At 47.0% G+C, this 143,371-nt stretch overlaps 1 protein-coding gene, 2 long non-coding RNA genes, 1 other non-coding gene and 1 pseudogene across 6 annotated transcripts; 2 read left to right on the top strand and 3 right to left on the bottom strand.

Annotated features, from left to right (window-relative positions):
- Nucleotides 1-5,238: 5,238 nt before the first annotated feature.
- LOC121830760 (26S proteasome non-ATPase regulatory subunit 8 pseudogene) lies at nt 5,239-19,266 on the bottom strand (annotated as a pseudogene).
- Nucleotides 19,267-20,746: 1,480 nt separating this feature from the next.
- On the bottom strand, nt 20,747-29,312 carry LOC121831585 (uncharacterized). The gene is made up of 3 exons (XR_006075113.2): nt 29,175-29,312; nt 22,500-22,691; nt 20,747-21,675 (listed from the first exon to the last, which is right to left on the bottom strand). It is a non-coding gene; the product is annotated as an uncharacterized LOC121831585 (long non-coding RNA).
- A 55-nt stretch (nt 29,313-29,367) lies between these two features.
- On the top strand, nt 29,368-74,303 carry Sbk1 (SH3 domain binding kinase 1). 3 transcript variants are annotated; one of them, XM_076552061.1, is made up of 4 exons: nt 29,368-29,505; nt 70,951-71,183; nt 72,259-72,461; nt 73,042-74,303. In XM_076552061.1, exons 2-4 carry the CDS (start codon nt 70,958-70,960, stop codon nt 73,849-73,851), a joined length of 1,239 nt encoding a protein of 412 aa, XP_076408176.1. In that variant the 5' UTR covers nt 29,368-29,505; nt 70,951-70,957; the 3' UTR covers nt 73,852-74,303. The 3 variants fall into 3 exon arrangements, with proteins under 3 accessions (XP_076408176.1, XP_006980436.1, XP_006980435.1); XM_006980374.4 differs by lacking the exon at nt 29,368-29,505 and adding an exon at nt 29,609-29,740; XM_006980373.3 differs by lacking the exon at nt 29,368-29,505 and adding an exon at nt 53,257-53,771.
- Nucleotides 74,304-79,765: 5,462 nt separating this feature from the next.
- Nucleotides 79,766-84,994, bottom strand: LOC121826845 (uncharacterized). Its single transcript, XR_006068988.2, has 3 exons — nt 84,564-84,994; nt 81,739-81,840; nt 79,766-80,208 (listed from the first exon to the last, which is right to left on the bottom strand). It is a non-coding gene; the product is annotated as an uncharacterized LOC121826845 (long non-coding RNA).
- A 56,528-nt stretch (nt 84,995-141,522) lies between these two features.
- On the top strand, nt 141,523-141,589 carry LOC121827032 (small nucleolar RNA SNORD2). The gene has a single exon (XR_006069178.1). It is a non-coding gene; the product is annotated as a small nucleolar RNA SNORD2 (small nucleolar RNA).
- Nucleotides 141,590-143,371: the final 1,782 nt, after the last annotated feature.

Below are 143,371 nucleotides of genomic sequence, written 5' to 3' on the forward strand. Positions count from 1 at the left end.
CACTTATCCAGGAATCTAAGCCAATCTGGGAGAAGGTGGGGCTGTGACATGAAAGCTGAGCCCTATGACTGTGGACTATTCCTTTACACTGTGTAAATATATGTCACTGTGATTGGTTTGATAAAGAAGCTGACTGGCCAATAGCTGGACAGGATAAAGTTAGGTGGGAGAAGCAGACTAAGGACACTAGGAAGAAGAATTGTAGAGTCAGAGGAGTTGCCAGCCAGACATGGAGAGGAAACAGGAGGTGCAAGATGAAAGAGAGGTAATGCCATGTGACGGAATGTAGATTAACAGAAATGGGTTAATTTAAGTTGTAAGAGTTAGCTAGTAATTACGCCTGAGCTACTGGCAGAGCATTTATAATTAATATTAAATCTCTGTGTGTTTATTTTGGAGCCAGCGGTCCTGACAAAAACTTTGCCTACATATAACAAGTTGGAGTTTGCTAGGCAAAGAAAGGAGGCATGGAACAATCTAGATAATAGAAACAGCATGTCCAAGGGAAGCTACCTGAAGAGATAAACAAATGACGTAGGGACCAAATAAACTGTCTTTTTGTCATGGGTCAGTTAGAGGGGTGAGTGAAAGGGCCAGGAAGAGATGTGTTTGCAATGAAACTCAGCTCCTAAATTCCCTCAAGATGGAGCTGGGGCTGTAGCTCAATAGGTAGAGTGCTTACCTAGCATTCCCAAATCCCTGTCCTCAATCCCAGCTTTGCATACAACTGGGCATTGTAGCAAATGGACCTCAGGACTGAGGAAGTGGAAGCAAGAGGATTAAGAGTCCAAGATGATCTTTGCTACAGGCTTGTGTAGCTCAGACTAGCCTTAAACCCTATGTAACAAGGATGCCCATGAATTCTTGGTCCCCCTGCCTTTACCTTCCCAGTGCTGGGATTATAGGTACGGGCACCACACCTAACCACTAGCTAAAGTACTTTGGATAAATCTCAGTTTCCTTACTAGAAACTGGATGAAGTAACAGAAATCCAAAACAAACTCAAAAGTATACTTTGGGCTGACATAACTGCCATGAGTGGACTTTCAGAGTTAGGTCAGCTTTGGCTGGGCATGGCAGGTGCCCCCGAATCCATTCTGCTAGGGTGTTCTTGGCTCTGCTCTGTTTTCCTCTGCCCTGCTTCATGTCTCAAATAGGTTCCAGAGACAGCCAGGACCACAACACCTCCCCTCCATATCCATGGAGAAAACATCTTTGTTTGCAGTCTGTCTCAGAGAAATAAGTTTCATCCTTCTCCTCCTCCTGGCCTAGGTCTGTCCATCCTTGATCCAGTCATAGTTAAGGAAGATGGAGCTCCTATGATTAGTTTAAAATCTGTTCTCTTGGAGCTAAAGAAACTGAACTGTCCAGAGCCACCGTCCTCCCTTCCTCTGCCCTGCCAGTGCCAAGCTGGGGAGCTTTAATTCAGTGTACTATAAAGCACCTGCCAATGAGGCCCACAACAAATAGCAGCTGTTAGTAATCTCACCCCAGGGAGTTTTGCCCAGGTCAACTAAATAACATTTTGTTATTAATATTAATATCGAGTCAGTCTTGTTCCAAAAAGAGATTGAAGATTGTGATTACTTTTCGCTGGCAGTGCTGGGGCAGCCCCTATCCATCTTCTCCCATCTATTCCTATTGTTTCTGCTCTGCCCTTCTTCATTTGGCTATTTGGTCAGCAAATGTTAAAAGAGTTAGTATCAGGCATTTTACTAAAAACTAAAACTTCCAAAGTGAACAAGTTTCAGGAAACTTGGTCAATAAAGGTGCCAGTGACAGACACTTCTAACACAGTGTGAAGAGCACTGTAAAAGAGGTGTGTGCTACCATCTTTTTTTATGTGTGTGTGTATATGCTTTTGAAGCATGGGAGGATGTAAGAAGGAGCAACTAGTTCTGTAACAGATCCCCAGACCTTAGCACAAATGACACCACTTTGGAGGCACCGTTCTGACCTTAAAACCCAGCACTTACTTAGGCCCCAACACCTGCCAATATGGGAACAAAAACCCAGTCCATCAAAGACCTGTTCCATAGTTCCAGGAAAGTCCCTAAATGTTCTAATCTTGCTTTCTGGCCTCTGTAGTTCTGCTTCTTGCTAACTGAAGTGTGACAACCAGGACGTGGTTTTTGTGCATAAAAAGCAAAAGGCTGCAAGACTTGAAGGTACATGGCTTGGGTAAGTTCCCTGTGCAGCTAGTGGCCAGCAATAAATACTTCCTTTTCAGCTTTAAGAGTGTCTGTGAGGTGGTCTCTGGTGGGCTTACCTTGAAACAGTTCCCTGCAGGGCTAAACAAATATGGTAACATCTGTGTTGGTTCTTGAAGGATGCATGGAAGTTTATCTGGCTAATGCAGCCTCCTTCTCCCATTCCAGGTTGACTCCTGCTGTGTCAGAACTCTCCATTGCAAGTGGCAAGGTTGGAACTCTAGAAATGGACTCTCTCCTACTGTAGGGGAAAGGAAATATGTTGTCTCATGTCTATTAAAGACAGATTTCAAAGCTGATAGATTTCTGTTATGAAATGAAAGTACAGAACTCAGTTTTTCTCCTTTGCTGGTTCTGCTTCTGGTTCTTTATCTGAGCTGGGACTGTAGCTCAGTGACAGATGCCTTGCCTAGCACATACAAAGGAGTTCAATCCCCAGTACTGTCAAAGAACTTTATCTACATGGTAGTCCCAGCCAGGACCAGCTTTTATCCTCCACCAAGCTGTAGCCTGGCAGAAAAGATGGCGTACCCATACATGGTCCCAGGAAAGTAATACCATTGGCTATGATTGAGTCAAATGCCCATTCCTGAACCAATCATGGCAACCAGTGCAGAATAATGCTCTGATGGGTGGACTCCAAGTAATGGATTCACATGCTCCCACCCCCAAATTCCAGAATATTTCATTCAATGGACCAGATTCTGCAATCACAGTTCTGAGGGGCTCTTAAAGCCCAGAGGGTTTTAAACATATTGGATTCTCAGCAGACAAAGAACAATGGTGTCACTCACTGTAGATTTAAAGTAGGAAGTAAGGTTGGGAATCTGGTTCCCTCTGGAAATAACCTCAAGGCACTCAGGTTAGTCTGAGGTTCAGTGCTTTGCACTGGGTCTTTCTTTCCTCCCTCTGCCGATTCTTTCTAACCTCAGATTCCTCATCCAGAAAATGGGACTAACATTAGCACTGATTGGCTGGATGGCACCTGGAATTTTCAGATTCTTCTAGGAAATTCAAACTAGGATGAGAAGAGTTGACTCTCTGATTGTTGTTTTTGTTTTTGTTGTTTGTTGGTTTGTTTTTAGGACAGAGTGAAGCAAACCTACAAAGACTGACAGGAGTCCCCAGGTCTGGGGCCAGCAGGACCATTAGAAAGCCAGCAGGGGGGAGGCAGGGAAGGCATGAAGGCAGCCAGGGAAGCACCAGCCCAGGAGATGGGCAACTCTGCCTGCCGTAAGGGCCTCTCTGAACTCTAGCTGGCAGTCTCTACGAGAGCAACCCAATTCAAAGCCAAACTACAAGGGAGCCCACTGATTCTGTTCACAGAGGTCAACCGCAAGGGAACAGGGTCAGATAGAGGAAGGAGTGTGATTTCAGGGCTACAGGTGAAAGAGATCGGCTGACTGCCATTACTGCCTGTGAAATGTTTAGAACTATGCCTGGCATGTCAAAATGTTTTTAATAGCTGAGGGTGGTGGAGCAAACCCACCATCGATCCCTGTACTGAGGAGGCTGAGGCAGACAGGGGGATGGAGAGTTTAAGGCCAGTTTAGGGTAAACAGCAAGACCCTGTCTCAAAAACAAAATAAAACAAACAAACAACAAAAACCAACACCAACACCAACAAAACCCAGCAGCGGTATACATAACCAGAAGCCCACAGCAAGTGCTGCTGTTTAAGAGGGATAATGGGCCAGCACAGTTCCTCTCTTACAAGACAATGAAAGGTCACTAGTCCATAGCCCTAACCAACCAACCGATGTAAAGCCACCTAGAACACAGGCATCATCTGTTATCTGTTGACAGTGTTCAGACAAGAAAGGAGCTTTAAAGGCTGGAAATGTGGCTCTGTGGTAAGAGTGCCTGCTATGCCCACAGGAGGGCCTGAGTTCAGATTCCAGCACTCACATAAAAAAAAAAAAGAATAAATAAAAACTGGATGTAACTGTCACTTCAGCACTGACGTGGTGGAGACAAGAAAATCACTGAGGTTATGGGCCTCGGCCTAACTGAGACCCTGTCTCAAAGGAATTAGATGTTGGCTTTAAATTCGTATTATTATTGTTTATTTATTTTATTTAATGTGTGAGTGTTTTGTCTATGCTTATGTGCACCACATGTGTGCTTGGTGCCCAAGAAGGTCAGAGGAGGACATCAGGCCCCCTGGAACAGGAGCTAAGGATGGTCGCGAGCCGCCAGGTGAGTGTTAGGAATCTAACCTGGGTCCTCTGCAAGAGCAACAAGTGCTCTTCACAGCGGAGCCACCTCCCCAGGCCCAGCTTTGAACTCTTGACACTGTTGCTGAAGGGACCCCAGCCAGCCCAGGCCTGGAAAACACGTTCTGGCAGGCCTTGCCCTTTCTCCCCGATTCCCTCTGCCTAGTTAAAAACCCTTACCTTACATTCCTAAAGCCAGACACCAAGCTCTATTCCTCCTGAAGTCCTCTGGACTTTGCTTTCATGTGCATCCACACTTTGTATATCACACACACACACACACACACACACACACACACACACACACACACACTCCATTTCCTGCCTTCCCTTGTAGCTGGTTACTGAAGTCAGTGAATCTCTCCTGCCACACAGAATTGGGGAAGAAACCATGAAATGACAAGCCACAGGACACAAGTATTACCATTTTTTTTTAACCTGTAAAGTTGCAACATCTTGGTTCCCAACAGCACATGTAATAACTATTATTAGTTAATTAAGTTATCTCTCAAACAAGATTCTAAACTCTCAGTGCATTGTTGAACAATATATATAGATAGATAAGATATCATATATATCTCATAGGGTTTCACTGGAGCTTGAGATATTCCTGTCTCGGCCTCTACAGTGCTGGGATTACAGGCATACACCACCATGCTTGGCATTAATCCCCCTCCTTTTTAAATGGCACATAAAAAATGCTGAAGCTTATGATGAACAGATGAATCTAAGTTATGTCAAAAGAGGAGAAGAACCCTCTGCCTTGCATAAATGGCTATAAACTGAGTGCTGTGCTAGGATATGACTGGTTTTCATTGTTTGTTTTGTTTAAAATGCCAGTCCGCGTTCACTGAGGTAGCAGGCACTGGGGTTTTGAAGAAGCCAAGATTGCCTAGCCAGACTCCAACGAGCATCCCCAGCTGCCAGGCCTGCTTGATAGTCTGTTTGTGTAGCTCAGTGGAGGGGCTGGCACTATCTTTCTGCTGCTAAATGGCAAAGCTGCAGTTGTTGTGGGGGCCTGGGAACCAACCTCAAATTCTGGCACAACCTGCCATCTTTTCCTGTGTGTTGAAGAAGAGCATCCAGGTGGTCTCGGAGAAAAGGATTTGGTCATAAGCCTTACATCCCTGACAGTAGCAAACAAGATGGCAAGGAAGCTCTTGGTGGGGGAAAATGTTGTAGCTAGCCGCCACTGGGTATTGCTGGAGAGACACAGGATGCTTGATGATGCAGGCCTTGGTCTGGATGTCCTTGGCAGGCAGGCATTCTAATTCTCCATGGAACTCACGAGGGTCTGGAACACCAGGAAAAGGAGGCCGGGGCCCAGGAGCTGGTGTGTACGTATGCTGACTTGGGGAGCAGTTCTTTATAATCAAAAAAGGTAGCATTTGAATTGAGCCGTGCAGCTCTTGGAGGGCACGTCTGCGTAGGATGCTCCCCGAGGCCAGTCTCCCCAGTATGTCACGGGCCGGGATGAGCGGCTGTTTGGCCAGTTTGGACCCTGTGGTTGGCAAGAAGTTGAGCCCCAGCAGAAGCAGCCCAGCTCTTCACACCTGCTATGATTCGGGCCCTCCCAGTTCATCCCCCTTGAGTGGCTCATCCATGTTGGCCACAGCCTTCAGGACCCGTGACCAAGATGGCCCTAAGCCCTAGCGCCTATGAAGCCCAGAAGACGGTGTTGGGTCCTCTGGAACTGGAGTTACGGGTAGTTGTGAAACACCGTGAAGGTGCTGGGAATCAAACTCAGGTCCTCTAGAAGAAAAACCTGTGCTCTTAACCACTGAGCCATCTCTCCAGCTTACCTGGATTTAAATTTATTTTATTTTATATTTTTATTTTTTTGGTTTTTCAAGACAGGCTTTCTCTGTGTAGCTTTGCGCCTTTCCTGGAACTCACTCTGTAGCCCAGGCTGGCCTTGAACTCTAAGAGATCCGCCTGCCTCTGCCTCCCTAGTGCTGGGATTAAAGGCGTGCACCACCACCACCACCACCACCACCACCACCACCACCACCACCACCACCACCACCCGGCTTTTAAATTTATTTTAAAATAAGATCTCACTCTGTAGCCCAGGCTGGCCTTAAACTTTCCATGTTTAAGGAATGTTCACGCCCCCCCCCCAAGTGCTGGGATTATAGGTGTGGCTTTTTTTTTTTAATAGTTGAATTGATCAGACTTTGGAGACTTCTGTACTTCTTGAATCATATTTTAAAAGGCTGCCCTTATGACAAAATGATAAAGGAATTTGTCTACGATTTGATGGTGGGGTCTAACTCAAGGCCCTGCACTTGCTAGGCAAGTACTCTATGGTGGAGCTACATGATCAGCCCTTGTTTTATTTTGATTTTCAGACAAGATCTTACTATGTAGCTCAAGCTGGCCTCAAATTCACCATGTGGCTCAGGCTGACCTTGAACTCTCAGAATTCTCCTGCTGCCATCAATGGTTTTTAGGCCTGCCTGCAACACCATATTCTATTGTCCATTCTTTTTTTTTTTTTTTTTTTTTTAAGACTGCCACTCTACACAACCCTGGCTGTCCTAGAACTCGATACATAAGCTAGGCCTGCCTCAGACTCATAGAGAGCCACCTGTCTCTGCCTCCTGAGTGCTGGGATTAGAGGTGTGATCCAACATGCCCATTGCTTTTTAAATAATTGTATAGCTTTAAAAAAAAAAAAAAAAAAAGGTAACTCATCGATTTGCTTGGCTTCTATTTTGGTGTGCAGTGTGTGACGTATGTAATCCAAACCGTTGTTGTTTGGAGATTCAAGAAGCCAAACCAAACCAGGGGCAGCCTAAGGTGATTTAGTTCCCAGCAAGAGACCAGGCCAGTTGCCAGACCCTGATGCATGGAACAAAAGATGTGTCCAGAGCTGGCCAAGTTTAGTCACCAGGATGGCAGGAGGCAGCGCCATGTCCCAGCAGGAGTGATGACAAGAAGAGAATCAGATGGCAAGCCCAACGTGCCCGTCAGCAGAGGGACAAGGACCAGGGAAGGGACTGGAATGCTGCTTCCCGGCTGCAGACAAAGCCTGCCTGTGGTTTGGCCTTGGGTCTTGTTTCTAGTTATGAGGTACTGGAGATTACACCCAGGGCCTTGAAATACTAAGCAGGTGCTCCACAATAGAGCTCTCCCTCAGCCCCTGGCTTGACCTTTGAGGAGCCTTCCAAACCTCAAGGTCATCACCACCCCAAACCCTACTAATCTGATGCCCAGAGGCACAGGAAAGTGTTATTGCCTTCTGAAAATTATTCTTTTGTTTTGTCTAGAGACAGGTTCTCATAACTCAGGATGACCTTACACTGTCATTCATGTTGGCTTTAAATTCGTATTATTATTGTTTAATTTATTTATTTTATTTTATGCGTGAGTGTTTTGTCTATGCTTATGTGCACCACATGTGTACTTGGTGCCCAAGAAGGTCAGAAGAGGACATCAGGCCCCCTGGAACAGGAGCTAAGGATGGTCGCGAGCCGCCAGGTGAGTGTTAGGAATCTAACCTGGGTCCTCTGCAAGAACAACAAGTGCTCTTCACAGCCGAGCCACCTCCCCAGTCCCAGCTTTGAACTCTTGACACTGTTGCTGAAGGGACCCTAGCCAGCCCAGGCCTGGAAAACACATTCTGGCAGGCCTTGCCCTTTCTCCCCATTCCCTCTGCCTAGTTAAAAACCCTTACCTTACATTCCTAAAGCCAGACACCAAGCTCTGTTCCCTTATTTGGCCAATTCCTCCTCCTGAGGCTGACTACCCAGGTCCAGCTATCAAACTACAGAAGCCCAGCAATCAAAAGCCCCTTTGGCTCACCTAACTAACACTACTAATTAAAATTAAACACCTCATCCTTACATGGGGTTTCCCATTTTACCTACATAAACTGCCGATTTTCTATGGGCCACGTCTGTCTCCTCTCTATCCAGAGGCGTCAGTCCTCTGTCCCCAGGGATAAATACCCTTTACCTCTGCCCCTTGCTCCTTTTCTTCCCTCTCCTTTGCTCACCTCCCCTTCTCCCTCTCTCTCTCTCGCCTTTGTCCCTTATCCCTGCCCTCTGTCCCTCTGAGGCAAATAAATCTCCTTTGTGCTGAGAACTTGATCTTGGGGTGTTTTCAGCCGATTTCGAGGTTCCCTACATTTGTCTTATTTCCTACATCCTAGAGTTACAGGCATGCACCATTATGCCCAGATTTTAACATCTTTACTCATGGGGCTGGGGAGAGAGCTGTCTGTGAATGCAAAGACCTAACTTTTATCACCAGCACTTGTATAAAATGTCAGGCATGATGGCAGGTGCTTGTCATTCCAGCTCTGAGGAGGAGACAATACAATCCAACAGCCAGTCAGCCCAGCCTGACGGTGACCCCTGTGGCTTTTGGTGTTGTTGATGTTTTGAGGTAAGTATCTCTGTGTAGTCATAGTTGTCCTTGAATTCAGGACATCTACATCCTCTAGGCCTCAAACTCACAGAGATCGGCCTGCCTCTGCCTCCTGAATGCTGGGATTAATGGAATGTACCACCTCCGCCCAGCCCAAATCTTGGGTCTTAATGAAAGGCCCTGACTGAAAAAAATAAGATGGATGGCTCTTAAAGAATGATATCAAAAGTTGTCCTCTGGCCTCCACACGCGCGTGTGTGTGTGTGTGTGCGCACACACACACACACACACACACACACACACACACACACACACTTCTTACTCATAAGGGAGTATTTATCATCCACTAGCTTTAATAAGTATCTTAGGGTTTCTATTGCTGTGAAGAGACACCATGACCACAGCGACTCTTATAAAGGACAACATTTAACTGGGGCTGCCTTGCAGATTCAGAGGTTTAGTTCATTGTCATCATGGCAGGCAAACATGGTGCAGGAGAGGTAACTGAGAGGTCTACATCTCAGGCAGCAGGAAGAAAGTGAGACACTGAGCCGAACTTGAGCATCTGAGACCTCAAAGTCCATCACCACGACACACTTCCTCCAACCAGGCCACACCCACTCCAAGGCCACACCTCCTAACAGTGCCACTCCCTATGGGGGCCATTTTCATTCAGACCACTATAATAAGTTGTCATTGTTTGCTTTGTTCTTTGGGGGAGCTGACCACCCAGCTCCCAAGTAAATCATACATGGAGGCTTATTCTTAATTGGAAATGCCTGGCCTCAGCTCGGCTTGTTTCTAGCCAGCTTTACTTAACTTTAATGTCCTTTCTATCTTTTGCCTCTGGGCTTTTCCCATTTTCTTACTTCTGTAAATCTTGCTCTTACCCTGTGGCTTGCTGTGTAGCTGGGTGGCTGGCCCCTGGAATCTTCCTCCTTCTCTGGCTACTTCTTCTTCCTCCCAGATTTCTCCCTCTATATATTCTCTTTGCCTGCCAGCCCTGTCTATCCTTTCTCCTACCTTGCTATTGGCCGTTCAGTTCTTTTTTTTTTGGGGGGGGGGGGTTCGAGACAGGTTTTCTCTGTGTAGCTTTGCGCCTTTCCTGGAGCTCACTTGGTAGCCCAGGCTGGCCTCGAACTCACAGAGATCCACCTGGCTCTGCCTCCCGAATGCTGGGATTAAAGGCGTGCGCCACCAACGCCCGGCTGACCGTTCAGTTCTTTATTAGACCATCAGGTGTTTTAGACAGGCAAGGTAACACAGCTTCACAGAGTTAAACAAATGCAACATAAACAAAAATAACACATCTTAAAATAATATTCTACAACAATAAGTGATCAAAAGTAGAATGAAAGTCAAGGAGCTATGGGTGGTGAATCCTGGCCTGGAGGACTGTGTGGGGCCAAGCCCCTGAGTGTGTGCTTAATAGATGGGGTTTATTCTAAATTGCAATAGTGCTGACATTTCACTTTCAAAATAAATGAGTAAATAAGTAAACAAGTCAACAATCGCAATGGGCGTGGTGGCACCAGCTTGAGGTATAACCGCAGCAGTCTGGAGATGGAGGCAGGAAGATCAGCAATCTACGGCTGGCATGGGCTACAGGAGACTGTTTCATGCCTGTAATCCCAGCGCTTGAGAAGCCAAAGCAGGAGGATTGCCTGTGAGCTCCATGCCATGCCTGAAGAATGAGGCCCTGTCTCCTGTCTTCTCTGGTGTCTTTCAGCAGCATCTGGGAGTTTTCTTTGCATGGATTTTGTGCATCTCTTCCTAGGTCTATTCTTAGACCCTCTGTCTCTTCTGTTGCTATAGTAAGTGTGGCCACCACTTCCACTAGGCCCTGTCAGTAGACAGCGTTGGTATAAATGGAGAAGCTATTGATTTCTTTATTTTAATTTTAGATTCAGCCAACTCACTGAATTTTTCCATCTTTATTTTTTGAGATAAGCATCACACTGTGTAGCCCAGGCTGTCCCCAAGGTCGAAGTCTTCCTGCCTTCAATGCCTGGGTACAGGAAGTTCCACCACACTTGGCTTGAGTATTTTATTTTGCAACAAAACTCCAGGTATAAATGATATACCTGCAAGCCATGTTGATTTTACCTCCCTTATTTCTATTCTTAGATAACACAGATAATCAAATGTTCCATCCCTGTATGTTCAACTAGTGGAGTGGGTTGGCAGTGGCACCGAACTCCATGCTGTCATTCAGGGCCCCAGGTTCTTTCCACCTTTGGGATCAAGATCTCTGTAAGCCCTTAGAGTAATTCAGCAGATCTCCTGGAGGTGGTTTAGGAGAAAGGCCTACAATGAACAGATCTTACTTTTACCCAAATTTTATAGGCTCAAACTTAAATATGTAGCCCCACCCAATTGCAGAGAAAGCTGTGTACATCTGCGTGCTAGAGGGCTGATTCAGTGGGCAAAGGCACATGCTGTGCAAATGTGAGGACCCAAGTTTTGATTCCAGCACCACATTTAAAAAAATAAAAATAAAAAACTAGCCAGGCCTGGCAGCACACACTTTTAATCCCAGCATTTGGAGGCAGAGGCAGGTGGATCTCTATGAGTTCAAGGCTACCTTGATCTACACAGTGAGTTCTAGGACAATAAGAACTACATAGAGAGACCCTGTCTCAAAATAAATAAATTTCAAAAAATAAAATGAAATACTAAAAACACTGGCTGTGGCTGTGCATATGCTTGTAACCTCAGCAGCTGAGGGAGAAGGGTCATGTGGACTTGCTGGCCACCAGCCTATCAGAAAAACAGCAAGCCCCGGCTTTAATGAGAGACCCTGTCTCAAGAGAATAAGTCAGAGAGCCATAGAGGAAGAAACCTGATGTTCACATGCATCCGCACACAGTATACACACATGCACACACTTGAAGAAATGTAGTCAGGATCAGAGAGATGGCTCAATGATTAAGAGCACTTGTTGCTCTTGCAGGGAATCCAGGTTCTGTTCTCAGCTCCTACGTGGCAATTAATAACCATCTGTAACTCCAGTTCCAGGGATCTGATGGCCTCGTCTGACCTCTGCAGGCAGCACACACACACACACACACACACACACACACACACACACACACACACACACGAGAGAGAGAGAGAGAGAGAGAGAGAGAGAGAGAGAGAGAGAGAGAGAGAGAGAGAGAGTAAAATAAGAAATGTAGCCCAGCTGTGTGCCAGAAAAAAAGGGGAAGGTAGGCAGGAAAAAGCGAGCAAATATACTTGTCTCACAAGCCACCAGGCCTAAATTCCATCTGCAGAACGCACACACAGGTGGAGGGAGAGGACCATCTCCACAGAGTTACTCTCATGGCCACACGGACACAGTGGCATGTGTGTCCATACACATGTCATACCCTCACACACAATAATACAACTTTTTTTGAGGCCGTCTTACTGGGTCGTCTTAGCTGACCTGGAACTCACTCTGAGAACCAGCCTGGCCCCAGGCAGGCTCCCAGAGATCGGCTTGCCTCTGCTTCCTGGGTTCTGGAATTAAAGATGGCAGTAACTAATCATTTTTAAGATGAGTGGCTGTGGAGATGGTTCAGTGGGTGCAAGTCTGAGGCTGGGATTTGGATCTCCAGCACCCATGTTAATGTCTGGCGGACTTGGTGGCCTTCCTGCAATCCCCGCACTCCGGACGTGGACACAGGATGCCCCAGCCTGGCAGAGTAGAGCACTCTGGCACAAGTGAGACTGTCTCAGCCAGGAACAGTGGAGAGCGGAAGAAAGGGATACCAGCCCTCAACTTTGACCTGCACTTGCATGCGTATCCACACACAGGAACACTTGTACATGCATACCGCGCGCGCGCGCACACACACACACACTTTCAAAAAAAATAAAGAAAATTTATTTTAATAGAAAAAAATTGAAATTGCCACTTCTCAGGACCCCCCAAAAAGCTCCATTTCTCCAAATTCTGGCAATTAGACAAAAGCCAGATTCCTCAGGAACTTGTGCAGCTGGTTCCCCTCTACCAAAAATAGTCATTTCCCTTTTCATCGGCAGCAGGGACAAATGGCTATCTGTGGTGCCTATTAGCACACCAAAGGCCATGCTGGCCTCCAGGCTCCCTCAGTAACTGCTACACATTTCAGAGCCCATGTTAGCATCCAGGCTCTTCTCACCTCCTCCCCTACCCCACACTCCTTCCAGCTCACAGCCTTCCCTCCCCCAGCAACTCTGCTATTTCAGTTATACTCACCCCCCCTCTCTTTCTCCTCCCCCTCTCTCTGCCCCACCCCACCCCCTGCTCCTGCTTCTCATGGCCAGGTCCAGTCTGCTGGCCGTGTTGAGTCTATTATTTTCTCTCTCTGCTCTTGCAGATGCCTCTGCTGTTTTCTCCATCATAAAACCTTCTCCCCTTAATCATACCATGGAGCAGTCATTTTTGTCAGTTTATATAACACTATTGCTTGCAACCAGTATGTCTTTTTGTTGTTGTTGTTTTGTTTTGTTTTTTGAGACAGGGTTTCTCTGTGTAGCCCTGGCTGTCCTGGAACTTGCTCTGTAGACCAGGCTGACCTTGAACTCAGAGATCTATCTGCCTCTTCCTCCTGAGTGCTGGGATTAAGAACATGTGCCACCATGCCTGTCTAATACTCAACCAGTCTGTCTTTTTAAATTTTCTTTTAAAGATTTATTTATTTTTATAAAATTTGCTTGAATTTATGTACATATACCATGTGTACACCTGATACCTTTTGAGATCAGAAGAGGGCATTAGCTGTCTTGGAACTGGAGTTAGAGACAGTTGTGAGCTGCCATGGGGATGATGGGAACAAATCGTCTACAAGAACAGTTGGTGCTCTTACCCACTCAGTCATCTCTCTAGTCCCTTAAGGAAAAGTTGTGCCAAGCAGAACCTCATGGCTATACCCTTAGGGATTGCCAAGTATGCATGGCAAAAGAGTTATGAGTGGGTATGATAATGTGCGCCTGTGATCCTAGTACTTGGGAGGCAGAGACAAGAAGAGTGTGAGTTTAAGGCCAGTCTGTCCACATAGTGAATTCCAGGACAGCCTGGGTGACATAATGAGACCCTGTCACAACAACAACAGCAAACGAACAAAACAAAAGGAGCAAAGAAACTATTGCTGCTCGTAGTCTGATTACGTCATTTCCCTCGTTCATATGCTGAAATCTAATCACTTAGGTATGGTATTGGTTAAGACACTGGACCTGTATGAGCTGGTTATATCATGAAGGCTTCACTCTCATGAACGGGATAGGAGCAGAGTCCTTTAAAAAAAAAAAAAATGCCCAGTTGAAGGAGAGGGCAGGGAACCCAGCAACAGAGGTAGAGTTCTTGCCTACCCCAAAAACCCTGGGTTTGATCCCCAGCACAGCAAAATAAATAGATAAAAATAAAAGGCCTAGCCTACAGTCTTTCCCTGAAGCAATGAAAGAGCTAGACCATGCCAGTCTCCATAAAAAAAATGTCCTAAGGCTCAGAGCAGGTTAAGTAAGTGGGCAGAGGCCATCTAGCTAGAAAACAGCGGAGCCAGGACTCAGAGCCAGAGCTCTTCCCACAGCCCCTTGCTGCCCCCCACAAGTCCAATCCATATGCTGAGGCCTGTGCTAAGAGCCTTGTGGGAGAATTCAATCGATAAGAACCAGCCCTGGTCTGGAGGAGTTCACCTCAGAAAAGCCCAAGAGCAGCCCATTTGCCAAGACGGAAAAAGACCAGCTCAGGACAGCAGGAGAGGAGATGACGCGTGCTTCGGTGCCAAATGCACGGCTCCAACAGCGTGGGCAGAGAGATGCACTTTAGGCTGAACTGCACAGTCGGTGAAATCCCCAGAGACAAAGCAGAGCACATTGTGATGCACTCTGTGCATGTAAATCATCCCGGGGACACTTCAGATTCAGGCCCTTGCCAGTCAGTGCATTGCCACGGACCTGCCAGGGGTAGCTAAGGCTTTACATTCCAGCCCAGCTGCCTGCATCCCGGGGTTTGTCATGGGCTAAAAACCTCAGGGATTGGTTGAAAGTTTATGGGATAAAAAAGCCATTCAAGTTGTCCTTAACCATAGGAAGCTGTGCTCTGTCTCACACAGACTGAAGGTCTAGTTGTCAGTGGCCTTTAGACATGGCCGGGCCCAGGACTCCTACTGTACTCTGGGGACTTGTTCTAGTTCTTAGCCCTTGCTTTGCTCTTGAGCAGGTTTCGTCCCCTATGACAGACACTTGATGTTCAAGACTGATAGCCTTTTAGGATTAGGTCTAAAGGAAAGGAGTTTTTGTTTTGTTTTTTGTTTTGTTTTCCCAAAACCTATTTTGGAAGGAGACCTGGGACTTATTCTGGGCCATCCCTTTTAAACTGGCCAGAATGTGATGTGAAGTTCTGGTCTATGAGACATGCACATTCCGACTCTGGCCAGATCAGTGCTGTCACTCTCCCCTTCCAGACCTTGGTAACTGTGGAGAGATGGTGCTGAAGGACAACACTAGTGAAAGAATTTCTCAGAGAAAAAAGCCCTCAGCCTGGCATCTCTATTGAGAGATGGGATTAAAAAGAGGCCCCAGGTGGGGGGAGAGGGCGAGGAAACCTCCCCAGCATAGACTAAGTCTCAGTCCATTTGTGATACAAAGTATCATAAAGTAGCGCTACAAGCAAAAGACGTTGGCCAAGATTCCAGAGGTTACATACCACCCCTCCACCCCCCCCCACTCCCCCACCCTCCACCCCCACCCCCTCATGCCCCCACCCACCCCCAGCTGAGGACTGAACCCAGGGCCTTGGGCTTGCTAGGCAAGCGCTCTACCACTGAGCTAAATCCCCAACCCTGAGGCTACATACCTTATGGGGAACCAGTGTAAAGGAAGGGACCAAAGATAATCTCCAAAGGTACAACTTGAATGACCAACTTCCTCCAACTAGGCTCCACTCCTGGAGTTTCTAGAACCTTCCAAAATAACACCACCAGCAATAGTTGCCATTTCATATTCAAGCAAGTACAGATGCCAATCCCATTTATGAGATCTCTGTCTTCATGACTTAATAGCTGACCAAAGACCCCACAGCTTGCTTGCTTTTGACTGGTGCTTGTATACCTCAGGCTGGCCTTGAGCTTAATAGGCAGTGGAGGATGAGTCCAGCACAAGCATTCTACTAATTGAGTCCCCTCCCCTGTTGGGGGATATTCAATCACACCGTGAACCTCGTTTGCATTTCTGTTAATTAAATAAAATTAACCTGGGTCAAGAGGCTGAGTTAGCAACTAGTTGACAGAAAGTGATCAGAGAGCATCAGAGAGCATCTGGAAGAGATAGAGAGATGCGCCGGAAGTAGCAGGGAGGGATTTTTAAGTAGCATATTTTTGTTTGTTTGTTTGTTTTGTTGTTGTTGTTTTGGTAGAGCAGAAGGATACTCTCTTTGGGAGAAGCTAGCAAGGCTACTCAACTTCTCTGAGCTAGCAGGTTTTCACCCCAACCTTTTAAATCTTGAGTCTTATTTATAAATAGGAAAATAGAGATTTAGTTAAAGCTACCTTTATTGGCAGCCACAGGGCTGCTGCCTGCAAAGGAGAATTCCTGCCAGGCTGTGGCCTGAGTGGCCAGGCTGCTGCCAGAGAAGCAGGTTGGTAACTTCAGAGTCACAGTTGCTGGTTGAAATAGCAGTAGATTAAGGTGTAGCCACCTGAAGTTAAAATATCACTCTCCTTTTAATGTTATTATGAGAATTTGACTCAACATATGAGTTTTGGATGGATACAAACACTCAGACCATAGTGACAATGTAGTGGTCACAAGGCCTCTAGTGGATATGTCTAGTTTTCCTTCAAGCTCAGTTTCTTAAGTCTGGTTTGCACAAAAATTGGCACAGAGGGCTTTGTTTGTAGCTCACTTGGTAGAGTGTCTGCCTAGCGCATGAAGCCCTGCATTCAGCCCCCAGTACTGCATTAAACCTGGCTTGGTGACTCAAACCTGTATGCCCAGCACTTGGAAGGTAGGGGCAAGAGGACCAGAAAAGTTCAGGTTTATCCTTGGCTGCACAGACAGTTCAAGACCAGCCTGGGATACGTGAGCTCCTGTCTCAAAAGAAACATCAGAGGGGAGACAGCAAAGCAGGAGAGCTTCTTGACTGACAGCGGTTGGAACCCCGGCTCTGCTTCTGTCTGCTTCCGGCCACCACTCGCTGCTGCAACACCTAAGAGAGAGGAAGGTTGCTGAGACCAGTCCTGGAAGAGCATCATCTCCTCACCCTCGCACAATGTATACCTACGGAGAGCCAAAGGACCTGTAGCCAGCTGACGGGAGACAGCAGGAGTCAAAGAAAAACGGCCAACTATTTGTAGCTCATATTCCCAATGAAGGGGCATTCTGCCTACTCTACAGAGCCCTTGAAATTATAATAAAAAGATCAATGATCCAATAAAAAAAAAAGCTAGTCTCTAAAGAAAGACTTCCCTATGAAAAGATGGCAAGGCCATTCATAATCAGAGAAATGGCTAAATAAGAGGCTATTTTTACTTACTGCCCCCCCCAATGCTCAAAGTTAGACAATTTGTCGATATTTAGACATTTTGATAATAAGAGTATCTATCCTGATCCCTTCAGGAATTATCTTAGTTTTCTTCTGTTCTCCACAAGCAAACTTCTAAAAAGAACTATGTGGTATTCTTGTGGCATTCTCACGTCGTTAAATAGAAAGTAAATGCAGTAATCATTCTTGGTACAGATCTTCCATGTTAGCTTTGCCTCACTGTAATGAAATACCTGATAGAGAGAAGGTTGTCGCTAAGCGGTGGTGGCGCACACATTTAACCCCAGTACTTGGGAGGCAGAGACAGGCAGATCTCTGAGTTCGAGGCCAGCCTGGTCTACAGAATGAGTTCCAGGACAGTCAAAGCTACACAGAGAAACCCTGTTTTGAAAAATTTAGAGAGAGAGAGAAGCTTGTTAGGTCTCAAAGAAACCTGGGACAAAAGGCTAACTAAGGTGCCTATTTCACATAGCAAAGCAGACTCTGGCCACCGGTCTCTCTCCCTACTCACGAGTACCCGTTACAGGGTCATCTTGGCTGGCATTCCCCACCCCAAACCCTCAACCTCTCCAACCCCTGAGCTCCAATCCCTCCCCCAGCTTCTCTGACTCCTACATAACCCAGCTATTTTAGCCGCACGCCCTCTTGGCCTCTTGGTTCCCGGGTGCTCTCTCTGCTCCCTCTCTCTTTTCTTCTCCTCTTACCCCCCACTTCCACAGTCTGGTTCAGTCTACTGGCCGTGTTCAGTCTAGACCCTTTCAGGTACCTCTGGCTGTTTTATTCCTCACACCTACAACAAATCTCCTCCTGAACCATACCTAGGAGGCACCGCATCCTCATTTTTTCCCCCAAAGTTTCTTTTGGCTCAGTGATTTGGAGGGTCTGATCTACCTTCGGTTAGCCCTGCTGCTCTAGACTGTGGGTCCAAAGCTGCTTCTCATGTAGCACACTGATAGAGTGCTTGCTTAGCATGTGCAAGGCCGTAGCTTCTACCCCCAGTAGAGAAAAACATAGTGATGGGTAAGCAGCGCCGGTGGCGGCACTGGTTACTGGTGGAAAAGTCACGAGCCACGGCCGTGACCGCCAGAGTTCCAGAGAGCTTTATTAGAAGGAGAGGATAGGAGGGAGGAGAGCCAGGCCTATGGGGAGGGAGAGATGGCGGGAGCAGAGCAGAGAGCAGAGAGGGAACAGAGAGAGGGGGGGGGGTGTCCACGTCCAGCTTTTTTAAAGCACAGATTACGTGACCACGTAGTAGCCAGCACCCCCGGATGACGTAAGACGCAGGACCCTGAGCTGCGCATATACAGGATCCTAACACAAAGCACATAAAAAACCAAAACCAACCAAACAACAGGAACAAAAAAAAACCCTGTTCTTCACAGCCAGGGAGCAAAAGAGGAAGGACCCGTGGTCCTAGACCCCTTGGAAAGCAAGCCCCTGACAGACGGTGGTGGCACACGCCTTTAATCCCAGCCCTTGGGAGGCGGAGCCAGGCGGATCTCTGTGAGTTCGAGGCCAGCCTGGCCTACAGAGCGAGATCCAGGACAGGTACCAAAACTACACAGAGAAACCCTGTCTTGAAAACCAAAAACCCAAAAACAAACAAACCAGCAAAAAAAGCGAGCCCCTCTCCTTACATGCCCCTAAGGACTTCCTGCAAGGCCAAGCCTATCAGAGGCTCTGCCACCTCCCAAAGATAGCACTTAGTTCCTCCAGGGCTGCTGAGCTGAAGGAAGTGAAGAGCAGCTACTTTGTTGCCTGGGGGAAGACGCTTCTAGCCAAAGGCACAGGAAGTGTGAAGACACTTGAGTACTGAGAACAGCCGCCTGTATCATTCCCACATGCTTTCCGGCTGTTTCTGTTTCTTTCGAAACTTCCAGTTCATGGTCTGTGGCTTGTTGTCATTGTCCTTGTCAGAACTAATTTTGTATTGCAGACGTGGCTCTTTGTGTTGCATGCTTTAAAAATAGTTTACCACTTGCTTTGATTTCGTTCCTAGTACCTATTATTGTGTAGACTTCCCCACCCCCAATGCAGGATCCTGAAACCAGAGCCTGTACTCTTTGTTTGTTTTTTTGTTTTTTGTTTTTTAATTTTTGATAGTCATATCTATGATTCACCTGCTTGGTACTGACCTAGAACACCTCCCTTGTGAATATTTTGACATATTTGTTTTCTTTTGTTTTATCAAGACAGGACCTCAACATGTCAACCGGGCAGGCCTTGAACTCATGGCCCCCTTGCCTCTGCCCCAAGCGTGCTGGAATTACAGAGGTGTGCCACCATGCCTGGCCCATTAATCTTTTAAAAAAATTCATTCATATTTTATTCTAATTATTTTATGGTTTTATTTTTAACTTTGGAATTTTTGATCCATCTGTTGTTTCCTACGCATTGAACAGTGCGGCATCTGGTCACTGAGAATCTAGATTTATATCTTTATGAAGACTTGGAACTGCCCACCTTCGTACTAATTTGAACCCTTTGGCTCAAACCTACTGCATCCGGCTGAGCTGCGTGAAACAGAGGCTGCCGCTTGCAGAATCCGCCCACAGGGGGCACCAGAGGAGGGTGAGCTTCTGACGGGAAAAGTGCTTCAGTTCCTAGGCCCCGGGGTGTTGCTTTGAGATGGCTGGAGAAGGAGAACGTTAGCCTTCCCACCATTCTCTCAGACCCCACAAACGGTGCAGTCAAAGAAACACGTGACAAAGTTCAAGGGTGTGCTTCATCTCCATGCTGCTCACACTGAACCTTTTCCCTCTCCCAATCACGTCTGTCTCCAGAACCTTCAGATCCTACAGAAAAATTCTGATACTTCTCATACTGGGTTGGAAGGAGAGCTCAACAAGGCCTGTGGCAGCTGCTTTTTCACTGGTGAGCTCTGTACACAGTTCACCTGCCCACCAACCTTCTCCCAGAATTCACCCAAAGGTGCCCATCCGAAGGGAATCAGCAGATCCTCTCCTGCTTCCTCCTCCTCAATGCCACCTTACCAGGAAAACAGTCCAAACCAGGAGCAGAATCTGGTTGTCCTGGTTGCTTTTTTTAATCAATCCACCACAACTAGAGTTATCTGGGAAGAGAACCTTAACGGGGGGGGGGGGGGGGGGTGGGGGGGGTGGGGGGGGGTGGGGGGCTTCTATCACACTGGCCTGTAGGCAAGTCTGAAGGGTATTGTCTTGGTTGATGTAAGGACCCAGGCCACTGGGGATGGTACAACCCCTGAGCAGGTGATACTTGGCTTGTGTAAGAAAGCAGGCTGGGCCGGGCGGTGGTGGTGCACGCCTTTAATCCCAGCACTCAGGAGGCAGAGGCAAGCGGATCTCTGTGAGTTCGAGGCCAGCCTGGGCTACCAAGTGAGTTCCAGGAAAGGCACAAACTACACAGAGAAACCCTGTCTCGAAAAACCAAAAAAAAAAAGAAAAGAAAGAAAGAAAGCAGGCTGAGCAAGCCAGGGGGGCAAGCCTGTAAGCAGTGCTGGTTCCTCCACGGAGTCGGCTTCAGTTCCCACCTCCGGGTTACTGCTTGAGGTCTTTGAACCTCTTCGTCCTCAAGTTGATGTTGGTCATGGTGTTTTGTCACACTGTCTACAGAAAGCAGACTAAGACACTCATGTTACTAGGGACTGATACACTGGGCTAGGAATCCAGCACCCTCTCTGAAGCCACCAAACCACTTAAGAGGTGGCTGATGCCACTCTCACTCTTTGAGTGGCTCTATCACAACACAAGGTCACAGGGCAGGGGCGACTCTCTCGCTGGCACTGATGGATTGCTGCATCTAGGGTAGGGTTCTACTTATCTTCTGGAGGTCCTCAAGGACATAGTTAGAGCTGGAGATCCTTGGCATAGGGAGTCCTGCTATGGCCTGCACTGTGTAGAAGGCGGTGCATTCCTGGTCTCTGCCCCTCGGCTCTCTGCCAAGTGTTACACACCGCTTTCCTTTCGCAGATCCGTGCCGCTCAACATCACCTTAGCAATGCAGCCACCTCATTGGAGACTTCACACCTCCCATCCAGTCCTCCCTTTTTGCTCCACCTCACTTAGCTCTCAGCATCACCTACTTTATTAAGTTATCCTATGATCTGTCTTCTGACACTAGACTCTAAGCTCCACAAGGGCAGGGATTCTGATCTGCTCTGTTTAGAGCCAAATCTTCCATGTCTGGAATGTGAGTGTGCATAGTAGCTACTAAGAATATCTTTTTATCGCCACCTCACAGCTACAAAAAACTGAAGTTTGCAGAGAAAACACTTGGCTTTAGCAGCAGCCCCAAGCCCAGATTTTCTGTGTGCTTGAAGGTAGACTGCACTGTGGCCACACACTGCTGACTGCTGCTCTCTGTGGCATTGAATGCTCCCGTGAAGCTGTCGGGAAATAGTTAAACAAGTTATGATTTAAGCCTCCTCTAATAGACAGTAAGTGAATTAACACAGATCTTTATGTGCTGCTTATATGGAATGGCCTCAAGGATATTTGTGAGTGAAAAAGTAAGATGCCCTGGAGTGCTTTGGAAGTGTTTTCAAAAGAAATGAATAAACAGAATGGCCACACACTCCAAGGCTGGCTGTGCAGAGAAATGTTCCAGGAGACTCGGGAGGAGCTTGGAGTCTCCACCTGGAGCAAGATATTGCTATCCATTTTGCACTGTGGAAATTTAAAATCTTGTACATGATTTTTTTTTCTCTCTCTCACTTTTTTAAGATTTATTTATTATGTACACAGTGTTCTGTCTTCTTGCCAGAAGAGGGCACCAGATTGAATCACAGATTGTTGTGAGCCACCATGTGGTTGCTGGGAATTGAACTCAGGACCTCTGGTAGAGCAGTCAGTGCTCTTAACCTCCAAGCTATCTCTCCAGTTCGGTTTTCTCTTTTCAACAATATAAATTGTCCAGAAAGTTTAAAACAAAGCCTCAGGACTCATATCAAAGAATAACAGTCCCCTTCTCTACCACCCTGTGCTTGAATTCTTCTGTTCCTGAAGGCAGTGAACTCAAGCCTCATTTCTGCCCCTTCTGTTTGCTGTTCTCTTTCTAAGTCAGGCTCTGAGTTAGATCTCCAGGCCTGCCAGTGATGCACATCCCTGTGGAGGATCTTGGTAACTGTAGGATCTGGGCTGGGTGTATAGCTGAGTGGAGGAGCACTGGCTAGCATGCATGATGCCGCGGGTGTGACAGAAACATACTCACCTCCTTCTCCTCCCTACAATGCAGGGTCTGATTCAGCAGGTCTGGGGCAGCTTCCAAGATTCTGCATTTCCAATATACTCTCATGTGCCGCTGATGCTGCTGGTTTATGGACCATTCTCTGAGTGGCCAGATTAGAACTCCAATGCTGACACAGCTATTTCTCCATCTCTCTGCTTTTGATCTTACTTCCCACTGTAGAGAATGAAATTTTATTTCTCCTCTACCATGACCCTCACTCCCACATACACAAATCCTATCCTCATCCTTCTGATAGGGCTAGATATCCTTTTGGGTTCAATGGGTTTTTGGTATTTAAATTATTATACCTTTGTAGATAATAGTGACGACACCTTAGCCACCCACATACTATGCTATGATTACATTTCCTTTCTTGTTCAACTTTTTTTATTTTATTTTTATTTTTCTAGAGTTAAATTATTGACACACCCCCATCTTACCTTTATTAAAGCATTTACAAAGCTTCCAGATTAAACTGAAAATCTCTGATCAGTAGACTCAAATACACCACAAAATCTATATGTAAGCTGAGTATGTGGTATCTACCTGTAATCCCAGCACTTAGGAGATAGAGGCAGGTAGAACTCTGTGAGTTTGAGGTTAGCCTGGTCAACATAATGGCTTCCAGCCATCCAAGATTACATAGCAAGACCTTGTATATCGGAGCCCTGTCCTTCAGGTCTAATATGGACTATTACCCCGTATAGCCCCGTGTAGAGGGCAGGAGCAGCTCGAAGGGTTCCGAGTCTCTATTCTGAGTTGGGTTCCCCTTACTGCTGCTTGTACCTAGACTACCTTCCTCCTTTCAGCCTCTGTCCCAGATGTTTGCCAGGCCCATGGCTGTGTGGCTGGAACTGATTTTTTTTTTTATTTAGTCTCCTGTGCAGCCAGCTGATGAAACATTGAAAGTAAGAGTTCCCTACACATCCTCCCACCGTTCTTCTTTCTTCAGAACTAAAGCAGAAGAAAGGTGCGCTCGAGCAAGAGGACCAGCAGCCTCTGCACGTCCACATGAGAAACAAACTCTCTTCAGTGATGCAGCTTGGACCAGATCTGGTTTGGGGTGTAACTTTTTGTCTACGTGGGATAGACACATAGTTCCTTCTAGGAAGACACTGGCATTCTTGCCAAGATGCTTAAGCCCCATTCTGATAAATTTTAAGTAAGGCCTCTTCCAGGAAGCTGGCTTCTCATCTATATAGCTGTCAGTCAGTCATCAGTCAGGCTTTTAGTGATCTGGAATTGGATTTTCTTTCTTTTTTTTTTTTTAATTGTGTTTTGTTGGACAAGGAATATCTAACAACTCTTATATAAAAGGGAAAGGACTATGGTGGTTATGGTGACACACACTTAAGAGACTGAGGTAGGAGAATCACAAGTTGGAGGTCAGCCAGGTCTACACAAAAGCCAGAGTCAGACACATACAGAGAGAGAGAGAGAGAGAGAGAGAGAGAGAGAGAGAGAGAGAGAGAGAGAGAGAAAGAGAGGCAGAGAGAGACAGAGACAAAGAAACAGAGACAGAGACAGAAAGAGCTAGTTGCAACAGTATTTGCCTCTCTTCCAACTATGAGCAAGCTAGGTTCTATCCTAAAGGCTCACTTGGGTTTTAGTGAGCATCTCTGAAAAAGTATCAGCTCAAGTGCACCGAACAGAAAGGTGTTTTCTCTGAGCCTCCAAGGTCCTTGGAGGAGGGAGAGGAATGGGATTTGTATTGGGTCAGTTGTATGCTGACAGCAACCTAAGCATTTACCAATACTTTGGCTAATGTGATTTTATCAGTGATCCCACAAGATAGGAACTGGAGCAAGCTTCAGTGGCTTTTTCCTGCCAAGTATCCATGGGGGGTGGGGTAGGGAATCTAAATATGGATTAAAACTAGGGAGGGGGTCTTACATGGATCACAAACAACAGGGTGGCTGTGAATAAAGGGTCACTCAGCCTTCTGCACAGGAGAGTCAAAGGGAACAGGGTGTGTGTGAGAGTCCCGGAGAGGACCCCAGCAAGTCTGTCCAGCATGTAGCCTGGGCCCCAAAAGCCTATGTTCAAACTGGGATTGAGCCTGACATCTGTTGGGTCCTGAGTGGTGACAGGGCAGAGGCCAGCATGGGACCAGGTGGGTGAAGGAAGTATGTTAGGGTTTTGTCGTTGTCACAAAATGCCTGACAGAAATAACATAAGGGAACAGAGATTAAAAAGCACTGTTTTGGGGCCGGAGAGATGGCTCAGCAGTTGAAAGCCCATGGTGCGCCTCTACAACTGTATGACCATCACTGGGTTGGGGGCTGATTAGAAGTCAGGGCCTTGAAGCAGGAGAACTGTCATGCGTTCCACACTAGCCGGAGTTACCATGTTACCCCCGTCTCAAAGTATTAATTAACTAAAAGTTATTCGTGGACTTGGAAAGGTGTTCAGCAGTTAAAAGCCCTTCTTGCTCTTGTAGAGGACCTGAGCTCAGTTTCCAGAACCCATGTCAGGTAGCTCTTAACTGCCTGTAAAAGATCAGACACCCACGTATAAATAATTTTTAAATTAAAAAGTAAAATAATAAAAAAGCATTCTTTAAATTTTTTAATGTATTGTTATTATTATTCGTGTGTGTGTGTGTGTGTGTGTGTGTGTGTGTGTGTGTGTGTGTGAACATGCATGCAATGGCATGCATGTAGAGGTCAGAAGACAACTTTGTGGAGTCAGTTCTCTCCTGTCCACTAGTACACGGATTCTGGGGATTGCACAAAGGCTGTCAGGCTGGACTGTCTGTCACATGGCCAGTGCCTTGACCAGCTGAGCCAACTCACTAGCTGGGGAAGAAGGGCTCACTACGGCTGGTGGTTCCAGAGGCCTCATCCTGTGGTCAGTTGGCTCTCTTGTTTCTGGGTTGTGTGAGGCAGAGCACCATGGTGGAAGGCATGGTAGAGCACAGCTGTGTACCTCAAGGAGGGTAGGAAACATGAGGGGACAGGGAGGGGCCACAGACCAGGGCTCTCCAAAACACACCCCCAGTGACCCACCTCCTGCAACCAAGCCCCACCTCCTCTTCCCACCACCTCCGACAATGCCACTTCATCCATTGATGAAGACAGAGCCTTCTAATTCAGCCACTTCCCAGGAGCCCTACCTCAGGACACTGCTGGATTGGGAGCCATGTCTTCAACACGTGAGCTTTTAGGGGAATATCTGATATTCTAAATGAGGCCTGGCCATCACCACTCTTCAAGTCCAGGTCATGAAGGCCACAGCACCTGGCTCAGGCCCCCTTTTAGCTGGCCAGAGTCCTTTCAACCGGCAGGGGTGGACTCTGAGCCATCAGGAGAGGCAGGGCCTTGGGAAGCAGGCAGAACACTCTCCACCCCATCCCCCCATCTCCCACCCCCCTGTCGAAACCTCTTATCTTCAGAGGTTGTTGTGTTTTGGAAACACCAACTTTTTTAAAGAACAGTATTATCAAGACCACCATGTATCTGAAAGGCTTACACTTATCTAATTAGCAAGTATACACACACACACACACACACACACACACACACACACACACCGTGCATTGTTGACTCTGCTCTTCAGATAATTACAGGAATCATGAAGGGTATCTACTCAGGGACAGGATGCGGTTGGGAATGGGATGTGCTCATAATGATGGCTGCTGAATGTCCTGGCTCTCAGTCCTGCCAGGATGGTTGTCAGTCTGTGTATGTGTAACTACCCACAAAGAGAACATTGGAGGCCTGTGTATAGAGCTCTTCAGGAATATGGCTCAGACCAGCTTCCCTATGTTCCAGAAGGTAGACCAGAGCTGACCCTGAATGGGGAGAAGAGGAAGCTACACTCCCATTAGGTCCCCAGGCTCCAAGGTCAAGAGCTGTGGGCAAGACACCAGCCCCCAAAGCTGGAGGAGAGGCACTGCCCCATCTGATCGGTCCATAGGTCTAGTCCAAAGACGAGCATGGCTACCACGCATCGTGGAGGATGACAAATGGCTGAGACATAGGGCTCAGCCTTTCCATGGAGTTGGGGGGCAGTTTGGAAAGCCATGTGACCACAACCCTCTCTCCACAGACTGGAGGCCGAAGGCAGCAGTGTGCAGGAGAGGGAAGGTGAAGGCTTGGGTTCTTGTCCCTGAGTCTGAGCCCACACCCTGCCCCTAACCCAAGACCCAGGCTCAGTCACCCAAACAGGAGACAGACAGAGCTTCACAGCCACTAAGAATTAAAACCTATCGATTTTCCCCATTAGCTAAAGAACGCCATCAGAGTGCATTAAAACCAGGCAAAGCACAGCCTCGTGAATAATTAACATCTGCAAATGACAACCCCACGGGGCCTGGGGAGGGGGAAGGGACATCCAGAGGCCAATCTGACCCCTCTGACTCTCACCTCAGGGACTGTAGCGTGGGCTACCTCTCCCCCTCCACCCTGTCTCTTGTCCCTTCCCATTCCACGTCCTCCTTTTGGAGGGACAGACACCCTGTCAACTCTGCACATCCAGAGACCCAAGGTTGACCCTTGAACAGGGAAGGGAAGCCCCGAGTGTCACAACCTTAAGGGAGATGCTGCTCCTTTCTGAACACGTTCTCCTCTGCGATGCAGTGCAGCTGGCCTCTAGCTATGTCTGTCAGTCTGCGGTTCTGGATAGGGACAGAAATCTAAAAACACAGAGTGAATCTGCAGCAGAGCTTGTGTGAGGCCCCGGGGCCCGCCAATCTTCTCCCCAGCTCAATCTCGAACAAGCAGAAAGAAGTATCCTGTTCGGGTAGGCCAATTCAGAGAAGGTGCCCTGTCCAGAAGGGCATATGGAAGCAGGCCCTCAACGCAGACAACCCAGAAAGACAACCCCAGAGGCAGATGTGGATCTCAACCTAAGGGAAGTCTATACAGTTGAATGGTGAGTTCAAGGCCAGCCTGGGCTACACAGTGAGGTGTCAGAAAGAAAAGGAAAGAAGAGAGGGGGCAGAGGTGGGGGGGGGGTTGATTAGGATAAACCATCCTTCAAGTTAATCAACAAGAGAAAGCCTTCCTTTCTAATGGGTGTACCATTTAGAAAAAGACCAAGTCCCTGCACACATTCGAGACTTGGGCAGAGCTGTATCCCTGCCCCAAGGTGCTCTCTGCCAGCTCATCCTTGGGCACTGCTCAGAAGCCAGGCCCCACCCTTTCTTGGCCAAAGAGGTCCAGACCTGTCCAAATTCAATTCCAGGCTTCTAACTCTCCCACTTCCAAACTCCCCAGGTCCCCAGCTTCAAGCCAAGTTCCCACTTGTCTTCCCCACCCAGCCTCCCTCTTCATCCTCCTATGCTGAGAAGCGTGGTTCAGAACAAACACTTCCTAGACCTCCGACCACCTTTATCTCTTCCTGTTTTGTAAGGCTCTGTAACATCCCATCATACTCTCTGTCTGCTAGTCTCGACCCACCTCTTGAGCCCCTGGGAAAGCTCTACCCCTTCCAAAAAGCCAGCTTAAAGACGTTCCCTGCCTCTCACCCTCCTCTCCAAGTGCCAGCTAGTTCCTGTGTTTGAGCTGGGAGGTTCTCTCTCCAGATCTTCTGGTAGGTATCTCCCTCTCCTGCAGGTTGCTGCTCTGATATCACCTTGTTGGGCGTTCTTTCTCAAAACAGCCTTTCTAACTACCTGCCTGCCCCTCAGCCCCATCTCACATCCTCTGCTTAATCCTCTGCCCTTTCCACAGCCTGAATTTCTTTATCCTTTGTTTCCTCTGCTCCCAGGGCCACTGGGAACGGTTGTTATGTGTTGTCAATTTCTGCACAGGTGAGGGGAGCTGAAAACCAGCCCAGGTCCCCACTGAAGGCAGGTGCTTCGGGGTTGCCAGGAGGGAGCGCCCTTTCTAATTCATTGGCACTGTATAGACCAGCTGTGGCCCCTTCAGCCTCCTGTGGGGGTACAAGCCCACCAAAGGAGGAGGAGCCTCTGCCACTTCATGACTGTGCCCTCCGCATCCCGCCCAGTGCCTGATAGACACATGATGATGCCTAGGAAACAGGCAGACAAGGTCCACTCTGGTATCCCCACGCTGAGCTTACTACTAAGCAACGTCTGCCTCATCTCTGGCTCGCATTCGGAGTAGCCATGCAATTAGACCCAGAGTCAGCGATGGTGATTTCTGGGAATGTGCAGGGACTTGGGTAGCTGACTGTGGAGGTGTGAACTGGGGACCCCTGGGGATAGCGCTCTGAGTCCCCCCCACAGATGCTCCCTACCTATGCACGGAGGGTCCAGGTGGCACAGGAAATCTGACCAAGCCCAGGGACTGCGCGGTATGACCGAGTGTCTGCTGCCGCACCAGGCTCCCAGCAGAGGCGTGGTCCTTGCTTCCCTCACTGTGGCCAGCGGCAGCCTCCCAGCTCTGGCAGAGAAGGAGTTAACTTCCAGGCTTCTCAGCGTGAATGTGGAGCTATTAATACCCACAGCCCAGCCATCTAGAGCCACCACAGAGCTGAGCCCCAGAGCGGTGGAGAGGGAGCAGGGAGCAGATCAGCCTCCAGTTTGGCCAACCGGCACCTGACTCCAAGGGTCAGAACTTTTCCTGGGGACAGTTGTGCCAGCCTCACCTGACCCTCACCAACCCTCCAGCTTTAAGTGTTGTCACTCGGCTCTCCTGGAGGCCACTGTACCACTCACTCCAGCAGAGGAGCACAAACTTTGTCACTCACCTCTGTGCCTGCTGGTCAATTGGGAAGAACAAACAGCTGGACAGACACACAGACAGAAGAGTCCTCTGTGGGCCTGTCCTCACAGTCCTGCCTTTAGCAGACATCAGCAGCAGAGTGGACCGCTGAGGTGCTGAGGGCTCCTCCAGAGGCAACGATAGGACCTCTGTCTACTACCGGTCACCTCTTGAGTCCAGGCAGCCGCTAGCTGCTGCTCAAGTGCGGATCCCGTGGTTGGGATCCCTGTGCCTCAAGACCGGAGCTCCAAGAGAGCCACAGGCTCTTCCACCTACCGAGGCGACGGGTAACCTGAGGGAGAAGGCGCAGGTGGCAGGTAGGCAGGCCCGGGGTCCTGAGGCCGACAAGCTGCTGACCCTGGAGCGCACTGGCTCAGAGAACCGTGCCCTGGCTGGGGATGCTGCTGCGGAGACCACCAACGGTCACCCCTGCCCCGTCCTGCGTCTGCCTCCAGCCTGGCCCCTGGGCTGTGGAGCTGACGATGTGCCAGCTTTCTGCTTGGTCTGCTTCCACAGAGAGGAGGAGGAACTGGAAGAGGTTCCACTGCAGAGGTCAGTCCTGGGGTGGGCAGCGGGCTGGCAAGACCATGGTGCAGCCCTCCACCAGGAGCTTAGAGGCCTGGCGACGATGCCTATGGGACCTATCCACCCACTCTTACCACCCCTCCACTGTCCTGCTGAGCTCACTGGCTATCACCACGACCTTCTCCCCCTTCCTCCTACTCTGGCCCTAGATTGACTTGCCTGTCCCTTCACGCCCATTGTGGTCATGTCTTGTCCCTGCTTAGAGGCCTCCATGGTTCTCCAGCTCCTACAGCAGAAAGTCAGCACTTGGCGTTCAAGACCTGTGTGATTGGGGTTAATACCCCATCTCACTCTGTTCCGCTGTATTACCAGGGATAGCCTGGCTTCCTCCACCTAGGTCCAGCTGAAATGCCTCTTCTTCCAGGTAGGCCTTCCAGAAGCCACAGGCCCACTCCAATCCAAGAGCCCCTCGCCCCCCTGGCATTGCCCTGGCATTTAACAGGTGCCCGGTCTTTGTTGAATGAATAAGTGAAAATGTATATGTGTGCATGTGCGCATGTGTGAGCACTCATACATGTGTAAAAGAGGGAGGGAGAGAGGGAGAGAGAAGATGCTTTCTGCAGCCATGATTGTGTGTTTCTGGGCGAGTGTGTGTGATTGTGTACACAGGTTCGTGGGAGCAGGTGTGAGAGTACCTTCGTGATGAGAGTGTATAGCACCAGGTGGAGTTCGGACCCTTACAACTCTCTCCACCCTGACCCTCAGGGGAACCCTGGCTCCAGCCAAGTACATTACCCAAGCTGTGACCCGGGCTCTGGAAGTGAATGTACAAGCTGGCAGGGTCACCTCTGCTCCAGCCCAGCCTGCCTGGGTCAGTACCACCGTGGGAAAGGCAGACACAGGGCCACACTAGGGTCTCTTCCATGCCCAGTAAGGAACAGGAGGAGAGAATGTGGGCTCCCACATCCTAGGCCAGGTGCCCCTCATGACTATGTTGGACCCCAAGCCTATGATTTCCCTGCTGGGGGCCTCTGTGTTCTTATCTGTGTAATGGGTGGATGCTTCCTGCCTGGTTGCTAGCTGACCATGCAAGATGACTGGACACCTGCTGAGCGCCAGGCTTCCACTGGGACCTGGAATCCTGGCACAGCCCTGGTGAGGTCTGTTAGCAGATAGGTTGGGCACAGATTGAGGGCACATTAGCAGGAGTGGGTACGCAGTGCCCATGGAGTCGAGATGCAAGATGGAGCACCTCTGCTCACAGGGGCCACAGCATACTCCATGTCTATCTAGATGTACGATGCCTCCCAGGGAATGGGGGAGGCCTAAGAAAAGGTATCGGTGGGCTGTGCGATGGCCAGGGTGAAGGCTGGTGGTTTGGAAAAGTAGCTGTCCAGGGATGGGGGCGACCCTGCCAGCTTGTACATTCACTTTCAGAGCCGGGGTCACAGCTTGGGTAATGTACTTGGCTGGAGCCAGGGTTTCCCTGAGGATCAGGGTGTGGAGAGTTGTAAAGTGAGGAGGACAAAGGCAGTAGTATCAGATCACGGAGGCCTGGACTTGTGAGCTGAATACTTGATCTGTAGGCACCGGAGCAGCCATGGGAGGGCTGGAAGCCAAACAGGCAGGTTAGGAGACTCAGTGAAGCGGGAGACACTGTACTTAACTCCACAGCCTCAGCGCGGCCACATCGTTTTCATAGTGAAGGTTGGAGTGCTTGGTGAAGACTGAGTAACAGGTCCTTGGCATCCTTTGCTATCATAGTCCCTCTGTCTTTCTTTCCTGTCTCTCTCTCTCCCTATGTCTCTGTCTCTATCTCTCTCGCTATCTCTCGGTGGGGATGGAGTCAGGGCCTTGCACATGCTAGGTTAATTCTCAGCCCTGAGCTGACTATTAACAACACACACAGCCAAGCCCTGCCTTGATGTCCCCCAGCTTCAGGTCTTAGAGCAATGCTAATATTAATCAATCCTGACTGGAGTACTATTCATCAATCCCGACTGGCGAGTGACTCAGGAAGCCCCAGAATGAGGCTCCAGCGCTAGGGTTAGGATCTTCTGTCCCTCTCTCCCTCCTCTTCCCTCCACCCCACCTGCAGCTTTGGGGATTCCTGTGTAGAAGAGGTCCCTCTGTCTCCTGTTCTGGGATATAATGGCCTAGGATTATAGGTTATACTAGGATTATATGATATACTTTCTAACTGACACTCTGGCTCTTTAAGGCCTAGGGGAGGGACACTGCCAGGCTGGGCAGAGATGGTGACCACAGGTGCCAGGTGGTGAAGCTAAAAATACTGAGTGATGTGGACAGCCAGGCTGCGGGAGCCAGGCAGAGCTGGCTGGGAGGGCAGCAAGACAGGGTGAGGTCACCTTGGATTTAGAGAGTGCATGGTGCACCAAAAGCCCTCACCGCGTCTCCTCAGCCTTCTCTGGTGTTTCTCTAGAACATCCAGCTGCCATCTTTAAATGCCGTGGGCCAGTCTGAGTCGGCCACGGTCCTCTTTCATGTTGACGCTGAGTTCTCTTTGGGTCTCTTCTCAGGCAATTAGGAATTGAGAGGCTGTAAGGGGTATAGGCAACCTGCTCATTCGTTGATAGGTTGAACAAACTTCTCAAAGCCTCCAGGGACTGGATACTGAAGCCTCAGAGATGCAGACACTTCCCTGGTGGGGCTCGCTGCCTTCTAGGCACAAATGGCGGCCATGTGAACATGAATCTCTGGGGGCTATAATGAGAGTGTGGGCGCCCTGCCCCTGGATTCTGCTGTAGGTTGATGCACCCTGTGCCCCCTGTCAGGGACAGTGTTACCAACCACCTGCTCACGCTGGTTCAACGTGTTAACTAGGGTGAGGCAGCTGCTGTGCCCATGAGCCTGGAACTTACAGCGACGACATTCTTTACGGTTGATGTCCGTGGAATGGAGTCTAGAGAGAGGGATTCTGCTCCAAGCATTCTTTCACTGACCCCGGCTCTTTCCCATCTCGGGATGGCATAGCTCAGAACCTCAGAATCCCCAAGTGTGGCTCATGCCTGCAAGCCCAGCATTCAGGAGGCTGAGGCAGGTGGATTGTGAGTTCTAGGCCAGCCTAGGCTATATTCTATCTCAAAACAAAATACATTAAATTTAAACTATCACCCAGGGTTTTTGTGAGTCAGCTGGAGACAGCCTCTTTCCCTTGCGTCTATGTGCATTGGCTATGACGGCTAGTTGCAAGGGGAGCTGGGAAGAGGCAGTCCAGTGCAACCACCTCACGGCGGCATTATGAAAGCTTGATACGTGAAGACAAACTGTCTCCTAATCGGTGCAAATTATGCTTATTCATTCACTCAGCCAAGTGGGAGGGCATCTTGCATGGGAGAGAGCTAGGAGCCACATGAGAAACACCAGCTCTGTACTCCTGGAGCTCAGAGTTAATGCGGGACAGACGATACACAAGTAAACCCATGATGTGATCATCAGGTTCAAACCCCTTGTGTGTGTGTGTGGGGGGGGATGAACAGGGACACACAGGAAACACACACTTTGTGTAAGGTGACTTGGGAAGCTGGCATCCCAGAAAAAGGGAGGGGACTGGCCATCCAGGCAGACAGAACGGAGAGGCAAAGGGCCAGAGGCCACCGGCATGCAGTAGTGCTCACTCTGATAGACCAGTGTGGTGAGACAGAGACACACGTGAGACAGGAACGGACCAGATCAACTTGGCCTTGACTGCCCTGCTGAGGAGAATGGATTTCATGCTAATGGGATAGGGAATCCTTTGGAAGCTTTTAAAGGGAAACGACGAAATCTGCTTGACATTTTAAAAGATCCCTGGAGCTGCTCTAGGCGAATCAACGGCTGCTGGGCCAGCATGGATGCAGGACACCAGCGCTGAGATCACGGAGGGATGTGCAGGGTGGGTGACCTGTGGGCAGGCCAGGGTCAAGGGAAGAAGATGGCTGCGAGTACATTTTTGAATATGGTTTGTCCCAAGAGTTCACAGAGGAATTCAATCCCCAAAGTCTTATGTCGATAATATCAAAAGACAGAAAACTAATTGAGGTGTGGTGTTAGAGGTGGTGATCGCAATGGATTAGGTCATTAGCGTGGGAGCTCCCAGGACCGAATCCTAGTGGCTTTGGGAGAGGGAGTAAAGCTCCACGAGCCTGTCCAGGGGTCTGCGTACTCCAGCCATGACATAATGCACCTGTCAATACCTTCCTGCTCCCAACAGAGCCTGTAGAATGCTGCATGAACTTCCCGGCTGCAAACCTACGCACAAGCTTTTTTAAAGATTCGTTTTATTTTTATTTGTATGTATGTGTCTGTGTAAATGTATGCTGTGCGTGTGCGGGTGCCCCCGGGGGGCAGCTGGAGTTATAGTCAATGTCAGTTCTCTCTTTCCAACATGTGGATTCTGGGGATCAAGCTCAGGTCACCGGTTTGGCAGCAAGCTCCTTTAGCCACACAGCCATCCCACTGGCCTCTGTCCAGCAAACGTCTTCTTTTCTTTCTTCCCTTCTTTAAGGATAAGTTTATTTAGAACACTGCAAAGAGAATAGTGAGCAGTGCAAGACAGACTTGCCTGCAAATCTCTTTAAATTGTGGACCTCTCACGTACCCCAAAGGCCCATTCGTTACAGGCTTGGTCCCCAGGATGACACTACTGGGAAGCTGTGGAGTCTTTAAGAGGCGGGGCCTGGTGTGAGGAGTCAGGTCTTTGTGGGATATGCTCTTACAGGGGTATCAGGACACTAGTGTTCTCTCTCTTTTTCCTCCTCCTCCTCCTCCTCTCTCTCTTTCTGTCTCCCTCCCTCTCCCTCCTCTCTTCCTCTCCGCTTGGCTGCGGCATGCTACTTCCTACCATGATGCTCTACAGACCCAAAAGCAATGGTACAGAGTATCCATGGGGGACACCTGTGAAACTGCCAGTCAAAACAAACCTTTCCTATTATCAATTAATCGCAGGTATTTCATTAAGTCAAGGGAAAGCTGACTAACATACTTCTCAGATGGAAGATGTCTGTGGTGGTATTATTATTATTATTATTATTATTATTTAACTCAGGATGGAACCCAGGGCCTCCCACGTGCTAGGCAAGTGCTCTACCACTGAGACTCACCCCCAGCCCTTGTGGCAAAATCCTTGAGTCTCTCAGTGAGCCCATTCCCTCTTTTGTATGGATTCAATCCCAATCAGCTGATTCATTCTTGGTTTTCTTCTTCCTCTAAAGGGAAGAATCAGCAGATCCTGTGGCTTTTGTCTCCTAAACATGTTTAGAAGATGTTATTACCCAGCATCTCCTCACCATAATGAAGTAACTCAAGCAGTCTGCTTTGTCCAGAAATACAGAGTCTGGGGCCTGGTAGAATAGACCTGTGATCTGCACTCAGGAGGCTGAGGCAAGAGGATCTTGAGTCCAAGCTCAGTCCAGGCTGTATAGAAAGACACTAAAACATTTCCAAACTGTAGCAGTCTTTGCTTCCATCAAAACTTAGCAACAAAGTTATTTTCCTATGATCCCCAAAGTCTATTACCTCACAGTTTTATTACACCAGATTCAACAACTGAGCTAAAATTGTTGATAGAATGCCCTAGAAGATCTTTTTACAAACTGGAGGGGGCTACCCCCTTCACTTCTCCAGCTTCCAGAAGGCACCCGCCTCCCTTGCTCCATTTCTCCTTTCAGTAGCAAGGAAACATCACCGTGTCCATTCTCCGGTCCATAGCAGGGAAAGCTTTTAGTGAGTCATGTGATTAGACTGGTGCCTTAGTCTATTCTGTGGTTGCTGTAACAAAATACCCAAGGCTGGGTGATTTCCAGACAACATCATCTTGTTTAACTCGCAGGTGTGGAGGCTGAGAAGTCCAAGGGCACAGTGCCAGTGTCTGCTCAGCCTTTGGTGAGGGCTTCGTGGTGCTTTAGTCATTGCAGAAGGCGGAAGGCGGTGGGCATGTGTAGAAGAGACAAAGACCAGCCTGACCTTCTAACAACCCCATCTCCTCCCTCTAGAACACTCGTCTGGCTCCAGTCAACTGTGTGAGGCTCTGCCACCATGATCCAAACCCTTCCCTCCAGGCCACACCTCCCAACACTGCCGCCACACCAGGCAGGCCGCTGAGATCCCAGCACCTGAATTCAGAGCACAGCAACTGGAATCCCATCTCATGGCCCTCAGCCTTAACCCCAGGAGCAAAGCAATTCTGCCATGTGATGGAGCATGCTTGTGGCTTTGGGGGTTATGACTCCCATAACCCCCCATAACTTTGGGGGTTATGAGCGGGTTGGTCCTGCCCATCATGGCACACATCAGTGGAAAAGCACTCACTGGGAAAGGAGACATAGTATGGAGTCAGGATGGCAGGCGTATGTGTGGGAACTAATTTAGTAGATAAGGAAGCTATACCTTACATCACCTCTAAGCTAAGCATGGACAAGCCCATGGAACTACAGTTCACTCCTCAGATCTCCAAAAGGCGCTGGCCTGGTTAGAAGGGATGATAATGCTTGGAGCTCAGGCACAGCAGGGCTGCTTAAGGATCTCCTGGCTAGTTGAGTGTGATACATGCCTTTGCCTCCCAACATTTGGGAGGCAAAGGACGGCAGATTTCTGTGAGTTTGAGGCTAGAATGGTCTACATAGAGAGTTCCAGACCATCCACGGCTACATAGAGAGACCCTGTCTCAAAATAAAACAAAACAAAACACAAAAAAATCTTCTGTCTGGGCCTGGAGAGGCGGCTCAGTAGTTAAAAGCCCTGGCTGCTCTTTCAGAGAACTTGGATTCAATTCCCAGCAGCCGCATGGTAGCTTACAACCATCCAGTTCCAGGGTATGTGACCACCCCTTCTGGTCTCCTTGGGGGTACCAGGCATGCAAGTGGTGCACAGACATACAAACAGACAACCCCCCCCCCAAATTAAATAAATAAAATTTAAAAATAATCTTCTGGTCCACAAAGACTGGACATTTATTCCCCAGGGTCTAGATGAGGGGTTGCGCACCCACCTGGAGATTATGCAAATGTAAGAAGCGCTGTCCCCTCCTCTGTTCACCCCAGCCTTCTTCCTCCATGCTGCTGCCGCACAGAGGGCTCCGGCCTGACCTTCCAGGAGCTCCAGGAGCTTCCGGGGTCCCCCTCCCCCTCTCTGTGAGAGATGAGTGTTTGGCAACCGTTCTGTTGTTCTAGCTTTTTTTCTCCCCACTTAGTTGCCTTTAAATTGTACGCTGCCACGCCCCATTTGTGTTAAATCGGTCTTTTCCGGTGGTGGGGTTGAACCCAGGGCCTCAGGCATGTTCAGTATGTGCTGTGCCTCCGAGTAACGCTTGTCGTCGAGGAAAGAACATCTAAATATAGCGGCCCAGCCCAAACTTTTTATGCTGAACCTCTGTCGCCCAGCATCCCCTCCCTGAGAGTACTGGGTTTCTCAACTGCTTGCAAATTCTATAATTTTCACCTTTTAAAATTGGGCCCATAGTTTACTCACAGTGAATGCAGTTTTTAGCAATGAGCTTAAGAAGTTCTGACATATGTATACATCCGGGGAACCCAAGCCCCCATCCAGGCATAGAACATTCTATCTTCTCAGAAAGTTTCTCTTGCCACAGGGTCAACATTCACGCACGCACGCACGCACGCACGCACGCACGCACGCACGCACGCACATGATGGGTCCACTACCATAGTTTTTATCTGCCTTTGACATTCTTGAGAATGAGCAGGAAACCAGGGACCCACTTTTGAGGAAAGCCTGGAATCTAAGCAGAACCAAAGCAAGCATGGAAACAGGGTATTTAGAGACAAAAACTTTCAAACAAGCTATGGGCTCTGTGTTCAGACACTTAAAAAAAAAACAAAAAACAAAAAACAAAAAACAGCCAGGCAGTGGTGGCGCACACCTTTAATCCCAGCATTTGGGAGGCAGAGATAGGTGGATCTCTGTGAGTTCAAGGCCTGTCTGGGCTACAGAGTGAGTTCCAGGAAAGGCGCAAAGCTATACAGAGAAATCCTGTCTCGGAAAACACAAAAGAAAAAAGAAGAAAAAATACATAGTAACTATGAAAGAAACTGGGGGTGTCTCCAGAAATAATAAAAACAAAAGGTTGGGCTGGAGTCTAGAAAGGCCTGTCTTAAAACAACACTGTATAAATGTACCTTGTAAATAAAACTTTAATTTCTTTTGATACATCTCAATATGTAGCTCAGGCTGTCCCAGAACCTGCCATCCCCCTGCCCCAGTCTCCTCAGTGCTAGCCTTCCAGGCCGGTGTCACCATGCCCTGCTATATTTCTGTAGAGTAACAGTGAGGACAAAAGAGACTAGGAGGCGAATAGGGAGAGCCGCTCCCCCCCACCCCCCAGCATAGGAGGATGGACCTGGGAAAGGGGGAGGGGGAGGGCTCAGCAGAGTTAGGGGGTTAAAACCAGCTCCCTCTGGTCTCACTGGGGTTTGTTTGCTCATGAAAAGGGTGCTCTGTGCACAGTGATTGAGAAGAAGCTCTGTATACAATGACTGAGAAGACCCTAAAGCCATGAGAAGAGCTAGTTGGGTTTCTGGCTTTTAATTGTACTTTTATTTATGTGTGTGTGTGCATGTTCGCCCATGTGTGTGCAATTGTGTGTGTGTGTGTGTGTGTGTGTGTGTGTGTAAACCAGAAGAAGGAGTTTGAGCCCTGGCAGCATGAGTTACAGGCATTTGTGCCTGATGTAGGTGCTGGGATCTGAACTCTAGCCCTCTGATAGAACATTGAGTGCTCTTAGCCACCGAGCCATCTCTCTAGCCCTGGTTTTTTTTTTATTATTCTATTATTATCATTATTATTAATTATTATTATTATTTTGGTTTTTCAAGACAGGATTTCTCTGTGTAGCTTTGGCACCTTTCCTGGAACTCACTCTGTAGCCTAGGCTGGCTTCGAATTCACAGAGATCCACCTGCCTCTACCTCCCAAGTGCTGGGATTAAAGGCGTGCGCCACCACTGCCCAGCATAGGCCTGGATTTTTAAAAAGATTTATCTTATTTCAAATTCTGGATACTTCTGTTATATGGAATGTGCTCGAGGAGGCCAGAGGTGCCAGATCCCTCTGGTACTGGAGTTACAGGAACCATTCCATGTGGGTGCTAGGAACCAAACTCAGGTCCTCTACAATAGTAGTGCATGCTCTTAACTTCTGACTCATCTCCTTAGCCTCATCCTTTTTAAAAAAAGATATAGTTATTGCATATATTACTTATACAAAGTAATGGGTTCCATTATGATGTTTTCATACACGTATATCATGTACTTTGGTTATATCCACATGCTCTACAGCCCTGTCCCACCTCCTACAGGTCCCCTTCTTCCTAAATAGGCCCCCTTCTTTTACACCTTTTAAAACATGTAGATTCAAATACAAGAGAGCGAACAGGTGATATTTGCCTTTCTGAGTCTGGTTAGTTTCTCAACAGACGATCTCTGATTGCATCCATTTTCCCGGAAATGACTTCATTTTATTCTTCATGGCTAAATAACCCCATTGTGTATAGAGACCACAGTTTTCTTTTCTTCCTTTGGATGCCTTTGGTGCATTTGTGGGTGTGTAGATGTGCTCATCTGTGCGTGTGTGTACGGAGGAGGCTGGGGGCTGACCCTGGGTGTCTTCCTGATCAGTCTTCATTTTATTTTTTGAGACAGGGCCTCTCACTGACCCTGTGGCTGCCCTTTCTGGTAGACTGGCTCATGAGGAAGGACCCCCTCTACTCTACTTTGCCTGTCTTTTTTCTGTCTCACGTGCTGGAGTTGTAGGCATGGGCTGCTGGGGATCCGAACTCAGGTCCTTGTGTTTTTGCAGGAAGCACTTTACCTACCCACTGTTTCCCCAGCCCTCTGTGTTTTCTTTTTTCTAATTCATTATTATTGTTGCTTAGTTAGTATACAAAGTAATGGATTTCATTGTGACATCTTCAAATATACAAATTTTCCCTGTGTACATACATACACACATGCATACATACACACATACGTATACATACTTACCGTTTTGTCGGTTACTCTGTGGACAAGCGGCTGGTACCCTGCCTTGGCTGTCATGTGCAGTGCAGTGACACACTGTCCAGGTGTCTCTGTGTTGTGCTGACTCAGGTCCCTTGTCACACAGTTCTATTTACGTTTTTGAGGGTCCTCCACACTGATCTACAGCGTGGCTGCTGGGTTTGTGACTTGGTAGCAGGAGTCAGTGTAGTGACTTAGATCCCTGTGTTTTCCTGGTGAGGCAAGAGCCATGTCTTGGGGAGAGAAGAGAAGTCGGCAAGAGTCAGCCGTGCCTTGCCACGCTATGGACAGCACGTGGGCATTACCTGGAGCTGGTGTGAAGTGTGGGGCGTTTAGGGGAGCTTGGGTAGTGATGCGCAGAGCAGACGGGAAAGAGAGGGGCCTGTGAGGTAACAATGAGTTTCCCCTTCTAGACACGCTGCTGGGGGTTAAGGGACATGGCTGCTTGGGACGGGGCTCTCCCTGGTGGGACCACTTGCTTGGTGCAGGCAGGGACAGGATGGGTGGTTGGTGTCATTCCAAGTAGATGCCCAATGGGAGAGGTGGGCGAGCAAGTGGGGCGCTCTCCAGGTATCAGTCCTGTGATGGAGAGTGGGGTCCACACAGGATGAGGTGGGTAGTGGTGGCGGCCAGGCTTCCAGGCAGTGGGAAGGTGAAATGGCTCTGGGTAGCTGTCTCTGTGGGATCAAAGGGCTGTCACATGCAAGAACTAGACAAACAGTGGGGTAGACAGAGGGCAGGGACGGTGAGGGAGCAAGTCAGAGATTCTGAAAGGGTAAGGTCTGGGGTTTGCACCTGGGGACACCAGAGGGGCAGAGTGGGTTGGAGGTGACATCAGGACATCTGAGCACTGAGGGGACAGCACTCTGATATGACTCTGTTCTCTAAGCTATATCCCTCCCAGGTCTAAACACAGTCATTTGCTCTGGGGCCTGGCCTGGCATGGGACGTCTAAAGGCTTCTAATATGTCACATTGAGCAGCAGGGCTTCTGGACCACAGTGTGGACAGAGACCAAGTTCCTGACAGAGGAATAAGATACACAGGGGAACGGTATGGTGCCCTGGGGTTGGCCCTGTTCAATCACAGCCAGGGTAGGGGCTTTGAGTGGACCAGAGGGCCTGGGCTTGAATGTCCTGGGTGATGGGGAGCAGAGGATGCTCTTTTCTCCCAATACAGCATAGTGAGTTGGGGTTTGAGGTGCAGATTGCTGCTCTCACAGTCCTTTGGCCCGTCCTGCAATGTAAAATACTGGCCACTAGAGGGAGTGCTGGATTCATATTTGCAGGGACTGGCCCAGAAAGGCGCTGTTTGCTCAACCTTGGCTTCTTTTTCTAATGTCTTTCTGGACAGATTCAGATTTTGAAACCATATACTACAGGTCCACTACTTCTGGGCTATGTGGCCTTGCAGAGTAACCCAAAGGTTCTGTTATGTGGCTTCATCAGCTATAAAATGGACACAGAAATGTGCGTAGTGATGCATGCCTATAATCCCGGCTCTTAGGAGGCTGTGTCAGAATGGTGAGTTTGAGGCCAGCCTAAGTTACTACAGGGCTACACACTGAGTTCAGGGGCAGCCTGGTCTATATATCCAGACCCTGGCTCAAAGGAGGAAAATATAAAAAGAAGTAGATTGATAAATAAATAAATGAGCCAATACTTAAAACCCAGGACATTCCGTCCTTATATCAAAATATCCAACATCTTTGGAAAGCTGGAAGCCCTGAGAACCTGAGTCCACATTCCCACATGGGAACTCTGGGCATGGCCATATGGAGATGATCCGTAGGCGGCAAGAAGTAACAACTTCTTAACTAAGTAACCAGTGTTGGTTCAAGCTTTGGGAGTCTGACCCTCAGTAGTTTATTTTAGGCATGTTTATACATAGCACAATTTAGTAAAAACGTGCCTGGTGATCCCAACACTTGGGAGGGAGGCAGAGGCAGGCAGAGCTCTGTGAGTTTGAGGCCAGCCTGGTCTATAGAGAGAATTCTGAGACAGCCAGGGCTATAGAGAGAAACCTTGTCTCAAAAAACAAAAAAACAAAACAAAAGAAAATTCCTGGTGATAACTCAATCCTGTGTGTACAGTAAGGCTTAAGACATGACTACCCAGAAACTCTTTGTAAAGCACATGTGGCATCTGTCATAAAGATGGCGTCTACAGATTGACAGACTCATGATAAGGGTCTAGGGAAGGATCGAGTGTGGTCTCAGCCACAGAGATAGCACGAAAGTCACCAGGCTACTAATCATGTCCGCTCCCAGCCTTCTGGGCAGAAAACAGGTTATGCACCCCTCCATTTGAAGAGACAACCCTACCTATGTGCTGAACATTCCTAGCTTCCCTAGTGCTTACCTGTGAGCACAACCAAGGACCTCCGTACTTCCCACACCCACCGGCTGTGCGTTCACACAGATGGAGGGTGAATCACTTCTGGCCACTCCACTCCCAGGGCTCTGGCTCCGGTCAAAGCCACGCCTCCCATCTGAATCAGACAGCCTCCTGGCTGGTCCTTCTGAGTCCCCTTCCCACAGTCTGTTCTCCTCACACACCCAGCCCTTCTCTGCTCAAAACCCTTCAGAGTGAAAGCCGAAGTCACCTCCTAGTGCCCCTGCTGCCCCAGCCCCAGCTCTTCTCACGGCTGCTGAACATCCCCAGTGCACTCTGACTGAAAGGGCTTTGTTTGCAGGAGCTGTTTCCTTGGCCTGGCTCCCCTGTTGGCACGACACCCCCCTCACCTCATTCAAGTCTCTGCTCAGAGACCACCATCTCTGTGAGGACTTCCCAGCATGCCGTTCCTTTTTTTCCCTGCCTTGTCTCTGTTCACACTAATGCCTTGACCTGTATTGTTTACTCCTGGGTCCTATTTGTCCTTGTCTCTCTTTGCTGGAGCAGAGGCTCTGCAAAGGCCGGGGCTTTTCTGTGTTTTGACTTGCACACCGTGCTTAGCACAGTGGGAGGACTTGATATTTGGGGGTAGGCTGTAGCTTGGTGGCAGAGTACTTGTCTGGCATGTCAGAGGTCCTGAATTGATTGCCAGAACTGCAAGAGGAAACAAAAAGATAAAAAAGTATTTGCCTGGCTGCGCATGGTGGCACAGGCCTTAAACTCAGCACTCGGGAGGCAGAGGCAGACAGATCTCTATGAGTTTGGGGCTAGCCTGGTCTCCATAGTGAGTTCCAGGCCAGTGAGATTCTGTGTCAACATAACCAACCAACCAAACAAACAAACAAAGGAACTATTTGCCTGTTGAGTGGGGATGTATAAGTGCATTGGAGGCAATGATTGTACTAAGTGATCCAGCCGGGCCTGAGTGGGATGCTGTCGGATGCTGTGGGGTGCTGCTGGACCTGTCCACATAGAAGCACAGAGCCTGCCTTCAGGCTGAACACCCTGTGGTTGGTGTCTTGAAGTTTTCTATCTGTCTTTGACTCTGTGACTGAAGGTTCATGGGACCCTTTCACTGGGGGCTGGATTGGGATGGATCATTGTCAGGGTCGCCCTAGGTACCTGTAAGAGTTTGCACCATCTTACAAATGTCCTCATGTCCAAGGGAGTATGGTATTCAATAGAGGTGAAACCCAGGGAGAAGATCCTAGGAGACTCTTCTGTCCCGCATTCTGAGTACGGAGTGACACAGGTCAGCTCCTGGACCCGGGGTGTGTACCTGGCACGCTCGTTCTGGAGGTTGGACATTTGTCCACTGGAGCTGTCAGAACTGGGGTAATTTTGAACTCCACATTAGAGAGAATAAGGCTAAGCAAGAGAGAGCCCTTGGGTTCCTGGGACATGACCTTTGAGATGGCTGGCATCTGGCATTGCCCCTGGTAGCTTAAGCAGCAGGCTCCGAATTGGCTGGAGCAGGCCACTGGATTCCTCTCTGGGTCTCTGTTGTCACATCTATGAACTAGGCAAGAACCTTTTGCACACTGAACCACAGGGTGGGTGGGGCATTCAGTGATTGGCAGCCGAGGGTCTTGACAGTCACAGGGAGTAAGTGTGGCCCTGACCCATTATGGATCTTGTTTATGGTTATTCTGAACAGTCCAGATGTCAAGACTCTCCTTCTATCTGTATTCCTTGAAATGTTCAAAGGGGGTCTAGCTTTTACTCCGAAAGGATGGGTGACAAGGGACAAGATAGAGGTCAGTAGTGATCTCGGGCCCATATACCAAAATAGGAATGGCTTCAGTGAGGGCTGCAGACACTGCCGGTGACTTCGGACCATACTTGGGGGAAGCTGCAGGACTCAGTAGTGTCCTTAGATCCTGGTGGTAGCTGCAGACCTTGAGCACAGCCTCCGACAAGTCCCGGTGACACCTGGGAGGTGCCTGTGCCTCGTCCCCTGCCCTCCATTCTGGCTAAGCCCTCATATCTCCCCAGCCACCAGAATTCAAGCCATTCTCTAGGATCCACTTAATTAGCCAAGCTTATTAACTCCCACAAGGCTTCTCCTCCCCTCCTAATTAACTCACTTAATTAGGGCTTGCAGGCCCAGCTCCACCCAGCCCCCTCTGGCTCCCACCCCTGCCTGTCTCTTCCTGGCCCTGGCTCAGCCAAGCCCCCCACAGGCTGGGAATGGGGTAGGTGGTGCCTGAATGTCTTCAGCACCCCGGCCTTCACTTCATGTCCTGCTCCCCATCACGGGGCACCAGGACTCTGCCTTCTGTAGCAGCAGCACGAGGCAGAGAGGAAAACAGGTCAGGGCAGTGGATGGAGAGAGGGGAAATGGGATGAGAGGAGCCTGGGTATGGTGGTGAGGAGGGCGAGGAGCAGCTGGTCTGGGGAGCATGAGGGGATGCTAGGGCCTGGACCCTGAAGGCAATGTGGATTTGAGTCCCAGGCTGTATGAAAGCTCTATCCAGCCTGCCCTGTCTCTATGCCCCTGATGCAGACAGAAAGCTCCTGCGCAGAAGGGACCCAGCCAGGTATAAAGGTGCTAGTATGTATAGAGTATGGCCTGGCGCAAATCTGCGTTTATTAAATAAGTAGGTGGCCTTGAGAAGAGGCTAGGGTGGGAATGTGAGGAACTGGGAGAAGGGTGGGGAGAGCCAGGTGGAGTACCATGTCTGGGTCTATGGTCTGGAGTATGCCAGAAATATGCTGGGCCTGGGACAGAAGAAAGGGTATGCAGATCTGGGCATGGCAGCACCTAGCTGTGATTCCCAACACTAAGGAGGCTGAGGCAGGGAGATCAAGTTTGAGGGTAGCCTGTACTATGCTGTGAGGCTGTGCCTCAAAAGCAAAGAAAAGCTAGAGAATGTGGTGTCGGGGGAGGTCGCTCACCTGGGTCAGATGAGCAGGTGTTTAATTCACGCCTAGATTTTAACCGTTGTAGAAATCCACGTTCACCCACAGTGCAGAAAGCTTGGGTTTGAAGGTAGCAGAGACCCAAGTCACTCTGATTTAAACTCAAAGGAGACTTTACTGGGTCACAGAACTATAAGGTCCAAGTCTTCAAGTGCAGGGGTGTCAAGGGGTTCAGATAACGATAAAGCTTGAACCCACCTCTTGGTTTTCTATCTGCTCTGCTGGTGTCATCCTCTCCCTGGTAGGCCGACTCCAGGCTCACACTCTGTCTTTCATTGAGGCCTGGCTGGGGCAGGTACACATCCGAAAGGACTCCTGTAGCCTGGAATGTGTTAGACACCGACTGGTGGAGCTGGGTCCCAAGACCAGCCCAGGAGTGGAACAGGTGCTCCTCTTACGGATACCCTCATCATCAGATCCCCTAAGGAGTAAGGGAGGGTATGGCCGGGAATGCAGGTTCCCGAAGGGAAACCGGGGGTCTGGGAGCAGAACGTGTGGACAGATGCTAGGTAACGGAGTCTGTGCTGCTTGGACTGTGCGGGCATCATGCCAAGCCTAGGAAAGTTCCAAATGCAGGCATGTGCAGCAGTCCCAGCCAGGCCCCACCCAGATGTCCTTGGCCTCTTTCCCAGCTTTTCCTGCATCTTCATCTCTTTTCCTGAGGGCTTTCTGGTTCCACCCCCATCCCTACTCCCACCCCAGCAGCTCGTCTCCATCCCTGCCTCCAGGATGTGGCCAGCATGTCCTACACTGTCTCAGAGTTCCTTGCTGGTGTGGCTGGCTCCATGACCCACGGCTTGCCCATGTTCCCGGCTCTCTTTCCACTCCCCTGCCCGAGGTCACCCACCAGATAAAGGACTTACTCAACTCTTAGTCTCAGGGTCTGTTTCAGAGAATTCAAACTAGGACACCATTGGAGCCAGCCCCCTCTCCCCAGCCTCCAGGGATGTGCACTAGACACACTTGATCCCTTACTAATGTCTGTATTCCCGGGGGTCATTTTGCAAGGAGCAGGGACTGGGTGAGCCCCCGAGAGTCCAGGCCTCAGTTGGAGGATTACAGAGAGAGATACAGTAGGCATGGCTGGAGTCAGGCCCTCATTCCTTCACTTCCAAAAGCAACAGCTGCATCCCAGCCCTAAGGGATCTATCACTATGGATCTATCACAGCATCTATCACTATGGTGACAAGATGGCAGGATGGGAGGGGCCAGCAGTGCCAAGGTCTTCTCAAAGCATGACCGATGAGGTCATCCAGAGTAAGTGTTTTTCTTTATGTGTTTCTTTTGCATTTTATTTTATTTTTGAGGCAGGGTCTCACTCCATAGTCAAGGCTGGCTTTGAATTAGCAACATCCTCCTGCCTCAGCCTCTGAAACACTAAGGTTATAGGTGGAAGCTTCTCCATTGGGGTTTATTCTGGATAGTTCTAGGACCTGGCTTTAGGAAACATACTTACAGAGTGGAAAAATTCAAAGCTGTGCCTGGTGATCCACACCTGCAGTTCTAGCGCTTGAGAAGTGGAGGCAGGGGGATCAGGAGAGGCTCAAGGTCATGCTCAGTTAGACAGCAAGTTCAAGACCAGTGTGGGCTGTGGGAGACTCTGCCTCAAATGAAAGGAAGGAAGGAAGGAAGGAAGGAAGGAAGGAAGGAAGGAAGGAAGGAAGGAAGGAAGAAAGTGAGGGAGGGAGGGATGGAGGGAAGAAGGAAAGAAGGGAGGAAGGAAAGGAGGAAGGAAGGAGAGAGAAAGAAGGGAGGGAAGGAGACAGACGGACCTGTGAGGAGGCTGAGGTAAGAGGATGGACAGTGAGTTCTGGTCTATATATATAGAGACTCTATTAAGGGGGAAAATCACATTTGTCAACACTTTCACAGAGTAATTTTCAATTGTGGTGGTGAGTGGAAACTACCGCAGACGCCAATGCTAACAGTTTAACATCTCTGCACCTCATATTTTTTACTAAGAAATGAACCACAACCAACACGAATCCCATCAGACCTCCCCCCACCCCACCCCACCCCAGATCTTGAACGTATTCCACAAGCGGCCACTCCCCTGACATTACAGACACTCTTCTTCTGCCTTTGGCAGGCTCAGCAGCAAGGAGCAGAGTTCTTGCCTCAAAGCGCAGCAGGCCTGCGGAGCCACAGAGAAGCAGGTCTTTGCTCCGCCTGCCATCACAAGGCTCTTGTCAGCATCAGTGGCTTCCTGCTGGCCACCCACGGTCACAGTTGTATTTCCACGTGGGGCAGAGAGCACAGGAACACTGCTGGAACACTCTGCTGCTCCTGTGGGATGCATTTCAAACAGATTTCGGAGACCCATTGCCTCCCAGCCACTCGGGCTGCCCCTCTCTTTCCGAACCCTCGTGAGTTCTGATGGAACCCCAGCTCAGCTTATGGCCTCTGTCCTCAGGGGCCCTGGATGGTTCTGCTCCAGCTGCCTGTGCTTTCCATATCTATGCATCCAAATGACGTCATATCTGTTATCTTAAACCTAATCTGTTCCTTGAACTACCCAGTCGCCAGTATCTCCAGAGTCCTTGATGCATTAAGCTATATAAGCTGGTCCTGGGAGCAGTGTTCTAAACCTAGGGTGGGGGTTCGGGGGAGGGGGTTCTTCCTGCATGACAATGCCATAGTCACGTGGATCAGCAACTCAGGACTGTGTAATGACTGGGACAAGAGCAAAAGAAGGAGCCAGAGATGCCCCGATATCCACCTCCCCCCTCAGCATGGAGATGACTGACATACCAAATACAAGTGCTTCCCAGGTCACTCTCTTCAGCTAATAGCGTTTCCCAGACTGTAGTGTGCACGTAGTGTTGTACAGGTTCTAGAGCACGGGCTTGTGTGACTCCTCCCTGAATCTCCCCTCCCCCACCCCCGAGAACTGGAAACTTGACTAAGTCACAGGGAGTGTGCGCAGTAATCAGAAGACCCTGGGGTTCTGAGGTTCTGGGCTTCCCGTGTTTCCTGGTGCAGGAAGCAGTCCCTAGGTGCTCAGGAGCATGCCATCCTTGCCGGTGGGGTGCTATACCCCTATAATCCCAGCACTTGGGAAGCGGAAACAGGAAGACCTTGGGTTTAAGGCCAGCCTGAGCTACACCGCAAGGCAGTACTTCAAACAAAACAAAACATAAAACACAGCACAACAAAAACTGACTTCTTTACTGAAGAGAGCTGTGTGTTTGGATATAAGGAATCTGCATGGAGATCTGTTTTCCGGTATTGTGTGTGGCTGTGGAAATCATGGCCATGTTTTATCTTCACGTTCTACTGTTCATGAGGGCCCTGTAGAAGGGCAGCAGTGTTGTGGGACAGCTTTGACTGGTGCATTTCTAAGCATCAGGGACAAAGGACTGTATGTAGCATTGGAGTTAGCTAGCTGCCTTGTTCCTCTCCGGTCAGATTGACTGAGCTGGTTCCATCCTCTGAGACACAGGCCACAGTGGGGTCAGACATACAGGCAATTTACAGCAGCAAACGCTTGGGAGGGAACTAGTGGAGGCTTGGGCAAGTGTCGGAATGCGAGAGACCTAGCCAGTGAAGGAGGGGAGTGGGGAGGGCCGCGTTGGGTAGCAAGAGCCTAGGATGCTTCCATAAAGCAATGGGAAGCCCTGGACCCAAAGCTGCCACTAAAGGAGTCTTGTGTCCCCAAGGAATGGCTGGATCCTCGTTCCCTGGCTGGAGGGTCAGCCACAGGAAGCAAAGGGGAGACTCCTTTGTGAACCATAGGTCAGTGTCACAGCTGCTGCTGCTGCTGCTGGTGGCTGATCCCAGTCCCAAAGGGCATAGTCTCGTTGGCAGAAGTTCAGGCCAGCATATCCCACCACCTTCACCGAACAACAGTTCCTTGGATCCCGTGAGCCTCCTCCTATTCGAAAACTTTGAAGAGGAAGGTGAAGGAAACAAACTGTTCTTCCTCCACCTTGCTGCAGGCAGCTGGGGGCCATAGCAGGCTCCCCTTCCTCCTCTCCCCAAGCGCGTCCTAAATTAACCACAGCCCTCACTAAGGCTTTGGCTGGTTGTGACTGGGTGACCCAGTGGCGTGACTCGAACCACAGTCCTAACCGGTCCAAATGCTTGGCTTTCATAATCCACCGATACCCAGATGCTGCAGGGGTTTTTCTTGTTCCCGCTTCGTGAAAGCCGCCCTGCCCCCTCTACCAGGCCGTAACTCGACTTCTTTGCTGGCCCCCAAGCATGGGGAGTCTACAGTTTCCTAGTTTATATTTAAGGGCCGTATGTGTTTCCCGCAAGAACGCTTTGCCGGTGGGAATAAGGACTTCCCACCCTGCATTGCTGAGAGGGCAGCTGGGAAGGGATTGCCCACAATGCATCTTGGCAAACCTTTACTAATTGCATTGCGGGCAATCAGGGCCCCAGTTGAGGAATCAAGGAAGTTTTTGCAGGAAGAAGCTTTGTACTGGGTGACTCTTGCCAACAGTTAGTCAGATGTCTGTTGCTATAACAAAACACCTGTGATAACAGAATGATAAAGAAGGAAGCTTTGTTTTGGCCCAAAGTTTTGGAGGCTTTAACTGTTTGTTTGGCCCTGCTGATTTGGGGCCCGTGGCAAGATAGTGTACCATGGTGAGACCTGTGAAACAGAGGAAAGCCTGACTACAGCATGACCAGGAACAAAAAGAGAAGAATGTTCCACAATTCTTTTGAGAGCATGTCCTCAAATTACCTGAAACCTCCCACCAGGCCCCACCTTTTAAAGGTCCCGTCACTATTCAATAGCACTAAACTTTAGGACCACACTTCTCTTTCTGTTTTTTGTCGTTTTTTTTTTTTTTTTTTTTAAGTCAGGGTTTCTCTGTGTAGCCCTGGCTGTCCTGGAACTCACTTTGTAAACTAGGCTGGCTTCAAACTCAGAGATCTACCTGCCTCTGTCTCCTGAGTGCTAGGGTTAAAGGCATGTGCTACCACCACCTGGCTTCTCTTTCTGTTTTAAAAGGTATTTTTAATTGTTTTATTTTACTTTATGAGTGTGTGGCCTGCATGTGTGTCTGTGTACTACGTGCACGTCCAGTGCTTGAGAGGGCCAGAAGAAGGCATGAAATCCCCTGGAACTGGTTACAGATGGTTGTGAACTGCCATCTGGTACTGGGAATGGAACCGGTGTCCTCTGGAAAAGCAGCCAATGCTCTTAAGTATTGAGCTGTTCCTCCAGCCCAAGGGACAAGCTTTTCAAATAAGCCTTTGGGGGACTTTTAAGAACCAAGCTATAGCAATAACCATGGCCAAGACCATGCCAAGGCCTGTTTCCTTGGATGAGGAAGTGCTCTCTAAGTCCTAGTGTCTGGGGACTCAGTTACAGGACACCTTTTCTTCTGCCTGCTGTTACACCCAATCACTCACACAGATATGCCCAACTTGCTTGTTTGGAGCACTAATACCTCATTTGGTGAGTATTAGGACAAGGACAGGGCCGACTTGAAAGTGCTGACATTGTTAGGATGAGTGGAAGAGAACAGGCCGCCACAGGCTTGTTTTAGAGGATAACTTGTGTGGAAAACAGAAGACAAAGGGAATGATGTTGTAGAAAGGAGGAACCAAATGTACAAAGATGTGGAAAAGTAAGAAAGCAGATAGATGTTCCAGAAAACCTTGCTGAGGCCAAGGCTGAGTGGAAAAGAGAGGTTCCCAGGAGTGATGTGGCAAGCAGGCACCAGATGCTGGAAGCCTTGAACATGGGGTGTCTTAGTTTACATTTCTATTGCTGTGAAAAAACACCATGAACACAGCAACTCTTATAAAGAAAAACATTTAACTGCGGCTGGCTTATAGTTCAGAGGTTTAGTCCCTTGCCATCATGGTGGAAAGTGTGGTGGCATGCAGACAGACAGGTGCTGGAGAGGTAGCTCAGAGTTCTTCATCTGGATCTGCAGGCAGCAGGAAGAGAGAATGACATTGGGCCTGGCTTGGGTGTTTGAAACCTCAAAGCCCACCTCCAGTGACACACTTCCTCCTACAAGGCCACACCTACTCCAAATAGTGCCGCTAGATATGAGCCTAGAGAGGCCATTTTCATTCAAACTACCTCATGGGGGTAAGGAACCCTGGAGGGCACAGGAAATGCCTGGCAAGTTCATTAAGGATGCAACCCAATCAAAACTTCATTCAATTTTGTAGCTGGTGGCTACAAAGGACTTGGGTTCCAGAAAACTGAATTTACGTAAAGTTTGGAGGAAGGTGGGCTAGGAATTAAATGCAGTAGTATCAAGTAAAAGTCTGTGCATCAGCTTTATTTTTGTTCCAGTTCTGGGGATCCAGTCAGGGCCTTCCATATGCCGGGCAAACACTCTGCTCCTGAGCTACATCTCCAGTTCCTGTAAACAATTTATGCAACTTAGGGGTGTGTGTGTGTGTGTGTGTGTGTGTGTGTGTGTGTGTGTGTAGAGGCTGGAAGTTGACATTACTAGGTGTATTCTTCAATCATTCCCCAGCTTATTTCTTTTTTGTGGGTGTGCATGCATATGTGTGTTTGCATGTATGTGTGTGCACATGCGTGAGACAGGTTGACTGACGGCAGCATTTATGTCTCTTAGTTGTTCTCTACTTTATATATTGATGCTTGGTCTTGTGCTTGAACCCAGAGCTCACGTATTGGGCTAGTCTTGTTAGTCAGCTTGCTCTGGAGATCCTGTCTGCTTCCCAAATGCTGGAATTACTACACTTGCCCAGCAGTGATGCAAGTCCTGAGGATCTGAATCCTGGTCTTTAGACTCGAGGAAAACAATTTCTTTCACTCATTTTCCCAGCCCCCCCCCCTTTTTTTTCCCTTGACAGGGCCTTTCGCTGAATCTGGAGCTCACTGATGAGACTGGGCTCCAGGCATTCGCCTCCTTGGTGCTGGAATTACAGGCGTCATGACCCTGGCTTTTTAAGTGGGTGCGAAGACGGAACTCAGGTCCTCATGCTTGCCTGGCAAGCACTTAATATGCCGTCTCCCCAGCTCCGCCTAAGGTTACTTAAGTTTGCAATACCCGGTTCTGAAAGTTCTAGAGGCAGTCTGAGTGGTTGGGAAGAGGATGCTGGTTTTAGAAAACAATCTGATCAGAGATTAAAAGAAGTAGGGGGAAGCAGGGCGGTGGTGGCGCACGCCTTTAATTCCAGCACTCGGGAGGCAGAGCCAGGCGGATATCTGTGAGTTCGAGGCCAGTCTGGTCTACAGAGTGAGATCCAGGAAAGGCGCAAAGCTACGCAGAAATACCCTGTCTCGAAAAAACAAAAAACAAGAGGAGGGGGAGATTCTGGGTGTGTTGGGGGCTTTTTCCACGAAGAAGATAGTGTGCTGAGGGGATGAGGCACGAAAGAGAGAGAGATTGGGCCTCCGGAAAAAGGACGCGATGTTCCCACTCCATCGCCATCTCGCTTGTCCGCCCCACCTGCATCCAGGCTGCCAATTTCCGGTTAATGAACTGAGCTCTTCACACCCGGGTGGCTTTGCACAGCCGCAGCTGCGGCCAGGAACCCCCTTTCTTCCGTTCTGCTCATACACCTTTCATCTCAGCTATTCCTTAACCCCTCACCGCCTCCTTACAGCAGGGCTCCCAGGCTCGGCCTGAGCCATCCATCCACAGACCCGCAGACCCCAGGTCTCTCAGTAGTCTGGTAGTTTTCTGGTGTCTCGTGGAAATCGGATGGATAGGTTGAAGGATGAATGGGCAGACAGGCGGGTGAACAGATGGACCGGTGGTTGAATGAGTGAGTGCATTCTGAATAGGAGGGCTAGGATTTATTTCCCTTCTTTGAAACAGATCCAGGCTCCGCCCCACAAGCACAGGCCAGAAGAGTCTGGGACAGTCTGGTCCCTCGGGGACCGAGCAGCTGGACCAGGTGACCCTCTGCGACTCCCAGGAGCCCTCTCTAACCTCGTTCTCGCCCCCTCGTGGGCTCTGACCTAGAAAAAGAGCTGGTGGCAGCTTAGCGCGGGTGGGCGCTAGGACCCGGCGCGGCCGGAAAGCGGGCGGGGCCTCGCGTGGCTCCCGCGGCGCGGGGAAAGGAGGGAGGGGGAGGAGGTCCCGGCCCGCGGCGCCGGCCGGGAGTGCGCGGCGGGAGTGCGCGTGCGCGGGGCGCGCGCCCGGCGCGGCGGACAAAGGCGCGTGCGGCGGCGCGCGAGACGGAGGGCGGAGCGGCGGGCGGGCAGGTACGCGCCGGCGGGAGGCGGAGCCGCGAGGCCGCGATGGAGCGCAGCCCGGGCGGGCGCCGGCGCTGGAGCCCGAGCACCGGGCGGAGCGGGAGCCGAAGCCGAAGCCGCAGCCTCAGCCCGCGCCAGGCCGGGGCAGGGGCCCGCACGGCCGGGCTGCTTGCAGCGGCGGCGCCCGAGCCCCCCAGCGGCTGAGTGGTGACCTTCAGCCCCGCACGCGGTTCCCGGGACCCAGCGCCCGGCGACCGCTCCGACCCGGGCCCCCTAAGATCTGCTTGCTACAACCATACACCTCAAGACACAGAGCGACCCAGCTTCGGGGCGGTAGCCCTCCCTGCTGCTCCGGCACACGGGGAGCCCCAAACCCTAGGACAGCGAGATCAGATCCTCTCGCCAACAAGAAGCCGCGGGCATCCCAAAGCCCCGGGACCCGGGCGACCGAGCCCCTTGTGACGCCCTCCGCGTCCAGGCTCATGGTGGTGGTGGTGCCCTGAGCCCCTCTCGGGCCGGGCTGACGAAGATCGACACGGCGCCCAGACCCCCTGCCGCGGCTTCCCCGCGGCCCCAGCCCAGGTAAGCGGGACCCAGGTGAGGGGCGGCAGGTGAGTGGCCACCGAGGTCCCCCGAGTCCTGCAGGTAGGGAAGGAAGTACTGAGTACGCGCTCCCCCTCCTCAGCGTCGCCATGGAGCCGAGGCTGAAGGACGTCTCTTTGTGTCTCGCTTGGAGGAGCCGCCCCCTCCTCCTCTCCCTTCCCCCACCCTCCACCCCAACCCTGAGATTTGGGCACAGCTCCGGACCCCCAGAGAGAGTAGTTGCTGTGCCCTGGAGAAGGGGAAGAGGGTGGAGAGTCTCCCCCATAAAGCGAGCCTGGACCATTAGACCTCGGTCCTTGAAGAATAAAGAGATGTAGATGTCCCTCCCTCAAAAGCCAGGCTGAGTTCTTAAGCGAGCCTTACCCCCCACCCCCGGAAAGAAAATTTGGGGCGCCCACAGGTGAGAGGTGCCTGCATTCTGCAGCTCCAGGTGACAGCTGGGGCTTTGGGTGTGTGCCTTTGTCTGAGAGGGCAGAGAAGGGGCGTGTTTGAGAGAATGAGTGGAAACCTCTTTTCTCTGACTCCCATATCCCAACTCTGATCCCAGTGGGGTTCTTCATCCAGGTCCCTCTTTGTGCTCCCTGCAGAACAGGGAGAGGGCAAGCCCTTTCAAAGTGAGCAGCTAGTTTTTGTGGAGGGGAGGTACCCTAAGCAAAGAAGCCATTTCAGGTCAGAGCATCTTCCTGTCCCTCTAAGTCCTAAGGACAGCAAACCTGAGTCCCTTTCCTTTTCCTGACTCGGGGAACACCTAGGGCCAAGTCCAGGACTGGGACACTGTGTCCTCTACAGTGAAGGAGTGAGTCTGGGTTTTTGCTTAAGCTTTCCAAAGCATCTGCGATCAAGAGGCCCTCAACAAAGTCCTACACCCCAAGATCCAGGGGAAGCTGGAAGACCCTGGGGGTGGTGTACCTTGGAATTCTTAATCAGAGACCCCAAGAAAGGGCAGGAAGGCTTTCTCAGCCTTCCACAGACAGGCATTGGTGCAAAGTCAGGTACTAGGTGAGGAGACAGGCTGGGGAAGGCAGGACCCCGGGCACAGAACCCTGTAGAAGTTCCTTTGTTCGTTGGTTTATCTGTTCGTTGAAACCTCTACTGTGTCTGAAGTTCCAGCCCTGGGGTCGGGGGTCTTCCCCTCCTCTCTTCCTGATTATCTGACCTGAGAGCCCTGGGCTGTTCTGTTTGCCCAGACCATGCTGTCAGGACCAGCTGCCCAGCCCTTGGCCCCATCCCTGAGACACCTGACCCCTCATATTAGACTCGAGCAGCTGATGCCTTCTCCTCACCACTGCCTTGACTCCACCCTGCAGCTGGCTTTGCCCCATGAGTGAGGATGTAGCCCGGGTCAGCACTCCTGCAGATCCTCCTGCAAACTCAAGGACAGTCAAGGCAGTCCCCCCACCCCAGCAGAGGATGTGCAGAAGCCAGTTGCCCTGAAGACTGGGTGACCTTGATCAAGCCTGTGGCATTTCCCAGAGAGAATGCCAGTGAACCACATACCCTGCAGCCAGCATGGTGGATGTAGATTGGAGGCAGACTGTCAGAAGCATCGGGGTGTGTGCTAACCATCTTGGAAGTATTCTGTGTGGTGGATTGGAGCCCAGGGCTCTGTCACACACCCCACAGGCAAGGAAGTGGAAGCAGAGGCTGGAGAGCAGAGGTTCAAATGACTGTGACCAGAGAGAACCATTAGGAGGCCAGAAGGGAACTGGTAGGAAGACTTTCTTTCCTTTCTAACCTGCAGTGGCTCCCCATTGAGTAGCCCTAATAAAGTAACTTGGCAGCTCAGCTCTTAGCAGCCTGCCCTAATTTACTTCGGGGGCACCCCCACTACACCTGGTTCATCTCCATGTCCAGAGCCCTACTCTAGGATGGCTTGGCAGCTCTTTCTACCTCTACTTCCCTTTTGGTTCTGGCTTGGACTGGCACACAGTAGAGAGCACAGTCTGGTTGGTTGGTGGCTGGGCAGCTTAGAAGACAGTGGCATATGTCTCCATGTGCTGTGAGATTGCACATCATCCAGGCTCAGCTTCAGGAGTCTGGGGCTGTCTTGTCCTGGCCACATCAGCACTGTTGAACTGATGCCTTAGCGTTTGGAAAACAGCTTAGAGCCCCATTTTGCTGATGAGTGTGTTTCACATGTCTGTATTTGTTATTCGTGCTCAAAATTTTTTTGGAAGATTTCACATTCAGATGCTGATTTTGGGATCCTCTTGAAAAACCAGGGGATGCAGCAGCTTCAGGCCCAGAGCTAGAGAATGGCCATCTTGTTTGGACAGGGCACCCCCCTCCCCACAGCTGTCCCAAGAACTCCTGACCTGTCCTTTATTGATGTGACCTTACAGCCTTGCTGCTGACCTCCAGGTTTGCAGGATGGGGTGGAACTGGAAAAATGATTGCTCAGCAAGCAGTGGCCGTGTGTGCGTGGTCCACAGGCACATGTGCTCCCTGCCTGGGTTAGGCTGGCTTAGGACAAGCACAGAGTGCCTATCTACGGTTGTTAGGGTCAGTGGTGAGGGGAGCCAGGACGGCCCCGGACTGGCCCCACATTCCACTCAAATTCCACCTCCCCACAGCACACACATACTCCCATCACTGGAAGCACTCAGCATGGCCTCTGCTAGGAGCAAAAGACCAAAGATCTAGGCTAAGTCTGACAGAGGACTCAGGGAAGGCTGCTGTTGACCTCAGTTTACCCATCTGTGCAGGGAGGATTGAAGTGAAAATTCTCCAAGCTTCCTCTTCTCTGACTTTCCAGGATTGAGTTCTGTGCTTTGAATAGGTGGCCCGGGAGGGGGCTTGAACACTTGGCCAAGGATGATGCTCATGTCCGCCTTATGCAAGGTTTTCATCTCCAAACCAGCAAACAAAACAAAGTAACCTCCCCTCTCCCAGCTTCTGACATTCCCTAAACGTGAAACTGATTGCCAAATAACTGGGCCAGAGCCAGAGGCCGGCGGCACCAGGCCCCAGCCACTGGCCTTGGCTTTGGAAGGTATGCCTTCTTCCTGGACGGAAGTCTGCTGTAGCCCGAGGCCAAAAGAGATGGCAGAATGCCATGTGGAGAGCACCGATCTGGACTCCCCCTGGGCTGGGGATGTACTTAGCTGCTCTGAGTCTCAGTTTACTATCTATACAATAGGGAGAATACTGTGTAGGGTGAACTAAAGCCAGAAGGGGGCCTAGACCAGGGTCTGCCACATAGAATGAGGTGAGAGACTGTTAGGTCTTAGTGGTACTGTAAGGGGATGGCCGAGTTTCCTTTGGGAGCCGCTTTAGAGGATGTAGGAGGGCTTGGGTGTGGAGGGTCCACTGGAGACAGTAGTGGTCAGGGCTCCGACATGGGGAGCAAAGAGGACTCTTAGCCCAGTCCTGGAGCCCTGCAGAAGGCAGGTCTGTAGGGTTAGCTCAGACCTTGGGAGGAAGGCCCTTTTTATCCCCTGCTTCTCTCCAGGGAAGGGTCTTAGTGACAGTAGTGGTGGCCTAAGGCTTTCTGCCCCACAAAGTAGACCCTCCAGGCCTCAGGAAGCAGACCCATCAGGCCTGGAGGGGCCCAAGTCCCCTTTCCCGGCCTCCCTCTTCTTCCTTTTTTGCCGTACCCCTGACACTCCTAGCTCCTCCCCGACCCAGGAAGCCATGTCATTAATGTCAGGCTTGGAGAGAAGCAGCAGAGCAGTTTTTACTGTCAGGTCCACAGTTCCAGGCTCCTGTGTTCACCAGTAACCAGCCTGACCTTGGACTAGTGGGGGGGGGGGGGGTGAGCAGGGAGGGTCTGCCTTTGCAAAAGGGGTGCTCGGAGCTCCCAGCAGCGAGGGTGGTCGTGAGGGTCCAGAAGCCTGGAGCCAGGGAGGCAGGCTTCAGCTTTGCTTGCCGTGGTCTTCTCCCACAGCCTGCTGCCATGTGCAGATGAGCGGATCCCAGTCAGGGGACCTGCTGTGACTTCCCACGGCCTTTCTGGAACAGTCACAAGAGGGTTCCAGACTATACCAGCAGCTTCCTGGCTTCTGGGTGGGAGACCGGGCAGGGCAGGGCATCATAGAACCACCTCATCCCCTCGTCCCCTCGTCAGACCTGAGAGGATGACCCCTTAGTTGTCGCACAGCTCCACCCCCTGGATGCAGCTCCCCCTGGCTGTCAGCACCCTCTTTGGCTGTAGGGGTTGCTGCTCTTTCTCCTGGGCGTAGGACTCTGACCACACCAGGGCACATCTGACTCCACCCTGGGGCTCCTGCCAGTCTTGACCCAGGAGGCGGGAGCTCTCCTCTGGTGCAGTTAGGGCTACATAGTTTTCAGAAGTACTCGGCCCAGCTGTGTGGCCTTGGGCCCGGTGCCTTAGCCTCTCTGTGCCTCCTGTAAGAAAGGATCCTAGCGCTTATCTGGTAGGGCTGTTGGGAGGGATATGTGACTGGGCATTTGTCACATGCTATGATTAGCAGCTGGTGTACCCCAGAGGTTTGCCTTTCATGCCAGTCCTCAGACGCCCTGAGTGGGAAGGGACAGCAGCTCCACTGTTAGAGGTAAAGAAGTGGGTTCTGGCTGGTCATGGTGGCGCACAGCTTTCTTCCCTGTACTCGGGAGACAGAGGCAGGCAGATCTCTTAAGTTTGAGGCTAGCCTGATCTAATAGTGAACTCCAGGCCAGTTAAAACTATGTAGTGAAACCCTATCTAAATAAGAAAAAAAAAGGGGGGTGGGGGCTCTGAGGCGAAGCACTCTCCCCAAGGCTCTCGGTCCTGGGGTTCAGGGGAGGTGCTGGTCACTTTTCTCTCAAACACACAGCACAAGGCTTGGTGGAGCTGATGTTTTCCAGGACATCACCTGGGCACCAGCCTGTCCCAGGGGTCTGCAGCCCAGCTGCTCCGGAGTCTCCCAGGACAAGGCCCAGGTCAGGGTCACATGCTGTGCCTCTCCCGCAGGGAACAAGACTCGGCCTCTGAGAACGTCTCAGGCTACTGGGAGGGAAGGCCTCTTCCCTGGGGTGTCTCCTGAGTTCCTCCAGGACAGTGACCACCCTTCCTCACCTCCTCCTGGCTCACCCTGCTGACCTCTTAGCTCTCGGCACCTGCATTGTCCCACTTCGGGCCTCTGCCGTGTCCTCTGCCGCCCCGGCACGGTGTCCCCAGGCTTTGGTTCCTGGCTGAGGTCTGTACTGTTGTACTTGCAGCCTCTTTCTCTCTCCTCCCTGGGATAGCCTTGCCTGACACGCGTCTGTTTCACCACTGGCGCACTGCACAACGTAAGCGCCTTCAGACCTGGGCTGCAGGACTCCCAGGTATTCTCAGATCAGACCCAGGGCCAGTGCAGAGCGCGTAGTAGGTGCACAACGTATCTTGATGAGATGTTTTAGGATCAGACAAATCACCTCTAAGCCATGACTGGCTGTGTGACCCGGGGCATAACCACTTATTCTTCTTCTTTTGAGCCTCAGTTTCCTTGGCTGTAAGGACATAAATAGCTTCTCCCAGGGGCACTCGAGGTTTAAACAAGGCAGTGTGTCCAAAGCGGTTTTAAGTGGCTTCTCAGTGGTGGCTCTTGTAACTACTGCTTGAACCTGAAGCATTTTATACCCATTTTCCTCCTGCCGTTGGAACCCGGGGCATCTTAGACAGGTGTTCTGCCACTGAACCACATCTTTAACTCCGACACCCATTTAATGGGGAGAAATTGAAACTCGGGGGCAGACAACTTGCACAAACAGAGCTTTCTGGCCAGGACTAGTGGTGAACGCCTGAGCCTTGGCATAGACTGCTCCGCTGGCCTCAGGCTTGTCTGTCCCTCTGTCGCTCAGGGAGGACCTGGGGCTAGAGAGGAACCCAGTTCTCCAGAGCCCCTCTGCTCAGCCAGCTGTCTCTCTAGTGGTCGCTGCTTGTTCATTGGGGGCAACTTAGTCAAGGTCACTGGCCCATCCGCCAATGGTAGGTGACCTCTGTGCCCACTGTGCCCCACTCTGTACCAAGCCCACATTGCCTGCATCTTCTAGGTGATGAGTTTGGGGGACCTTCACAGAGCCCTGGGCCTGCCTCATGGCCCTCTCTGAGGGCTCTGCCCCTTGGGGCCCAGGGCTCCTGCCTTCACAGGATCAGAGAGGCTAGACAACCTATGTGGTAGCAGTTACCAACTTAAATAGGTACCAAGGCTGTGCCTAGGGAAGGGTTGGGCTGCCAGGTAGAAGAGAGGGAGGCCGCTCCAAGTCGGTCCTGAAGCCTCACGGCACAGGGGTCTGCAGGTGGCTCGGGTGTCAAGGTTGTGTCTCGTGGCTTGACCTGGGGACACTCCTAAGTCTCCACTTTCCAGATCTGGCAAACGGGGAGGGTGGGCTTGGTGATCACAGACTTTTCTAACTGTGGCTGGTTCAGGAGTAAAGCTCAGCAGCGGGAAGATGGCCTCTGTGTGTGAACTAGAAGGACAGGTTTGCCCTCACAGTCAGCAGAAGAACTAGGCCCTAGGTCCCTCCATCATGCCAGGCATTTAGGAAATGCCTTTTCCGTTCTCCCTGGAGCCCACTGTGTCCAGTGGTCATCCTCAGCCCTGTTCCGACTGATGAGCAAACTGAGGCATCGGTAGAGGGCACAACCTGCCCGCGGTCATGTTGCTAAGAAGGGACAGTGCCAGCATCTCTGCCCTGAAGGGGATTGAAGTGCTAGTGCCCCTTCTGCTTTTTGGATCGGAATATATTACTTGATGGCTTATGTATTATTGTCAAAGGGCTGAGACGATCCAGGCATGGTGGCTGCATGTCTGTACACACAGCACTCATGAAGAGGCAAGAAGATTTTGAGTTTGAGGTCAGCTTGGACTATTTAGCAGCAAGACCCTGACTCAAAAGATAAGGCTAAGGAGAGGACCTGTTAGAATCCCCTGGTTTCCTGGGGGGCCTGACCCACAAGTGTTGGGTATAGAAACAGGCATGTGCTATGGCGATGTTCCCAGCACTACGCAGGAGAGTCGAAGTGCAGGCAGATGTGGTCCTGGGTAAGCTAGCATGGAGCGTAGGGACAACCTTCAGGGAGACCATTCAGGAGCAGATGGTCAGCAGATAGGATGCCTGTCCTGGGGCCAGAGGGGACCTTGCTGAGCACAGGCTGTAGGGTGTGGCATCCTTTGGGAGGGGGTCCTGGTGCTGATGGACCACTAGGGCAGGCTTCTCATTGGCTTGCCCTTCTCCAACAGGACCTGCCACCTAGACTCACCCAGCCTTTCCCTTCTGTCCCCAAACCATGCGGGGTTGTGCCTGGTAAAGTTTCATCTTTCCTCCGTCAGTCCCTACCTCCGCAAGAGATTCAGTTGTTCATTCAACAGATGTTTACTAAGCACCTGCTTTGTGCCAGGTGCCGTGGCAGCTCCTGGGGGCTCCACAGTGAACAGGACCAGGCCACAGAATCCCTGCCCTCTGGGTGCTTTCCTTTGAGTGGGAGAAAGACGAGGCTAATAGATGTCATCATAGTCAGTAAATTATGTAATGCGTTCGAAGGTGCTATGTCCTACTAGGGAGAAATAGAGCAAGGTGCGGGGGAAGGAAGGGCGGGATCTGGCCCTGGTTTCGAAGGTGTCACCCAGGCAGAACACCGAGGGGAGAGCCACGTAGGCATAGAGGGAAGAGCTGTCCAGGCAGAAGGAACAGCCCCAGGCTGGAATATGCCTGGAAACAGCAGGGAAACCAGGGTGGGGGGTGGGGCACAGGAGCAAGTCACAGAGGACAAGGCCAGTGGAAAGACTGGAATGTGACAGGCTAGTGGAGGGGTGGAAATGGCAGTAACACTCTGGATGCCGTCTCTAGAATAGACTGTAGCCTGGCACCGTGGCACACACCTGTAATCCTAGCTGCTGTGAAGGGTGAGACAGGAGGATTGGAAGTTGGGAGCCAGTTTGGGTCAGGGTCAAGCACCGCCACTAATGTGTGACATCTGGAGTTAATCAATCAAGTGCACAAAAATGAGAAACCTGTTTTACTTCCCCTTGTCAAAGTACCGCACTCACCGTCTGGCCGTGTGAAGTGATCTGGAGGCCATTGATTGCTGTGTTCTTCTCAGAAGCAGCCTCCTTACTTGATAGGCTGCCAGCAGCTTAGCATCTTGGTCCAGGGCTCTCTGCAAAAATTCCCCCTTTAACTTACAAGCCTGTTTCTAGAATCTATTTTATAGATACAGTCACATCCATTGAGTGTCAACTTGCTTCTGTACGAGTCCACTTACTTTTTATAGCAATAATAGAAAGCTGGGCACATCTTAGGTGTCAACTATGAGAGCTTTGGAATTGGCACTGGAGACCAAGCTCTGTCGTTTGCCCGTCCCTGGCTGGCTAGCTCCTCATCTGCTGAGCCCCTCTTCCTCCAGTCGACGCTACGCTGGGTGCTGTCCAGGCCTGTGGTGCTGAAGGTAGGTTTGCAGGAAAACGGACCCAGAGCTGAAGACTTAAGGGTAAAGAAGAGGATGTGTAGCCCGAGGAGCCGAGGCTTCGGTCCTGGTCCTGGAACTCATAGGCTGCATGACTCTGGGAAGGCTCCTCTGAGCCTCAGCTGTAACGAAGGAGCTGCTGCTGAGATTAAGTGGCAGAATAAGTGGTCGTTCTCATCACTTCCCTTTAAAGAGAGGAAAGCAGTGGCTAAGCTGGGATCACAGAATGATGATGCCCGGTACTACGGCTTCCTGGATGGATGATTTTGCTATAATGATATGACCAAGCGGGGCCTGGTGGCATGTACTTGTCATCCCAGCTACTCAGGAGGCTGAGGCAGGAGGGTCTAAGGCTTGAGGACAGTCTGGATTACGTCACAAGACTCTTGTTTCAGAATAAAAAGGGCTAGGGGTGCAACACTTCCCTAGGCTCAACCCCCAGCCTCCAACACAGAAAAAAGACAACACCCGTGCCTCAGTTTCTTCATTTGTAAATTGGAGTCAGTAATAGTCCTCACGCCATGGGACAATGTAAGGATTCGATGGGTCCATAGGTTATCAGCTCATTATTGTCTCTTTCTGTTGACATCTCCACCTCTCTGCACAGTGACTAATGTTCCTCACAGCTGCTCCCTCATGCCACCTGGGGCTTGGGACTCTTAGAGGGCCATAGCACTTAATACTCAAGGACATCCTGGCTTCTGACCCAGCCCGTCACTGACCTGCATGGCTGAGAGCAGGTGCAGTGCCCCTGGCCATCAGTCTGTCCGTCTGCAGAATGGGGTCAACAGTCCTTCATGTGGTGCTAGAAAAATAACAGTGTGCCTGCAGGGTCACATTCAGGAAAGCCAAGTTATAAAAAGTTACAACTTCCCAAACACGTAAGGAATTATTCACCGGCATTTGTCACCCCCTGGCTCAGAGCTGGGAATAGCAAGATGATTAAGGCAGGGGCTGGCTTTCAAGGAGCTCGTGGCTTTCTCGCTGGGTTTTAGGTACACTTGTCTGGAGTCTAGCTGGAGAGTTATATAAACCCAATCAACTGGCTTAATTAAGCCAGAACAGAAACCCACTGATTCATGAAATAAATGGCCAGGGGTATAACTGGCCTCAGGCGCGCTTCGTCAGCACATCTTTCTCTTCCCTGTCCGGCAGGTTTGGTGTGGCCAGCCAGCTCCCAACAGCTGTACCCGTGTGTCCTCTGGCTCTGCCACACGCCCAGAATGGAGGATGTGTTTCTTCACAGCTCCAGCAGGAGTCCCAAGGCTTGACTGTAGTGGGTCACCTTTGGGCACGTGTCCATCTTGAGGCAGATAGTATAATGGACCCATGGGTCGGTCAGACCTGTCCCTGATAGTAGTGTAGAGAGCACCCTTGTGAACACATGGGCCGAGGGGTGGGACCACTACCCGAAGAAAGCGGAACTGGTGCTGAGCAGGAAAACACCACATGGCTATTCAGGGAGCCACAGCAACACTGCAAAGCCCAAGGGTGGTGTTGCACACCTGTAATCCTAGTGCTCGGGAGGTGGAGGCAGGAGGATGGTGAATTCAGTGCCACCCTGGCAAGACCATGTCTCGAACAACAAGCAAATGAAGAACATACCATTGCGGATGTGAGAGCAGGGCAAGAATGGAGTCAAATCGGACTTTCCGTCTGGCTGGGGTGGAGTGCAGGGCAGAGTGCAGTCACCGGCGTGTATGGAAATGCCACAGGCCCGTTATCTCGTGTGGTAACCAAAACGAGTGCAGGAGAGGAAAGAAGCCGCTTATCTTACTTCAATCCCGGGAAGGTCTGAGGGAGGAGGCAGTGCAGGGGCGACTGAGGGGGGTGAGCTGGCTTCCTCACGAGCGCTGGAAGAGCGCTGCGGCAGTTCACCAGTCTTGACTGGTGGAGGGGGGAGGTCATCGGACTGTTCTCCACTCAGCTCTGAAGTAATCATATCCAGAGAGGTGAGGTGACCTGCCTGGGGGATCCTCCAGTTGGGAATTCTTGTAGCCAGGCTTTTGTTAAGATACCTTTGGAGTTTGCCTTTGTCAGGGACACAATGAAGGTCCAGGAGGGAACCTGAATGTAAGACCGAGAACTTTAGGACTCGAGTGTAAGGATCAGAACAGCTTGGCCAGAGCCTGGCACTGTGCCTCACTCCTGTCATCCCAGCTCTTGGAAGTCAGGGGCAAGGGGACCACGGTTTCTTGGCCAACCTGGTCTACATAGTAAGTTCCAGGTCAGTCAGGGCAGAAAACAAATAAGAAAGAAAGGCCTGGCTGGCGTCCTCGGGTCCTGCCTCACCCTTCACAGTACCCACCCCCCAAACACACATACACACAGGCTCTAGCCTCCGCTGCACACCCCCAGGGGTGGAGGATACACTCTTCTGTACCATGTCTGCCTGTGTCTGGCTTGAACAACCTCACAGGACAGGAGCCTCAGATCTGAATCTAGCTCTGCCTAATGCTAGCTTTGAGTCCACGTGTGCTCCTGTAGCTGTCTTGGTTCGTTCAGTTCTACTACCACTGAAAACCTCTGACTGGGTGGTTTATAATGAGCAGAGATATATGTCTTAGTTCTAGAGGGTGTCAAGGTCAACAGGCATCCTACGGTAGAAGGTGGCAAGGGAACAGGGAAAGGCCAGGATGAGCTTTTGAAAGGAACCCAGCCTCTAAACAGTATCCAAGGTCTGTGTGTATGTGGTGCATGTGAACGTGTACCTGGCACATGTGTATGGGAAGGTGGGTATACATGTGCTACAGATGAACGTGAGGGTCAGGGGGCTACTTTGTGAAGTCAGTTCTCTCCTGTCTTAGCGTATTCTGGGCATGAAGCTCAGGCCGCCAGACTCGCTCTGTAAGCACCTTTATGAGTACCTTTATCCACTGAGCCATCTCACCTGCCCTGCCCAGGTCTCTCCTCCTCCTCGTCCTCCTCCTCCTCCTCCTGCCCCCTCCCTCCCTCTCTCTCTTCCTCTCTCTTTTGAGACAGAGTCTCTCTCTGTAGCTCATAGAGATCCAGCTACCTCTGCCTCCCCAGTGCTGGGACTAAAGGTATATGCTCTGACATCTCACCAGGTCGCCCTCATCATCGCTTCTTAAAACTGTTAAAATGGCAGCCAGAACTGAGTTGTGGTGGCACAGGCCTATAATTCCAACATCTAGGAACTGAGGCAGGAAGAACAAGAGTTTGAGGCCAGCCTGGGCTATGCAAGACACTATCTTGAAGGAAGAAAGGTGTGTGTGTGGAGGGGGGGGGGAGGCAATTAGTTCTCACTGTGTGGCTCGGAGGGAATATTTCTATAAAGTGAGGATGTAGCAGCCACATCACTTGCTGTGGTGTTACTTGATTTAAATGTAGCACAGTGTGTAGAGCACCCAGAACAGAGTAAATACTCAGTAAATACAGTGACACCTTTCCCCCACAGGAGAGGATGAGGTAAGCCCTCTTCTCTGCAGATGGGCCACCCTCCACCCACTCCTGTGATTGCATTTCTGTCCTTGGTCTCTGTGGTCACCATTCTGGGGAGTCTGGCCATGTTCCAGGCAGGTGCAAAGCATACTTCTGTCTCCTGGCTCCATAGCCCTTGAATGAGACTAGCAGTAGCTGCTGTGACAAGCCATCCCTCAGTGTGGAACACACTAGAAGCTCACAGAACAATACAGGGTGGGTGGTCTTCACCCTCTCTCTTGGGGACCTCCATTGTGCCTCTACCACATTTGAGGTTTTGGGGGTCTTCTGTTCAAGCCAGCCTCCAGAAGGCTTCTGCGACTGGAAAAAGTCCTGAGCTGGCAATAACACACGTCACTGTGTTCTCATCCCAGTGGGGGAAGCCAGCCACATGGCCTCATGAAGGAAGCTGACGAGGGTGGTGACTTTCTACTGTAGAAGAGGAGACTTTGCTAGCTGCTGGCTGTCTGCCATAGCCACAGCCGAGTCAGCGCACTCTTGAGCCTCTGTTTTTATCTGTCGACCAGAAAACATCACTCGACAGCGGCAGTGGCTGCCCGCTTCTGTACATCTACTCAAGTCACTAACGCGTTCATGGGTGTGTAAGTCACACCGCAGGTAAGCTGCCTCTCTACAACACAGGCAGCTCCTTGCCCTCTCCTCAGGGTTTTGTGAGGACTCGGCAAGGAAACATTTGCCAAGCTGGTGCCATTGTATGTATGCGTGTGTTTGTGTGTCTGTGTGTGTGCGTGTGTTTGTGTGCCTGTGGTGCGTGTGTGCATACATTTATGGCTTGTGTGTATTTGTCTCTGCTTATGGTAAGAAGCGAGAGTTCCAAAGCACTGAGAGCTGGGTGCTGTGCTGGGTGTAGCATCACAGGGTGGCGCCCAGCCCAGGCTGCCTGCCAACAGGAAGTGGTAGGCGGTTCAGTCTTGCTTCTCACTTGGGAAACCCTCCCCCATTATGGTGGCCTTCCAGCATGTGACAGAGCCAGGACTGCCATGCCTGCACACTAGGCTGCCCATCTCCATCTCCTAGAGTGTACACATATCAGATGGTCAAGACAGCAGCCCACCTGCTGGGCGGGGAAAGCCCCAGATCAGCAGCACAGATGGGCATCAGGGCCAGTAGAGGACACACCCTGGAAGTGCACCACCCAAAGGGTCTCTTGGGGCGGCAGTCACCCAGAGTGTGGGTGGATGTTCTGCTGCGCATCAGTGAGGAGGCAGCGGAGATCAACAGAGGCCTGTGTCCTGGAGCTGGGAGTTCACGGGTGCAGTCTCTAGATGAGTGCATTCGAGAGGATGTGTGTCAGCACCAGGGGACAGCGGTGCCCTAATGTCAGATGGGTCCTTTATCTTTCCGACCACTCAGGAGCCAGGCATGTCGTGCTTCGCTCTGTCTCAAGTTGTCATATCTACCAGGAGCCACGTGCCATCACTGTGAGGAACAAATGGGTGGCACCAGACAGCCAACGGGAGCTGTGAGGATGACATGGGTCTGCTTTGCTGAGACTCCACCCAGTTACTGCAGGATCTCGGTGTATTGTTCCCCCACTTGTCTTGGGAAGTAACTGATTTTAAGGATGGAATTTGGATCCATTTCCGATGCTAGCTGTGTGACTGTGGGCAAGCCACTTGGTTGTTGTGCCTGGTTTCATCGTATAATAACAGTACTACACTGTAGAGTTAAGAAGATTAGCTGAGTCCTCAGGATGGCTTGGCTGCGTAGGTACAGTTCGGTTAATGTTTTTTGTTTGAGTTTTTTGGTTTTGTTTTGTTTTTTATTTCTTTCGACAGGGTTTCTCTATGTAGTCCTGGCTGTCTCTTGTAGACCAAGCTGGCCTCGAACTCACAAAAATCTACCTGCCTCTGCCTCTTGAGTGCTGGGATTAAAGGCATGGGCCACCACTGCTCAGCATTTTTGTTTTCTTTAACATGTGGAGATGTAAACTGAGGCCCAGGACTGGCTGTAGGTCATCCAGCTGAAATGGCTCACAGTAGGATCAAGACCATGACTGTTCAGGCGCATGGCACCTCTGTAGCCCCCCGCTGTGCATCTGTGTCCTGTTCGGTGGCTGGGTCAGAGGCAGTTTGTACCTGAGGGGTTGATACAGCAGCTGGGACAGACGTGAACTCAGTCACGTGACTGCGGGAAGAGGATGGCTGCGTATCCCCAAAACTTACCCAGTAAATTTAGGGGGTGATACAAGAGAGGGTGGAATTAGTCTGGCCTCTGGCTTGTTGACAGGTGGGCACAGGTGAGACATCTTTCCAACATGCTCAATGGGGGATGCACATCCGGATGTAAACTCTTCCAAGTGCCAGTGTGTTAGGGCAATAGAGGTTCATAGAGGAGAGGGACCCGAGGACAGTGACACTTGGGAAATCAGGCAGGGGGACAGGAAGTGGAAAGTAGAGGTTACTCAGGAACATTGGCCTGACTAGCAGCCTCTAAAGTTTGCAGAGACAGTGTGGTGTGGCGGTTGGAACATTGGTTTGAGTGTCCAGGAGCAGTTTTGAGGCCCAGGGAGGCAGGTACCCTTGGGCCTGTGTATGGAAGGAATAAAGCCTCTTGAAGCTGCCATTCACAGTCCCAGGGGACACAGAAGCAGTCTGAGGTGAGGGTGCAGCGCTGCTGTTCTGAGTGGGAAAGTTGCATCCTGAGAGTATGCATGCCTTCACACTGGCCTGTCCATCTCCATCTCCAGGAGTGTACACAATCAGATGGCCAGCACAGAAGCCCAGCATCTCCCTGGTGAGTGGGGGAAGGCTGCAAATTAAGAGGGCTGTGTACTTACCAGAAACCCTCAGGAATACCTCAACTGTCCTTGAAAGGTTAGGGACAGTGACCTGAGGATACACTCAAAATTGGTGTTCCTTCCCTTTTGAAATGAAGCCAGCCATGGGGTACTAACTTGTCCTCCTCGTAAGATAGTTGCTGGACATTTGACAGGGCTGTGGTCCCAGAAGCCCTGAAGCTGAGAACCCCCCACCCCCAGCTCCCCAGTATGGCCCAGTCATGGCTGGGACAGAATCCTAGCCGGGGACTGGGACTGTGGCCACTGGCGGCAGGAGCCCAGTCGGGTAGTGAGGAAGGGGAAGCAGGACTTTTTCTTCCTCCATCACCTTGGGGCGTTTGTGCAACATCACCATGCCATGGACTAGACTCCCCGGGTGATGCTGTGGCCTCTCCACTAGAGTCAAAATAAGACTCAGAGAAAGGCTGAAGCTGGGGGGGCGGGACAGTGCTGTGAGAACAGGGCCTATGAACAGAGCTGGCTCATGAATGGAGAGAGCAGGAGCCTGGGGAAGTGGAAGGAGTGGGAGCCAGTGCAGGGAGGGGGGCCTCTCGTCCCAGCCATTGCTGAGGACGCACAGATGGAGCTCCGCCTATGTCTGGTGGGAGGCCAGGAAGTTTCCTCTTGATGTTCCTCCTCTCTGTGTGAAGTGGGAGGCTGGGTCGTGCTGCCTAAAAGGAAGGGAAGTCAAAGGAAAGGGCCTGACCTGGGAGGGGGCGGCTGGCCAGGGCTTATGGGGCATTCCCAGCACCCCCAGCTTCCAGGTGGGAATTGTAGTCCTTGTCCAAAAAGAGTGAATGCACAAACGAGCATGGGCTTACAGTCCTGACAGCCCTGAAGCCGAGGAGGAGCTACACCATCCTTACCTGTCACCTGGTGGAGCCTGGTTATGGCTGTAGCAGAGCCTGGCCGGAGCTGTGACTCTGGAGACTTGGCACGGCACACGCTTACAGAGTACTTACTAGGCACCAGGTGCTTCATGCTGTTTAACTCTCACGATGGCTCATGGGAAGCGGGCTCTGTTATGAACTCTCTTTATAGATGAGGAAACAGACACAGATGTAACCTGCCCAGGGACATCCAACTAGTAAGTGACCTTTGGTCTTCAAACCCAGCCTGAGTGGCTAGGAAGTCATGCCTCATCTTGGATGGAGCTCTTTGCTGTGTCCTTCAGGGAGCAGAGGACTCAGAATAGCTGTGATGTGGGTAGGGATCTCTGGGCTGAGAGGCAGCTGATGGGGCCTGAATGCTGACCTCTAGCTGATACACTCATGCCCATGCGCACACCTGCCCGGTGCACCTGGGAGAGGCTCTGCTCACAGCGCACACACATACCCCACCGCTAAGGAGGGAAAGTTCTGGATGGCTGCCTGGAAGATAAGGATGGAGACAGAGCAGGCTTGGAGGAACAAAAGGGAGCTGTTGGAGGGACAGATACGCTCATTATGTTGATTGCAATGATAGCCTCATGAATATTCATGTGTTAAAACTCATCGAATCGTGTTTTAAATATGTAGTTTATCATATACCGAGCAAACCCCAGTAAAACCATGGAAAAATGAAGCGAAGCATAATAAAGTGAAAAATAGAAATGAATCCCCGAATCGGGTATTGGTTTCACTCCCAGAGTCGGTGTCCAGCTGTGGATTTCCGTCCGTGCGGTGCTCTGCCCTTCTGAGAGCAGCAGGGCCATTCAAGGCAAATGCTCTATATGGAAACAGTAGCCGTGAGGGCATATCCATGAGCACCACCCCAGCCGGGGACATAATGGGGTCTCAGGCTGAGGCTGTGGAGGACAAGCAGGGCTGCTGTGGATAGGTCCCAGGGCCACAGGTATTGTATGTTCCAGAGGGGACTGTGTTGTCACTGTGTGGACATACTGGCAATCTCCTGCCTCGGTGGGGGTACAGTGGTGTGGCTGAGGCATTTGATAGAGCAGAGACTAACATTTACTGACCCCAGTCCATGCTACTGAGCCCACCCTGCATCTGACTGTAAAATGACATTTCTGTGTTCACTGTGTTCACTGTCCATGTTTCGGACACATAAACCCTCAAAGGGCAAAGGCTGTCACACGGCTCTGCAGTGCTGGGGTCCCCAAAGGCTCTGATGTACACCTGGCAAACAGGTGCGTCGTCATCACTTGTGACCGAGGCTAGGGCTGTACTCGGTGACAGATCACATGCTTAGTGTATGCAAAACTCTGGATTTTTAACCCCCACCCCAGCACCGCCCACAACAGAAACCAAGACTTGTGAATGGGAGCATATGTGTGGCTGGTGCTGTGTGACATAAACCTATGTGCTTGCTGGGCACTGTGTGGGTTAGAGCGTGAGACAAATGGGTCTGTGATACATCGTGCTAACAAGGGACAGTGACTATCTCCAGAAACCTCGGGGATGGTGACAGCATTAACAATGCTTAGCATTCCTTGTGGCCCGGCTGGGAATTTCCTAGGTGCTGGGGAAGCAGGAGGGAGATGGAGCAGGGGCCTTGCTTGTCACTCATCATGCCGTACCCCACCACAGGGAGAAGATGAGCATGGGCTGCCCAGAGCCCGAACCGCTCCACCCCCTGCCTTGCTGTGGGCCGGGGGCCGCCCCTGTACCAGGAGCAGGTGTGCCCCTCCTCACAGAGGACATGCAGGCACTGACTCTACGCACGCTGGCTGCCAGCGACGTTACCAAGCACTACGAGCTTGTCCGGGAGCTGGGCAAAGGGACCTATGGGAAGGTGGACCTGGTGGCTTACAAGGGCACAGGTGAGTGCTGGTGGGGTGGCAGGGTGTTAAGGTTGGGGTGGGGACATGCCTGGACAGAGGGCCAGCAAAGGTGCAGAGCAGGTAGTCATATGCACAGTAGGATACATGCACAGTAGGAGTTAGCGAAACGCCCAAACTGACAGGTAGGCTACTTTGGGGCCATCTGGGTGCCTTTGAGACAGATGTGCCCAGGGACAGGACACTGCTGGAAGTTTTGATTGGAGAACATCAGTGATACCTGATGCTAGGGAGCTGACAGAGGTGAGGACAGGCCCTTGGGAACAGGACATCTTACTTAGAGGGTGTGGGGAGTTGGCTGTATGGGGTTGGTCTGGACATGTGTCTCTGATAAAGACACAGATCCTGATGTTCAGCCAGTCAGCCAAGGTCACAAAGCTACCGAGGGTTTGAACTAGGATGACACGCTATACCCGCCAGGGCAGGAGGGGTCTCTGGGACAACTAAGGCAGCAGCAGGAAGGACACTTGCATGGGGGCACCTGTGTGACCCTGGGCAGCGGAACCTGTTTCCTCTGTATAGGAAAGAAGGGAATCAGTGCTGACCTTATTGGGGCACTGATCAGTGTGTGGTGTGAGTCTGAGGTGCTGAAGGCGGCCTGTGCTGTGTAGCATCCTGTTGCTGTTGCATAGCTGTGTGCCCGGCAGGGGACACACGCCTGCCCAGTTTGGGGAGCCTGTGCCCTTCATGGGCTTCTCTTACTCACCTATTGGCTAATTTGCTGAGCACTTAACTGTGAACAACAGGTTCCTGTGCCTCAGGGAGCCATGTTTGAGCTGGGGAGACAAATAGGACAGATGAGTACCCAGTAGGTCAGGAAATAGCTTGGGGCAGGAGGCAGAAAGTGTTCCTGGCTATTTTTCTCACCAAGGGCTGTAACGTAGAAGACCCAGGTCAGCCATGTTCTGCTGGGTGGACTTAGGTATCCCTTTACTGTGCCACGAGGACATCGTGCTGACCGGGTCCACCAGCCTTATTGCAGGGACAGATTGTACAGCCAGATGTGGGGTTGATCTGTAAGGGAGGCGTCTCACCGTTGTTACTGTGGCCCTGCTAGGCGCCAAAATGGCCCTGAAATTTGTGAATAAGAGCAAGACAAAGCTGAAGAATTTCCTGCGTGAGGTGAGCATCACCAACAGCCTGTCATCCAGCCCCTTCATCATCAAGGTCTTTGATGTGGTCTTCGAGACTGAGGAGTGCTATGTCTTTGCCCAGGAGTACGCACCTGCTGGGGATCTGTTTGACATCATCCCTCCCCAGGTACTTCAGATAGTGGCAGAGAGACGGGGGATGAGCTTTGGGGCTACCAGATTTGAAATCCTGGAAGGAGTTGGACCGGTTGATCAGTCAGTGAGCAGGGTGTGGTAGTGTATGCCTATAATCCCAACAATTAGGAGGTGAGGCAGGGGTGGAAAATCATGGGTTTTACACCAGCTTGGGCTGAGCAGTGAGACCCTATCTCAAAAAAGTGTAGCTTAGAGGTCTGCCATGCATACAAGGCTGGGTTGTTGACTCCTCCACACTGCAAATAATAAGGAAATGAACAAGTACTGAGGCCACAGAGGAGGTGACCCTGGAGCAGCTGGAGAGGGTTCTGGCACTTGGTTTGGATCTTCCCACTTGTTAAGGGCTGGGGTCAAAAGACACCTAGCAAAGGAACAGGAGGGGCATCGGGCCAGGCTGGGAGGAGGACAAGCAGGTACCGGGATCAAGGCAGGCCCAGAGGTCAGCAGGAGAGTTGTGGCCCCCAAGTGAACAGGTGGCAGGGCCTGAAAGAAGGAAGTGGGGCGAGGGCAGGCCGGCCTGGCTACCTCTGAGCAGCTCTCCCCACTCCCCGCAGGTGGGGCTCCCCGAGGACACGGTGAAGCGCTGTGTGCAGCAGCTGGGGCTGGCTCTGGACTTCATGCACAGCAGGCAGCTGGTGCACCGTGACATCAAGCCTGAGAACGTGCTGCTGTTTGACCGAGAGTGCCGCCGCGTGAAGCTGGCCGACTTCGGCATGACGCGGCGCGTGGGCTGCCGCGTGAAGCGTGTGAGCGGTACTATCCCCTACACCGCGCCCGAGGTGTGTCAGGCGGGCCGTGCCGATGGCTTCGCGGTGGACACGGGCGTGGATGTGTGGGCTTTCGGCGTGCTTATCTTCTGTGTGCTCACCGGCAACTTCCCGTGGGAGGCTGCGTCGGGCGCCGATGCCTTCTTCGAGGAGTTCGTGCGCTGGCAGCGGGGCCGCCTGCCGGGGCTGCCATCGCAGTGGCGCCGCTTCACCGAGCCTGCGCTGCGCATGTTCCAGCGGCTGCTAGCTCTGGAGCCCGAGCGGCGCGGGCCCGCCAAGGAGGTCTTCCGCTTCCTCAAGCACGAGCTCACGTCCGAGCTTCGGCGGCGGCCATCGCACCGCGCACGCAAGCCGCCCGGGGACCGCCTGCCCGGGCCCCTGCGCCTCGAGGCTCCTGCACCGCTCAAGCGCACCGTGCTCACCGAGAGTGGCAGCGGCTCGCGGTCCTCGCCACCCAGCGTGGTGCCCGTGCCGGTGCCCGTGCCCGTGCCCGAGGCTGGTCTGGCTCCGCCCGCACCCCCGGGCAGGACCGACGGCCGTGCAGACAAGAGCAAAGGGCAGGTGGTGCTGGCCACGGCCATCGAGATCTGCGTCTGAGCTGCGGAGAGCAGCACAGCCGCTGCGGGAAGCCGCGTGTGCTCCGGCCTCGTGCTGGGGCCAAGGAGCAGCCACTGCGCGGCGGCGGGAGGGCGTAGCGTAGACTAGGAGGCCCAGACACCCGGGTCGGTGGTGGGCTGGTGACATAGCTAGCAGATGACCATGTGTGTGGCCGGCCTCAGCCCAGAGGAGCCGAGGCCCCCCGACAAAGGCTGGGAGCTTGTGGGCCAGACTGAGCTCTGGAACCTGGACACTCCCGGAGCTTCACACCCCTTGGCAGATCACCCTACAATCTTCCATTCAAACCTGGGCACAGAAAGGGGGGCTTTGGTGTTGGGCAGAGGTGGGCATGAGACCCTTAGAAACTGGGCACTGGGTTGACAACAGAGGTGCCCGGGAGGCCAGAGGGAGAGGCCAAGCCCCCTAAATGTAGCAAAAGTTGTGTGCAGGAACAGACCTGAATATTAGCGATACCCCCTCACCTCCTCCTGCTGATGGGGACTTGGAACCCAGAAGGGAGAGCCATTACTACAGCCACGGAGGCCATTGGGAACAGAGCTCCAGTAGGTGGTCCTCCTGGGGGTTGGGGAACAGATGGCAGGAGAACGGGAGGCTTGGCGCTCCTGTGTCCCTAGGGCGAGGGAGTGCGTTCACAGCCCAGCTGCTCCTTCCCTGGGCACTCAACAAGCCGGAAACGATTGTGCCAGCTATTCCTGGGTCTCGGTCACAGTCACATGCATAAGCCTCAGCTGTAGGCCAGTACCCTTGTAGGGGAGGAGCACGTCCATGGATGGGACAGGAAGTCGCGGAAGTGAGAGTGAGTGTGATGTGTGTCTGGTGACTTGAGTGTCCCGACACCTCACCAGGCAGCTGTCAAGAGCCAGGCCTGTGTTTTACCACACTCCTCAGGGAATCCCAGGAGACACCTGCTGTTGGCTCGGGTTCTTAGGCAGCAAAACAACTTCACCTTGCCCCGGCTCTCCCTTGGGACCCCTACTCAACAGGAGGCTTACGGAACCCCTGCAATAACCTCAACACAGGGAGGCTGCGCCTTCTGCCTGGCACTACCCAACCGACCAGCCTGGGTGGCCTCTCCTAGGGTCCCTCCAAAAGTTCTGGGTCGTTCTAGGAGGCTGGCTGGTTAGCTACAAGGGGCACCGACCACCCCTCAGCCTGGAGCCCCCACCTCTCCACGCACCCCCTCACTCCCACCACAAAGGGCTATAGGTCTCCCTGCCCTGCCTGAGTCCAGTTTACAAACTGTGGTTGCTCCAGGGCCTGGTCCCTCTCTCCTGGGGTGCCACCACTTCCCTAGTGGACACAGGGCCCGCATATGCCAGGTAAGTAGCAAACCCTTCCTCCTGCCAAGAGCCGAGTCTCAGAAGGCCCCCATCACTGCCCTGGGGGGGCACCAGGCCCTCCTTCCCAGCCGCTACTTCTCCTCTTGCCTTAGGCCTCTCCACCCTGATCTGCAATAACAAGGAAGCGAGATTCCACAGTAGACATCCCGCATCCCGCGTGGGCCCTCTCTCTGTTGAGGTCCTGTGTGGGAGGCCTCTCCCCTGTAGTATCTAGGATGGTAGTCCTCAGAAGAGACTGTAGGTACGTAGCCCAGCCCCATTGTTGAGAGGCGGCAGCCAGCCTGGCCCTGAACCAGACTCGGGCCGGGTCAGGCTCTGCTCTTGCTGCCGTCCTTGGTACTGTCTCTGTCGGTTGGGTTGGGACCCTTTGCCCCTTAGGAGAGGTGTTGGTTACAGATGTTTACCTCAGTTTGTCACTGTTGAAGAAACAAATAATAGCAAAAAAAATAATAACATCGTAGACATGGAGACTTAGAAGACAAAAACCACAGAAGAAACCTCCCCCTTTGCAATTTTCCTGTGAAGGTATAGTTTGTTCGTGTACGCACACATACGTGCGTGTCTCTGTCTCACCCCAGGGCAGGCCAGATCATCTATTGACACCTGTCCCAGCCTGTGTGTCCCTCACACTGCCCCTGTCCTTTGGTGCTTCCCAGGGGCCCCTTTGAGCTGGCTTGTGGGGTGTAGGGGAGCTCCCTGGATAGGAAGTGGGGCCTTCAGTTAGCTAGAGGTCTCCCACCAGGCCCTGTGAACAGAGCCCAATGGCTGTGTGATGCTCCCTGAGCTCACAGCACAGTGCTGGTGGTTGGCGTCTGTCCAAGTCTGGGCCAGGGCCTGGGGTGAACCCAAGTCCTAGAGCCTCACTCCTGTCTTGCCCCCCCCCCCCCCCCCCCCCGTGTTTGTAAATACTCTGGCATCCTTTGGCCCTGAGGAGGTTTTTAAATGTGTTATTTACTTCTCTAACTATGACAATTGCTATAAAATAAAAATTTAGAAAAACGACCGTTTCAGCTGTAAGGTGGGAGGGGTACACCGGTCTTCCTGCCACGGCATGCTGGCGTGCTCTGAGGTAGCATCTGCTGTGTCCAGGCCAGGACTGAAGGGGCAAGTACGCTCCTCAACTTTCTGGGGGAGGGGCAGAGAACTGTCCTGGCTTGGAATTCGGCTTTAGCTTTGACTCATTCAGCCTGGGCGGAAAGTTCATGGCCACCACTCTTGGCCGTATTCAGCAAGCACGTATGGTGTGCATGTCAGTGGTGCAAAAGTCAGTTGTACAGACAAGACACAGCGCTCAGCAGTGACCGTAATGATAGAAGCATGGCACTCACAAAGACCAGGGCTTGGGAAGGTACATAACCAAGGTCACCAGGTTTGGGAATGCCAGGGAAAGCTCTGGAAAAACAAGCCAGAGAATTCTTAACTGGGCAAGGTATTACTTTGTTAAGAAATCTCCAGTAGCTCCCCTTGACACCCACGTCAAAGCTGAGGTCCTTGGAGCCGGCTTCCAGGCTCTACCTGGTCTGGCTGGCGCTATCCAGCCTCATTCCACGACCTCTCCTGGTTACCACCCGCTGCCGGTGTCCTCTTTGTCTTCTGTGGACACCCAGCATGCTGGCACCCTAGGGCTTCTAACTTCCCTCTGATCTCTCAGACCTTCCCAGGCCTCCTTCCTCCCCTCCCTCCTTCGACAGAGCTTCCTTACAACTACCACCATTGCAGGGCCACACGTTTGTCATCCTTGTCCCCTGTCTAGGCTGTCAGTTCTGTAAACAGAGACAGGAGAGGGTGAGCCGCTGCTTCTCACGGTCTCTCCGTGTCCAAGAGGGCACATAGGAAAACCACATCACAATTTGTCAACTCATGAATGAACTTCCAAGACTATTTAGGGGCCGAGGTTCTACAAATAAGCAAGACAGACAATCCCTAGCTCATCCTTTGAAGCTCAATTTCTAAAAGAAAATCTTTAACAGGTTACATAATTATTTATGGAATGGGAGAGGGGAGAGAAAAAGAAAGAAAACACCACTCTGGGAAGATCAGAGGTGAGAACTCTTACGCAAGATTAAATAAAACATTCACTCCAGAGTGCCTATCACTTCTCTGAAGTGATGGAAGGCAGAGGGGAAAAATCTACAAGTGCAAACAGCATGCTGACTGACCCAGCTTGGTGTTTACAGCCTCCCAAGTTATCAGAGAATGTCAATATTTACCACCAGGGGGCATGAACCTCCTACTGTGAAACCTAACACCCCTGCAGCCTCTAGAGATAAAACTATTGTCTGCCACCCGCTGCTAGTGTGTTCATTATAAAGGATCCAACCACACGCCACTAGAGGATCAGGGTGTCCTTTCAGCCCCTGAGATGTTCAGTTTGGGGTCTTAGTGCCCCTTCCTGTCCAGAGTGTTCATTCTAGACTAATTCATTATCAAAATTTCTAATTGGGCCAGTGAGATGGCTCATATGGTAAGAGTACCTTACCGCCATGAGTTGGGTCCTTGGAACACACACGGTAGGAGAGAACTGAGTCCTGTGAGTTTCTCTCTCTCTCTCTCTCTCTCTCTCTCTCTCTCTCTCTCTCTCTCTCTCTCTCTCTCTCTCTCTCTCTCACACACACACACACACACACACACACACACACACCACCCCCACCCCCAGACAGGGTTTCTGTATGGCCTTGGCTGTTCTGGAAATCACTCTGTAGACCAGGCTGTCCTCAAACTCACAGAAATCCCATTTGCTTCCGCCTCCTGAGTGATGGGCTTAAAGGTGTGGGCTACCACACCCTTTATACACACCTCCATACACACCTCCATATTCCCCACTACAGACCACATGTGTCCCTACTCCAATCAATAAATAATAAATAAATAAATATAATTTTTTAAAAGTTCCAATTGACATTGAACTTGAGAAGTAAGTTCCTTTTCTGCACAAAATGTTTCTTGAACACTGCAAAATTTTCCAGCTCCTTGCCAGTCCCTGATAAGTATGTCAACACAAAGGATATTGGAAGGAGGAAATTCAAAAGCAAGCTTGAAGGTCCTGTGTGCCATCTAGTGGTGACGCCTAGCATTGTGACACAGGAAGAAGCCAAGCTGGATGACCATCAACACACACCCTATCCCAGTGCTTCTCAACCTTCCTAACTCTGTCACCCTTTAGTACAGTTCCTCACATGGTAGCGACCCCAACCATAAGATAATTTTTGTTGCTACTTCATAATTGTAATTTTGCTACTGTTAGGAATCAATGTAAATATTCATGTTTTCCGATGGCCTTAGGTGACCCTTGTGAGAGGGTCATTTGACCTCCAAAGAGGTTGTGACCCATAGGCTGAGAACCGTTGTCCTATCCTAATTCCAGAAAGAGTGAAATCACATCAGAATCACACAGGCCTGGAGAGATGGCGGTGGTCAAGAGTGCGTCCTCTCTTCCAAAGGATCCGAGTTTGGTTCCCAGCACCCAAGCCAGGTGGCTCACAACAGCTCGAAACTCCAGCTACAGATCTGATGCCTTCTGGCCTCCTGAAGTACCAGCCAGCATACACACTATCACACACACACACACACACACACCCCAGATATCTTTTTAAAAGTGTGGAGGAGCAGGACAAAGTGAAGGAAGCAGGCAGCATGCCAGCATTCTAGCTGTGCGGACCCCCTTGCAGGAGAAGGAAAAGAAATCTCACCGGGAAGTCGAAGCAGGTCGGCGGTGGAGGCAGGTTGGTGGAGTCCAACACTGCCATTCACTCCAGTAAAGCTGGACCCTGAACTATAGGACAGAGACGAATTTCAGAAGAGTCAGAGTGAGGTGAGGTGAGCACGTTTAAGGAGAGATGAGGGACAGAACACACTTCAGAAGGAAGCCCTAGAGAGAGCTGTCCTTGGGTATATGATTCCTTCCTCCCTCCCTCCCTCCCTCCCTCCCTCCCTCCCTCCCTCCCTCCCTCCCTCCCTCCTTCCTTCCTCCCTTCCTATTTATTCCTCCTCCTCTTCCAAGATAAGATTCTTACTGACTATCCTCCCGGTCAAGGTCTTGCTGTGAAGAAGAGGTTGGTCTCAAAGTTCCTGAGATCCTCCGCCTCCATAGTGCTCTGTGATTTAGGATAGATTGATGCTGTGTAAATTACATTGTACGAAGAATGTGACTTACAACGACTTTACAGATCTTTATTTTTTTTTAATTTTCAAACTTTAAAAATTAAGTAGGGCTGGAGAGGACACTGGCTTCTCTTCCAAAGGACCCGGGTTCAGTTCCACAAATGTACGTGGTGACATAATCACCCAATTTCAGGGGCTTCAACTTCCTCTTCCAGCCTCTGAGAGCACCAGGCAAGCATATGGTACACACACACACACACACACACACACACACACACACACACACACACATCTCCCTCCGAGGGCACCAGGCAATCATATGGTGCACATACATATATACAGCAAGCAAAATACTCATGCACATTTAAAGATACATTTTTTAATTAAGTGTAAAAATATTTTTTTCTTAAGGAATTTCCCTTTGCAAATGAAATTGTAAGGTGGCTTATAAGGTAAACTGTAGGGATGTGAGGGCTTCTGGCTTAATGCAGAGGTCACAAACATTCTGGTCCTGGATAACGAGCATGGTGTATTTGCTGTTTTAGCGTCCCTGCTTGAGACATCTTTAGGGATGGAGAATCTGCAATTTTAATTATCACGTATGTTGCAGTTTCTCATTGGCATCCAGATTCTGGGGTGTGGGGCTTCTTCCCTCTCCTGTGTCCCTTTTGTCTTTCTATCTGCCTCAAGGTGATCCCAGTGAAAAGAAACCACAGTCTTATCAACGAGACAAGCTGGTGGTCCTCGTGTGCCTCAAATCCAGTAGTTTTGGTGACACGTTGAGTCTTCTGGTGGGACAGGTCAACAATGGGAAAGAGGTTCATTCCTCACCGAGCCAGGACTGTGCATCATTTTGAGCTAGAACTAATTGTTTAAGACAGATATTCCTGGAGACCTGAGAACAAGGAAAAATGTAAGTCAGGGAGCCCTGAGTCAACTAGCCATGACCCCAGGGTGATGAACAGTCATTGGAGGTAGTCACGGGGAGGCAGGATGCCAAAGAAATCTCATGGGAAAGGCTTAGCCCAGGCTGTGAAGCAGGGGTAGCCCCATTCTCAGTGGCCAATGAGCCTGTCACCTCAGGATAACCATGGAGGCTGATATTTCCAAGCCCAAGGTCAGCTGGGGTCAGACTCTGGAGTTGGCTGTCTGCTGTGGTTCATTAACCCATCAATGGAGACATCCCAAGCTCTGCAGACTTCTTGGTGCCCACAACCTCATCCTGCTAGCAGGGTATGTGATGCTGAGTAGGTCTTGAAAGAATGGAGACTGGTCTGTGTGTCCAGATCTGTGCTTGCTTACCTCGTCTCCAGTACACTTTGGAGACAGTCCTGGGCTAGAGCACTAACCTCCCATCCCTTACCCCGTTCCCTGCTGGGTGCATAACCTGGGGAGCCTAACTCAGGAGAATCTACCCAGCCCACAGACCCCAAAACCAAGTACGGCCAATGGAAGCTCTTGGTATACAAAGAAGGGAAGCTGCTGTCCTGTTGCTATGACAACCAAAAGCAAGTTGGGGTGCAGGGAAGGTGCAGCTTACACTTCCAGCTAACAGTCTATCATTGGGAGAGGGCAGGGCAGGAACTCAAGGCAGGAACCTGGAGCAGAAGCCTTGGAGGAAGGCTGCTTACTGGCTTGATCTCTGCCTCCCTCTCACTTGCCCTCTGTCAGTTTTCTGATACAGCCCAGACCCACCTTCCTGGGCACGGTGCCACCCACGGTAGCTGTAATCATCAATCAAGACAGTTTCTCACAGCCATGGCCACAGGCCCATCTGACGAAGGCAATTATTCAGTTGAGGTTCCCTGTTCCCAGATGACACTAGCTTGTCAAATTGACAATAAAAACTAACCAGGACAGCTACTGAAGAGAAGTCATCTCGGATGGACATCTGAACACCAGACCAAATCACAAGAATAACAAGAATGTCATTCTTGAGGACTCAGAATAAAGCTTTATGTTTTCATTTTTATTCCTTTTCTTGCAGTTATATTATTATTATTATTATTATTATTATTATTATTATTATTATTATTATTATTATTTGTTATTGAGGAATAAGATTTGTCCTTCTACACAGCCCCGGCTATCCTGGAACTCACTATGTAGAACAGGCTGGCCTCTTACTCATCCAGATGCACCTGTGCCTCCCCCACGCTAGAAGAGGGCTAGGATTAGAGGCGTTCACCGCTGCCTCAGTCTCCTCTCCACTCTTTTCACCTGCCTCCTGTTTCACCTTGGGCTTTGCATCATCCTCGGCTCCCAGGGACTTGGCTCGACTTGCTGACAGAATGAAGAGAAGCCAAACCGGCGGACACCTGGACACACAGACAGCTGTTGTCTTAGTCACTGTTCTGTTGCTGTGAGGAGACACCACGACCAAGGCAGCTTACAAAAGAAAGCATTTCATTGGGGCCTTGCTTACAGTGTCAGAGACCGAGTCTGTGACTGTCATGGCCGGGAGCACAGCAGCAGGTAGGCATAGTGCTGGAGTAAGAACTTACATCCTGATCCGCAAGTTGGAGGTCTGCAGAGAGAAAGCCAGTTGGAATGGAGTGGGCGTTTGAAACCTCAAAGCCCACCTCTAGTGACACACCTACTCCAGCAAGGCCACGCCTCCTAATTCTCAAATATGTAAGTCCATGGGGACCGTTCTCTTTCAGAGCATCTCAGCTGAGATCAGGTGACCTGGGCTCTTGGATGGAGAAACCGCAGCACACCCGGAGCGCAGTGTATTTATTATACATAGTTGAGCAGACAGGCAGCATTACTGCATACAGATAAACAAGGAGGCAGGGTTTATGCTCTACAGCTGGATCAAGAAGACAGGTTTAGACTGGTCATTAGGACCAGTCTCTGTAGGGGAGCCATGTCTTCAGGCCATGAATATCAAAAATAGTTTTTGCTATGGTGGGCATTTTCAGCACACACTCTCATCATCCACACTCAGACCAGAAGGGAAGCTTCGCCATTCCCAGGGGGTTGAGGCACTGGAGTCCTTGATATGGCTGTGCCTGTGTCAACAACACAGGCTCACGCGGGACTTCCTCCACTCCCCACACGGGTTCTTTTCTGTTTCTCTGTCCCTGCCTCCTTCCTTTGTCTCATTCACTTATACACTTACCCTAAATGATTGTGCGTGCTGCTCACACGAGCCTGTGTGTGTGCAGAGTGGGAGCAGCAATTCCAGGTCCTTCCTGCCTCACTCTTCATCTTACTGCCTCGAGACAGGGCCTCTCACTGAACCAGGTCATCATTTTTGCTTAGACAGGCTGGGCAGTGAACTCTTGGGATCTGCCTGCTTCTGGCCCCAGGGCTGGGTTTACAGGCGCCAGCCATGCCTGTATTTATGTGAATGCTGGGGATCTGAACTCGGGTCCTCAGGCCTGCGGAGCAACCTCTCATTTTAAAAATTAAAATTTCTTCTTTGACAAATTTCACACACGTGTACAATGCATTCTGCTCAAACTTGTGCTCTGTCATCTCCCTTTTTTTTTCTTTTTTTGTCTTTCTGTTTGGTTTTGCTTTTGCTTTGTGACCTATTGGGTTTAACCAGGGCCAGGCCCATGGGCATGGGTGTGGAGCTGCCCACTGGAGCATCAGCAGGGTAGACCCCTGAAGACAGTGATTTCCTTTCCTTCATTAGCTTACCTGGGTGGGACAGGGCCCCATGGGCCTCATCTGTGACTGTTTACAGGCTGTTTTGCGTAGGTAGGTCCCATGCATACAACTACAGATGTTCATGAGTGTCACAGCCCATATCATAAGATAGCATTCCATGGCCCTCCTCCCCACTGTCTGGCTTTTACATTCTTTCTGCATCCTCTTCTGTGCTGATCCTTGGGGGTGGGGTGGGAGGGGTGATGTGATGTGCATTTAAAGTGGACCACTCACTAGTTACTTGTTCTCAGCCTTTTATCCAGCCATGGATTTCTGAATTAACCACCGTTCACTACAGAGAGAAGCTTCTTTGGTCAAGGCTGAAGACAGCACCAGTCTATGGGTATATGTATAAGGCACTTGGACAGCATACCGACCTAGCAAAACAAAGCAGATTGTTCCTGCCTTGAGTTCCTGTTCTGACTCTTCTTAGTGATGGGAGTGTGACCTGAGAGTTGTAAGGTGAAATCCTTTCCAAGATGCTGTTGGTCATAGTATTTATCACAGAAATGCATCTATTCCCCAGAACGTCCTCTTTCACTAGAGGAATACACACCAGGTACTCTTGGGTGTGTGTGTGGGGGCGGTAATTTCTCACACCTATGACAGGTTTGATCTTTCTAACCTTCACCTTCACCTCCATATCCTTTCACTTCTGGTCACGTCTGTGAAGGATTAACCTGGTTAACTGAGGTTAACTGTGGTGGTGACATCCCATGGGCTGGAGTCGGGGACTTAATCCAAGGGAGAACAGTAACGTTCATGTTCCTCTTCTTCGCTATAGCTGCAATGTGACCAGCTGTCCCCCTGCCCCTGCCATCATGCCTCCCTGTGTTTATAGGACCCCTCAAACTGTCAGTCAGAATGAACGCCTCCTCCTTAAACTGCTTCTTGTCAAGTACTTGCTCACAGCGATGAGCAGAGCAACGAACACACTCTCTGAGACCTCCACGTTTTGCATTTCTCTCAGCATGCTTGTCCTCCTAATGCCCCCAGAAAGACCCATTAAACTCTACGTACAGCATTTCAGAATTTCTTTAACCCATGGCTGCAGAGTCCTCCACATTCCTCCCACAAATCAGTTCCAAAAGCTTCAGGTTTATAACGGCAACACACCCACGGTTGTCGCCGACGGCTCCATCCGTTTATTATCTCATTACTGTGACCAATATTAGATCAGGAGTAATTTAAGGGAGAAAGGGTTGCCTTGGGCTTACAGTTTAAGAAAGCATTCACTCTATTGTGGCAGGGGAGGCAGTGTCAAGAGTACCAGGTGGCTTTATGCATCATATTGATCATCTTGTTTTATTGGTGATTTCGATCTAATAACACAGAAACTCACACTATCTTCAGAGTCCTATGGGTAAAGCGGGTCCTGTCACCCATAGATTCCTTTTTTTATAAAAGCTGCTCTGATGGTCTACCCAACTGGCAAAGAATCATGGGCTCCGTCTTGCTGCACATTTCTCCCAGGTGAGCTCTGCAAACTTCTCCCCCAGCAGCTCAACACATCATTCTCCCGCAATAACCAGAACCCACAACACTCCTTCATATGAGATGCCACACATCTGACTAACTCTAACAACCCACCTACAGCTGCTCCGAAGCATCCTCAGGATTTCCCTGGACAATGTTGAGGTGTCCTGGTTTAAAGCTGCGTCAGTTCATTGTGGGAAATGGCACGGATTCCTTCAATAGTGCGGAAGTAGTGCCTGGGCCAATGCTTGCTTTGGTCCAGGAGGTGGCGGTGTCTACTCTCACTGGAACCCACTGTCTCCTCACTGATACTGAGGAGTTGTAGAAACAAAGAGAGTTCCTAAGTTGCAAAGGATGTAAAGCAATGAACAGTATTATATGAAGGAATGTTCAGAGATGGTGCAGTTCCCTGCTGTATAATCACACATTATAAAGTTACAGGGCATTTCAACATTAGACACAGAAGCCGGATGAACCATCTTCTTTACCACGCTGCTGAGAGTGCTGCCTTCCACGGACAGACGGAGAGATCTCCAAGACTGCTAGAAAAGCCCAACAGAGTGATTGATCTTAAGCTAACCACTAAACGGAGTCCAGCACCAGAGGCCAATAAACAAATCTGGAGAAACATCGGCCGCTCACACTATGATAAGCCCACAGCAGGTATACAGCTCTAGAAAACAAGTAACAAATGAAATAAAAAAATAAGCAACTTTTTCAGCACCTGAAGATCAGCTAAATAAAATGGGAAGTCTCAGATTCACTGATAAAATAGCTAGTGTAACTTTAAATATAAGTTCAAATGATTGAAAGTTAATAGATGGAACCTCACTAGGCAAGGAATAGTTGTCGTCATGGCTTCTCTGTTTTGCAGCCCAGCTTTGCTGGATTATAAACCCAGAGAAGATAAATGACATCAGCTGAGGATCACAGGGTCTCTGCCTGCATTAGCAGCCCTGACAGCTGTACATCTCCTGGTGGATCCCCCTTACCCCAGCCTTGAGGGTATGTGGTGCCTGATGTCTTTTCTGCTGCAAAACCATTACAGGATACCACCATGTGTGCAGAAGGCAATGAAGTGCCCGCGGGCACCCCTCACCCTGTGCCCAGGTGGGTGTGTCCTTAGTCCAGGAAGAACACAAGCTGCCTCACTGGGGAATGATCCCAGGCTCCTGTGGTGGACAATATATCACCTAGGGTGGTCAATCCATCACCTCAGGGTGGGCAAGCCATCATACCTTGGGGTGAGCAACCCATCCCCTTGTGTGGGCATCAGCCCCTAAGGTGGGTGCTCCATTATCTCTGGGTCAGAATAAGGTCTCTTTGTTGACCTGCCCCATGGCCAGTGAGGCTAAGTCTCCAAGAATCAAAGGAATTTTGCTAAATTGCCAAATATCTGATATGTGACCATACTCTGGGGATGCCAGGCATTTGAGATAAAAAGTAATGCCAACAAAGCACTTCTCATTTTTATTATTAAACAAGCAAAACATGAGATGATGTTTACAGCTAGCTTAAGTGAATACAAGGACAGTGAGGGAATATAGCTGGTGTTATGCCTTATCATCTTTGGTCATGTGAAAAGAGTCAAAAATATTCCTCCTAGGCTTTGGCCTTTCTCACAGAGATAATGTGGACATGGCAATGTAGGCAGATTTTTCTGCCCCATCTGCCAGCTCCCAAATAACCACATAGAGACTTCTTATTAATTATGGAAGTTCAGCTGATAGCTTAGGCTTGTTTCTAACTATCTCTTATAACTTAAATTTCTATTAATTTGCTTTCTACCTTGTGGCTTTATTATCTCATCTCCATATTGCCCATTCTTCTTGTTCTGTCTTTCCTAGTATCTCTGCCCTTCTTCTTCCCAGCATCTTCTGTGCCTGGAAATACTGCCTAGTTATTGGCCATTCAGCTTTTTATTAAACCAATCACACATCTTCACAGTGTACAAAAAGATTATTCCACAACAATTCCCCCTTTTGGTCTAAATAAAAAGGAAAGATTTTAACTTTTTACGGTTAAAAAGTTAACACAGTGAAACTATATACAATAAGAACAATTATCAGGTGTTGTCTAAATAGAAAGGAAAGTTATTAATTTTAACAAATGAAACTATATACAATAAAAACAATTATAAAATAAGGATTACATTCACAATGTTCAGTCCATTTGTATTTGGCAAATTTAGAGAAAATACTCCATTATTGGGTTGGAGAGATGGCTCAGCAGTAAAGAGCACTGGCTGCTTTTACAGAGGTCCTGAGTTCAATACCCAGCAACCACATGGTGGCTCACAACCATCTGTAATGAGATCTGGTGCCCTCTTCTGGCCTGCAGCCATATATGCAGACAGAACATTGTATACATAATAAATAAATAAATCTTTTTTCTAATAGATTTATTTATTTATTATTTATACAGTATTCTGCTTGCACATATCCTTGCAAGCCAGAAGAGGGCACCAGATCTCATTATAGATGGTTGTGAGCCACCATGTGGTTGCTAGGAATTGAACTCAGGACCTCTGGAAGAGCAGCCAGTGCTCTTAACCTCTGAGCCATCTCTCCAGCCCCAAATAAATAAATCTTTAAAAAAAAATACTCCATTATCTATTCTCTCTTGATGAGCTCAAAGTTTTGTACCTAATTTATTTTTTTTATCATGTCTGAGGGAAACTGGAACTATAACTATCTCATTTTTAACTCCATCAGAGACTCAAGAAGGATATAATATTACCTTAGTAAACAGGAAGTGCAGAGCAAGCAACTTCCAAAACTATAGAAATGACAGAGACATCTGACTGTCTGAACAGTCACTCCAAGGTTCTTCTGCAATGTTGGGGCATCTATCTTCAACCTACAGGCCTAGAATATCTGACAGACTTTTCTGTGAAGCAGGAAAAATTTTGAAGGACTATCTTATCCTGTTTTGGCAAAGTTCAGCAGTCACTCCTTTGTGTTCTGCTTCTCCGATTTGGACAGCATACTGTCAGCAGTTGAGGCAAGGGTAATTACTTGCCAAAATGGCTAGCTTTTTGTCACAAAGAAAGTAAGTTCCAATTGGAGGTTCTTCAATATTCCATCATTCTTTTTGGAAGTAAATTAGTGCTGCCAGGAGTTGATGTGTCTCATTGTCAAGAAAAGTCTTACATTATTAAAACGCTTTAAATGCCATATTCTGTAGGTCTTTGAAGTGTTTGAAGATCATCTATCTATCTAAAATATATCTCTGTATGACCTTGAAAACTAACATAACTACAAGTTTGATTATTATAGATGACTAACTACTAACCTGCATTTTAATTATACATTACATTTTTAAATGAGCTACATAAGCACAATACCCAAACAAGAGTAGAAACATACATTCAGTATAACAAAAATAACTAAATGTGTATCAAAACCCCAAAATCTGGGCTGGAGAGATGGCTCAGAGGTTAAGAGCACTGGCTATTCTTCCAAAGGGCCTGAGTTCAATTCCCAGCAACCACATGATGGCTTATAACCATCTGTAATGTAATCTGGGCCCTCTTCTGGCCTGCAGAGATTCAGGCAGAACACTGTATGCATAATAAATAAATAAATATTTGCCAGGCAGTGGTGGCTAATGCCTTAAAACAAAACAAAACAAAACAAAACCCAAAATCCATACCAATGTAAAATATTTGAGTCTAGCGGTTGTTCAAAAGTAAACTTAACAATCTACCCTTTTATCTCATCGTTTCTATATCATATACCCCCTTTTTCCCTTTTGAACGAGATCCTTGAATCCAGTCTCTTTTGTTTAACTTTCTTCCTGACCATGACCAATAATAACTTGTAACTAACCCCCCTAAATGATGGCAAACATCCATAACCCATCAAATGACCCAAAATCACCCACCCCACCTCTCAAGAATGTGAGTATTATGTTCTCTAGACTGCTTCCTGTTGTCTGAGGGCACTGGAATCTTTGGGGGATCCTGAGAAAGTTAGGATAATGGTCAAGTCCTGGGTAGAATAGTCTGTGAGGCTGGACCATCTCAGCCAGCAGCCTTGAAGCTGTTCTGGATGCAGAACTCTGAGGAAACTGCAACAGAGGCATCTGAGAGGCTGGGTCACCTGGGCCACCCGTTTTCATTAGTGCCTGGTCCCCCTTGCTCTGAAAACACATAAATTTTCAAAGGTAACATGCATGTCTGCATTAACACAAGTATGAACTGTGCATTGTACAAGGCAGCCAAAGATTTTTTTTTGCTTGTTTGTTTTATGTTTGAGCAGGTAAAATATATGTCACCTGTCTTGTAGGGTTTTTTTAGGTTTATTTTTTATGTCTGTAGTCAGGCTTCTCAAGGGCTCTCCCATGATCAAATCTGATCTCTATCAACCTTGAATGAATTTATAGTCTTTTCTTTTCAACCTTTCATTTTCTGTGGAAACAAAAGCATAACCTCATAACCTCTTCCCCAACGTAACATTTTTTTTTTGGGGGGGGGACACAGTTTGAGACAAGGTTTCTCTGTGTAGTTTTGGTGCCTGTACTGGATCTCTCTCTGTAGACCAGGCTGGCCTTGAACTCACAGAGATCCACCTGGCTCTGCCTCCCGAGTGTTGGGATTAAAGGTGTGCACCACCACCACCTGGCACATTTTTTTTTTAACTTCCATTTGAAGTTAAGACATTTTAAAAATATATTTGTTGGCTTAATTTAGTAGTTTCCATAATCCAATGTCTCTCAGCAGCTATTGTTTGCTCACCAGCAATAAAAAATTTTAAATTAACAAAGTACCATATAAGGTCCAAACTCCTTGTGTTATAATATTTCCCGTCTCTATGTGACTTAATTTTTTTATTACTTTACTTCTCTCTTTAAAGACTTTACTTTATTATTTTTAAAGTATTTTTATGACTGTCTATATCCTTTTTCTTTTTTTCTTAAGCCTATGCACATTGTTAAACACACTGTAACTTGTTTAGAGGTTTTTTTTTTCAATCTGAACCTGCTCTGTTGTATATCTTTTCTGTCCGCATGAACAAAACTTAAACCACTGCACAGCTTAGCTCATGGTGCGCTAGAGGCTCAAGCACACAAGCTGGGAGATGTGACTCTACCGTGGCCCGCATGAGAGACTTTAGGGCTAGGGAGCTGTGTTTGGCTCCATTTTTGTGTGTTTGAAACCTTTGTTTAAGCTTTCTCAGGTCTTATGTGGAAATATGTGCTCCCACATTGGACACTATTTGTAGGTGGACTTTTCTGTCCCACCTGCCAGCTCCCAAATAACCACATGGAGAGTTCTTATTAATTATGAAAGCTCGGTCAATAACTTAAGCTTATTTCCAACTAGCTCTTATAACTTAAATTAACCCATTTTTACTAATTTACTTTCTGCCTTGTGGCTTTATTACCTCATCTGCCTCTCCTGGCATCTCCACCCTTCTTCTTCCTAGTTGTCTGTTTCTGGAAATCCTGCCTAGCTATTGACTATTTGGCTTTTTATTAAACCAGTCAGGACTGAGAGCCGAGGGCAGACCACCAAACAGGAGTTTGTGATGATATTGGGCCTTTGAGTTATTAGAATAGAGAATCTCTTGGAGAAAGGCCATTATCCTATAATAATTCAAAATTTAATGTATATAATGCTCTAGATAACCATAGTTGATGTGTCTTACAGTCTATCCCTTCTAGTCCCACTCTTTGTTTTTTGGAAATGGCATTTAATGGTGCAGTGTTTGTGTCCCACAGTGGCTTACCCTGCAGAGTTATATGGTATCTCGGTTTTGTGTGTGACATGAAAGTGTTGTAAAAAATGTTGGACCTCATGAGATAGGTAGGCACGGCCATTATCAGTTTTGATTATCTACCCATAGAGGAAAGCAAGCCTGTGAGTGTGATAGGACATGAATAGAACACTCTCCAGATTGAGATGTTGCCCATGTTACATTTGAGAAAGTATCTATAGAGATACAGACATACTTTTGCTTGCCAAATTCCAAAACTAGAGTCCTATCCATTTGATCATTTGATCATATCCATTTGATTACTCCGAGAGGGACAGAACCAAAGGTTCCCTCAACTTTTTGGTTTTCTTCAAGATGCTCCAAATGATCCACTTTTAAAATGAAAGACTTGGTTAGATCATTTGTTTTGGTGACCTCAAATTATAAAGTCTGTTAGTAGATTTACATTCAAAACCTTCTGACATAGAAAAGTAGATTGTGCTGAGCGGTCACCAGATGTCACCATTGTTCTATTTTATTTTGTTTTTTTTTTTTTCATTTTATTTTATTTTACAATACCATTCAGTTCTACACAAAAGCCACGGATTCCTTTGTTCTCCCCCTTCCTGCCCCCCCTCTCTTTCCCCCCAGCCCACCCCCCATTCCCACCTCCTCCAGGGCAAAGCCTCCCCTGAGGACTGAGATCAACCTGGTAGACTCAGTCCAGGCAGGTCCAGTCCCCTCCTCACAGATTGAGCCAAGCATCCCTGCATAAATCCCAGGTTTCAAACAGCTAACTCATGCAATGAGCACAGAACCTGGTACCACTGCCTAGATGCCTCCCAAACAGATCAAGCCAATCAACTGTCTCACCTATTCAGAGGGCCTGATCCAGTTGGGGGCCCCTCAGCCTTTGGTTCATAGTTCATGTGTTTCCATTTGTTTGGCTGTTTGTCCCTGTGCTTTATCCAACCTTGGTTTCAACAATTCTCGCTCATATAAACCCTCCTCTTTCTCACGAATTAGACTCCCGGTGCTCCACCCGGGGCCTAGCCGTGGATGTCTGCATCCAGATTCCTCAGTCCTTGGATGGGGTTTCTGGCACAACTATTAGGGTGTTTGGCCATCCCATCACTGTTCTATTTTAAAGGCATTTGAATCATCCCTGAGGCATTTCTGGGGCCACTCACAGACCTGGCCTTATTTTTTAGTATTTGAATTTAAAGCAGCAAATATGTAAGTAAGTACCTGGAGTGGTGTGTGTGTGTGTGTGTGTGTGTGTGTGTGTGTGTGTGTGTGTGTAAAATTCTTCCATGATGAACCGATTGTACAATGAAAGTGTAATCAAGTCATTCCTCTGAGCTCAGAACTTTTCCCACGAGGAAGAGTGCTCCCCTGGAAAGACCTGTATCAGGTGCACACTTTGTGATGCGCTTGTGAAGGTTGACAAGGCTGGGGAATGAGGGTCAGGGTCAAAGCCAAGACCAGAATTCAAGAAACAGGACAGATACAAGAGACAAATGCAGTGGCTGCTTAGTAAAGGGGGAGAAGCCACTGGAGACTGAAGATCATGCCCCTGCAGGGACGCTAGCATTTGAGGGGCCTTCCTTGATCAATGCCCCCCTCCCTCCACACACACACACACACACCATCAAAAAGGCTTTTCCCTATTATTAACTGTAAACTCAGTTCTCCATTGTTGCATCAGGTCTTCTCCCCACAAGTTTATGGTCAAATCAAATATCAAAGGCTTTAAAATAGCTTATTGGTTTTCTGGCCCAAGGCATCTAAGAGAGTCCATGCTTCGCCACAGTTGGGAAGCAGTCCCTATGTCAGAGACCTGAATGGGTTTCTCTACCTCGGTCTTATTGGTGGGCCAGTGGTTTAAGGCAATGATTGACATTTCAGCGCCAGGATCCAATAAGCTCTGGGATTGATGTTCTCTTATCCACACCCTACATTAAGGTCTCTGTTCGGCAATTAAAGTATTACACCAAATCTGAGTGTAAATCTGCCAAAGCCGCCAGCCCTGGAAGAGGCACGGTGTTAGGAATTATGTATGGTAATAGAGCCGTCGTGCAATTCATTCTCCAGCCTGCAGATGAAGCGCTTTGTCTATGGATGTCATGATACCGAGTTGACCTGTGTAATCCGAATCAATATTATGGGAACACAGACATTTAACCCTTAAAGAGCACAACTGCTTCTTCCCAATAGGCACCCCATGGATTCTACTGGGAGAAGGCCAAATATCCCAGTTTGTAAAATGTGGACATTTTGATTGATTGGGATTTAAAAAACAAAAAACAGCCTACTTCACTTTTAAATCGGCAGGCGCATTGCTAGGAGTAGCTGCAAGTTCTCCCCATTTTAATTCTGTTCATTTCCCAGCGTTGTTGGCCAGGGTCCCCGGGAGGGGCCGTCACTGAGTTTCTCAAATCAGTTAGAGGCTTACTTGGTTTATCAGTTTTGGAACTACATTATTTAGCCCAATTCCTTCCTTTTTTATGCCAGAGGCATAATCCTGGCTCCTCTTTCACATTATATATTCACCTTTAAAAAATAAATCTCTTTTTGTGCTACCCTTGTTGCCATAATTAAAAAATTTTATTTGTTTTTCCTTTCTGGTTGAGGGCAGTAGCTAGTGGCAGAGCCTACATCCATGCATGTCCTGGCATGATCTTCCAAAGATCCCCCTGCAGCTCGAAGAGGACATATAAGCCTTTGACCTTCTGAATTGGCATTATCAAAAGCCGGACTATTTAGAAGCATAACCCTGGAATCGGCTTGGGGTGTAGTTTTCCTTAGATTATTCTGTAGTTTAACCGCAAAGTCTACATAAGATTCTGAGTTGCCCTGTGGAATCTCGCTAATAGAAAAGTGGCCTTGCAGAATGCAGCCATTCATCCCAAACTTCAGTGCAACAAACAGACCTGATTTACATCAAGGTCATTATGCCAGAGCTGCCTCTCTGTTCCTATCCAATCTCCTTGCCTTGTAAACGGCTTTTATCCCTGAAGCAAATGTAGAAACCTTCCCCATTTCAGAAGAGGGTTTTTTTGGGGGGTAGAATCTCAAAGGACTCCTCACATGAACTCTCATCTGATTTTAGTTCAACCTCCTCCATTTTCTGTTTCAAAGATTTCGTATTTCTTTTTTCAGTTTTCCTTTCATTAACAGGTCCCCAGTCTCTGAAGCGGCTGAGGATTTTACTGCAGAACTAAAGAGATCAAGTTTTGAAGGGACTGAATCTGCAGGGGAATTACCTCTCCCCTCTGGTGAGCTTGTTGGAAATTCCACATCAACTCTTTCTGATCCTCCCCCTTAATGTCCCTTAGTAACAGTGTCTTTTCATGCACTTATACAGAACTTAAAAGTCCCCCCTGAGGTTCGTACTCCAAATTATTTAAATAAAGCTCTTAACAATTTATAACCATCTTTGGGCTTAACTTCCACACTTCCACATCGATTTTGCCCCAATTTCATTTCTTTGGTGGTCTTGGTATTGTACCCTATGTTATGTACAATTCCCTGGGTATCTTCCTGCATGGATGGTCTTGGGGTCTCCACCTTGCACTTTGAGCCCCACATTGGGTGACACTTGTCCACTGACCAGCAGTCCATGAGGCTGACTCCAAAGATTGAAGGAATTTGCCAAAGAACTGATATGTGGGGATAACCTGGGGACTCCAGCAATTTGAGCTTGAGTAATGTCAACAAAGCACTTCTCATTATTAATATTAAAGCAAGCAAAAAATAAGGCAACGTTTACACCTAGCTTAAGTAAATATAAGCACAGGAAATACACCTGGAATTATGTCTTATCATCTTTGGTCATGTGAAAAGAACCAAGAGTATTCCTCCCAGGCCTTTGCCATTCCCACAGAGATAATGTGGACATGCCAGGGCATTGCCTTCATGTTTTTGCTTGTAAGTGCATTCACTCAACCTAGTTTATGCATTTTTTTCTAGGAAGCCCTTTATGGGAAGAACATTTTTCACTCTGCCCAATGCAATGTTCATAGTATATTCTCAGTTTTCTTACACAGGCTCCCACACATCTTGAGTGTCATCTTAAGGTTAGCACCAGACCTGGAGATGGATATTTTCTTATTAGAAAACACCAGCTAGAATCCTTCATTATTTCTGAAACATTCTTAATTTTTCTCTTTTTATGAGTTAGGTTTTTTTTTTTCCATTTCAACTTTAATAGATACACTAAGTAGCTCCTGTGTACTAGGTTCTTTGAGGAGAATACAAAGACGAGGAGCAAATTCACTCTGAGTGGATAGTACACTCAGGAAACTTTAATCTTTCCTTTGCTTTCTATCTTTGGATTAGTCCCTTCTCCACAATAAGGTAAAAAGTCGACTGCTTCCATTTGTTAAGTCTCTTCCACCTTTCAGGCACTGTGCTAGCATCAAAACTGAAAACATTAAGGTAATCCACATTAAAATTTCTGGTATGCCATTTAAGGACTGGCTTAAGGGAGACAGCAACTATAAATGCTGCATAGAAATAACTCATTGTTTACCAGACTGCGTCAACTGCTCAGTTAGAGTATGTGGAGGGTACTTTACCAACACGAGGAAGGAAAAGCATAACTTAAATGGAGAGGTGTCAGATGTTTGGAAAGAGTTCCCAGACTAAGCCCAGAAACAGAAACTGATTAGCATAAGGGATAGCAACTGTAAATTCCTGGAGGCAAGTGAGGATAAGGACAGTGTGACTCATGGTCACAAAAAGGAAATGGTAAACAGGGGCGGTTTTTACTGTTGTTGTTTTGTTTTTTCATTTATTTGTTTATCTAGGTGAGGGGTGGTGTGTGACACAGCACCTAAGTAGAGGTCAGAACAGAACTTCATCAAGTCTGTTCTTCCCTTTCACCATCAGGGTTCTGGTAATCCAATTTAGGTCATCAGACTTGGCAACAAGTGCCTCTGCCTGCTGAGCCATCTCGAGGGCCCTATAGCAATGTGTGTGAGTCAAAGGCAGTTGCATCACCAAAACACTGGATGTCTACTCAAAAGCTGCATCCCCAGAGCTTTCTGTGAGACTTTTAGGCAGTTGTGCATGTCAAAGACTCTTCCCAATAGCCATGCTTCTCAGCTGATCAATAGTCTCACCTCCTCAGTAGTTGTTTACTGTACCTATAATCTTGTGGGTAAATTCTATTACTTTCAGGAACTTCCTGAGATTGTGAGTTGTTTATTTTCTGAATCTCCTGGAAGGAATATTTCAAGTCAGAGGAAATTGCTACATAACAATTTACTAGCTAATTTCATTCCCATAGAAATTTCTTGAGGAGTGCTTTCAATATTTCCAATTAGAAGAAGACATGAATGCCAGAGGCCATAAGAATATATAGCAGATGACAACTGATATTCATAAGGTCAACCCACCAGATGAATAATTCTCTGATGGATGAACTTCATCAAGCAAGGCTTATGGGGCCACAGACTATGAATGCTATCTGCTTCTGTCTGTAATTTTCTTGTGTGCTACCACAATTCTTCCCTAAAAATAGCTGTGGGGTCTCCTCCCATAGGCTGAATTGGTAGTATGCTCTCTCCATGAACATATTGGGCACAATTATGTCTGTGGATTGACAGAAAGATGATTCCTTCTTACACTGTAATTTTGGTGAATCTACTTTCATAGCAAGGCCTTTGCTTCATGGCTTCAAGACAATCACATACAATTAGCTGATTTAAAATCTCAGAGCAAATTCAAAGATGCCCCTGCAACTGAATTGTACAAAGACAAATTCCCAGGTGTCTAGTTGTTGAACCAAGGTCAGGCATAAAGCAACTTTGGTGCCAGTTCCCTACTTGCTAAACTCTGGCTGATAGCATTAAAGACATAACTCCATGCACTCAGCAACTAACTTTCTGCACAAACTCCTAATCTCAGTTTTATGATACATGACTCAAGGTTCAGCCAACTAACTATGTTTAAGTCCTGGAATGCTTTTAAGGTCACGGTCCCTCAAGAAAGCATGGAGCACTACATGCCCCCCATCTTTGCTTTACAGCCTGCTCACCAGGAAATTTGGCTGATAGTCAAGCATTGCCATGGTTACTCACTCCCAGCCATGGCAGCTGCCCTGTCAGCACAACATTCCAAGTCTGAGAGAAAACAGTGTGATTTCACGTGTGTTATCAGAATGGCTCTGCTTCTTATTGTTTACTCATGAAATGTAATGTGACCCTCAAAATGTAACTCACATATTGTCTAGAGCTTTCTGTTGGGGTATATCCATATATATATGTATATATATGTATGTGTGTGTGTGTGTGTGTGTGTGTGTGTGTGTGTGTGTGTGTAGACAAACAAGGAAAGAGAGATTTCAAGATGAAGTAACAAAGAAAGTTATCATCAGAACACATGCTTTTTTCTCTACCCCTCCAATAGAAAGGTTTAGTTCTTGCCACATTCGTGGATTTTTCTGCAAACTCTGGGTGCAGTCTTGGAGCTAGTTCTCAAAGACCTATAGAATATCAAGAAAAATAAATTTCATGACAAAACAATATTTAAACAAGACCTATCTGCAAATCCAGCCTTACAGAAAGTACTAGAAGGACAACTTCAACCCAAGGAAGTTAGCTGCGCCCATAAAAACACAGGCAATAGATAATCTCATACCAGCAAAATCCAAAGAAGGGAAACATACACACATACACTACCACCAATACTACCAAAACAACAACAATAAAATAACAGGAATTAACAATCACAAGTCATTAATATTGCTTAATATCAATCGACTCTATTCACCAATAAGAAGACACAGGCCAATAGAATGGATACGAAAACAGGAGCCATCTTCCTGCTGCATACAAGAAATACACCTCAACTTCAAAGATAGACATTGCCTCAAAGTAAAGGGTTGGGAAAAAATTTTTCCAATCAAATGGACCTAAGACTCAAGCTGATGTAGCTATTCTAATATCTAACAAAATAAACTTCAAAATAAAGTTAATCAAAAGAAATGGAGAAAGACATTTCATTTTCATCAAAGGAAAATTCCATCAAGATGAAGTCTCAATTCTGAACATTTATGCCCCAAATACAAGGGCACCTACATTTGTAAAAGAAACATTACTAAAGCTTAAATCACACATCAAACCCCACACACTAATAGTGGGAGATTTCAACACCCCACTCTCACCAATGGACAGGTCTGCCAGACAGAAACTAAACAGAGAAGTCAGGGAACTAACATGCTATAACTCAAATGGTCTTAACAAACATCTATAGAGCATTTCACCCAAACACAAAAGAATATACCTTCTTCTCAGCACCTCATAGAACCTTCTCTAAAGTTGACAACACACTTGGTCACAAAGCAAACCTCAACAGATACAAAAAATTGGAATAACCCTCTGTATCTTATCAGATCACCATGGGTTAAAAATTAAAGTTCAACAACAACACAAACTACAGAAAGCCTACAAACTCATGGAAAATGAACAACTCTCAATTGAATTTCCAATGTGTCATTGAAGAAATATAGAAAGAAATTAAAGATTTCATAGACTTTAATCAAAATGAATGCACAACATACCCAAACGTATGGGACACAATGAAAGCAGTGCTAAGAGGAAAATTCATAGCACTAAGTGCCCACATAAAGAATTTGGAGAAATTTCACACTAGTGACTTAACAGCACAACTGAAGGCTCTAGAACAAAAAGAAGCAAACTCACCCAGGAGAAGTAAATGGCAGGAAATAATCAAACTCAGGGCTGAAACCAATAAACTAGAAACAAAGAGAAAAATACAAAGAATCAATGAAACAAAGAGTTGGTTCTTTGAGAAAATCAACAAGATAGACAAACCCTTATCCAAACTAACTAAAAGGCAGAGAGAGAATATCCAAATTAACAAAATCAGAAATGGCTGGGTGGTGGTGGCTCATGCCTTTAATCCCAGCACTCAGGAGGCAGAGGCAGGTGGATCTCTGTGAGTTTGAGGCCCACCTGGGCTACAGAGTGAGTTCCAGGAAAGGTGCAAAGCTACACAGAGAAACCCTGTCTCAAAAAAACAAAAACAAAATCACAAATGAAAAGGGGACATAACCACAGACACAGAGGAAATCCAGAGTCATACTTCAAAAACCTGTACTTCACAAAATTGGAAAATCTAAAAAAAATGGACAATATTCTTTTTTTTTTTTTTTTTTTTTGGTTTTTCAAGACAGGGTTTCTCTGTGTAGCTTTGCGCCTTTCCTGGAGCTCACTTGGTAGCCCAGGCTGGCCTCGAACTCATAGAGATCCGCCTGCCTCCGCCTCCCGAGTGCTGGGATTAAAGGCGTGCGCCACCAACGCCCGGCGACAATATTCTTGATAGGTACCACATACCCAAATTAAGTCAAGACCAGATAAACAATTTCAATAGACCTACAACCCCTAAGGAAATAGAAGCAGTCATTAAAAGTCTCCCAACCCAAAAAAGCCCAAGGCCAGATGGTTTCAGCACAGAATTCTATGAGACTTTCAAAGAAGAACTAATACTAATACTCCTCAAATTGTTCCAAACAACAGAAACAGAAACAGAAAGTACATTGCCAAATTCCTATGAGACTAGTTACCCAAACCACACAAATACTCAACAGAGAAAGAGAATTACAGACCAATTTTCCTCATGAACATTTGTAGCAAGAGTTCCTGCAGAGCGCTGCAGCTGGTTATGTGCATTAGCACCTGGCTTTTATCTGTCTTTTGTGATGCTGCCTTTTGTGTCCAGTACCTTCTGTTTAAACTATGTAAATCTTATCTGAGAGTTTCCTAAAGGTTCACAGCCTATGCAAGGATAGAAGGACTCAGAAAACTGAGATGTCCTGTGACTGGAAATTGCTTTGGTGTTTGTCTCTTTGGGGAGTTTCAGTTAAGAGGTTTTGGTATGCAGAAATTGACTTGCTAAAGATGTAAATTGTATAACAATAAAAAAAAGCTTGTTGCAAAGCTACAGTCAGTCAGTTTGCCAGAGGCTGACTCTCCTGTGACTACAAAGGCTAAAATTCATCCTAGAGTGACCCTGTTTCTTCCACAGACCCATGTGAACCCAGTGCCTGACAGAACAAACATCGATGTAAAACTACTCAATAAAATACTGACAAACTGAATCCAAGAACACATCAAAAAAATCATCCACCATGATCAAGTAGGCTTCATCCTAAAGATGCAGGGATGGTTCAACATAGGAAAATCTGTCAATATAATCTACCGTATAAGCAAACTGAAAGGGAAAAAACCCACATAATCATCTCATTAGATGCTGAAAAAAGCCTTTGACAAAATCCAACACCCCTTCATGATAAAGGTCTTGGAGAGATCAAGAATACAAGGAACATGCCTAAACATAATAAAAGCAATATACAGCAAGCTGACATCCACATTAAATTAAATTGAGAGAAACTCAAAGCAAGCCCATAAAATCAGGAACAAGACAAGGCTGTCTACTCTCTTCATATTTATTCAATGTAGTACTTGAGGTTCTAGGTAGAGCAATAAGACAACAAAAGATTAAGGGATACAAATTGGAAAGGAAGAAGTCAAATTTTAGCTGTTTGCAAATGATATGATAGTATACATAAGTGACCCCCAAAATTCTACCAGGGAACTCCTACAGCTGATAAATATCTTCAGTGATGTGACTGGATACAAGATTAACTAAAAAATTAATCAGTAGCCCTTCTATATACAAAAAATAAACAGGCTGAGAAAGAAATCAGGGAAACAACACTCTTTACAATAGCCACAAATAATATAAAATATCTTGGGGCAACTCTAACCAAGAAAGTAAAAGACCTGTATGACAAGAACTTTAAGTCTTTGAAGAAAGAAATTGGAGAAGATATCAGAAGATAGAAAGATCTCCTATTATCATGGATCAGTATGATTAACATAGTAAAAACGGCAATCTTACCAAAAGCAATCTACAGATTCAATACAATCCCCATCAAAATTCCAACACAATTCTTTACAGACCTTGAAAGAACAATACTCTACTTAATATTGAAAAACAAAAAACACAGGCTAGGTAAAACAATCTTTTACAATAAAGGAACTTTTGTAGGTATCACCATCCCTGATTTCAAGCTCTACTAAAGAGCTATAGTAATGAAGACAGCATAGTATTATTGGCATAAAAACAGACAGGTGCATCAATGGAATCCAAAGACCCTGATGTAAATCCACAAACCTGTGAACATCTAATTTTTGATAAAGAAGCCAAAATTATATGATGGAGAAAAGAAAGCATCTTTAACAAATGGTGCTGGCATAACTAGATATCAGCATGTAGAAGAATGCAAATAGATCCATATCTATTGTCCTGCACAAAACTCAAGTCCAAGTGGATCAAAGATCTCAACATAACCTAGTTACACTGAACCTTAGAGAAGAGAAAGTGGGAAGCAGCCTTGAATGCATTGGCACAGGAGACAACTTCCTGAATATAACACCAGTAGCACAAATACCGAGATTGGCAAATAATAAATGGGACTTCCTGAAACTGAAAAGCTTCTGTAAAGCAAAGGGCATTGTCAATAAGACAAAACGGCAGCCTACAGAATGGGAAAAGATCTTCACCAACCCATCTGACAGAGGGCTGATCTCCAAAATACATAAAGAACTCAAGAAACTAGACATCAAAACACCAAATAATCCATTTTTTAAAAAATGAGGTACTGATCTAAACAGAGGATTCTTAACAGAAAAATCTCAAATGGCCAAGATACACTTAAAGAATTGTTCAACGTCCTTAGCCATCAGGGAAATGCAAATAAAAAACAACTCTGAGACACCATCTTACACCCGTCAGAATGGCTAAGATAAAAACACTGATGACAGCTTATGTTGGACAGGATGTGGAGCAAGGGGAACACTCCTCCACTGCTGGTGGGAGTGTAAACTAGTACAGCCACTGTGGAAATTGATATGGCAGTTTCTCAGAAAATTGGGAATCAATCTACCTCAAGACCTAGCTATACCAATCTTGGGCATATACCTGGAGGATGCTCAATCATACCACAAGGACACTTGCTCAGCTGTGTTCATAGCAGCATTATTTGTAATAGCCAGAACCTGGAAACATTCTAGATGTCCCTTAACCAAGGAATGGATAAAGAAAATGTGATACATTTACACAATGGAGTATTACTCAGCTGTAAAAAACAGTATCATGAAATCTGCAGGAAAATGGATGGAACTAGAAAAAAAATCATCCTGAGTGAGGTAACCCAGGCCCAGAAAGACAAACATGGTATATAGTCATTCATAAGTGAATATTAGCTGTAAAGTAAAGGCTACCATGCTACAATCCACAGCCCCAGAGAGGTTAGGTAACGAAGAGGGCCCAAAGAAGGATGCATGGATTTCCCTGGGAAGGGGAAATAGAAGAGATCTCCTGGGTAAACTGGGGGCAGTGGAGGATGGGAATATGAGGGATCAGGTTTGGTGGGTTGGGGCAAGATGGAAGGGGAGAGTAATGGAGGGCATGTCTTGATTGAGGGGGCATTTTGGGGTTAGAGTGAAACTTGGTACCAGGAAAACATTTAGGAATCCATAAGGATGACCCCATATAAGACTTCTAGCAATAGTGGAGAGGGTATCTTAACTGGCTATCTCCTCTAATCAGGTTTGATGACTACCTTAACTGTCATTAGGGAGCCTTTATCCAGCAACTGATATGTAAAGTATGTAAAGTAGGATTTCAGCTGATTATGACAAGCTAATACCTGGAAGAAGCCAATGGCCTTCCAGAGGTCAAGTTGAGGCTCAAGGAGTCTTGGTGATATTGGCTTTTGATTATTAGCTGTTTCCTGCTATGAATTTCTCGTGTGCTACTGCAGCTTTTCCATCATTCATTTGGGCACCATTTCCCCTCTATTAAAGGAATATTTAGATAACCTTCTGTGCGGTAATGCAACCAGTATCCCTAATTTCAGGCCTTTCTGTAATTATCGTCATTAGCAGCATCCTGCCAGAACCATCCCTGGATGGACAAAAGTATCTTATCAGAGATACTTCTGTACTCTCTAAGAACAGACTTAAGCATCCAGACTGTTTGAGAAGGCCTGGTGGATGTGCTAATATGTGAAATAAACTCACGAGTAACCATGAGCCTAAGATTCCAAGAAGCAGAAAATGGGGAACTAGAAGCGGGTAATTCTTAGTAGCAAGGCATAAAGCCTTTCCAGTCAGGTCACCCAGGGGAGAATGGTTTCTGGGAGCAAACGAGCAGACTGATAAGCACAGTTATTGGAATTTCTGCTCATAGCCCAAGGTTGGGCTTTTAATCAGACCCAACAGTCTTGTGCTAGCTCAGGCTGGGTGTAATATAGGAGGCAGTGTGTTCCCTGGAACATAACAAAAAGGTGAGGAGGGACAGGGACCTCCTTAGGAGTCCCAGGAGTTGGTAAAAGTGGGTCTGCAGCCCCAGGCGCTCTGGACTCTGGTTTACCTGGAGTGAGTGTGCAGGGGAACATCTGGGCTATCGGACCAATGGGTAGAGGGGGTCTGATAGACTCTGTTTTGAAAGGTGAACAGAGTTCCCCAATCATGCCCAGTTGAATATAACCTTATTCCCCAGGAGCATCCAACAACCCAAGAGAAATGCAGGGAGTTGATTTCTTGTAGGTCCACAGGATGACTAGTCATAGGGTTGGAGCAGTCACAGTAGTTTTCTCTCCATACTTAGGTATGTGTCATTGGAGCCTTCTGAATAGACAGAAGGTCAGCTGGTTGCTCCTCTGCCGCTGCTTTGACCTGTCAGCTTTTCACGCTAATATCTGACTTCTGAGTCATTATTGTAATGAAAAAACAGTTGGCACCCAATGCGTGGCACAAGATCATGCAGCAGCTTCTGAAGCCACCACTTATCCCTGCCACCTCAGTCACTCCTTGGGAGGCTTCTCCAGCTACCCCTGCCCCCACTCCCTCCCTGAAGGTCACAGGCTTCTCTTGCCACATTCCCCCCCCCCCCCCCCCGCATCCAGAGATCAGAGGTTGCCCCAGAGTCAATTTGTCAGCATCCTTGACCAAGAGGGATGTAGCTGTAATGATACAGAGGCAGCTAGGCCACCCAGTGGCTACAGGGTCCAACTGCTTGAATTAATAGGCCACCAGTCGCTTCCAGGGTCCAAGACATTGAGTCAGGACCCCCTTAGCTACTCCTGGTTTTTCATCTAGGAGTAGTTGGAAGGACTTGTTTATGTCTGCAGAGCTAAGGCAGGGGCCTTTAGCTGAGCTTCCTTTTTGGCTTTAAAGGCACCTTCTTGAGTCTCAATCCTCTGTCCCACGAGTAGTCTCATATATTTTCTGTGTGTCTGTCTTTTCTATCTTTTCTATGTTTACTTTTGTTTGGTTTCATTTGGATATCCTTAGTAAATGGGCTTTTGGAATATGTTTTTGTAAGTGGGCCTTTGGGTCATTTGGATATCCTTTTGTAAGTGCCCAAAATTTGTAAGTACCTGCAGGTATTTGACTTGTAGAGATGACATGGGTCGCTCCCATGGGACCGGCATGAGGCTGGCTTCTCTTTGGTTTGGGTTTTGTCTCCAGGTGCCAGAAGAGCTGTTTTGTTGTCTTGTGTGTTGTAAAAAGTTTTGTTTGCCTTTTTGTTGGGATGTCCTACCTATATGAATATGTGACTGTATGAGAAACATGACCACATGTATGTGTGTTTTATGCCTGGGTTTGTATATGCGTTATGACTCCTAATGGAAGCTGTGCATGGACAGCCTTCTGGGCCAGATGGCCAGCATAAGGGATGTAGGGTCCCTTTGGTTGGGCTGGGACAGTCTAAGAATGCTCCTGCCCCATTGCCTTCTTGTTCTCTGGCTGGCAGCAGGACCATTGTTATGGTGCAGCGCTGCATGGGCGGCAGCTGTGAGGACTGGGCGTGGCCAGAACTCACTCACTATGAGCACTGTGATCTGGACAGACACATGGCAGGTTTCAGGCCAGCCCCTGTGCAGGGAGCCTCGGAGTGGAGACTTTGTGGGGTAGAGCTGGAGGGAGCCAGCGGGGGCCTCATGGAGCTCAGAGCATGCCTGAACTAGGCAGGGGCTGGTGGAGAACTTCCCCTCCAAGGTCACAGCTGAGGAGTGGCCTACAGGGCATGGAGTGCTCTTGTGTACTTGAGAATCTGGGTTTAATAACAATCTTTTGTCCACATGCTGTGTGCTGTCCCCTTCCTCTCCCATGCTAATGGGTGGGGCTTCAATGACCTGCCTGGGGGCTGCCCACCAAACCTGAGGGAAGATTGGCTCCTAGGACAGAGTGGATTATCACTGCCTATGGTTGTTAAGCTACAGTGGGCTGTGTATAATGCTGTAGCATTCAGATTCAATAGATTATAAATATTTGTCATCATTTAAAGGGTTGGTTATATTGGTTAAAAAAACTACTGCTAGTTTCAGATGCTTCACGTTAGTGCAATGTTGATGCAAATTTAGAGTTCTTTCTGTTATGGTATATGCATGTATTTCTGTTCTTGTTTAAAATACTGTAGCTTTAAAATATATTCTAGACTACTGAGGGAAATCACAAGAAAGACTTTGGTAAGAGTGTCTATGTTTAAAAGAGAGAAGAGAGAAATTTGTCTGAAGTAAATGTCTGGGCAGACTGAGGGTACATGGGAGGTTATAGAAAGTCAGAAGGGGTCTTATGGAAGGTTGTAGAAGGTCAGGGAATATGAACTATGTTTGTTGTGGTTTCTTATACCTGCAACTACTGAATTTAAGAGTTAATCCTGGTCGGTTTTCATTTTAATATTAGCTGATGGTTCTTTACTGCGAACTGTTTATGTTAAAAATGGAGATATATATTTGTGTATGTATATGGAAATGTATGTGACTTGGCTTTAACTATGTATGTAAATGTAAGCAAGCTTTAACTGTATGTATGTGTATGTAACTTGGATTCAAATGTGCGTATGTGTGCAAGTAATTAACGTTTAGAAAAACATATTTTAGGGATGGAGAAATGGCTCAGAGGTTAAGAGCACTTGATGCTCTTCCAAAGGACCCAGGTTCAATTCCCAGCACCCACATGGTAGTTCACAACTGTCTGTAACTCCAGTTCCAGGGCATCTGACACCCTCACACCAATGCACATAAAATAAAGTTAAATAAATTATTTTTTAAAGAAAAACATGTTTTAAACAGCAACCACGTAGCTTTCCTCCATCTTGGCTGGTGACCTCATGGGCAGTCATGTGGCTAGCCACCATCTTTTACTAAGGTTATAAAGATCTATTCAGGTTAACAAAAGCTAACTTAGAGATTTACACCTAAGTACTTATGTCTTTACCAGAGAGCTTCTAGAGAATTTAAATAGATGGCTATATATGTTTAATAAAAAAGATATATGATAAATATTAAAGCTGCACCTCAATGCTTTTATACACAAGAATATATCTTGCTCTGGCAGCTAAACTTTGTAATTTAAGATTTACCCATGTAATAAAGACATGAAGGGATCATAGGGAACAGCTGATTATGAATGAATCCCAGATATTGAACTTCGGGATTGTTTGCACTCTGGAGCTTGGTTTTACTTTATACAGATTGTGTTATGCCATGTTTCCTCCCTCTTAAAGTACTTTATTGTTGATATTGCAGAAAAACACTTGAGAGATCTTAACCTTTATAAAAACAGTTTTTAAAATATTTGAATTATAGAAGGTTATGGGACATTTTAAGTTTAGAAAATGCTTTATATTGTTAATATTTGGACTTAAAATAAAAGTCTAAAAATTAGGGTCATAGCCATAAGCACCAAATACTAACCAGGAACTGGGATGTTCATTTCTTGTGATGCAGCAGGACAATTACCTAAGCAGTCTGGCAAAGGGCTTGAAATTGCTTATGACTCCATGAGTCTCAACCCTTTAGGGGTTGAAAAACCTTCTTACAGGGGCAGCCTAGGACCACCTGTATGTCAGATGTTTGCGTTGAAATTCATAACAATGGCAAAACTGCAGTTATGAAATAGCATTGAGAAAGTTGAGAACCAATGAGGCTTAAGAATGCATGCCTAGCCTCCTTGCCTTTGTTAAATTTTTTAAGCTTAAGCTATTTGGATAAACTTGAGTCATATAAATGTTTTATATTGATACTAAAAGGAGCTTCAGTTGAGATTTTTTTTTTTAATGCTCATACTTAACAGAGATAAAACTACAAAGTCATTTTCCTGAGGTCAGGCATTTAGATAAAGCTCCCATTTCCCCAGGAGCTTGGAGAAAGTTCTTGCTTGCTAGAAAGGGAGTCACCCTTCTTATCTCTGGTAAAAGGAACTATGGCCCTTCCATTAACTTCTGACTGTTTTGTTTTGGTTTCTTTACTGAACCCGTATTTGATACTAGAAGAGCTTCAATTTAAAATCATTGTTTTTAAGGCAACTTATTATAGATTGTTAGAGAACATAAGCAAATAGTCAGTCATAAATAATCAAGTTCTTTAATTGTAGTCATGCTAAGTATTGATGTAATTAATTACAGGGATAAGCTCACTCAGTCCCTTGCATATATTTTCTTGGTTGAGCTTGAAACAAGTAACTAGAAACAAAGTTTGTCTATTCAGCTATACCTGGACAGCCCTCATACTTCAGAGATCTGCAGAGTATAGCATTTAAATGTTGATCTAAAAGCTTATTATATCAGACAGACTCCCAGATCCTAGCAGTGACCCACGGTCTCCAAAGAAGATTATGTACAAGGCACCACAATGTTTCTGCCTGGATTATGGCAATGCTGACCACAGGGCAAGATGCCCCAATGCAACACCTGCTACCTGGACCTGGACCAGACTGTGGATAAGCAGCAGGACACTGGAAATGATTGCATCTCTTTTGCCTGGACAAAGAAAGATCAGTCTTCCATGTCTCCCTTCCACAGGAAAAACTCTGCCTTATGGGCCTGATGGCCAAAGAAGATTGCTGTTATGACTGGTGCCTCTAATGCGATAGAGACCTGGGTATGGACTGGTCCCTGTCATTGGAGTAGAATTGGAAGCTGCTTCGTCTGCACTCAGATATAATTTATCCTTCTCAGATCTCTGATCTCTGATAGTACTGACAGTTAGGCTAGCTATAACTTCTGTCAGCTTGGCAGCATCAGACAACCAGATCCTTCCACAAGGCTAAAGATATGAAAGCTTATAAGCTTTGAGGATCTCATAAAATGATTTAGATTATGGCAAATGTTTCAGGTTGCTCTTCTGTTCTATAATACAACAGTTCAGAACTTAACATTTAATACAGTTCTGATAAGCTGGTAGACTAATGACTACTTACTATTCAGTCACAAGCTCAACATTTTAGATTATTTTAGTTGTCATCTATAAACCTAGAAGTACTTCTCATCAGGCCAAAAAAAAAATCTCTGTCCAATTTATACTTGGCTCTCTTGACAGAAGGAAAATGCATGTGCTTTAACCCAAATCTATAGTTCTTGTTGGGACTCAACAGTATTTGCCCACTTCTGCTGTTTTACAGATACCCATCACCTGCTTTGTCTATGATATGGATTTCAGTACAGATTGGTAATACTAATGTATCTAAAACTTTTATGTCATTTTGTAAGATGGTTCCTGTAGGCCTCAGAGAATTAAAAGAGTCATAAAACCTGGGTCCACTTCACAGAGGCTGAAAGGACTCCAGATAGGTACAGCTTAAATTTTCCCCACTTGTCCATTCCTAAGGATGATATTTTTCTTTCTCTTGGTCCTGGGACTCCTGCTCTTCCCAGTTAGTAAATTGTGGGCCTAAGGGTTCCAAATAAGTTCATAAATTTTAACTTCTGTTCCTAGTTTAAGTTTGTCTCAACAGACTCCCTACTTGGCTGGCAGACACCTGCAGGCTTCAGTTGCTGACAGTTGCTCCGGATGACTATGAGCTCCGGGCTTGCTAAAAGCTGATGTGGGCAGCCCCTACAATGTGATTGCTCCCTCTCTCTACAGGGTCAGATAGCCACATGCTTTTGACAGATGCCCCATTGCCTAGCCTTTAACTAGCCTCTCTGCCTTTTGGGGGCCCTGACAACGGTACCCCAATGCCAGCTTGAAGCAGTTCCATAAGAGAATATGTTGTCCCATGTTCCCTGTCCAGAAAAGGTTGAAATGCTGGGTCAAAAGGAAACTCTCTGGAATAGAGGCAAAATGGCCAAATATAATGCTTATTGACATACCAGAAAAATAGGTTCAAAGTTGTCAATTGATAAATTTATTAACTGAAATGGTTCTGCAATAAGATAAGACACTTGACCTTCTTTGTGCAGAACCAAAGAGATAGTATATAAGATTATAATCTGGTTGTACTCAAAGATCAGAACTACAGGACCTTAAAAATGGCAATAGATGTAGATGTCACTGCCCTAAAAAGTCTGTTAGTTAATGGTTTATAGGTCCCAATACCCTTGAATCCCTGGACAGATAGGACTCATGATTGAGTCCTATCATTGGTACTTGTGAAGGGGGGAGTGTGGAGGGCCCCAAAACAGCTTGACTACACAGCTGCCATGACAGGCTTAGGGGCCCAGACAAAGCTTCTGTGACAGGCTTACTGGCAGGCAACACCCAGATCCAGGAAAAACCATAAGCTAACACCACCCAGGGATCTACCCAGGGATGGGGAAGTACCTAACATCCCAAACATTCTAACCTTTAGATAAGGTGGCCAAATGTCCCTGAGTCTAGCACATACCTGTTTTTGTTTTACAGATACCCCTAGATAATTGTCAGCCAATCAGGGTCCTGGACCCTTACCCCAACTTCTGCTATGATAAAAATCCTGCTTGGGCTCAGGGCTCACTGCTCTCACTGCTGTGTGGGACAGACAGACCAAGTACCAGAGCTTGAAAATAAAGACTCTTTGCTTTTACATACAGGATTCGGTCTCTGTGGGGGTCATTTGGGGATCCCCAAGATCTGAGCATAACAGGCTGTTTCAGAAAATCCCAGTATCCAGAGCCAGCAGAATCCAGCTGAACCTAGAAATTCCTGGACCTGTCTCTGGGTTTCAGGGGTTGGGATATGCAGGATAGCCTGCTTTCAAGCAAGTGACAGCCATCTCTTACCTTCCTTTAGAATGTATCCCAGGTATGTGACTTCTGAGATACAGATCTGGGCCATTTTGGCTGACATCTTATACCCCAGTTGACATAAGATCTGTAACAAGTCTCTGGTTGCCTGTAAGCAAGAGTTCTGGTCTTTGGAAGCAATCAAGAGATCATCTATATATTGAAGGAGGCTTACCTCAGGGTGTGAGGCCCATCAGTCTCTCAAGTCTCTCAAAGATAGTTGGGGAGTTTTTGAATCCCTGTGGCTAGCAGGTTCAGGTGAGTTGCCTATGAAGCCCCAGTCTGGGTCATGCCATTCAAAGGCAAAGAGGGGCTGGCTCTTGGCCTCCAGGGTTAGGCAGAAGAAGGCATCTTTAAAGTCTAGAACTGAGTAAACTTGGAGTTCTGGGGAGAGGGAACTTGGGAGGTTGTAAGGGTTAGGAACTGTGAAATGAATATCTTCAACCCATTTGTTAACTTCCCTGGGGTCTTATACCAGACAATAATCATTTGTTCCTGGCTTTTTGACTGGTGGAAGTGGGGTGTTCCATGGAGATTGGCAAGGCACTAGAATTCTGTGCCTTAGGAGTTGATTGGCATGTTTAGTGATGCCCAATTTGGCTTCTGGAGTCATGGGATATTGCCTCACCCAGACTGGTTAGGCATTTGCTTAACTGGGGGCTGCTAGATTGCTAACCCCGGGGGATTAGTTTCTGCCCATACTCCTGGGATGGGATGTTGGAGTTCAATCATTAGAGGAGATTCTTCTGAAGTTAGTGCCTATGGAAAAAGCCTGTATTCTTCTAGATCCAGACAAAGCATAGACTTCAGGCCATGGGGAGATTGTCACCACCTTCCTAGTGAAATTAATTTAGGTTTTCATCTTGGCCAATAAGTCTCTTCCCAAGAAGAGGTAGGGAATTCGGGAATAATGATGAAGGAATGTGTAACCTTTTCCTTCCCAAGTCCACAGTTTGTTTTGTGGTCCATGGATAGAAGGTTGTCACTGCAGCCCCTTGAACCCGCATTGTTTGTCTGATAGAGGAAGTCAACAGGTTGTCCTTCCACTTGCAGGGTTACTCAGGGCTCAAGGAGGGGTTTCGAACCCCACCCCCTTCAGTAATCTGGGCCAGCCAGTTCAAGGACCTTTGGCCATCTCCAGGTTCTTTTTGTCCTCCTTTTTTCTAGAGACATTCCTTTTTTCAATGGCCCATTTCTTTGCAATATGTGCATTGATTCTTTTTGAGAGGCGGGGCACTCAGGGCTCTTATTATTTCTCTGCCCATTGCTATTTGGAACAGTTGATGTTCCCTAAGTCCATCAGGGCTCCAGCTCTATCTGCTGCTAGTAAGACCTTGGCCAGCCCCCGAGTTTGTCTATCCTCAGGTGCTTCTCTGTTGGTATAAACTTTGGTGGCTATAGCCATCGATTTAGACAAATTTTTACCTTCAAACCCATTGAACCACTGAAGTTTTATTTTAATGTCTGGAGCTGCTTGGTTAATGAAAGCCAGATTTATTGCCATCTGATTTTCCGGTGCCTCGGGATCCAATGGAGTGTAGGTAGGATAGGCATCCAGCAGGCACTCAAGAAATGCTCCTGGTGGTTCCTTCTTTCCCTGCACTACCTGACTCACTTTAGACAAATTTGTGGGCTGTCTGGCAGCTGCTCGGAGATCCCCCAACAAGAACTCTTCCCACCATCAGTGGTGCTGTAATCCCATCCCTCATCAGTCTGGGAAGTGGGGAAGGCAGCATTAATAGTTGTCTCATCATCCGTGGGGTGACTCTCTCTCCCTGGAACCAACTTGCAGCATTCTCGCTGGTTTCTATCCCTCTCCTCAATAGTAAATAGAGCCTGTAGGGGCTGTGGGCAATCATCCCAAGTGGGATGATGGGTGAACAAAACAGTATCCAGAAGAGCCATTAGCGCTTGTGGCTTCTCAATAGAAGAAGAAGTTTGGAGCTTCCAGTTGTACAGGTCATTGGTGGCAAAGGGAAAGTAGGCTAGGCGAGGGTTGCCTTCCGCATTAGGTGGCCCCACGATGTGGAAGGGAAGAGCAGTAGAGGCCGCTGTCTGCAGCTTTCCTGAGCAAGTTTGGAGTGGACTCAGCTTAGGGGGCAAATGGCAAGAGGGAGAGGCTAGAGTGGAGGACTGGTGGGAGGGAGACAGGGAGGAGGGAATGCTCTGGGAGGGAGCAGAGGGTTTAGGGGAAGGTGAGGAAAAAGGGGAGTTAGCAGCTGTGCTATTCTCCATCAGAGAGGATCCTTGGTCACCTACGGGGCTGAGGGTTATAGGAAGGAGGGGAATCATCCAGCTCAGGATCAGGAGGGGAAGGATAGACTGTGGGAGTATCGGGTCAGCTAGGTTTTCTTTTGATTTCTTCGGTTGAACAGGAAGGATGCATTCTTATTCTCTGAGGGAAGAATAAGGAGTTTTAGCCAGGAAGGGGGTGGCCCAAACCACAATGTAGGGGACTTGGTCTGGATGGCCTCGATGGCCTGGATGGCTAAAAACAATGTCCTGGACCTTAAGAATAAGTTTAAGATAAAAGGAACCTTCAGGAGGCCAGCCAACTCGGAAGGCTGGCCGTTCTAGTGAGCAGAAGACCTTAAGTCACCCCGGTTTCACACAGGGGGCAGAGACTGCTGCAGCATCCCCAAAGTCCTGAAAATGAAAAAGGACAAGGTGGGGGGGGGTGCTGAGCTTGGAGGAAGTCTGACCCATGATGGAGATTAGTTCACAGGTAAGTACAAGGAGACTGACAGAAAGCAAGACAACAAGTAAACAAAAATGGGGAGACAAAGAGCCAACAATCACAGATGGGGGAGCACTCAGCATTGGGCCATGTGGTCCCCACCCAGGCCCAAGGGTCCACAAATGAATGCTCCAATGGTCAGAAGAGGAGTCGGGGCATCCCCTGACTTCCTCTGGCTCAGTGGTCAAAAGCACATCTGCCTACTGAGCTCCAGTTTTGTCCAGACACCAGATACAAAACCCAGAAGAGAAAAGAAAGCTCACAAGTTGGCCAAAAACAGTAGGATAAAGTTGCCAGAGTCTGGAGTGTCTCTCCAGAATTGCATGAGGTCTCGAGTTTTGGCACCAAAAACGTTGGGTCCCATGGGCACACAAATAATGGGGAACAGACCACCAAAGTCTATGAACCAGAAGCAAACTTTATTCCAGACACTGCAGGGCTAAAGGAAGCTTACCAGCTAACTGGGGCCACAGTCAGAGTTTGGACTTCTGATACTGTGACAGTGGGGGTGGGTTTTGATCCTCTTTTTATTGTAAAAACCAAGCATCAGGCATGGGACAAACAAATTTTTACAATCTCGAGGTTAAGCTTAGGGTCACGTTACATTTTAAGATTACAATTTCACAGGGCAGTGGTGGCGCACGCCTTTAATCCCAGCACTCAGGAGGCAGAGGCAGGCAGATCTCTGTGAGTTCGAGGTCAGCCTGGTCCACAGAGTGAGATCCAGGACAGGCTGCAAAGCTACACAGAGAAACCCTGTCTTGAAAAGCAAAAAAAAAAAAAAAAGATTTAGCTTAAAGTATCTGCAGAAGCCTGCAGCTTTCCTGACATCACTATTCTCTCCATAGCTGGGAAGGATACAAAACAACGCAAGACGGATGGTGTTTGTCAGCTTAGTGGCATTATCACAATCCAAGAGGAATAGTGATTGTGGGGCCCCATCACCTTTTTGGAGACCTCAAAGGTCACTGTTAGGAATGTTCATGGTTCACTGCGGAAAACTTAAATACTTTAAATGTCTTATGCAGTAGACTTCAGAGAGGTTAAGGACCACAGTCTATTAAATACACCTGGGATACGCAGGCTTAATTCCTAATTACCTGCTTCAGACTCAAGCCTGAAATTATGTACAGGAAGCTAGATGAAGCCTAAATCTAAAATTAGTTAGTACTCTATATGGCCATTATTATCACAACAGAAAGTTTAAATATGTAAACATATGTTAATCTTATAAATTTTGAGATAATATTTATATGCTAGGAAAAGTTTTGTTTCTATCTTTTCAGGAGAATAAAAGCATCCAACTAAAGGAATCCAGAGACCACTGGACAAATAAGACATCTGAAGAAGAAGGGTGAATCATCAAGAGAAAATGTCTCAAGAAAAGAGTAAATTGACCTAATGGTTTAGCCCACCTCCAACAGGGTAGAATTTCATAAATCTTCTCAAATGCTTGTTTCTGCTGCTCTACAAACATGAAAGGCAAATTGTCTTTTTGTGGTTCCAATTCAATTAAAAACCAAAGCTGGCTTTGGAGTTGGAGTGTGACTTTCTCCTTCTTTAAACTCAAGCATGCTTGTCAAAAGAAAATCCAAAATCTCTGTCTCATGTCAGAAGAGCCCCTAGTATGAGACAAAAGAAGACCAAAATTAGGGACTATTTGATTGTCATTAATTTCATAGCCTTTGGTTTTATTTTGACTCTTTAAAACTTTTCTTAAAGTATAAATATTATCTCAAGGTCTATTCTATATATATGTGTATACACACACACACACACACACACACACACACATATATATATAAACTTTCTGTCATAAATATTAGTAGTCATATAGAATACTAACTAATTCTAGAAATAAACTTCGTCTAGCTTCCTGTATGTGTTTTCGGGTTTGAGTCTGAAGCAGGTAACTAGGAACTAAGTTTGTGTACCCCAGATATACTTAATAGGTTGTGGTCCTCTAACCTCATTGATATCTTCTGTACATGGCATTTAAAATGTTTAAGTTTTCTGCAGTGAACCATGACCATTCCTAACAATGACCTTTGAAGTCTTCAAAAAGATGATGTGGTCCTGCAATAACAAATCCACTTGGACTGTGACAACACCACTAAGCTGACAAACACCACCCATAGATCAGCTTTGGTCTACAAACTGCTCAGGATAACTTCGTAGTGGTTATCTGAGGTGGTCCAGCCTCACAAACTACAGGACTTCAGTTAAATCCTGCACTTTCCCAGCACACAGAGACTGGACAAAAAAATGATACAGCTAGTTCTCCCTTGACCATTATCCCAATTTTCTTAGGGTCCCCTAAAGATACTCCCAGACAACAGGAAGTAATTTTAAGAACATCATGCCCACATTCCTAAGAGGTTGTGTGGGTGGTTTTTGGTCTTTTGTGGGTTAATTGCAAGTTGTTTTTGGTCATGGTCAGCAAGGAAACTAAAAAAAGGAGGTTTAAATAATAGATGTCTTTCTTTTTCTTTTCTTTATCCTTTGTTCTCTCCTACATAGTAAGGGAAAAGGGAGGGTATAGGAATGATAGGATAAAGGGGGAGATTATTAAACCTACTAAAAAGCAACTACTAGTCTCAAATATTTTTGTATAGATTTTTGTGTATCAGTACAAAATTAAGTTTATTTTTTCTATAACATATTGTATATATGTTTCTACTCTTGTTTAAAGTATTGTGCCTATGCAGCTCATTTTTAAATGTAATGTAAAGTTCTAGTCCTTGAAAGCAATTATTCCAAATTATTTAAGATAATTAAGAAATGCAGTAGTTAGTCATCTATAACAGTCAAGGTTAGGTATGTTTTCAAGGTCAAATAGAGATCTATTTTAGATAGATAGGTGGTCTTCAAACACTTCAGAGATATACAGAATATGACATTTAAGATGTTTGAACAACATACTGTCAGCAGTTGAGGCAAGAGCAGTTTCTTAACCAGCGGCTAGCTTTGGCACATTTAGGTAAACTCCATATGGAGGTTCTTCAATGCCCATCATCTTCTCTGAAGTAGATTAATGCTGCCAGGAGCAAACATATCTCATTTTCATGAAAAGCCTTAACAAAAGAAAAACTATATACAAAAGTACAAGTTATATTGTAATGTCTAACTACTAACTTTCATTTCTTTATATCCTAATAGTTGGTAATAATAACATTCAAGGATCAGAAAATTGCATTACATTGTTAAATGAACGGTATAAGTACAATTAGAAATATACATATAGCATTTTCTAACAATATCAATTTCAATATATATAATTTGTATACAATATAAAACAATACAATCCAATGTAAAATATTTAAAACTAGTAATTGTCTTTTTCTTTTCTTTTCTTTTTTAAACAAGAACCTTAAATCTAATCTCCTTTGCTTGGCCCTTTTCCTAACCCTTGACAACAACTTGTAACCAACCCCCCTAAACAATGAAAATTATCCTAGACCCAAAACCCATTAAAAAGACCAAAAAACCACCCGCCCCACACCACCTCTTTGGGAATGTGGGCGTCGTATTCTTAAAATTGCTTCCTACTGGGTATGGGCGAAGTTATCTTTATCTTGAAAGAAAAATTTTAAGTTAATTGTCAAATTCTAGGAAAGGTAACTATATTCTTCGTTATCCAGTCTGTGTATAATGCCAAAGTTCAGGGTTTATCTCAAGTCCTTATTCAAGTAGGCTTTGAGACTACATCATCTCAGCTAGCCCTCTCAAAATTGCTCTGAGCACTTAGTAGTCTAAAGTTGATCTGTAGATGATGTTTGTTAGCTTAGTGATATTATTGTTGTCCACATGGAATTGTTGTTGTTGTGGGGCCCCATCTTCTTCCTGGAGACTTCAGTTGATGTTAGGCCTGGCCGTGATTTCCTGCAGAAAACTGATAATAGACTCGAAACAAAGACATATATATGCAGCTAATTGAAGCCTTATTTCCAGAATTAGTTAATACTCTATATGACCATTCATATCTTAACAAAGTTTAATATATATATTAATCTTGTAAATTTTGATATAAAATTCATACTTTAAGAAAAGTTTAAAGAATCAGAATAGAATCAAAGAGTTGAGATTAGTAATAGAATAGTCCCTTAATTAATTTGGCTTTTGTCCTGTCCCATAGCAGAAGATGGCTCTTTTATTCTGGCATGATACAGGGAGTTTGCATTTTCCTTTTAACAACATGCTTGAGTTTAAAGAAGGAGAGAGCCATTCTCCAACTCCAAAGTCAGCTTTAAATTTTAATTGAGCTGGGTCTATTAGAAGACCAATAGTGTTAAATTTCTTTAGAGAAGAGCAGAAACAAACATTTAGGAAGACCTATAAAAAATTTTTAGATGATATACCCATACACTATTTCACTCTGTTTCCTGGGATAGATGATTTGTCCCTTTTCTTCAGTTGTCTCTTTTGTCCAGTGTTCTTCAGATTCCTTAACCTTTATTCTCCTAAAAGACAAAAACAAAAACCTTTCCCCAAGACTAATTTTGGGGATGTTCCTTTTTGGCAAGTTATTATCTGATTAAATGAAAAGGCATGTGTTACTGGTACAAGTTAATTTAAATTGGATGTTCATGCTGGTTGATGAACTATCACCTCCTCTAATTAAGAGGTCTCTCTTGTTCAAATCGAACCTTTATCAATTTTGATGGTACCCACAGCTTATCTTCTTCTGTAGAAACAAAAGCAAAACCTCGACCCCAACGTAACACATATTCTGGTTTCCATTCTGAGGTCAGCACATCCTTAAAGTATATAGGCTGATTTAATTCTGTAGTTTTTTCTATTATCCGATGTCTCTCTGCAGCTGTTGTTCCTTTCTCATTGGCATTGAAAAAATTCAAAGTTAATAGAGGATTATGTAGTCTATTTCTGGGGGTTTTTGTTACTCCTTTCTGTTTATTTAGCATATCCTTTAGAGTTCTGTTTGATCTTTCTATAACTGCTTGACCTGTAGGATTATGTGGTATGCCTGTAATATGCTTTATATTGTAATTAGCAAAAAACTGTTTCATTTTAACAGAGACGTATGCTGGAGCATTGTCAGTTTTAATTTGTGCAGGTATACCCATGATGGCCATAACTTCTAGCAAATGAGTGATTACAGAATCAGCTTTTTCAGAACTCAAAGCAGTTGCCCATTGAAATCCTGAATAAGTATCGATGGTATGGTGTACATATTTCAATTTTCCAAATTCTGCAAAGTGAAACACATCCATCTGCCAGATTTCATTCCTCTGAGTACCCTTTGGGTTACATCCTGCTTGTAATGGTGTTTGATTGTAGAAGGAACAAGTAGGACATTTCTTTACTATTTCTTTGGCTTGTTGGCAGGTTATGGAAAAATCCTTTTTTAAACCTTTACTATTGACATATTTTTTTTATGAAATTCTGGGGCCTCCAGCACATTTCCTATCAATAATTTATCAATCTCATCATTGCCTTGTGCTAGAGGGCAGACCAGTATGGGATTGAATGTGAGTTATATATAAAGGATGACTCCTTTTCCTGATTGTATCTTGTAGTTGAATAAATAGTGAAGTTAATTCTGAAGCATCAGGGATAAATTCTGCAGTCTCAATATGTAATACCACTCTTTCAGCATACTGAGAGTCAGTTACTATGTTGAGAGGTATCCATTAATACCAACAGAATAGCATACAATTCTGATTTTTGAACTGAATTATATGGACTTTGAATGACTTTACTTAAATTTTCTGATTTGTAACCTGCCTTTCCTTGTTTGTTGGCATCTGTATAAAATGTACAAACTCCAGATATGGGTTTTTCTGGTACAATTCGAGGCAAGATCCAATCAGCTCTCTTTATAAGATCAATTCTATCACTTTTGGGATATTTGCTGTTAATTTCTCCCAAAAAATTACTGCAAGCTCTTTGCCAAGGTTCACTTTCTGTCCATAATTTTTCAATGTCCTCCTTAGTTAAAGGTATGACAATTTCTGCTGGGTCTATTCCTGCTAATTGATGAAGTCTCAATTTTCCTTTCCAAATCAAGTCAGAGATTTTTTCCACATAAGTTTTTAATTTTTTATTTGGTTTATTTGGTAAAAATATCCATTCCAATATAATATCTTCCCTCTGCATTAATATTCCTGTAGAAGAATGCCTAGAAGATAAAATAACCAAAATGCGATCCAGCTTTGAATCAATATGATCCACATGCCCTTCATGTACTTTCTTTTCTACCAAGGCCAATTCTTTCTCAGCTTCAGGTGATAATTCTCTTGGACTATTTAAGTCTTTGTCACCTTTTAAGGTTTTGAACAAATAATTCAGTTCATCATTTTTTACCCCAACAACAGTTCATAGATGGGAAATATCTCCAAATAATCTTTGAAAGTCATTAAGAGTCTGTAGTCTATCTCTCCTAATTTGCACCTTTTGGGGTCTAATTTTTTGTAGCTCTATTTTATATCCTAAATAATTAATAGAATCTCCTCTTTGTATCTTTTCAGGAGCAATTTGTAATCCCCAGCAAGGCAAAATTTTCTTTACTTCTTCAAACACTTTTTCTAAAGTATCTGCATTTGAGTCAGCTAGTAAAATATCATCCATATAATGATAAATTATAGATTTAGGAAATTTTTTACGTATCACTTCCAATGGCTGTTGTACAAAATATTGGCACAGAGTTGGGCTATTGAACATTCCCTGTGGGAGGACCCTCCATTGAAATCTTTTAACCGGTTGAGAATTATTATAAGTAGGACTGTGAAAGCAAATCTTTCTCTGTCTTTTTCTTGTAAGGGTATTGCAAAGAAACAGTCTTTTAAATCAATAACTATGAGAGGCCATCCTTTTGGTAACAGAGTAGGCAAAGGAATTCCAGATTGTAGAGAGCCCAAATACTAATGCTGGACATTGTGAATGTAATTCTTACCTGGAAATTGTTCTTATTGTATATAGCTTTACTGTGTTAGAGTTAAAAGCCTTTCCTTTTTATTTTGACCAAAAGGAAGAAATGTCACAGGGCATTTTGTATTGTGAAACTCTAAGACTGTGATAAGAAAACTAACCTCGGATCAGGGGGCAGAGCCGGTGACTAGTTGACCAGAATTAGCTATAAAGGGTATGAAGGACACAGGGACATGGTTCGAGAGTCACAGGAAGGAGTAGGGAGGGACTTAGGGATTCATGGTCTTTTTGGTCTGGTACATGTGGAGAGAGATGAGCTTGCTGGGTCTCAGGTAAAAAAAAGGGAGGGAGAGGTCAGCTAGTCACTACTCCACCACTTCTTTGATCTATCAGGTTTTCACCCCAATATCTGACTTCTGAGTCTTTATTAGTAATAGAACAACTTAAATAAAAATAGCACTATCTCCTACACAGCAAACACAAACTAAATGTGATATGTGCCAAACTTCCTTGTTTGGCACTAATTTCCCTGAACTTCGGATTTTTTTGTTGACTTACCAAGAATGTTAGATTTCAGAGTGCAGAGTAAAGAGACAAAAGGCAGGAAAGAGACCGAAGTCTGACCTCAACAGATGACACTGTGTTTAGAGCACATGAAGTGAGGGGCACCAACTTTCCCACTTGGGAGGGGAGATATGTCAGAAGGGAGGGGAACACTTGGAATTTATACAGAGGCTTGGGAATGAGAAAGTTGACCCAGCTGTCAGGGGATAGGTTTGGGTCTGTGATCTCACTTTCCTGGAACTGTTTATCCAGCAAGACCGACTGTTCTGGGAGAGCAAACATTCCTCTCTGGGTTGGTACTCACTGATACTGGTTGAGCAAGGTCAGCTGTAATGTCACAGGATTCTGTCTTTACAACCAAGGCGCTCTATCAAAGAATGTTTAGTAACATTTTCTAGAGCGAGTAAATTAATAGTAACCCGTCCTGTCATTCTAGTGTGTCAGAGGCCAATGTTACAATGAAGCCAGAGGAGGAGAGGCAGCTCTCCTCACAGAGACACATGAGTATAAGTCACTAAGATAGTTTTGAAGGGAGTGTTGATCAGGGTCCAGGGACCACATGGTGCTCTTTTCTGTTTTCTGCATGTGACTTTGTAACACACCCTCATGACTGTTTCTGTTGTTTTGTTGGAGAAAGTAATATTTCTGTTTCTCCACTTTCTTTTGTTTAATTTTCAACGTCCTGTGAATAAAGTGAAACTCCTTCACTTTTGCCAACACAGCAAACTGTTTACTTTATGAAACTTAACTGTTAGAAAGATCAAATGCTTTGGGTGAAATAATTACTTATATTTTTACCACCTTCAATACAGATGATTAAATGTCTCGAAGATTCTAAACCAGGGCTGAGAAGATGATGTAGCTGGTAAATGTGTATCAAGCAAATGTGAAGGCCTGAGTTCCCAGCCTTAGCACCCCTGAACAATGGAGTAGAGCTAGAGGTACGGAACTCTCCCAAGATCAACTTCTTGGAGAGGGCAATTATGCTGATATACAAAGATAATCTTTATATGATGACCACCCCCTAATTTTATGCCATAGTGGACTTGAGTGCTTGGGACAGAATTGAAGAAGTAGGAAAGAAAACTGAGTCATTTACTAAAGTCATACAGGGCCCAAAAGAAACATTCACTGATTTCTTACAAAGACTGACTTTAGCAGTAAATAGAATGATACCTAATTTAGAAGCTAGACAAATAATCATTGAATCTCTGGCTTTTGAAGATGCTAATGCACAATACAAAAGTGTAATTAGGCCGTTAAAGGCAAGATCAGCACCCTTGGAGGAATGGATCTGAGGTACAGTCGATACTGAATCTCATAACTATGGTGATGCTTGCATAGGAGAGGTGATTTCCAAAGGCTTGAAGAAAAATCGAAATGTCAGGTGTTTCAATTGTGGTAAACAAGGTCACCTAAAAAACAATGTTTTTTCTAAAAATAACCCAAACAGAACATCCTTCCTTCTGGATTATGCAGAAGGTGTGGCAAAGGTAGACATTGGACTAACAAATGGAGATCAACAAGGGACAGTCAAGGTAATCCTTTACCTTTGCCATGGGGAAACGCTCAGAGGGGCCTCTTGCAGACCTCCATGTCAAATTCAGTTTAGTTTCCTGTCATCATGGAGGAAACTCCTTCCCAGAGCAATTAAAGAACCTAGTGCCCATTGTAAAAAGCCATACTGCTCTGGATGATAGAACATCTATATAGAAGATAAAACAAAAATTTCAGGAGAAAACATAAATCAAAATTGATAAAGATTAGATTTCAACAAGAGAGACCTCTTAATTAGAAGAGGTGGTAGTTTATCAACCAGTATGACCATTCAATTTAAACTAACGTATACAAGTAACAAATGCTTTTCATTTGATCAAATATAACTTCCTAAAAGGGAAACTCTCCAAAGTTAAGGTTGGGGAAGGGTTTTGTTTTTGTCTTTCAGAAGAATGAAGGCTAAGGAATCTGAAAACCCCTGGACAAATGAGACATCTGAAGAAAAGGACAAATCATCCAGGAAAAAAGTCCCAAGAAAAAGAGTAAATTGGCCTATTGATATATCACATATCCAACAGGACACAATTTCATAAATCTTCCCAAATGTTTGTTCCTGCTGTTTTCTACAGACACATAACACAAATGGTCTTTTCGTAGTCCCAGTTCATTTGAACATTAAAGCTGGCTTTGGAGTTGGAGTGTGGCTCTCTCCTTCTCTAAACCCAAGCGTGCTTGTTAAAGTAAAATCCAAAATCTCTGTCTCATGTCAGAAGAGCTACATGATATGGAGCAGAAGAAAAACCGAAATTTAGGGACTACTATATTGCTACTAATATCATGATCCTATGGCTTTATTTTGGCTCTTTAAAACATTTCTTAAGTTATAAATATTATCTCAAAATTTATAAGATTATATATATATAAATTTTTGTCATAATATTAATGGTCATATAGAGTACTAACTAATTCTAGAAAAAGGCTTCATCTAACTTCCTGTACATGCTTTCAGGTTTGAGTCTCTAATAGGTAACTAGGAATTAAGTTTTTGTACTCTGGATATGCATAACAAATTATGGTCTTTCAACCTCTTCAAGATCTGCTGCATATGACATTTAAAATGTTTAAGTTTTCTGCAGTGAACCATGACCATACCTAAAATCGACCTTCGAAGTCTCCAAAATGAAGATGGGGTCCACAACTACAATTCCACCAGGACTATGATAATGCCACTAAACTGACAAACACCACCCAAAGATTGGCTTGGAACTACAAACTGCTCAGGACAATTTCAAAGTGGCTGGCTGAGATGATCCAGCCTCACAGACTACTCTAGCCAGGACTTGAGACAAGCCCTGCACTTTCCCATTATGCAGAGACTGGACAAAAAAAAATGATACAGCTGCCTCTCCCAGGACTTGACAATTAACCCAAATTTTTTTCAGGGTCACCCTAACAGCAGGAAATAAATTTAAGAACACAATGCCCACATTCCCAAGAGGTAGGGTAGGTGGTTTTTGGTTGTTCAGTGGGTTATGGATATTTGTCATTGTTTAGGGTAGTTGATTACAAGTTGTTATTAGTAATGGTCAGGAAAACATGAACAAAAGAGATTTGATTCAGGGTTCTTGCTTTGTAAATAAAAAAGGGGATATAGAAATGATACAATAAAAGAATAGATTATTAGGCCAGATGGTGGTGGCGCACGCCTTTAATCCCAGCACTTGGGAGGGAAAGGCAGGTGGATCTCTATGAGTTTGAGGCCAGCCTGGCCTACAGAGTGAGTTCCAAGAAAGGCTCCAAAGCTACACAGAGAAATCCTGTCTCAAAAAAACAAACAAACAAAAAGAGTAGATTATTAAATCTACTCTGAAAAGAAAAAGGGGAGATATAGATATGATAGGATAAAAGGTAGATTATTGAATCTACTTTTAAAAAGCAACTACTGGTTTTAAATAGTTTATATTGATATGGATCTTTGTATATTGATAAAATTTGAGATTATTTTTGTTAGAACATACTGTACATACATTTCTACTCTTGTTCAAGGTATTTTACCTATACAACTCATTTAACACTGTAATGCAAACTTCTAGTCCAACTAATTAGGATATAAAGAAATGCAAGTTAGTAGCTAGTCATTACAATCAAACTTGTAGTCATATTATGTATATTTTCAAGGTCAAACATATATTTTAGACAGGTCATCTTTAAACACTTCAGAGATCTACAGAATATGGTATTTAAGATGTTTTTATAACATAGGTTCTATTTTTTTTATGACAATAAGACATGTCTGCTCCTGGCAGCATCAATCTACTTCAGAGAAGATGATGGGCATCAAAGAAACTCCATATGGAGTTTATTTTCTTTATGGCAAAAGTAAGCTACTAGACAAGAAAGTGCTCTTGCCTCAACTGCTGACAGGATGCTGTCCAAATGGGACAAGCAGGACACAAAAGAAAGGATGCCAAACTTTGCCAAGACAAGATAGGATAGTCCTTCAGAATGTCCTGCTTCACAGATGAGTCTGTCAAGTATGCTAGGCTGGTAGGCCAAAGATGGATGCCCCAACATTGAAGAGGAACCTTGGGTGACTGTCCAGGCAGCCAGCTGTTTCTGTCATTTCTCACATTTTTTGGAAGTCACTTGCTTGTGCTTCCCGTTTACTCAGGTAATATTATTTCCTTCTTGGGTCTCTGAGGGAATTGAAGAGTTTATAGTTATAGTTATGGTCTCCTTGTTACCAGATTCAGAAAAGAAATTCATTAAAGAGATGTAAAGTGTATATATAGGGTTGAGAGTCATTAAAAGATAGTTTTAGTAATTCAAGTTAGAATAAAAAGTGAATTAGGTACAACCTTTTGGACTAACCAAAATAGGATAGATAATGGAGTGTTTTCTCTGAATTTGTCAAATGTTTATGAACTAGACATTGCTGATGTATTTATTGCCTGTATATACTATATATAGTTATTGTATTTATTGTATATAGTTTTTCTTATATTAGTTATGACCTTCATTTGTTATTTTAGACTGAAAGGGGGAAGTGTAGTGCTATTTTTTTTTTTTTTTTGTGCTCTAACAAATAAAGCTTGCCTGAAGATCAGAGGGTGGAACTAGCCATTACATAACCATAGAGGTCTGATGATCTGTATAGACAGGAGACAGGAAGGGATATGGCTGGGTAGAGAGAGGAATATAAGGCAGGTGGAGACAGCAGTTCAGCCCCTTTTTGGTCTAATATTTCACTGAGATAAGAGATGACTTTATTCTTGGCTCCTTTACTTCTCTGATCTTTCAGCATTTACCCCAATATCTGACTCTGGGTTTTTATTAAGATCAATTAGTGAAATGGTGGTTCACATCTTAAATCCCAGCACTTAGGAGGCAGAGGCTGGTGGATCTCTGAGTTTAAAGTCAGCCTGATCTATGTAGGGTATTCCAGGCCAGCCAGGGCTACATAGAAGACCCTGTCTAAAAATAAACAAACAAATAAATAAATAAATAAAATAAAAGGCTGAGTACTACACCTGCTATTTAAATGCAAAGAACAAATTTTAAGGGTGTCCATTTCCAATTCAAAGGGAAGTATCTATCGGGTATCTTAGAATGACTTAAGGAGTGAACACAAAAATTAATTATCCTATTAGATAATATATAGAGATAAACATATAGACCTTACCCTGCCTCTGGAACTCAGCTCAGCATTTGGTAAATTTTGGTTTGATATATTTCAGAAAAAGCACCTTACCTAGAGGAACATGGCTAGATTTACAGTGGTAATCGCATTGACTGAGTAGTTTCTAAGAACATCATCAAGACCTTGAACAGCTTTTAGCTGAAGGGAGGTGTCGTTGAATGGAATACCTCAGAAAACAGTTGTTGGTCTATTATCAAAGGACAGCAAGCATGTTTGTGACGTGGGTGAGCAAGCTGGTTTAATGTTTTTTTGTTTTGTTTTGTTTTGTTTTTTCGAGACAGGGTTTCTCTGTGTAGCTTTGCGCCTTTCCTGGAGCTCACTTGGTAGCCCAGGCTGGCCTCAAACTCACAGAGATCCGCCTGGCTCTGCCTCCCGAGTGCTGGGATTAAAGGCGTGCGCCACCACCGCCCGGCTGGTTTAATGTTTTATGCTGGGCACTTTAGTTTGCATGGTTTCTAGATGTCCGTTAAAAAGGCATATGACTCAGTGGGTAGAGGGCTTGCTTGGCATGTGTGAAACCCTAGGCTCAGTATCACCAAACCAACTGAAGTTCACAACATAAGCCTCAGATGTTAATGTGAGAATGATGAATGGTGAGGGGAACTGGCCGGGAGCCAGATCTGCCTGAACTGAACCCGACTGTCTGATGGACTGGGAGACTCAGGTGTGTAACTCTAACTGCAGAGCTTCAGCTTTGTTCCTTCCTTTTAAATTTTATGTATTTATTCATTTATTTATTTATTTATTCACTTATTTATTTTAAATCCCAGCTGCATTTTCACCTCCCTCTTTTCCTCCCAGTCCCTCACCCAACCCCCACTCTGTTCCCATCCCCAAATCTGCTCCTCCTCTGTTTCTGTTCAGGAAGTGCAGGCTTCCCATGGATGTCAACCAAACATGGCATATCAAGTTGCAGTAAGACTAAGCACCTTCCCATGTGTTAAGGCTGGCCTCAGCTTTCTCAGCAATAGAAGACGATGATGTGGTGGCTAATGTCATGTTGATGGCTAACTTTATGTTTAAAAGTTTTAAATCTCTGCTTAAGAGGCAGAGCCAGGCGGATCTCTGTGAGTTCGAGGCCAGCCTGGGCTACAGAGTGAGCTCCAGGAAAGGCGCAAAGCTACACAGAGAAACCCTGTCTCGAAAAACCAAAAAAAAAAAAAAAAAAAAGAGTTCTTTAAAGCAAAAGTAGACCTGCAAATGTTAAGCGTTAATTTCTTTATGGCTGTTTCTGCTTCTGTAAACAAGCTTCTGTTGCCACAGAGGACCTTCTGCTTGCAAGAGAACAAATTGTAACTTTGTATTCTTTACCTTTATAAACCCCTGACTAAGGCAGCTGAGTGTTGCATTCAGGAATCCAATCAAGAGTCTTGGTGTAGCATTTTAAAAAAATGTATCTTCTTTGTTAAAATTCAATAATGGCCAGACTGGTGAATCTCTGAATGACCCCATAATGTGGAATATTACTTTAACTGGGCAAAGACATGTTACATTTGTTTATGCTGTGGAATGTTACTTTAACTGTGTAAAGGTGTGTTACATTTGTTTTTGCTATATTTGTTTAACTATGTAAAGATGTGTTGCTGTTTCACCTTGCCTGTGTAAGGCACCTGATTGGTCTAATAAAAAGGCTGAACAGCCAATAGCTAGGCAGTAGAGGAATAGGCAGGACTGGTGGGCAGAGAGAATAAGTAGGAGGAGGAATCTAGGCTCAGGAGAAGAAGAATGAAAGAGAATAAGGGAGAAAGGGAAGGCGATGTGTGGGGCCAGAAGCCAGCCAGCCACCAACCAGCCAGAACAGAGCAAGCCTTGAAAGTGGGACATAGAGAAGGAAAAATAAAAAGCCCTGAGGCAAAATGCAGATAAAGAGAAACAGATTAAAACAAGAACTAAGATAAGGCTGAGCATTCATAACTAATATTAAGTCTCTGCCTGCTGCAACCCTAGACCCATAACATTTAGGGGCTAATCCGAGATTTGGGTGTTCAGCCAGATCCACCTTCTTTTTCTGGCCAGCAAGAATCGAGATAGGCCCAGCATTTGGAGGGAGCCACCAGCAGGTGCTCAGTCATTAGATTGTGAGAAAACAGGCATCAGAAAACCTCTGGAAGTGTGGATAAGGATCCTGTTTGTTTGTACACGAATTTGTGGGACTTGTAGAAAAGCTGTACACAGCATTAATTCCAGAGTGGGAGGGACCACCAGGAGGGAACGCCACTAGCCTTTGATGGAAAAGCCGAGATGGAAATCAGCTGTTGCGTATATGAATGAAGGTGGCCACCAAATGTTTGGTCTTGATTGGTCCCGCCCCCCCCCCACCTCATCCCCCACTCTCTACCCCCATCCCCCACCCCGTGTGAATGTTCTGTCTTTTTTAGTTACTCTTTGATGGGTCAGTGTTTTCTGGTGTGTGCATAAGTTTGTTGCAGATGTGGAAGTCAAGAGTGGGCCTGAGCTGTGAGGGAGAGAGTAAAGGAGAGGCCGGCTGCTGTGAGCACACACTCCGCAGACACCCCTGGCTGCTGTGTGCACACACTCCGCAGACACCCCTGGCTGCTGTGAGCACACACTCCGCAGACACCCCTGGCTGCTGTGAGCACACACTCCGCAGACACCCCTGGCTGCTGTGAGCACACACTCCGCAGACACCCCTGGCTGCTGTGAGCACACACTCCGCAGACACCCCTGGCTGCTGTGAGCACACACTCCGCAGACACCTCTGGCTGCTGTGAGCACACACTCCGCAGACACCCCTCGCTGCTGTGAGCACACACTCCGCAGACACCCCTGGCTGCTGTGAGCACACACTCCGCAGACACCCCTCGCTGGCTGGAGCATTTCTCCGCAGACACCCCTCGCTGCTGTGTGCACACACTCCGCAGACACCCCTCGCTGCTGTGTGCACACACTCCGCAGACACCCCTCGCTGGCTGGAGCATCTCTCAGCATCCTCCTGCTGCATCCTCCATCTACAGCCAGGGCTCAACATTTTCTTATCTCCAAGCCTCTTTGTTCTCAGCTTACTCTGCCCCCCACCCCATCACTGGATTCAGTTTTACAAGGATCCAGGTGTCTTTTGGTATGAATAATTTTAAATTGCTCTTTTATGCTGTTCTGCTTCAATGAAAAGCTTGCTCTGGAGTGGGGTTATGGCTCCCCCTCCTCAAGACCCAAACATGCTTGTTTAAAAGTTTCCTCCAGCCAGGCGGTGGTGGCGCACACCTTTAATCCCAGCACTCGGGAGGCAGAGCCAGGCGGATCTCTGTGAGTCTGAGGCCAGCCTGGTCTACAGAGTGAGTTCCAGGAAAGGCACAAAGCTACACAGAGAAACTCTGTCTCAGGATAATTTGGCTGAACTTCAAAACTACCTCACAGAGAGAGAAAAGATCCTACAAGGAGGAAATGAACGGCTCCCATTTTCTTTTTCAGGTTCTTCCTGGCTAGTAACTCTGTTGTTGGCCATTGCAGGACCCTGAGTTCTCCTGTTCCTGCTGGTTCTGGTTCCTGCATCATTAATGCCTTAACCAGAAGTATAAATTTAAGTCCCAATATGAAAAGGTACCCACCACAGAGTCAAGGGTTGACTGGGGGTATAGCTCAAGTGGGGAATGTGATGGCTAAAGTCTTGTTGATGGCTAACTTGAAAGGTTTAAATTGTCTGTGCTTAAGAGAATTATAAAGCAAAAGTAGACCTCCAAATGCCAAGGGCTGTTAAGGGTTAATGTTTTTCAACACCTGTTCCTGCTTCTGTAAACAAGCTTGGGTTGCCCCAGAGGACCTTCTGCTTGCTCCAGAACAAATTGTATCTCTGTAGTATTTGCCTTCATAAACCCCTGTTTGACATTGGTGCTGCATTCAGAGAATCCGGAGTCTCGGGTGTAGACTTGACGCCAGTATCTGAATAAAAGCCTCTTCTTTGTTACAATTTGTTAATGGTCAGACTGGTGAGTCTCTGAATGACCCCAGACCCATATCATCTGCTAACACTTGTAAGTTTTTGTCAAGGTCACATATGACCCTACGTATAAACTTATTTAGTTCCTAATCCGCAGCAAAAAAAACAACAGTTCTTAGATGGGGCTGAGACCGCGGCCCAGGCTGTGTTTTGAGGGTCCCCTCCTTGCCCCCAGTCTGTGCATCCACATTTGAGAAATGAAGAGCAGCTGCAGATCCTCAAAACCGCCCTCCAGGTCCATTTTTCTAAGACCCTGGGTGTTTGAGCTTCCGAGCAAGCCACCGCTCTGCCCCCTAGTGGTCGGGAGTGCTTACTCCAAGATGCCACGGATAATTCAGAGTGCTCGAGGCTTCCTGGCCCTGTGACTGTTGCAGATGAGGGCGAGGCTTTCAGAAGGCACAGAGCATCTTCTCCCCTGGTCCCTAACGCCTTAGGGTGTCTTGGGACCAGAGGCTTGCTACAGTTTGCCCTCTGCTCGCCTTTCAAGATTTATTAGTATAATCGCAAGTTTGACATCTGCAGGCCTCAGTTAACAGAGCTGACGACAAATATTGGAAATAAGTGAATTACTGAGGTGGCCAGATTTAAAATGTCACCTTGGAGTGATCGTGCAAGCCCCCTAACCGCAGAACCCATCCTCAGTCTGCAGTGCACCTGCCCTGGGTTTGGGGCGGGGCCGCCCTGCCTTTTTGCAAAGGCAGATTTTCAAGGGCAATCATGTTGAGCCTTCTGTGGAAACAGGCCTAAACACAGGGTTTCAGCTTTTTGGAATGAGCCCCCAGATACCCAGGGCTTGTGCTAACAGTGTTCAGATGTCCATGCAGGATGCCTCCAGGCAGCTTCCCAACCATCCCTACCCCACCCTCAGGCCCCGCCCCACGGGGGTGTGCATGTCTAGAAGCAAACTTCAGTCTTTCAGAACGCTGTCAGTGGTGTAGCTGGACCCATGGTGGGACCCTAGTAGTTCTTTTCATCAAAGGTGTTGATGGCCTGGATTCCTTTAGCTGACCACTTCAAATAATCCCTGGGAAAAAAAGGGGGACATGAATCAGAATGAGCAGCTGGAATGGATCGTTCTTACTAGCTACTTCAAGATAGCCTCCAGCTTGTTGGGAGCCCGTGTGCCTCCTCCACACTGTCCTATCTTCGGACACTTCAGGGACTCACCAGCCACCTCTTCCATTCCCAAACACCCTTACATGGCCACTGTGGGCCACACCCATCGATCGCTGGCCTTGTATCACAACCCACTGCTCCTTTCTGTATTACAGAATACTGATTCCCCCTCAGTGCACGGAGAGAACCCACTCCTCCCCGACATGTGCTCGGGGTTTGCAAACAACCCCCACTGTCCCTTAAGCTGCATAAGCCACATCCTGGTATTTTCTCTTGACATTCTTCTTTTCAGTTTACAGGCAGAACCTTGTTTCCATGGGCATCTTGCCCCATATCTTGACGAACTAGCTGTAGAATTAGTTGAAATGCACTGACCCTTCCCTGAGTGCTGCTCCTTCCCAGGCTATTAAAAAAAAAAGGGTCACGATGAAAAGGATAGCTGCCATGATGCAAACCAGACCACACACCTTCAAACACCAAGCCTAGAACAATCACAAAGACTCACAGGTTCAAGATGACTCAGTCACCTCTAGACAGATATCAAAGGCTCACAGCACATACACCAGAACTGGTTATTTTTCAAGACTAATGAACTACCCTGGTGCTCAGCTGAGGTGGAGATCACAAAAGATGCTATGGCCCGCTGGACAGACAGCTCAGCAATTGAGAGCATTGCATTGTTCTTGCAGACGACCCAAGTTTGATTCCCAGCACCCGCATCAGGCGGCTCACCACTGCCTGTAACTCCAGCTCCAGGGAATCCAACACCTCTGGCCTCCATGGGCACTTGCACTCTTGTGCAAAAACCCACACATAGACTCACACTCATGTGCATAATTTAAAATAATAAAAAAATTTAAAATAATGATAATACTTCTTAAGATGCACTATACTCTTGGTGATGCAAGAGAGGCACTGGTGTGAGCTGCTTGCCCTCCACCCTTCGAGCCTTGAGACAAGCTTCCTTCTCCATCACTTGGTCCCAGAGTATTGGCCCTCTCTGACAGCAGCAGAACTAGGGACTCTTCCTCCCTCACTCCCTCCTTCCCTGAATGCTGGGATTAAAGGCATGTGCCACCACCACCACCACCACCACCACCACCACCACCACCACCACCAGGCAAAAAGACAAGTATTAATCTCAGATATTTTGCACTGTTATGGATTTTGATATATTGGTGCCAATGTGAAGTTGTTTTTGTTATACTGTATTTGTGTTTCCACTCTTGTTTGGTGTATTGTGCCTATGCAGCTCATTTAAAAATGCATTGCACAGTTGAGAAATGAGATTAACGGTTAATCTATAATAGTCAAACTTGTAGTCACACTAGGTATGTTTTTAAGGTTAAGAAGGTATATTTTAGACAGATAGACAATTTTCAAACACTTCAAAGACCTACAGAAGACAGCATTTAAGATGTTTAATAACCTAAAGTTTTTTGTGACAATGAGACACATCTGCTCCTGGCAGCACCAATTTACTTCATAAAAGGATGATGGACATCAAAGAAACTCCACAGGAATTTGCTTTCATTGTGGTAAGGTTAGCCATTTGGGCAAAAAACTGCTTTTGCCTTGACTGCTTGACAATATGCTACATAAACTGGACATTCAGGACCCACAAGAAAGTGACTGCTGAACTTTGTCAAAACAAGGTGGGACAGTCCTTCAAATTTCCTGCTCCATTGAAAGGTCTGCCAGATATTCTAGACCTGTAGGCCAAAGATGGATGCCCCAACATTGCAAAGGAACTTTGGGTGACTGTCCAGGCAGCAAGATATCTCTGTTGTTAGGTAATATTGCATCTGTCTATGGGGTCTTTGATAGAGTTAAAGACACATACACAAAATAAAATTTATATGGAAGCATAAAACACCTTAAGTTTCCAAAGCAATCCTAAGCAGAAAGAGCAGTACTCAGGGAGGGTATCACAATCCCCGATCTCAGATTGTGTGAGAGATCCATAGTAACAAAAGCTATATGGCATTGGCACAGAAACAGTCATGCAGACAGATGGAATAGAACTGAGTATCCAGAAAGTGATCCTCACAGCTATAGCCACATAATATTTGATAAAGTGTCAAAAATATACTGGAAAAGAGACAAGCTGTTAACAAACAAGGCTGGTGTGCTGGCTGGTTTTGTATATCAATTGACACAAGCTAGAGTCATCAGAGGGGAAGGAGCCTCAGTTGAGGAAATGCCTCTGTTGTGGAATATTTGTTTAATGATGCAAAGATGTGTTGCAGTCTTTTATGTTGCATTTGCTTAACTCTGTAAAGCTGTGCTACTTTGCCTGCCTAGAACACCTGATTGATCTAATAAAGAGCTGAATGGCCAATAGCTAGGCAAGAGAGAGAAATAGTCAGGGCTGGAATGCAGAGAGAATAAATAGGAGGAGAAATCTAGAAAAGAGAGACAGAAGAATGAGTAATGAAAGGGGAGAGGAGGACACCAGGGGCCAGCTATCTAGCCACACAGCCAGCCACAGAGTAAGAAGGAAAGAAAGATATATAGAATAAAGAAAGGTAAAAATCCCAGAAGCAAAACATAGTTAAAAGGAAATGGGATAATTCAAGTTAGAAAAGCTGCCTAGAAACAAGCCAAGCTAAGCCTGGGCACTCCTAAGGAAGAATAAGTCTCTGTGTATTTATTTAGGAGCTGGATGGCAGGCCCCCAAAGAGTAAAAAAACAAATAAACAACAAAAAAACTACATGCCTCCATGAGATCCAGCTGTAAGGCATTTCTCAATTAGTGATCAATGGGGGAGGGCCCAGCCCATTATAGGTGGTGCCATCCCTGGGCTGATGGTCCTGGGTTCTATAAGTAAGCAGACTGAGCAAGCCATGAGGAGCAAGCCAGTAAGCAGCATCCCTCCATGGCCTCTGCATCAGCTCCTGCCTCCAGGTTCCTGTCCTGTTTGAGTTCCTGTCCTGACTTCCTTCAATAATGAACAGCAATGTAAAAGTGTAAGCCAAATAAACCCTTTCCTCCCTAACTTGCTTTTTGAACATGGTGTTTAGTCACAGCAATAAAAATCCTAAGACAACTTTCATGAATTCCCACTAGTTTGGTTTGGTCATTTCTGCAGGTTTCCCCATCATGATCCTGATGCACTCACTCATAGAATCCCTCTTCTCTCTCTTTGACTGGACTTCTGGAGCTCTGCCTCAAGAGGGGGATCTTTGATTGGTGTGTAAAATGAATGAAAAAATTTTCTTAATAGAAAAAAAATCACTAAGTGCTAAAAAAAATTCTAAGACAAATTGGTACCAACACAGTGTGGTATTGCTGTGACTGAACTGACCATGTTTTGGGAAGGATTGTGGCTAGAAGAGCCATTGAGTGTTAAGAGCTCAGTGGAATGTTCTTTAGGAGCTTGGAAGATAAGAACGTTGAGAGCAGTGCAGAAGATGGAGGCTTGGCTTGTGAAATTTCAGAGGGAAGTTTAAAGCCTTTATCAGGCCCATTTGTTGTTTTGAATTAAGATTCTGTGGTTCTGGTTACCTGGAGCTGAAAAATCAGCTGTGATTAACTAGATACCAGAACTACTAAAGCAACATTTTGCTTTGCTAGGATAGTTGATGCTGGTCAGCTGGAGTTAAGAAATTTGTGGTGATTAAGAAGAGATCAGCATCTATCCAGGTGGTGGTGGCACACAACTTTAATCCCATCACTCAGGAGGCAGAGGCAGGCAGATCTCTCTGAGTTCAAGACCAGCCTGCTCTACAGGGTTAAAAGGTATGAACATTTTTCATTGGATTCAGCCCAATGAAACACATCTTTAAATCTATAACTAGAGGAAATTTGCTGAATGGAAGTGGTTGGGTAAGTGAAGGAGGAGGGAGGCTTCCCTACCCTCTCCAGTGCTAGCCTGTCTCTAAAAGCTAGGTCCACAGAAACCTTGGAGCTGGGGAAAAGAGCTGTTAAAATTGTCAAACATCATCAGGTCTGAGAAAGATAAGTGAGTGAACAGAAGTGAGACAGCTTTCTTATCTTCATATAAACAAATCTTAAAGCTGTTTCTTTTTATCCAATTCACCAGGAGATACTGAGAGCAGCATTAGCCCTAGGAGAACGAGACCTGTGAACTTTACACAGAGAACTGAGAAGGCAGCTGAAGCAAAGCCCGGTTATCAAATGGCATCAGCGATCTGAGAAGGATAAATTTTACCTGAGTTAGTGATTGAGAGTGACAGAGACTAACTGCTGGCTACCTAGACAGCCACCCCTGGGTCTTCCATGGTTGTTGAGGGCAGAGGTCTCAGGGCAATAACATCAGTCTTCAGCTGCCAGGCCTCAGAAGGATCCAACGTTGTGGGGTAGGAACTTGTGGGAAGGACCAGCCTAACGTGTCTAGGCAGAAGTGAGCAATGGGTTCCCAGAGTCCTGTTGTCCATGGTCGGAAGAAGGCCCTGGCAACAGACGAGGTTCTTCTGTGCCCACCTCAGTGGCTGATGGAGGTTCTTCTTTGGAGGAAATAAAGATGCTGCCATGAGCCAGCATGTCTCTCTATCATGAAAAGCTTTTTAATTAAACATTTTAAATGCCATATTCTGCAGATCTCTGAGCATTAGAGCGTGGTCTGTCCATTAGGTATGAATGACTGACTATCAACTGGTGTTCTCTAAGTCTCCAACATGTTAGCAGCTTTCATAAGACTAGGACTTACTGTCTCCTGAGAAGGCAAAGAAGAGTGACCGGGGAAAGATCCCAGGAGAAAAGGGGCTAGTGACTTGGGGTGTGGCCCAACTCTGAGAAAGGAACCCTCTGAGAAAAGGACCCTCTCAGGGAACCAGAAACTCCATCTTAGCATATATATATATTTTGTTTATCAAATGTCTTATTTATCAAACATATGTCATCATTTATTTAAATTATCTAGAGGTGTGAATCTCTAAGTTGTCTTTTGTTAATCTAAACAGATAATTTTAGCAAGGACAAGGAGGCTTACATTCCTAAGCCTGAATAGACCTTGAGTAAGAAGAGACACTTTTAAGCCATTGGCAGTGATATCTGCATCTACTATCATTTTTAAGGCCATGTAGTTCTAACCTTTGAGTACAGCCAGATTATAATCCTGAATGATTTATATAAAAATAATAATTTCTTAAAGTCATATAATACCTCTTTGGTTCTGCATAAAGAAGGCCATGTGTCTTATTGCATGAATCATTTTAGTTAATAAATCTATCAATTGACAATTATGGGTCCAGTTTCCCAACATATCAACAGGCATTAGGTAGTCATTTTGTTCCCTATACCAGGAGGTTTACCGTTAACTTAGCCTTTTAGCCTGTTTTGGGAGCAAGGAGCACAGGATGACATATTCTCTTCCATAACTGCTTCAAGCTGAAACAGGGCACAGATGGTCAGAGCCCAGCAAGGCTGAAAGGCTAGCCAAAGGTAAGGAGGGAATTTAGGCATTTAGGGAACCTAGGGTATTAATCAGAAGCATCTGATTTGATCCAGCTATGAACAAAGGGCATTCATATCAGCTGGCTTGGTCCATATCAGCTTTCAGTAAGTTCATGGCTCAGAGGCTGAAGTCAGTAGCGGATGCCTGGATGTGTCCGTCAGCCAAATGGAAGCTGAAACAGATACAGACTAAGATAAGAGTTAAAATTTATGAACTTATTTGAAACTTTCAGAGCCATAGTCTTAGTAACTGTGGAGGGGAGAGAAAAATACCATCCCCAGGAATAGACAGGTGAGAAAAACTCATTTATCTGGAGTTCTTTTGACCTCTGTGAAGTGGTCGCCCAGTACTGGGGCTTACGAAAAGCTGAGAAACCTCTGTCAAGACACAAATCCTGAATCCTCACGCGTGGAAAATGGTCAGAAGGGAGGGGCCTACCGATAGGATGAAGGGTCCCAGCGATCCTCCGTTTGGAAGGCACAGGGTCCCAGCATTTCTCAGACTGCAGGCAGGTAGGAGAAAATGCCAGGGGGAGCCTGCCGAGTCACACAGCACCAATGTTATAAGGCATGCAGGAGGCCTTGGCAGGTTGGGACAAGGTGCCCCAGGGGGTGAGGAAAATACACCATGCAGATGCAGCAGCAGGCTGTGGCATGGAGCAGGTGGAAAGTCACTCATACCACGTAGACACATGTCCATGTTGAGAGTTTATTGGGGGGGGGGTGCATACTTCGTGGGAATAGAGAGAAGGGGGGAGGGGTTTTCTCTTAAAGGGGACTTTATGTAAGATGACGTCAGGATCCTGAGCGGGTGCTAACAGCCAGTAAGACCACCAAGAACAGCAGCAGCAGTGGAGTGGAGCCAACCAACCAGAGTCTAGAAGACAAGCTCTGTGTGTGCCGGAGGGCAGAGCTGGAGGAGTGACCCAAGCCCTTTGCAGGAGTCCAGAAGATCATGAGTGGATACCAGACACTGGATAGTTGGAATTTTGATTGTGAAGTGAATCTCAGATAATTGAACACTGAGTTATTTATACTGTTGGAATTTGATTTTGCTTGGTTCAAATTGTGATGGTACCCTGGTTGTTTCCTCTTGAAGAAGGTATTTAATTTAATTTTTATTTTTAAAGGAGCCCACAGATAGATGACTTGAATTTTTAAGAGATTGACTTTTTTTTTTTTTTTTTGGTTTTTCGAGACAGGGTTTCTCTGTGTAGCTTTGAGCCTTTCCTGGCTCTCACTTGGTAGCCCAGGCTGGCCTCGAACTCACAGAGATCCTCCTGCCTCTGCCTCCCGAGTGCTGGGATTAAAGGCATGTGCCACCACCACCCGGCTAAAGACTGAAATTTTAATGTTTGAATTTGTAAAGACTGTGGGACTTTTAAGATTATTTATGATTTTGATGTGAGGTCTTGGAGATGAATTGCCAGAGACTTGCTTTGGCAGGGCTTCAGGTCTCAAAGAGGATGGGTAGAGTTGGGGGAGTTGGGCACAATCTAAGGGTGAATCGGGATGGCTGCCAGTGAGTTACTGAAAAAGACTACAGACACCTTCTATTGCACATAGAATTAAACAGGAGACAAGGGGCTTGTGAGCTGGTGTGTGGCTTGAGGTCAGGGGGTGAGGAACATAGCATGGACCTTGACAATAGGCACCAGTCATATGTTAATGAAGGGCCACAAGCTCTTCTTGCCAAAGATAAGAAGGACTGCTTTAGCAAGCAGGAACTTTCCTCAAGCCCCCAAGGGAACCGAGACCCCTATATCAAATGCCTGGCCTTGGGGAAAGGACTTCTGAGGAGCAGACGCTATACTACAATTTAAGAGCAATTTTCATTCCTCAAGGGGATAAGCCCTGAGCTGTCCCCTAATTGTATCCCTTTGTGTCTTACTATGTGGGCCTGTTCTCCTCACAGGTTCCCCAAGGGCAGGTCCTGATGTCTTACTCTTTTCCCATTATACTGCACCGTTCTGATTTCTCTGTTTTTATTAACTGAACTCTTGCCCTTAATGGCCTCAGGCTCGGGATCTGAATTGCAGGCATTTTATCCTTGGAGTCAGGTGTGTCTAGTAAATCCCTAACTTTCCTGTTCTTGGTGTAATTAGGAGGGTACAATGGATTTCCTGGTTCCACAGTGGTGGCGATTTTTTTCCAAAGAGTTATTTTGTTTAGAGAGGCTACCATTGTACACATTTTCATAATTTACCAAAGTCCACAGAAAATTCCCAAAGGGAAGGGCATTAATAGTGAGAATCATTTAAAAAAATGAAAGTTAAAAGGTTCTGTAGAAGTGTGGTCCAAAACGTCAAAATGCTGGAACTTTGTCAAGCAGCAATGGACACCATTCGGTCCCCACCAATGAATAAGGGATTGTGGCTTAATAGTGATGTGTTTGTGTGTCAAGTTGACACAAGCTAGAGTCATCAGAGGGAGGAGCCTGAGTTTAGGAAATGCCTCAATGAGATCCAGCAGTAAGGCATTTTCTCAATTAGTGATTGATGGGGGAGGGCCCAGCTCATGGTGGGTGATACCAACCCTGGGCTGGTGGTCCTGGATTCTGTAAGAAAGCAGGCTGATCAAGCCAGGGGAAGCAAGCCAGTAAGCAGCACCTTCCCTGGCCTCTGCATCAGCTCCTGCCTCCAGGATCCTGCCCTGCTTGAGTTCCTGTCCTGGCTTCCCTCAATGATGAACAGCGATATGGAAATGTAAGGCAAATAAACCCTTGCTTGCCCAACTTGCTGTTTAATCATGGCTTTAGTCACAGCAATAGAAAGCCTAAGTAAAACAGCTGGGAAAACTGGATTCTCACAATAGACAGTATGAAACTGGAGCTATACTTCTCACCTTACCCAAAAAGTCAACTAGAAGTAAACAAAGCTTAATGTAAGAACTGAGACTTTGAAACTGATAGAGGAAAACATCTCAAGATGTGAGCAAAGACAAAGCCTTTCCGGAAGGATTCCAATAGCACAGGAAACCGTCCCAAGCATTTGCATAGAATGTCAAATCTTCTCTTGGGCAGGTGAGATGGCTCAGCAGGTAAAAGCCCTGGCCACCAAGCCTGAGGACCTGGGTTCAATCACCAAGACCCACATGGTGCGGAGAATCCTTGTAGTTCTCTGACATCCATACCTGTGCCTCAGCATGCTCATGCTCTCTCTCTCTCTCTCTCTCTCTCTCTCTCTCTCTCTCTCTCACACACACACACACACACACACACACACACACACACACACACTAAATAAATGTAATAATTTAAAAAATAAGTAAATAAGAGCTTCTCACATACAAGGGGGAGGAGGGGGAGGAGGGGAACCTGCTCTGTGAAGGAAACCATGAGCTGAGTGAGGAGACAGCCTGAGGGGACCTGTCACATCTATGCTTTAGGTATCAATGCAAACAGCAAAATAATCATCTAGTCAATAAATGGGCAAGTGAACTGTCAATCCAAAAGAAGTACAAATAGCCAAAAAGAAGCTTGTGGGGAGGGAGGGACCTGAATTTCTCACCTTTAATCCCAGCACTGAGATGCCTAATCTGGCATCACTCTGTGAATTCCAGGACAGCCAGGGCTAAATAGAATAGAATAAAGAGATCTTGCCTCAAAAAAATTTAATTAATTAAAAATAAAAAACAATAAAAAATGACTGAAAACTTCCTTCATTTGATGGGAAATGTTTTGTGTGCCCAAGAATCACAGTGAACACTGTTTTTTTTTTGTTTTGTTTTTTTGTTTTTTGTTTTTTTTTTGGTTTTTTCGAGACAGGGTTTCTCTGTGTAGCTTTGCGCCTTTCCTGGAACTCACTTGGTAGCCCAGGCTGGCCTTGAACTCACAGAGATCCACCTGGCTCTGCCTCCGAGTGCTGTGCGCCACCACCGCCCGGCGTGAACACTGTTATAAGATTTTATAAAGTATAGCTGCCTTTCCTTTATTGTGCTATTTTGTTTTCCTAGGATTATTAATTTCTTTTTTCCTCACTGGTAATGTTGTTGTTGTTATTATTATTATTGAAAATAGATTCTTCAGTTATCTTTAAGAGGCTGATCACTGGGAATTTGACCATGCTCCAGTGAGTACATGGGCAACACCAATTGGACTTGGTATTTTTTTTTTCTTCTTTTGTTTTGGGCAGGGTTATAAGGATGGGGATAGACCTGGGAGGACTAGGAAGTGAACAGGATCAGGGTGCATGATGTGAGATTTCCAAATCAATAAAAACATTAAGTTAAAAAAAAAGAAAGAAAGAAAATAGATTCTTCTCTTATCCCGACCACAGTTTCCCCCTGCCACTTTTCCAGCCTTCCCCCCACTCCCCCTCTCCCCCCAGATTCACTCCCCTTCCGTTTCCCTTCAGAAAAGAGCAGGCCTCCAAGATACAACCAAACACAATAAAACAAGATCCAATAAGACAAAGCAAAAGCCCTCACATCGAGGCTGGACAAGGCAACTCAATGGTAGGAAAGGAGTCCCAAGAGCAGGCAAAAGAATCAGAGACACCCACTCCCACTGTTACAAATTCCACAATGGACCTGGTGCAGACATATGCAGGCCTGGTGCTTGCCTTGAAGCCAAAATTTGATCACTCTGTAAATAGCTTTGTATTTAATACAAAGAACTTCCATTATAGAATCAGTCAAACTCAAAGAAAATGCTGGGACACCATTAAAAAAAGCTATCTGGTAAGCTTTTAATTGTAGTATGACAACTAAAAACAACATTAGAGTAGACCCAGGAAGTAATTCCATCTTGAGATACTTTTACTGGATGCTTTCTTTATTCCCTTAGAATAGCAGTGTGCTTACTTTGAGCTCAACCTCAAACTCTCTGTCAGTTCTCTAAATCATTTGACAGCTCAGGTAGATTAGGAGGTTTGCAAATTTCATCCCATGTCTCTGCTTAGGTTCTTGCCCTGCAGGGAGCCGAGCCACCTGCCCCCACACCTGTGGTTCTGGGCATCTTTCTCTGAACGCTCCCTGGAGAGCGTCTTCTCTTTCCTGTGTCGAATCTCCAGTCCCTCTGAGCAACTATCTGCCTCTTACTCGGTTTTCTCTTGTTTTTTTGTAGATTGCGTTGTCCCTGTGTTTCCCCAATAACTGGTATATAAGTTATCTGAAATCTTGCCAAAAACCTTTCATCAGCTATTGCCATGTCGGTTTCCAAAGTGCCGGCTCTGGCTTTTGCCTCTTGTCTGTCCGTGTATCTTCGCTGTTTGTGGCATCTTCACTCATCACTTCTTGTCTTTTTGCAAATGGGGTTTCTTGTTGTTATGCTTTTTGTTGTATTTTTTGAGACAGGGTCTCTCTGTCTAGGCCAGTCTAGGCTTAAACTCTCAGTCCTTCCAGCCCACCTTCCTATTGCTAATATTACATGCCAATGCTGCCACGTTGGTCTATATCCACCCACTTTCCAGCATTTCTGCCAGCAGCATAAGCTGTGGCTCTCCATACACCCACCTTCTGCCTGACGGTCGCTGCACACGCCTCTCTGGCGCTTTGGTTTGCACTTCCCTGGTGGAGAATCTGTTGTGTATTTATTTGCTGTTTGAATTTGCTTCTTTGTGAACTGCTTTTTCATGCTCTTTTCCTTTTCTCAGCTGTTTTACTGTTCTCAGTCTATAAGGACTGCCCTGAATACAGCGCCTTGCCTGCCCTACTTGCAAGTGTAGCTTGGCCTCCAATTTTTCATAAGGTAGTTTCTCATAGTTTCCCTCCAATAACTTTACATTAGATGGAATTATAAAATATGTCCACAGACGGGGTCTCTGTCACTTGGGGTGAACTCAGATCCTCAGTCTTTCTGCTCAGTCTCCTCACTGCTGCTATCAGAGTTGTGTGCCGCCAGGCGGTGGTGGCACACGCCATTTATCCCAGCACTCCGGAGGCAGAGGCAGGCAGATCTCTGTGAGTTCGAGGCCAGCCTAGGCTACAGAGTGAGTTGCCAGGAAAGGCACAAAGCTACACAGAAAAACCCTGTCTCAAAACAAACAAATAACAAAAAAACCGAGTTGTGTGCCAATGCCTGGCTCGGTTGGACGTTTCCTGTCATTTCACTGAGAATACAGGGAAGCTGGTCTGCAGCGTCTCCCGGCTTCTCATGTTTGTCGTGGTTGGTTTGGTTCTTGTCATTTGTTCCTTGGTTTGCTGTGTGCGTCAGTTTTTTGTCAAGATCAAGTTCTGTGTAACATGGCGGAGTCAGGATGCTTGGTTCTTGCTGGCCAATTAGTTTATCCAATCAATGAGCTCCAGGTTCAGTAAGAGACCCTGCCTTAGAGAACTAAGGTGGAGAAGCAATTGAGGAACTGATGTCAACCTGTAGCCTACACGCTCATGTGTAGCTACACACAAACACACACACACACACACACACACACACACACACACACACACACACACAAATTAAAAGAAAAAGATCATGTGAAATGATGGCAATCATCTTTCAGGACTGACCTGAAATGAAGAGATACTCTTGCTGATCACTTACTTGGAAAGAAAAAAAAAAAAAAAAAGATGACACTGCCTCCCTAAAATAAGAGTTCCCATTGTCTGCTGTAAGCTAGATGATGTAGATGACCCTGGGACACCTCAGAGGTGTCACCCCCTCTGGGATGTGGTCCCTAAACTTAGAACCTTAGCACATCTCATAGATATAAATGTTAAGTTTGTTACCTTCATTTTGTTTTAGTTTGTTTTAGAGACAGGGTTTCTCTGTGTAGCCCTGGCTGTCCTGGAACTCTCTGTAGATGAGGCTGGCCTTGAAGATTCACTTGCCCCTGCTTCCTGGGTGCTGAGATTAAAGACCTGTGCCACCACCACCCGGCGTTACCTTTGTCTTTATCACTTTATCTGAAGGGATTTTAAATCATCAAAACCTAGCCGGGCGGTGGTGGTGGTGGTGGTGGTGGTGGTGGTGGTGGTGGTGGTGCACGCCTTTAATCCCAGCACTCGGGAGGCAGAGCCAGGTGGATCGCTGTGAGTTCGAGGCCAGCCTGGGCTACCAAGTGAGCTCCAGGAAAGGCGCAAAACTACGCAGAGAAACCCTGTCTCAAAAAAAACAAAAAACAAAAAACAAAAAAACAAACAAACAAACAAAAAAACATCAAAACCTGCTACCTTTATAAGTAATTCTTAATTATTTATTTTTATTTTCTGTACATTGGTGTTTTGCCTGCATGTGTATCTGTGTGAGGGTGTCAGGTCCCCTGGAACTGGAGTTACAGACAGTTGTGAGCTGACATGTGGGTACTTCGAATTGAACCTGGGTTCTCTGGAAGAGCAGCCAGTGCTCTTAACCACTGAGACATCTTTCCAGCCCACACAGGTGATTTTTTAAGGCCAATTCCTGTCTGACCTGTAACTCACTAGACTAGTCTAGTAAGAGACTAGTAAGAGACCCACCTTGCTTATCCTTCCAGAGTGCTGAGATCAAAGGAATGCATGTGCCACCACACCCACGTGATAATTTTATAAGTATGGATGTGAGAGGGGTGGATGGGAAGTGGGGATACAGAAAGAGAGGAGGGAGGGGAAACTGTGGCCGATATGTAAAGTAAAAGAAAAATTTTAATAAAATAAAATAAATTCAAAAAATCATGACCAAAAGCAAAAAAAAAAAGTAAAGTGTTTACAACACAAACTAAATGGAGCCCCAAGGGTGAAGTTAAGGTATCTAATAACGTTCTCATCCTTGTCGCACTCTCAGGGGAAGGCACGTGCAATCCCCACTGCCTTTTCCTAACAGCTGGTGTCTGTTGATGTCGGGTAGTGTCAGCTTCCACGAGTTCCTTGCAAGGAAGTCAGACCTTGGGGCGCAGCTTTCGATTTATCTCCCTTTTTCTTTTCTTCCTTGAAGTAGAAAACGTGCTCACATTTGAACCTTGGTGTTTCCTTGCTCTGGAACAACAGACGACAGACAGACAGACTCTGGGGCAGCCAGGCAAATGGGGTTTGAAGCCAGCTTCCACTGTGGCGCTAGATAACGGGTACCTGCAGAGGGCTCATTTTCTCAACTGTAAAACAGGTCTGTGCAGAGCTTTAAGAAGATAAAGGCCTCAGAGCAGATTCTCCATAGATGTGTCCTGTTTGTCCCCACCCCACCTCTAACAGGAGGGAACTGCACTTTGTTGAATGGGCTGGAGGTAGGAAGTACCCCCCAATGCAGTAAAGAAAGCAGGTTAGTGCTCAGAGGAAATCTAGCTGGGATGTAGATGATGTGGGATTAGCCCGATACTGCAGATGGAGAAAGTGAGGTAAGGGAGGTAAAT

This window comes from Peromyscus maniculatus, chromosome 1 (genome assembly GCF_049852395.1).
Source record: "Peromyscus maniculatus bairdii isolate BWxNUB_F1_BW_parent chromosome 1, HU_Pman_BW_mat_3.1, whole genome shotgun sequence".
NCBI lineage: Eukaryota > Metazoa > Chordata > Mammalia > Rodentia > Cricetidae > Peromyscus > Peromyscus maniculatus.

Excerpts from the sequence above, each read along its gene's own strand:
- Sbk1 (XM_076552061.1), top strand. The coding sequence starts at position 70,958 with ATGAGCATGGGCTGCCCAGAGCCCGAACCGCTCCACCCCCTGCCTTGC. Across the intron at positions 71,184-72,258 it reads GGTGGCTTACAAGGGCACAG|GCGCCAAAATGGCCCTGAAA; the intron begins GTGAGTGCTGGT and ends TGGCCCTGCTAG. Across the intron at positions 72,462-73,041 it reads TTGACATCATCCCTCCCCAG|GTGGGGCTCCCCGAGGACAC; the intron begins GTACTTCAGATA and ends CACTCCCCGCAG.